Below are 144,179 nucleotides of genomic sequence, written 5' to 3'. Positions count from 1 at the left end.
TTAGCCACACAATCACCTTCAACAAGTATGCATATAAACATTCTTCATTATAAACCTTTATCTCAATTTAATTTTTGGTATAAACTTGTAACAAACTAGGTAATGTGTGATTATAAACTCTAAAACATATATGAATACTGAGGACAAAAGGATATGAGGGCAAATATAATGAAGAGATAAAACAGAAGTCTTTGTCTTTTTCCACTTAGAATATAAAATAGAACTTTTTTCCTTTTCTCAATAAAATAGAATTCTTACTTATAAAGAGATGGGTTTCCTTTCTCAGAGTGCTTCATTTCCCCAAAAACAAAAAAATCAAAAACAGAATTAAATCTCATTTTCCAGCTTGTATGGCAAAAACTGGCATCTTACACTTTAGCACAGGCAGAATGAAAAACAAAATAATCAACCCACTTTATTCTCTTTAGAATTGAAGATTTCAATAACTATGTGTCTGTACTGGACTTTGAATATCTAGTCAGCAGTGGTGACATATGACACATTTGGAAGTGGTTAGGATGTAGATCTCGTTTTGGAGGAGGGTAAGGTGTGTACATACACATGTATGTATGGTAAGTGCATATGAGGCTGCACATACACAAAGAGACCAGGATATGTGTTCTTGCTCTTGGTTTCACTCTTGGTTCATTTCCAGCTAGGTCTCACTCTCCATGCTATTCCCTTCAGGCAGGTTCTCCAACTGAAACAGAAGCTCACTATTTTCTGCTAGGCTGGCTGGCTGGCAAGTTGTAAAGATCTGCTGGCCTCTATCCCCCAATCCTGGGATAATAAGTATGTATAACATGGTTGGCTCTTTAAGTGAGTTCTGGGTATTGAACTCCAGTTCTCATACTTGCAGATCAAGCACTCTTATCTATGGAACTATTGATCTCACCAACCAAAAGAGGTGACTTAGTGTTGGGAGCCAACTTTTAGCAGAAAGCGGCTAGATTATCTTTGCAGCCATCTGGAACCATATACCCTGATAAGAGATTTGGTTTTCAATAGCCTACAACAGCTGAAGCACACTCTGATATCCCACATATTTTGTTTTGCTGTTTATTGCTCCCAGCTGCAAGACGCACGTGGTAGCCACGCCTGCAAGGCATGCGGTTCACGTGCTGTCCACGTGCTACCCAGGCCATATATGCTTGCAAGGCGCACGGTGCAAGTGCTGTCCCCGCTATAGACGCCTGTAAGGCTTACGTCATATCAACGCCTACAAGGCACGTGGCAAAAGCGTATAAAAGACCTCAGAATTCCCTTTAATGAAAGAAAGACTTGGTAAGAGACTTGAGACTTGATCACACCCTGTCTTGTCTCCATTCTTCGCGTCTCCTGCCCCAAGAGCCCCACTCTCTTGACCAGAGCACTTAGCCCCAAAGCGTTGAGGCAGAGAAAAGGTTCTCAACAACTTAAGAAACTAGTATGGCTGAAAAGAAATCACGAAAGCTGTGCCTGTGTCATGTCAACATACAGAAAAGAGGTCTAGGGGATGAAAAGCAAATGAAGCTGAGAGGGAATTAACTAAAAGAAATAAGAGGGCAAAATTTCAGAATCTCTATTTTTAAATTTCTTCTTAATCTTCCATTTTTAATTTGCTTTAAAAGATCAACTATGTCATTAATGTCATAAGATAAAAATGGAAATTTGATCTTTAGATAATATGAGCATGAGATTTTAATTGGAGGGACTGGGAAAATACAAGGAAAGGCCATACAGACTCTCCCTTATGTGATTATAACAGTGAAAGGAGGGGATCAGCAGAACATCTTTTCCTCTCTGTTCCCCAGACCCAATTCCCCAGTCCCATCCATAGTGCTGCAACAGAACACCACCAGCAGCCTTCCCTTCCCTGTGACCAGATCACCTATGTATTCCACAGACCACCCTCGGCTAACCTCCCTCCCCCAGCTCATCCCTGCCTCAAAGTCTCCCATTCCACCAGGTATCTTCTGCTACACCAAAGGTCATACCTGCCAGAAAACCAGGTAGGATGCCCACAGACTTTCTCCTCTTTGTGTGTTCCCCTACTCCCAATCACCCAGTCTAGTCCCTAGTACTACAACAGAACACCTGCTGCAGCCTTCACTCACCCCTTCCCAAATATCATATACACCCCACAAACAATTCCGTCCTGACCTCCTTCCCTCAACTTGTTGCTTTCTCCCAGACCCCAATTCCAGCAAGTACCCTCTTCTAACCCAACAGGTAGACCGAAGGCAAACTTACATCCAATTCCCAGAGTCGCAACTCAAGTTCTTTTTCCTGTCTGACCACACCCATAAGAGATCACAAAGACCTTCTCCAACCTTTTCTCCGCAACTTATCCCAGTATCTCAGCCTGTAATAGCTGCAGGCATTCCCTGTGAACATATAGATTGAACAGTCCAGAAAAAAAAGCAACGAGAAGCCCTCACACTCTCTGAAAATCCAGAGAAGAAACAAAATCCAAGGGGAAAAAAAAAAAAAAAAAAAACACCTACCCACCAAAGACAAATGAGGAAAACCACACCTAGACCCTTGCACCCCAAACCCAAATGTCTAGATGCCAGTATAAAAGCACAATCAACAAGCCCAGGACAACATGTCTCAACTATAGCCCAGCTATCCTAACAAAGAAGGCCCTGAACATTCCAGCATAAATGAAGCACAAAAAAGAAGAAGAAAACAAACAAACAAACAAAGAAATCCCTTAAAACAGCTTTTATGAATATGATAGAGGTCTTCAAAGAGGAAATGAATAAATCCCTTAAATAAATCCTGGAAAATAAAATAGTGTATGAAAATAAAACTTTTCAAGACCTGAAATTGGAAATAGAATCAATAATAATAATAATAATAATAATAATAAAACAAACTGAAGGAATTCTAGAAATTAAAAATTTAGGAATTTGAAAGGGAAATACATCTCTCCTAACTAAAACACTTAGTTTTGAACCTGGCTTTTTTCTTGGCTTTAGAGTGAATGTCAGCTGAAAACCATCCACTCAGATCTTTTCTCTCAAAGTAAATAGCCAGGATTGGCTATGAGACTATAGGTTTTCAACCCCGTCAGAAATCCAGAATGACTGAGTTAACTGAAATTATGAGAAGCACTAAGCAACTTCTGGTTAGTCAACAAAATGATGGACTGGGTATTAGGACTATCTTGTACCTCACTGGTACAAATAGGCATAATTATGCTCTAATTGTATTTTGAGAGAAAAGTTTTATTTTAATAAGAAGGGTGATATGTAGGAGGAGCTAAGGGGGAAGGAGTACCGAGAGGAAGAGAAGGAGTAAGGAGAGAAGAAGAAGGAGGGGAGAAGCTAGGTGATGAGAGAGAGAAAGAGAGGGTGGGGCATGGAGGCAGATGTTCACGTGTCTCCACCAGTCAAAGATAATTGATATATCTAGGCTGGATATTGGGTTACACTTCTGAGTGAGCATTACCAAATTTATAAAGCCATTGGTTAACATTTAAAAAAAAATTGTATAAAAGCAAAAAGAAAAAGGGGGCATGGATAGGGGTTTTCTAGGGAGGGGAAATGGGGAAAGGGGATGGCATCTGAAATGTAAATAAAATATCCAATAAAAAAAAGAAAGGGAAATACAGAGACAAAATTTATCAACAGAATTCAAGAGATAGGAGGGAGAATCTGAGGCATTGAAGATATGATTTTAAAAATGCATAGATACATGGACCAAAGAAAATGTTAATCCCAAAAGACTCCCAACATAAAATGTCCAGGACAGCTCAAAGTCTATGAAGAGATGAAATCTAAGAATAATAGGCATAGGGAAGGAGAAGAATCCCAGGTCAAAGGCCAAGAAAATATTTTCAACATAATCAGAGAAAAATATTTACTAACCTGAAGAAGGACACTCACATAAAGGTACAAAAACATATGGAACACCAAATAGATTGGACCAAAAAAGAAGTCTCCCCCCCCCACACACACATAATAATCAAAACATTAAACTTTACAGAACAAAGAAAGAATATTAAAAGCTTCAAGGAAATACATATAAATACAGACCTATAGAATTGTACCTGACTTCTCATTGGAGACTCTGAAAGCCAGAAGGGCCTGGACAGATGTGCCGCAGACTCTAAGAGACCACAGATACCAGTCCAGACTGGTATACCTAGCAAAACATTCAATCACCAGAGGGAGAAAATAAGATATTCCTGATAGAATAAAATTTAAACAATATCTAGCTATAAATATCCAGCCCTAAAGAAGGAAAATTCCAACCTAAGGAAGTGGACTACACACATAAAAAATTCTCACACCAGAAAAATCAAAGAAAGGAAGCACACACACACACACACACACACACACACACACACATACACTACCATCACCACCAACAACAACAAAATAATGGGAATCAACAATCATTGACCATTGATATCTTTCAATATCAATGTCCTCAATTCACCAACAAAAAAACCCATAAACTAACAGAATTGATGCAAAACCAGGATCCATCCTTCAGTTGCATCCAAGAAACAACCCTTCAATATCAAGGATAAAAAATACCTCTAAGCAAAAATAAATAAATAAATAAAATAAAATAAAGAAAGAAAAGAAAAAGATATTCCAAGCAAATGAACCTAAGAAGCAAGTTAATATAGCCATTTTAATATCTAATAAAGTACACCTCAAACCAAAACTAATCAAAAGAGACAAGGAAGGATACTACCTGTTCATATAAAAAAAAAAAAAAATCCACCAAGAAAAGGGCAGACAGGTTTGTCAAAGAAACACTACTACAAGGTAAATCACATATTGACCCTCACATACTGACCCTCAATGCCCCTTCTAACTAAAGGACATATCATCCAGACAAACCTAAACAAAGAAACACAAGAACAGACAATAAAAAAACATGTGAACCTAACAGATATGTACAGAACATTTTACTCAAACACAAACAAATATTCTCTGCACCTCATGGAATGTTTTCTAAAATTGACCACACAAAGCAAGTCTTAACAGAGACAAGGAAATTGAAATAACTCCCTGCATCTTATCCGACCATCATAGATTAGAACTGTATAGCAATTACAACAACAACATCAAAAATCCTTAAAATTGATGGAAAATGAAAAACTTTCTACAGATTGAAAACTGGGTCAAGACAGACAGACAGACACAAACACACACAAACACACACATACACACACAGGAGAGAGAGAGAGACAGAGAGAGAGAGAGAGAGAGAGAGAGAGAGAGAGAGAGAGAGAGAGAGAGAGAGAGAGAGAGAGATGGGGGAGGGAGAGGGAGAAGGAGAGGGAGAGAGACTAGAATTCAATGAAAATGAATACACAGTATACTCAAACTTATGGGACACAATGAAAACAGTGCTAAGAAGAAATCTAGAAGTAAGTGCCTACAAAAAAAAAAATTGGAAAGATCACATACATGCAACGTAACATCACACGGGAACACTCTGAAACAGTGCTTCTCAGCCTTTTTATTGCTGGAGCCCTTTAATATAGTTCTTCGTGTTTTAGTGACTCCCTCAACTATACAGTTATTTTTATTGCTACTTCATAACTGTAATTTTGCTACTGTTATAAATTGATATACAAATAACTGATATGCAGAATGGCCTCAAGTGACTCTTGTGAAAGGGTTGTTTGATTCCCAAAGGAGTCACAACCCACAGGTTGAGAACCGCTGCTCTAGAACAACGACAAAAAAAAAAAAAAAATGTAAGCATATTCAAGAGAAGTAGTCAGCAGGAAGCCATCAAACTGAGGGCTGAAAGAGAACAATATGAAGAATCAATGACGTAAAGAGTTGGTTCTTTGAGAAAATCAAGAAGATAGACAAAGCTTTCTCCAAGCTAAAGGACACAGAGAGATTATCTAAATTTAAAAAGTCAGAAATGAAAAGAGGAACATAATACACAGACACACATGAAATCCAAAAAATCATCGATCATACTTTAAAAATTTGTGCTCCACAAGAATGGAACATCTAAAAGAAATGACAATTTTCTCAATTACCATAATTTACAGATAATATGATAGTATATATAAGTGAACCCAAAATTCTGTCAAGGTACTCCTACAGCTGATCAAAACCTTCAGCAAAATGACTGGATACAGGATTTAAAAAAAAATCAGTAGCCCTTTTATATACAAATGACAAACTTAAGAAAAGGAATCAGGGAAACAATATCCTTCACAATAGCCACAAACAATATAAAATAGCTTTGGGTAACCCTAGCCAATTAAGTAAAAGAGTTGTATAGCAAAAACTTCCAGTATTTCAAGAAAGAAATTGAAAAACATATCAGATGATGGAAATATCTGCCATGCTCATGGATCACAAAAATTAACATTGTAAAAATTGCCATCTTACCAAAAGCAATCTATAAATTCAAGGCAATCCCAATCAAAAGGCCAACACAATTCTTTATTGACCTTGAAAGGACAATACTCAATTTTATATAAAAAACAAAAAAACCACAATAGCTAGAACAATCCTGAAAATGAATTTCAAATTCATCTCTAATTTCAAGTGGTATGACAGAGCTATAGTAATAAAAGCCATGTGATATTGCCATAAAAACAGACACATTGACAATGGAAAAGAATTGAAGACACAAATATAAATCTATACACATATGGATGCCTGATTTTTGATTATTAAAAAAAAATCCAGAAATACACACTGAAAAAAAAAAAAAGCATCTTCTATAAATGGTGCTGGTTTAACTGAATGTCTGTAGAAGAATCCAAATAGAGGCACATTTATCACCCTGCACAAAACTCAAGTCCAAGTGGATTAAAGTCTTTAACATAAAACTGGATATGCTAAACCTTACAGAAAAGAAGGTAGAAAATAGCCTTGAACAAACTGGCGCAAAAGACAACTTTCTGAGGAGAATACCAATAGCACAGACCAAGCTCAACAATTAATAAATAGAACCTCATAAAACTGAAAACATTCTTTAGGGCAAAGGACAATGTCAAGAGGACAAAGTGGTGGCCTACAAAGTGGGAAAAAAAATTTTTTTAACCAACTCCATATCTAATAGAAGACTAATATCCAAATATATAAATAACTCGAGAAATTAGGTAACAAAAAATAAACAAACAAACAAACCACCCAAACAAACAAAATCAAATCATATAATTAAAAAAATTGAGAACTGTTTTAAACAGAGAATTCTCAACAGAGGAATCTCAAACAGCTGAGAAACACTTAAAGAAATGTTCAACTTCCTTAGTCATTAAGGAAATGCAAATCAAAATTATTTTGGAACTATATCTTAGACTTGTCAGAATGGCTAAGATCAATAATACAAATAAAAGTTCACTGGTGAGGATATGGAGCAAAAGGATCACTTTTCCATTGCTGGTGGGAGTGCAAACTTGTACAGCTACTATAGAAAACAACATGGTGCTTCTTCAGAAGGTTGGGAATCAATCTCCATCAATTCCCCACCTGTACTACTCTTGGGCATGTATCCAAAGGACACTCCATCCTATCATAAGGACATTTGTTTAGTCATATTTGTTGTGGCTTTATTCATAATAGCCAGAAACTGGAAACAACCTAGATGTCCCTCAACAGAAGAATGGATAACAAAATTATGTGGTGCTTTTACACAATGGAATATTACTCAGCAGTTAAAAAACAAACAAAAATCCTAAAATGTATAGGCAGATGGATAGAATGAGAAAAAAAATCATTGTGAAGTAACTCAGACCCAGAAAGATAAACATGGAATATACTCACTTATAAGAGGATATTAGCCATTAAGTAAATGACAATCATATTATAATCCATAGACCCAGATGGGGGTACATAGGAATCTCTCCAGGAGAGTAAAATACAATAGATTTTTATGGACAGACTAGGGGCAGTGGTGATCAGAGCTGAGATCAGGTGGTGGAAAAGATAGAGTGGAGAGAGAGTGTGTCGGGAGAGATAGCTGGAATTGGAGAGAACGTAGGGATGCTGTAGAAACCTAATACAGTGAACTTGATTCTAATGAGGACTTCTAGTAATGGGGGGTTAAGGAGTCTCAACTAACCATTATAGCTGGGTGACAGAACCAGGTTGCATTCAATTGAGTTGTTGGCCAACAAGGTCTCATGAAAAATCCACACAACCCAGGCTGGGTCCCATGGCCGAAGACAACACCCACACAATTCATTAAACATGGAACAGTCACAACGGTGCCTAAATGGAGCCTTCACTTCTGTGGTCTAGTCTTTTTGGTGCACAAACATACACTGCCAGCTAACAAAAGAGCAATGTGGCCACCAATCCAATCACAAAATCGTTAGCCTAAATTCTGTAGTGCCTGCAAAATATGCTAGGACAGTGGCAGGACAGAACTTGTGGGAATAGCCAACCAATGTCTGATGTGACCTAAGGCCTACTTCATGAGAAGGAACTTAAACTTGACATTGCTTGGGTAACCAAGAATTAAAGACTACATAGCCCACAAACCTAGTGTAAAATCAAATGCTACTGGTAAAAAAAAATCACTAAAAATGATTTCTAATGTATTCTGCTATACTCATAGATCAGTGCCTTATCCACTTACATTCCTCATCTCAGAGGCTTCCTCCAGCAGCCGACAGGAACAGATGCAGAGAACCACAGCTGGAAATTATGTAGTTGAAGTCAAATCCTTCCCCTCAGAACTTAGGGAATCCTGCAGAAGAGGAGGCAGAAAAAGTGTAAGAACCAGAGGGGATGAAAGACACCAGTAGATCAATGCCCTCTCAGTCAACTAAGCAAGGTTCAAATAAGCTCACAGAAACTAAAGCCGCAGGCACGGGGCCTATATGGATCTACACCAAGTCTTTGCATATATATTATAGCTATCAGCTTAGTATTTTTATGGGACTCTTGACTGTGAGAAGAAGTTGGGTCTCCAACTCTTGTGCCTGCTCTTGGGACACATTTTCTCCTGTTGAGTTTCCATAGTAATAAACTATACAATCTGACCTGGATTCAAAGACAAATTAGGATGTGTGTATTAGGGAAGAGTAAAAGTTAGGGTTGACGGCATTGCTGGAGTTGAAGCAGCAGAAATACAGAGAGTGGTGTATTTCTGCAGAAATTAATTTAGAGTTGATCCAAATGATCCAGCAATCAGCATGCAACTGAATGGGATGGATGGCCGAGGTAAAACAATAAACAAGACAGTGGGGAAAGAAGTCAAGGAAATGAGAGGTGGTGTTGAAACAATCAACAATATGAGTGTATAAGTTACATGCCTTAGCAATTATCTCACTGTGTGACTTAAAAAATAACTTTAAGGTTCTATATCTCAATGTGCATCATCTGGAGTCACTTTCAAAAGGAAACCAAAATATTGGAAGTAGCATATGGTCTCTTAACGGCTTTAGCTCTTCCGTTCATTGTCTGGGAACAATGCTGAAAACCCCACTCGCTATGCCAACTAGGTGGCAGCTCACTTAGTGAGTCCTCCTGGCTGTCAAATTTTGGACATTCTCTCACTGATAATTAGTAAAGAATTACAGTTGAGAGAGTGATTGAGAGAGCATGCCCCATGAGGCTGTAGGATGGCTACAGGAAAAGAACTAGCAGACAGCTTGAGGGCTGCTATGATTGCTATGTGAAGGGCTCATTTGCTAGAAAATACCTTCCTGTTACACTAAACTCTATCAGAAATCTTTGAACTGATAGGAAATATCTGAATATAGAATGAAATACTCAGTAATCCAGGTCTTTCCTAAGGCAGTAAATTTTAAGCTTTTTGGAATGGGCTGTTGATAAATTTGATTAATACAGGGTTAACTATATTCCTATGTGGATAACTAGGTTCTAAAGAATGAAAGTATGGGAATAATAAAATTTTACTGAATATAATTTATACTTTCCTTGATGATTTAGAAGACACCATGACCTCCCCTAGTGACTTAGAGACATGCCCGTGAACATCAATTAAAACTGATCTACGGATGTGCGAGGCAATAACTCATCTGGGCTCTTTGCATGCTGGGAGCTCAAGCAGGGCAGCAGGAAGAGAAATGACAGCAGGAAGTGGAAGGGACTTGAGACAGAGAAACTATCCATGTGGCAGGATCTGTTCTCAAGGGTAAAACCAGCAGATGAGTAATGGCATTCAGAGAGTTAAGAGACCTCAAGTTTCAATCAGGGTTGACAAATTCAAGAGGTACCATCCAGGTGCTACAAACATGAAGCCAGAAAAATTATTGCACTTATCATGCAGAAAGATCATATATCTCTATTTTAGTAGGTCAATCAGTTAACAGCAGATACCAGAGTGTCCAATTGGTATTTCTTTGGAAATCATGGTTTATTGGCACAGAGAAAGGGATTTTATGGGACGAAACAAGCTGTTGATCAGCTGCTATAAGGTTCAGGACAAACTTGTGGTTCCAGCAGGAAAGGCAAACAAAGAAACTACCATTAAGCACAGACAAAGAGGCATAAAAGCTCCAACTTAACAAACCTCTTGAATATTAGATGTAGGGGTTGTCTCGAGTTCAGAGTCTGGGTACCTGGGAGACAGTGGGGCTCCTACTGATGGGAAAGAAAGAAAAAGGGAAGATGGCCTGGTTGGCTGTGGGTATGTGTTGGCAAGAGAGCATCTTTCTGGGAGAGAGGAACAGATTAGAGAGTAAAGGAACTGATATGAAAAAATGAAAAGCAAAGGAAGTTGTGATTTAGTCTGTGGGAATCCCAGTCAGCAGTGCCTCACGTAGATGCTGTAAGATCACCAACACACTGTGGGAGACACCGTGATGTTTTATAGTTCCTGCTTTAATAACTCAATTCACAGAAACATGTCAAAGAACATTTTTAGTCTAATAAAGGGTTAACTTCAATTGTGTATTGTTTTACCTTCCTTAATTCTATCCCCATTGATATGACTTTCTGGCCAGCACAGGGAGAAACTGCACTTGGACCAGATGACTTGAGTAAAAGGAAGTGAGTCTATTTAGGAAATATGATGGGAGCAACGAGGAAGATGTACCATTTAAGGAACTAGAAGCTCTTGAGGTAACCATGAAAAGAGGGTAGAGAAGAAAATGCAGAGGGTGAAGGGGAAATAAAAGATCGAGCCTGGGGAAAGATTCCAGACAGTTTGGTAGAAATCTGTATAAAAGGCCCTAGGAATGAATTATAAAGCACATCTATCTTGGATGAGATGGATGCCCAAATTACAACAGGTACTCTGAGAAAGTCTTCTCAAGACAAACCAATGGCCTGTCTCTGCAGAGAAAAATGGGACATTAACAAACACACAAGTCAGAGATAGTTGACTTGTTAGTAGTATAAAGGTGTATTTTGCCTAAGGTCCCCTTTTTATGTGAAAAGAGCTAGGGTTGTTTGGTTTTAATATTTTGTTGATTAAAGTAAAGCAAAATAGACACATAATTTGCCTTAAATCATTAAGTTCAGTTTTCCAATCTTCTATCCTGTTTGCACATCTATCAAACATAATATAAAATAAAGAAGGCTTGCAGGAAGCATGGATTAGTGTTTGATCAACTCAAACACAAAGTAAATTCCCCGCTTAAAACAACCACACTGATTAAAAAACTTAATTAAATACCCCTAAAAATTTTAAACTTCATTTACAAATTGAAGTATGCTACTTTATATGCTTGATTGGATGCATTTTTTCATCTTAACAACCAAAATGATTCCAAATTATGAACAAATCTTTGAAGTTTAAATAAATTAAACTTACAAATGTAACAAATTTAAAATTTTCATAAGCATTCTGACACTGATTACAAATGTATTGGTATGCATCTCAACAACAACGAAAAACAAAAATAAAAAAAAATCTGCCTGAATCAATTGAGTATATGAATTGGAAGCAAAAGATTGATTTCTCACATTCTCCTTGGATCATTCAAATTCATCACTGAGTTAGAGCTAAGGCAGCAAAATAATACTCCTGGCACATTCGAAAGCCCAGCACAGGGCCTAGGTATAAAAGAGAGCAGAAAGGACCACTACCTTCAGCTTCTGAGCTAATCTGGGAGGCAAGGTCACCCAGGCCATTAGCTCCTCACTTTGTCTTCTCCTCCTTTTCTTTCCAGTCATGTGCAACAATCCAAAAATCATATTTTAATTTTCAGTCTCACATAGAAATTTTCCAACCAGATGGAAAAAAAGCCAAAGCAAAAGTAAACAACATAGGAATGCCAGGGAATAAAAGTCTGGCCTATTCCAAAGAACCTATTTGGCCTAAAAGAAAAACAGATATAAAAACATGGATCTTTCAATGTTTGTTTCTTGGTGTGGATATCTGGCCTCACCTTTGTTTGATGGGTGTTCGAGCCTTTGTGTGCTATTACCTAAATATGTCCGGCAGCAGACAAGCTGGATAATACTGGATTTTCAGTCTGGGGACTACTCTGCATTCTAGGGTTCAAACTCTGAACTGGTCCCAGATTGGCGTGATGGGTAGGGTGGCTGGTAGGTATTCACACAAATAGGAAGGGGACTGGCTTTGGTCCTCTAACTGGAGTTCTCGGTTGTGTTCCACAACATCCCAAGGACCAACAAAGGGTAGGGATGTTTCAAAGTTGGGTCACCTGATGGATTGAATCCCATGATTTGCCTCCTATATTTTTGGTTGGAGCTTGTTTTTGGATTCCAAGCTGAAATCCTGGTTGGTACTGTGGATTCAGATTCTAAACAGTCCTAGATAGGTGTTGTGGGTAGAATGGATGGTAGGTAAACAGGTTGAGGGAGGAAAATGTATCTCAATGGCTGGTGGTTACTACCTGGATCAGTGGTTTAAAAAAAAAAATCTCACTGTAAAACCGATATTACATTCTTTTAGAAAGTGACATAGGCAATATTGAAAGTTGTCTAGTTATGTAATTTGAACTGAAAATGGAATGGCAAAGGATATAAGGATAAAAAGAAAAGGGATCAGCAAATTGTCTTGGAAGGTGAAAGTGTTTATTGAGTCAGCCTGACTACCAAGTTTGATTCTCAAAACCCAAACGGAGGTTAAATAAAGGAAAGAACCAACTTCACAAAGTTGTCTTCCGACTTCTAAACCTGTGCCACAATACATGCATGTGCATGTATACATTCATAACACAAATTTCTTTTAGAAAGATAAATCATGTATGGCCATCACATAAGTAGTATCTGATGACCATAAGCAAGGCCTGTCTTAGCTTCACCTAGCTGGTGAGAGTGTGATGAACACCACAAAAAAAGAACAAGACCATATGGGCACAAAACACAGGTAAGGAGTGGGGGGCTCAGTGCCAATCTGCTGCCCTTGATAAACAACCCTTGCCACCAAGCCTCCATCTAGAATGGAAGCATGAAAATGGATCCTATGGTAAACAGCTAAGAGAGAAATTATCAATTAACGTTCATTTCAAACATGACTTCTCCTCAATGAAAAATACTTTTCAATGTCCAAAGGAGTCAAGTACTGGCTAAAAGGGGGAAATTTCTAATAATTGGGGCATCTAGGTTACCTTTATAGCCTGCTGCCAATTAACTGTGCAATTGGATTTTATCATCAGAGTTAATCAGTGCTCATGATCCAAGGCTGAATTTGGGAAATAATCCCTCTATTGCCAAATAAGAGGAATTTGACAACACAGCATTGTAATATTATGTAATGTTATGTAGTATATTTAAAATATTTAAATGTATGGGACACTTTTGAGTGATAGTATGGTTGTCAAGCTTGCTCTCTGTAGATGGCTGGGTACAGTCCCCTAGCTAGGAGCATCTACACCATGTGAGAACTTACTAGAAATTCTCATTATTCAGTCCTCCCCCAATCTGCTGATGCAGACATGCTGAGGACCAAAGAGTAATGCTTTAATGTAATTTACAAATGAGTCGTTAAAAATTGTTATTTATTAATTTTGTCTTGTATACATGGCTGTGTGGGAGTTCAGACAATGACATTTGTGGAGTCTGTTCTCTATTTGATTTTACCTGCGTTTGGGGGATCAAATCCAAGTTGTCAGATTACCACAGCAAGTGCTTGTACCTTCTGGGCAGACTCAAAAGCCAATAAATCTGATTCCTTGAGGACTCTGATTCTTTTTCCATGTTTTAGAGTTATTTCCAAAGCCAAGGAGAGAATATACAGAAACATGGGATCAAACAGCATAAAACATTATTTTCTGGCGTTTATATCCCTTATGCAAATACCTGCAAGTCTGAGATAAACATTGTTGAGTCTTTCAAAATACTGGGAAATATGATAATAACTTCCATTTTTTAAAAACATAGTTATTCATTTACACTGAGCATTCTTTTTTAAATTTTTATTTAATGTACATTGGTATTTTGCCTGCATGTATGTCTGTGTGAGGGTGTCAGATCCCCCTGGAACTGGATTTATAGACAGTTGTGAGCTGCCATGTGGGTGCTGGGAATTGAACCTAGGACCTCTTAAAAGAACAGTCAGTGCTCTTAACCACTGAGCCATGACTCCAGCCTCAACACTGAGCCTTCTTGATCAGCATGATCATGTTAGAATGTTTCCACTCTGACGGACTTGATGTCTAGAACAAGGAAAACAAATAAGCTTTTAAATGGCAGCATCATCTACCATCCATCACTAGAAAGATGCCTACTGAAAGCGAGGCATTTAGTATTCATTTCCAAGTTTAGGGTTTTTAATAATAATAATAATAATAATAATAATAATAATAATAATAATAACCTTTTCTTAGCTCCATGAGTAACAAGTAAGCTGGGCTGATGTTTAAAGCAAAGTTGAAGCTAACATGTTTGTTGTTGGTATATTTACAGGAGATGCCAGAAAATGTTTTTTTTTTTTTTCTTTCTGGGATTTAGATCAGTTTGGGGACTTAAGAAACATGCTTGGAAAGATAAGCCTAGAGGTATTTGTCTTGATTTAAATTTAAGCAATCATTGTGTTCTCTGAATGAATAGACTTATCATGAGGAGCCATAGAAACCTACAGCTCACCTTTAGTTACTTTTTCATCACTAAGATTAAAGAAAAGACTCGGGACAGAGTTTAACAAAGGTATGCAGAATGGTCTGTGATACCTCAGTAAAAAAAAATGTGAGAATCAGTTCTTCATCAGAATATAGCAAATTCATTAATACAACAATTCAGTCCCAAGGAAGAGGAGCAGAATTTCCTGAAATAGTAAAAACTCTGTTACAGCTTGACATATGTCAGTTGAAAAGGAGCTATCAATGCTTGCAAATGTAGTACAAAAAAAAAAAATTCTTCTAGGTTACAATCCAGTCAGCTCTTTTTCTACACATCAAAGATTTTGGCAAGTCAAGGGACAGGTCACCAAGTTGATGCAAATTTGTAATTCATGATGCTCAAGGAATTATTGGATCTGTGATCTAATCTTGATCTGGAAAAGGGAAAATCTCTATTACTATTTGAGAAAAAATTCATTGAACTAATTTTTATACTTTTAGCTTCATAAGCTGAATCTACAGCTGTAGCAGAATATTCACACACACCCCACTTCCCGCAACATTTTACAATAAACTCGGTAGTTTGGGAGGAGCTAACGCGGGAGGATCAAAGGAGAGGAAGAGAAGGAGTAGGAGAGGGGCAAAATGGCAGCAGATGTCAGTGTCTTTAGCAGTCTGAGGTAGCAACTTATCAAAACGTTAAATATTGGATACAACTCTAATTGTATGGGCATCTTGTTAATTGAGCATTTCCAATTACATAAAGCCTTTGGATAATATTAAGCATTAAAATCTCATTTCTACCGGGTACCGCGTGGATGGCAGGTATCGGCTGGGACTCAGACAAGCTTTGTGGAGACAGCGTGGTGGATTGACAGAGTACCACCACGTCTCATGGGTGCCAGGGTCAGTGCTTCTGTCCAGTCAGAGCCGAGCAGCAGCAAGACCACGCTGCCGCTCTTGGCCTCAGGCCTTGTCTAGGGGAACATGGTGGCCCCATAAGAACAAGCTAGATTGGGCCATGCCATTTTAAATATTAACCTCAACATACAGCTATGTGGGGAAACACAAGAAAATCTGCTTAATAAACCATCAAGTATTTTATCTAATAATTTTGAGCTCTCTTAAGTTAAACAAGTTCATAAAGTAGAAAGTTACCATTTGTGCAACATCCAAGCAGATAGTGGGTGATGGAATACATAGAGTTTCTTCACTATATGAAAACAAAAAACAGAGAAAGAAAACAGGGCATATAACAAGAGATCTGTGCCTCTGAGGAAGTTGATTCATTCTTCACTCTTTGATATTCTAACTTATAAATTGGATGAGAGATAGTTACATCTCAAGATATCATTAGTTGTGAGACAAGGCTGTTCCCACCATCCCTGTATTTAAAGGCCTCGTGAATTTAAAACAAGTTTAACTCATGGCAAGATAACCACGTGTGTAATAAGGAACATCATAGCACCGGCTCCACAGTCAGATGCTTTGTAGTAAAGGAATCTCTGGGACGTACTTCATCTAAATGAGAATTATAGTGGTTTTCCATACCCTTTCTGTCACTGTAAGAAAATACTCTCACAAAATGCAACTTAAGGGAAAAAGGGCTTACCTTTGCCTGTAGTCTCACTATGTAGTCCATCACAGAGGGGAAAGCATGACAGCAGGCACTGTAAGCAGCTGGCCTCTTTGTTTCCACAGTTAGCAAGCAGAGGGAGATAAACACTAGTGCTCAGATTTCTTTCTCCATCTTGTATTGTATAGTCAAGGATCCCAGGTCAGGAAATAATCTTACCCCAATTCAAGGCGAGTCTTCCCACAGCAGATAACCAAACCAAGTTAGTTCCTCATGGATGCACCCAGAGTTTTCCCTCATAGGTAGTTCTATATCCTGTTAAGCTGAACACTAACTCTCACAGTTCTTCTTGAAGACAAGAGCATATGGATGCCATGAAATTAATCAAACTTCCTTAAGATAGTTAGTTTTAATGGTTTTGGTACATTATATATGTAACTTGTCCTGTCTCTGAGTCTATTCTCTATTGTTGTGACAGAAGTCCTTAGACTAGGCAATTTATCCAGGCAAGACATTTATAGCTTGCATTCTGGAGGCTGGAGTTTTAAGATTGGGTGACTAAGTGTGGAACGGCTGTTGCTCTGTATCACAACAGAGCAGAGAAGTGGAAGGGCATTGAATAGATGCAGAAAGAAGGCCCAAATGAATGGCCTACTTCCTAATGACCCACATTCACAGTACCTTCCAGGCCCTGAGAACAGCATCACTCCCTCATTGACCTGACACTCCCTTGCCCTGCCTCTAAGGTTCTACTGTCTCTCAGTATAGCATAGTGAAGACTGACACATAAATTCTCTGAGACATCTTCAAGTCACCCAGATATAGAAACTGGTATAACAAATAACAAATGGGGTTATGACTTAGTAACAGGATAACAGCTGAGGCATTGGTCGCAGGGTAAATAAAATGTGGTAAGAAAGCATCATACTGGATGCTGAGAAAAATATGGCCTGTGTTACGTATTTATGTGATATTTCATTGGAATACCACCCATGACTGCATCAAAGTCAACTCTTATACCTGGTTAATCCAGAACTTACATAAAGAGATTTCAAAGCAAGGATTTTGCTAGACTATCTATCTGCACTGGTTGTTTGTTTGTTTGTTTTTTTATCTTTCCTTAAGAATGTACTATAACAGTAAATTGAAATGAAATTGTGTTTTTAAAAAGTAGCACATATAAATAAGCATCTATTTCAAGCCATTCTAGCAGGGTTGAAAGATACAAATTATGAGCTGGATATGGCGGTGTCCCCCTGTAGTCACACCATTTAGGAAGCTGAGGAAGAAGATCCAAAGTAAAGCAAGCTTGGTCTATGTAGTGACTCTGTCTCAATGTATCAGAGGCTGGAAGCTGCTCATTGACAGAGTCCTTGCCTGGCACACACAAGACCCAGGGTTCAGTCCTTAGAGCTTCAAACAAAGTGGGAAATACTAAGAAATTCTTGAGTAGTAAACATTAGACTTGATCTCAGTGTCAAGACCAAATTTTATGCATGATTTGGGACATGCCACTTACTTCTTAGTGCTTAAAATTACCCACGTAACATCACTTAGTTGTAGGGCTACCAATTCTCTTTATTCAGGACAAAGAAAATATGTATACAGCCCACTCACACATCCAATGGGGTCACAAACTCTCTTAGTGGGAGACTCACGGCTGAGAAAGAATTTCCCAAACAGCTGTTGGCACCAACAAAACTTTCATAACTGTACTAACAAAGTGTCATCAACCAGGAGAAAGAAAGATCTGGGCATAAAAGTATTTTTGAGTACCAAAATTTTGCCATGATAATATTTTCATGATAAGTCTGTTTGGTACATAAGGAGAAAATATACTCTAGTGTTCTCTTCAGCTATCCCAGGAGGATGGTCAAAAGAAGGGTACTGCTAAAGCGGAAGCTAAACTGGGAACTTATTACTGAGCTCAGAGCACTCAGAGGCCAGAACTAAGGTATCAAGTAATGTGGTATTCCATTACAGTACGAAACCCCGCTTGCTCTACTTAGTAGAAAGTAAGTATCAAGCTATAAAGCATTTATTTGCATCTAATAATTATCTTTAAAGATCTATCAAAAAGCATTCATTTAAACAGATCTTAATTATACATAAGCTTCACTAGAGATAAAAGTATTTTAATATAAGAATGGTGCTTATTCAAGATACAACATAAAATATGCTGATTTATTTGTTTATAGGTAATTTATTTTCAGAAAATTAAGCACATTTAATACTGTAAAACCTGAAAATACAATATCGCACTAAAATAAGATTTAATTGGCCTAAGTAAGCAGAAATACACAAACATCATTATTTTCAAAGAATATATTAGTTGTTTTTTTTTTTTATTTTAATCTCACCTGGGGAATTAATCTAAATTTAAATTTTTAAGCCTTTAGTTAAATCTAACACTCTGCCACTAGTTTGTATATGTTAATTAAGTGTTCTGTTACAAGAGTACATCAACAGACATGGCTCCAGACCAACAGCATAAAGTATTTCACCCAAGTATTCACATGAACAGTATTTTATTCCACATAAAGATCATCCAGAGTTCTCCAGAAATTTTGTGAGGGTTAGAAAATGATCCTTTTGCTGATATTATTTTATTTCACTTTTACATTCAAATATGCTTTTCCTGGATGCTGAATCCTAGATTGGCAGGTAAATTTCTAATTTTGAAGTCATATTTCACTCTTATCTTCTCCTGTCATTTCCTCTCCATATCTTCAAAGCTTCTTTCAATGAGAACTTTTGCTCCACTGTTTACCAGTTTCTTTATTTGTCCCTTCCTCAAACAATTTTGGCTATGTAGTCCTAGAGGTAGTTCATCTCCAGTATGGCTGCCCTCGTGTGGAATTTGTCAAGAATCTTAACACTGAGATTTGACCGTGGTTTTAAGTTGTAAAATTAGTTCGCAATATCTGTGCCTTCATTTTGCATATTTCTTAAATGTCTGGCTTTGTGTCCCAGCTCTCTTTTCTGTGTTTCACTACAGTGGGTTTACACTGATCTCGCTTCCTGGTTACAAACTCTGTGCTTCCCTTTTCTTAACTTAAAGAAACAGTCTACTAAATGTGTGTGTGTGTGTGTGTGTGTGTGTGTGTGTTATATGTACACGTCTCTGCAGTGTCTTGCTGTCACTCTCTGTCTTAGTCCTTTGACACAGGCTCTCTCACTGGACCTGGAACGAGATGACAGCTAACAAGCTTCAGAGGTCTTTTTATCTCTCTGATCCCCGTAGCCTAGGGACTATAGGCAAGTGTCCAACCACACCCAGATTTTAATGTATTTGCTTGGGATTTGAACTCAGGCCCTTGTGCTGTGTAGTATGTACTTTTATCTAGCGAGCCATCTGCCCAGTTCCCTCTACTGAATTCTTAATTTCAGATAATGGCTCAGCAAGAGTCTTTTGGACATTTCAGGTCTCCATTGAAATTTTCAACATCTTTCTTCTTATATCCTTGCACCCACTCCCTGCCTGTGTGGGTTGTATTCCAGTGACCACGAATTTTTCCTTAAAATGCATTTGCCCAGCTTGCAACTGTGTTTGGAGAATGTCTTAATGTTACATAGAGCACTCTTCATAGCAAGAACCAGAAATCTCTGGATTCTGTTTTTTTTTTTTTTCTTGGTTGTCACAATGCATGCCTGCTTGGTTGCCTTGTAAGTTGCTTAACATTGGGTTAACAAGGGGTTTTGTAATTGGTTGCTTAGCAGGTTTCCTAGTTTTATCACTAATTCTCACACTTCTTTTTCTTTTTTACTGGCACATGGTCATCCCTGCTCTTAGAGATGAGCATCATAAGACAATTTCATGCATTTCAAGCACGCTCGCCCATCTCCTCTCATTGTTTTTAACATGGTTTTTGTGTTGTGTCCTTCCTTTATTGTAAGATTATGATAGCACACATCGGGTAGGCTACCTCACTGCTGTGCACCTACCTCTCTGCTTCTGTATATTAACCCTTTCTTATCTTAATATTTTCTTACTTTCTGAAAAGTGAAAAAAAAAAACCCTTTTATGTCTAATCTGATATCAAAATCCACGTAAGAACGTCTTGATTTTAGTAATTTTGTACTTAATATTTGTTATATCTCTGGTGTTATTCTTATTTTTAGCACCTGGTTACTTTGAATGTACTAACCATGGGTTCTTGGGAATTCATGGCTATAATGTACAAAAGATTATCATTATATCTTCTGGCTCCTCAGCCTGATTGAAGACTGGAGAAAAACGGTCAAATTGGATCTTTCTTTCCCATTTAGAATCAACACTGAGCCTGAGAACCAGAGCAGCTCTGTCAGAGTAACTTGTGGGACTCTTAGATTGTTTTTCTTCATTTTTCGTTATACTATCTGTTCCTGTAGCATGCTTGGCCATTTTATTGTTGTTGTTATATACTACACATTTTATGCAAAGAAATGCCTGGGCAGGTCATTTGACACTCTGGATTCTGTTTTCCTGGGTTTATGTTTGATTTTTTTCCGGGTAATTCAGTTAGAAGCTCACTTTTGCTTGGGTGAGCATTTTGCTGATGCCAATCCAGGTTTAGGTTGTTTAGAATCCTCTTCTATTTGTTTCTGACTCTTTCCTCCACCCCCCACCCCCGGGCAAAATGATAATGAACACTGGAGAACCGAACACCTTAATTTTTGTCTCAGCCCACAGGTCTGGCACACTTTGGTAACCTCTCAGCTTCTACATGCATAGTGGTTGTAGTATGTGCTTTAAAACAACATAGTCAATAAAAAAGGACTCTCCAAAGATGACTGCGCAATCTCAGACTGATCCTAAAAAGACAAGGAAGATTCTTCTTGTCCATTTTTCTCCAGTTTTAAGTATGGCCAAGGAACCAGACTATATAATGACCATTATGTGCATTATAGCTAAGGCATGAACGGTGTGGGGTGGAGGCTGAAGGGAAATTAGGTCTTGCTATTGATGGAATCCTAAAGAAGTTACAGTACATAGTCACGTTTTAGCTAAGACAATTCCCATCCATGCCTATGGCTCTGGAGTAATAATTAGCAAGTACCTCCATTCACTCTCAAAAGCATCTCAATTTAGAATATAAACTGTGAGTTCATCCTGATCCTAAATACTAGTTACACTAGACAGGGAAATGGTTGATAGCATACCAGCGGGTGTGTGTGTGTGCGTGTGTGTGTGTGTGTGTGTGTGTGTGTGTATGACAGGGCTGCTTTCAAGGGCAAAACAACTCTGAAAAACACAAAGGAAGGAAGGAAGGAAGGAAGGAAGGAAGGAAGGAAGGAAGGAAGGAAGGAAGGAAGGAAGGAAGCATACAGCCCTATAACTAACTAGACAGTGAAAAGTTTCTTGACAACAACACAGAGAAGGTGTTTCAAAGATAAAAACTGCAGAATGAGAGGCCTTGTAGCAGGTTTTGTAATTGTAGAGGACCAAACACCATTTGGCAGAGCCAGAGAAGATTTAGGAAGTCATTGTGCGAATCCAGAGGTAAGATACCAGCAGCATGAATAAATCCACAGGGGATACAGAAGAAACAGGTTCCAGAGAGTAAAGTATGAAGTAAGTTCTAATCACATTTACTGACTGGTGGCTTGGAGGGAAGCAAGGATGATTACACACAATCTAGCTCAAAATTGTGTAGCAATGTTTCTAAGAAGTTTTACTGAAGAAAAAGTGTGTGTGTGAGAGAGGGGGGAGAGAGAGGAAGAGAGAAAGAGGGAGAGAAAGAGAGAGAGAAAGAGAGAGAGAGAGAGAGAGAGAGAGAGAGGGAGAGAGAGAGAGAGTTGGAAGTCAAGTGCCTTCTGAGAGCTCACTGGCTATGTCAGACTAGCTGAGCAGACAGCATAAGGATCCTTCTGTCCTTCCAAGTGCCAGCATTACTGGTGTCCTGTGCTGTGCTCAGGCTTAGAAGTGGATGCTGGAGATCTAGATTCAAGGCCTCAGGCTTTGACAGCAAGTACCTTTCCAACTAAGCCATCCCCTCAGACTTTGAAAGAGATATTACATACATGCTTTCTGCTATGAAGAATCCATCCTGCTATTGTTACATAAATAAAAAAGACTAAGAGAGCTTGGAGGAAAGAAGGAAGAATAATAATTTTATTCTACTTTTGAAATAGTAGCACATGGGCATGTATATTCAGAAGCTCTGTTACAAGAGAAATGAACACCTTCAACACACAGGCATAGTTTTGTTTTGTTTTTCTGTGAAAACAGCTTCCTAGACTCCTTGTCTCGAACAAAACAGACTGGATAGATTAAACACAGGACATTTATTTGTCCTGGTCTTGAATTCTAGAAGTCTAAGATGAGAGTGTGGTTGTCCAACAAGACTCCTGGCATGTACAGACTGTCTTCTGGTGTGTTCACCAATGATGGGAGGGGAACTCTTCCTTTTCTCTTCTCATCATCTCCTTTTCCATCTCCATTTCCCCAACCCATGTTCTCTGCCCCTCCCCTCCTCACCTTTACCTTTGACCTTTGTTTCGTGTTGTTTGTATTTTAGGCCATGGTCCCTCCTTTATGAAGTCATGTCACCCTTGTTACCTCCTAACAATCTAGCCTAGTTACAGTCACAGTGACATGCTTCAGAATGCACCTTTGTGGTTAGGGACACGAGTCAGCCCACACCAGACACACGTCACCATTGTGCTTTAGATCCTTTAGTTGTTTTAGGGTTACATTTTGTCCAGATGCTGAGTAGATCTGACAATCCAAAGATCCTGAAGCCAGAAATTGAACAAACTCTTTTAAAAAGGCAAGAGGAAAACACAGATGGTTATGCTTTAGTGCCTAAGAAAGTGGAAAGAGCAGCATGGGGTGGGGGTGGGGGGAACATACCAGAAAGAACATTAAAAATTCAAATACATAAAATCTTAGTAGCATCAGGGAATCCCCTCACCTTCTGCTGCCTACTTTCCCCAGTCGAGCACCTCTGCCAGCTTATGTAGTTGCTTGAATTTTTGATCTTAGCCATTCTGACAGGTGTAAGGTGGAAACTCAGAGTTGTTTTAATTTGCATTCCCCTGATGACTAAGGATTTTGAACATTTTTATAAAGTTTTTTTTTTTTTTTTTTTTTTCCATTACAGAGTCCTCTGTTGAAAATTTCACACCCCATTTTTAATTGGGTTCTATGGTTCGTTGATGTCTAGTTTCTTGAATTGTTTATATATTATAGATATTAACCTTCTGTTGGATCCAGAGTTGGTGAAGATCTTTTTCCATTATGTAGGCTGCCATTTTATCCTATTGACAAGTTCCTTGCCTTACAGGAGATTTTTAGTTTCGTGAGGTCCCATTTATTACTGATTTTAGTGTTCAAGTCATTGGTGTTTTGTTCAGAAAGCTGTCTATTGTAAAAATGTATTCAAAGCTGTTCTCCACTTTCTCTTCTATTAGATTGAGTTTATCCAGTTTTTTGTTGAGCGAACTTGAGTTTTGTGCAGGGTGATAGATATGGATCTATTTGCATTCTTTTACAAGCAGATGTCTAGTTAGAGCAGCATCATTGAAGAAGCTTTCTATTTTGCATTGTATAGTTTTGGCTTTTTGTCAAAAATCAAGTGTTCATATGTGTATAGGTTTATTTCAGGGCCATTGATTCGATTCCATTGATCGATATGTTTTTATGCCAACAGTATGCAGAGTTTATTGCTAGTGGTCTGCAGTCAGCTTGAAATCAAGGATGTTGATACCTCCAGAAGTTCCTGTATTTTGTTAAGAGACTTACTAATTTTCTCATTAAAGCCTCTCATCTTCATAAGATTGAATTTAATGTGATTTTCTTGTGCTTCAGATGTGTTAGGATGCCCAGGGCTTCCTGTAGTATGAGAGTTTGGCTCTAGTGGTGACACATTGAGCTGCCTGTTGTTGATTATGTTCTTATGTTGGCTTTTTGGCCATCTAAAATTTGTGGTTTCTACAGATTTAAGTGATGATTTCTAAGTTTATTATTGTTGGATGGATGATTTTGTTTTGTTTTGTTTTGTTTTGTTTTGTTTTGTTTTTGGATTATTTTTTCCCTTGGTTTCTGCTTCTTCTAGGTCTTTTGACCTAAGTAGACTGGGGTTCTAGTGACAAGCAGATCTTCAGGTACAGTATGGTGTCTCCATGGGGTTTTTGTGGCCTGTATGGGCTCTGGGATTTTGTGTGCCAAAGTTGCCCCGTGCTTCCCAATTACCAGTGAGTTGGGGATCTTTGGTGCCTATGTGGCCTCTGGGAAAGCAGGCAGGGTTGTGGGGCAGAAAATGGAGCACAGGGTATGAGGTGCAGTTTACCTCTGTTGTTTGTGCTTTTAGGGGAGTTGGTGGGCAAGCACTTATGGTTTGGGTTCTTGCCTGGTATCAGCAGTGCCTGAGAAAGGACTGAAATCCTAGTAGAGGATCTGACTTCCCTCCTACTTTAGGGAAGGTTAAAAGCCCACCACCATTGATATATATATTCAGAAGAAAACATCTACCACATTTCTCAACACTCCACCCTTTTCATCAGTCTTTATATTCTTTCCCTCAATTGTTCTGCAATGTTCCCTGAAACATGGATTGGGTGATATATGTTTTGATTCATTTTTTTTAATTGATGTGTCTAAGTGTATGTGAACAGTAGAGGAATTTTAACCCAACAACATGGCTATTCTGGCAAGAAATCACATCCAAAGACCTAGGTCTGTGTGATCTGGCTAGAATACAGACAGGCAGTTATTACATACCTTTAATCCCTCTGGATGAAATAGAGACACACACTGTTAGTCCCAAAAAATGCTATCTGTTCTATGGGCAGACAAAGTGACGAATCACAGAAAGATTTGACAGAATGAGTCAGAGATAGAATATGAGCAACTCTCATGAGTACAGAGTAAAGAGAAACTACTAAAGAGCAATTCAAGGTGAGAGCTGGAGTTGAGTTCAGTTGAATTAGGTATAGTTCAGTTGAATGAGTTGAGTTCAGTAGACTTGGGAGCAGTTCAGTTCATTGTCTTGAGTCTGTGCTGTTCTATTCAGCTCCATTCACTTCATGCAGTCAGTGAGGTTAGTGCAGTTCAGTTTATGGAGTTCAGAGACAGTTTTTCCAATCAGACCAATGCAGTCAGAGGCCATGAGAAGTCAACTTGAATCAGTCAGCTTGAAGAGGAGTTTGAGCCAGAACAGATGAATTGAACCAACTAGCCAGAGTTCAGAAAGTGCTAGAAAGAGTACATTGATTCAGCAGTAAGTATCAGAGGCTGAAACAGTCTAAGCCTAGCTTAAGCACACAGAGGATGAAAACTGAAGCCTTTACGGTCCATGTTTTCAGAAGATTAGATTGAAAAGAGGCTGGAAGCTTCCAGATGTAGGCCGAAGGACAATTAGATAGAAACACTCTGGGCTTAGTCCAAGCCATGCATTCATAAAGCTTGGGCAGGCTCTCATCTTATCCCTCCATCTGAGGAAATAAAACTGACAATTATAATCAACATAAACATGGTTGTCTGTAGAGGCCAGAAGCAGGCATCCGATCCCTAAGAACTGGAGTTAGAGGTAGTTGTTTTCTGCCTAGCAAGGGTGTTGAAATCCAACACAATAACAGCAGTCACTCTTAACTGCTGAGCCATTTTTCCTACCCACTTTTTATTCTTGTATGACCATTAGGTCATCAGGCCACAGCCTCAGTCATCCATTTTCTCCAGTTTAACTTGTGTGAGTCTCTGCCATTGACAAGACACCACTGAAGAGTTTGTGACTGTAACTTAACTTGATAATTGCATCAATCTCTGGATGCGATAGATTCTGAGAAGGCTGATAGGCATGTTGAGGTCTGCACAGCCCCCAGCATAGCTGTAGACATTTTGTTCAATGTCCACTAGCTATTTAATATTATTGCTGTAATATGCCTGCCAGTCATTGATGTAGAAAAGTTACTTGACTCAGAGCAGGGTCACACTAACCACATACCTTGTTATGCTCTCTATGTTAAGAGGTTTGTTAATCTTAAGATATTCCACAACCATAAGCTTCACGTAGAACCCATAAAATTAAAGGTCGCTATGAACTGTTATGTCTAAAATGGCTTGAGTCAGGGCCAACCACTGAGTAGGTCTTCCAGCACCTGGATATTAGCTCACTGAGGTTCTTGCAGTATTTGCCTTTATGAGCTGGCCCCAAGAAATGTCCAGCATTCAGCTTTCAGCTCTTGAGCCTGAGCTCTTGCCCTGGTGGTTGAGTCTTGGGATATGCATTCAATAAACCATCCCTATCTGACTGAGATCAGTGTTCTGTGGTTTGTGGAGAGACTCCTGAACCCCAACAAGGCACATGACATCAGTTTATCCAAGCACTAGGAGAAACCTCCTTTTTGCAACCTAAAACCTTCCCAGTCAGATTTTTGGCCTCCTGCTATAGAATAGGGCTTGAATCTATTCACAAGTTAGTTTCTTATATAAATAAAGACTAAGAAACTATTGAACTAGTGGTTGCATCTTGCCTGGGCAATGTTTCTGCTAACATGTTGATAAATAGGCCCATTGGTAACACTCCACCCCAGGATCCTGGATATTCCATATTGGCATCATTAAAGCCAGCCAGCACAATGAGAGTTCTATTTCATGCTCAGCCTCATGTCTTCATGTTCTGGCATCATCACTTCAACAATAGGCATTTACTTTTATTTTCATGCACCTATGCACCTATGTACATGTTGGTATATCATTTAAGATGCCAGTCAGAGCAAGACTAACAGAGTCTATTAACCTGGACACTTGGGGGCTCCCAGAGACTGAACCACCAACCAAAGAGTGAACACTGGCTAGACCTAGGGCCTCATGCACATACGTAGCAGATGTGCAGCTCAGTCTTCATACAGGTCTCCCAATAACTGGAATGGGGGTCGTTCCTGAATTTTCTGCATATTTGTAGATCCTCTTTTCCTAACAGTGCCACCTTACCTGGCTTCAGTGGAAGAGGATATACCTAGTCCTGCCCTCACTTGGTGTATTGGGAGAGGTCCAGGGGAAGATACCCAGAGGTGAACTTTACCTCCTCAGAGGAGGAGAGGGGAATGGAGGGAAGATCTGTATGAGGGGGCACTGGAAGGAGTTGGATGCTGATATTAGGATGTAAAGTAAAAAGATAAATAAATTTAGAAATAATAAAAAATAAAATGTTTGTCAGTTTGAAGGCTTAGTTTAACAATTTGTTATATGTTAATTTTTATATGGGGAGAAAATTCATAGAACTATGAACATGGTAGCAGAGTATCACTTTATTTGTTCTTCTCTATTGCCAATTTTTGCATTTGTGTTTTAGGTTTTGGTTTAGTCTTAATTTCAACATTTGTGAAGAATGCCATGGAGTCATCTTGCCTTACCCCTCAAATCAAAGCAATATGAAATAAATAATCTCTATGTTGGAAGCCTGGACAGTAGCTGGGATAATGATATCATTACACTTTGGATTAAGACCAGGAAGGCTACTGATTTATTCGAGTTAATTTTATATCCAGCCACTTTGCACATTTTTGGAATAGAATCGAAGACTCAGAAATGAAGCTACACACTTACAGACACTTGATCTTTGACAAAAAAGCCAAAAATATACAATGAAAAAAAGAAAGCATCTTCAATAAATGGTGCTGGTCTACCTGGCTATCTATATGTAGAGAAATGAAAATAGACTCGTATTTGTCACCTTCCTCAAACTCAAGTTCTACTGGATCAAGGACCTCAACATAAAACCAAATACACTGAATCTAATAGAAGAGAAGGTGAGAAAGAGTCTTAAATTCATCACTGGGGGGGGGGGGGGGGGCGAGGGTGGGGGGGAAGATTTCCTAAAGAGAACTCCAATGGCTCATGCTCTAAGATCAAGAATTGATAAATGAGACCTCATGAAACTGGAAAGCTTCTGTAAGGCAGAGGACATAGTCAATAAGACAAATCAGTAACCTACAGATCTTCACTACCCCCACATCTGATAAAGGGCTAATATCCAAAATATATAAAGAACTCAAGAAGCTAACCACCAAAAAGAAAAAAAACCCACAAAAATGGGTATACAACTAAATGGAGAATTCACAACAGCGAAATCTTGAATAGCTAAGAAGCAGCAACTAAAGAAATGTTTGAAGTTCTTAGTGATCAGAGAAATGCAAATGAAAATGACCCTGAGATTCCATCTCACACCAATCAGAATGGCTAAGATGAAAACCTCAGGTGACAACACATGTTGGTGAGGATGTGGAAAAAAAAGAAATACTCCCCCACTTCTGGTGGGATTACAAGTTAGTACAACCACTCCAAAAGTCAATCTGGAGGTTCCTCAGAAAATTGGAAATAGATCTACTGGAGGACCCAGCAATACCACTCTTGGGAATATACCCAAAAGATGCTCCACCATGCCACAAGGGCACATGTTCCACTATGTTCATAGCAGCCTTGTTTCTTGTGATAGCTAGAAGCTGGAAACAACCCAGAGATCCTAAAAAGGGAGAATGAATACAGAAAATGTGGTTCATTAACATAGTGGAGTATTACTCAGCTATTAAGAACAAGGGCATCCTGAGTTTTGCAGGCAAATGGATGGAACTAGAAAACATCCTGAGTGCCGTAACTCATACCCAAAAGGACATGCATGGTATATACTCACTAATCAGTAGATACTAGCCAAAAAAAAAAAAAAAAAAAAAAAACCAATGTACAGAATAACCAAGATACAGTCCACAGAACTCAAAAAGTTCAACAAGCTGAAAGGCCCAAGTGAGGACACCTCTGTCCCACTTGGAAGGGAGAATACAATCACAAGTGAGAAGAGAGGGAGGGACCTTGGAGGGAAAGTGGACTAGATGGCGGGGAGGGGGTTGGGAGTGGGTTGGAGGGGAAGAGGGGAACTTGATCTGGTATTAGGTGAGGGAAAAGAACCGAAGCCCTGAGGGCCAACAAATGGAATGGAAACACACAACTTAGGGAGGTAGGAGGTTGGAGGGACCCTTCAGAATGCACCAGAGACCTGGGAGTTGAGAGACACTCAGGACTCAAAGGGAGGGACCCTAGAAGAAATGCCCCACAGGAAGGAGATGGAACTTATAGAGCCCACCTCCAGCAGGAAGATAGGGCATCAAGTGAGGGAGGGGGTTGCCATCCCACAGTCAAAACGCTGATCCATAATTGTTCCTGTCTGTAAGAACTTCAAGGATGGAAGTGGAGAGGAGCTTGAGGAAAAGAAGGTCCAGCGACAGGCCCAAAATGGGATCCAGCTCAAGGGGAGGTCCCAAGGCCTGACACTAGCTATGGAGTGTTCACAAAAAGGGACCTATCATGACTGCCCACCAAAAGACCCAAGAAGCAACTGAAAGAGTCAGATGCAGATACTTGCAAGCAACCAATGGACAGAAGCTGCTGACTGCCATGGTGGAATTAGGAAAAAAGCTGGAAGAAACTGAGGAGGAAAGTAACCTTGTAGGAGGAACAGCAATCTCAACTAACCTGAACCCCCGAGATCTCTCAGACACTGGACACCAACCAGGCAGCATACACCAGCTGATATGAGGTTCCCAACATATACATAAGACGATTGCAGGGTTTGGGTTCAGTCAGAGAAGATGTGCCTAACCCTCAAGAGACTGGAAGGCCTAGGGAGTTTAGAGGTCTGGTTGGTTGGAGGGTGGGGGGTGTTGGTATCCTTATGAAGACAGGGGGTAGGGAAGAGGTATGGGATGTGGAACAGTCAGAGGGTGGAGGTGGGGGGAATTAAAATCTGGAGTATAAATAAACAAAAGATTAAATAAACAAAAACAAACAAAAACTTGGAGGAAAAACATCTAAAAATATACATTTACTAAATCTAGATTTTGCATATAACAGAAACCTATGATATGTGGCTTTATTAATCGGACCCATTTACTTAACCTAGTGAGCTTCAGTTCCATTTGTTTTTTAAAGGACATGACTTCTTTAATTTTATGGTTGAATGAAACTCCATGGTATATGAATACATACACGCACACACACACAAACAATCACATCACATTTTCTTTATTCATGTGTTGGTGGACATCTAGCTCCTTGATTTGTTACGTTATCCTGGGGTATGCTTATTGTGGTCCAGCTCTGTTTCCAGATTCTCCTTTTCCTCTCTCTCAGAGTGTCCAGATACTGCTGCATACTGGACTGGAAGAATGAAGTGGAATTTGGAAAATATGAGCTCTGCAGGATCCTGCTCTGGATGAGGGTTTGTGGAGCTTCTCCAAGGATCTACATTGAAAAAGCTCTCTGAGAAGCTGTTAGCTTGTGCATATACCATTTTGGGGGCGGACTTGTATACATACACTTGATTTGGGGTGAACCAAGAATGAACCAGGGAGAATATATATATATATATATATATATATATATATATATATATATCTTGGAAAGTGAGGTTCTTCTTGGGGTGAAGTTTTATTGGCTGAGGTATCTGAGATAGCTCATTTGCATGGAGAGTCTTTCTAGAAATTTGACCTTGTACTTTCTCCAGGGATTACATGACTTCCTTCAGATAGAGTGTGGGTTGGCCTTCCCAGATGAGGCAGAGAAGAGAAAGCCCTGCTAAGAAATGGGAATCATCCATCTTCACTAAGTTCAAGAGACCTGTCTGGACAGAGAAGGACTTCACCCTCAAATAGCAGTATCCAATAATTTGCATTTGGTATTTCAATGACGATGGGACTGACATCCTGTCTCATTTATTTTTAGGTCTTATGGTCATTTTTCCTTTCCTCTCTTTCCACAAGCTCTTTGTTGTAGAAAGGCAACTCAACAACTGCACTTTGAAATCATCACACAGTCTCTCTTGCTTTGAGGCAGTTGATGGATTGCAATACCCTCACCCGTCATGCCTTTCCACACGGAGGACATGTTCTATTAGGAATTGTAGCTGAAAAATTGGGTGTTCCAATTTGTGACCTTCTTCAGCATATCTGTGTGTATGGACAGGTTGATTGTTAATAAAGAAAATTGCTCAGGGGCTTGAAATCAAAGGAAGAAATGTATCTCACCCTTCATGTAAACTAGCTCTAATGAATTTGACTTTCTGATCTGGCTTGTATGTAAATGAACAGGAGAAAAAGAAAATTGGCAGAAACCTAATGGAGAGGCCAGCAGCCATGCAGATTTATGGCTGCAATGTGTGATGTGAGTAGTTATGAGATTCCTCTGAATCAGTTGATAAACTTATTTGAGCCACTTTTGTTCTTATGCAATGGAATAAAAATCCGAGGTTAAAGGGGGCCACAAAGAACAGACTTGATCAGTAGGAGAATCTAGCCAGAGGAGTTTTTAGGATAAAAGACACTTTACCCTAAGGGATTCTAACTAATACTAATCTCACACACATATTAGGATATTTCATGAGAGAGGTACCTATCACTAACAGGAAATTCACATTCAAAGAGTTTGGGGCTCATCTGACTATGGTGTAAAATTTTCCATCTTCTAATCTTCCATCCAATTGTGATAGTGTTACATACATGGGAATCATCTGGCAAGGATGGTAGAAATGAGCAGTTCTTACAACCTTTCTTCATCTTCTTTCTTCTGGATTTCCATTCATGTGACATTGCCACAAATGGAAGTGATTAGAAGCATCTGAAGATGGGGGGAAAGTACTAAACAGTGTTCAGATGAGGTTCAAATTAGCCCAGAGAAGCCTTGTTAGAACCCAGGTAGAGATAATATTAGCTATTCTGAGATGGTGTTGCACAGAGAACTCAGACAAGCATGGCTGAAGACAGTCAATGGAGATGCCACTTCCTCCTTGGATGCCAACACTTTCTGGATGGAAAAGTTCATGGAACTTAAGGATAGTAAAGTGCACAATGCTTGCAGGTTTTTCCTCCTCGGGACAGTATGAAGTTGACTCATGGCTCCTGCTGGCTTTCATCAGTTACACCAAGATTTTCATGTTCTTGGTAGAATAATATCTCAAACCAAGAGTCTACACAACATGCATTGACTCACAATGTTTCTGAGTCGTGTTGTGTCATATCTTATTTTCAAGAGACTCATGTAACTCGTGACAGTTATCAATGGGAATATCTCAATGCTTTTAATGTGCTTGCTATTAATCTTTTCAGACATATTTTAAAGCATTAGTTTTTAATACCCCAAGGAGAGTCCCTTCATTGATAATTACACACTGGAAAGGTATAAAATTAACCAAAATGTTTATAGGAATGGGTCCCTACAGCAGTATAGCATCCCATCTGTGTCTGGGCATTTCAGAATAGACATGATGGAGACTTAGCACAGTCTGCGGAGCATTTTACATCTCAGGATCTTGACATGAGTGGCAATTCTTTTTCCATCATAATCCAGGCAAGTGAGAAGTGCATGATAGAAAACAAGGCGATAGGAATTCTTTAACCGGTGTAAGGAGAGCAGTCCATATGAGGCAAGGTAGTCCTCATCTTCCTCAAATTCAAGACGAAGCTAATCACCAAAAAATAATCTCTTATTAAATGTACTAATAGTTATTATTCTTCTGTATTACTTAAATGTTGAATAAAGATTTCATGATTCTGGAGCAGGCACATATAGATTTGCTAGTTATCTGTAAACTAGACAGAAGACTCCTACATATATCTCTGACATGGAGCTCATCCAAGATGGAATATGTTCTCACAAAAATAGACAGAGCTTGCTACTTGACTATAGGTGTGGTTTTGGCCAAAGGACAGTAGAGAAGCTAATGTCAGCTCCCCCAGGAAGGACCTCCCTGTGTTTTTGGTGTCATCTCTGAGGTACTATTTGTGCATCTTGAATTTTTAGTTCACCATTTTTTTCTTGTTTCCAGTCAAATCTACCTCCCACCTACTCTAAGGAAAGAAAGCCACAGAAGTGATGAGGACTTGGTGTTTTGATGTGGACAGACCAGGGATGCTGTGATAAGATCTTCAAACTCTCAAGAGATCTTCATTCTGTGAAGGAACGACATTCTGTGTTCTGTGCAGGAACAATACCTCCCAAACTATTGTGAGGAGATGTTACTACCTTCTGAGAGCCCTGTGTTGTGCAGCTGACTACAACACCTTTGAGAAAGTTGCAGTGACCAACAACCCCTTAGGCATGAGGGTATTTATAAGCCTGCTTATATTACACTATCCCAAAAGAGAGATATTTCAAATGCATTTGTCTTTACCAGGGTCACAGATTTCATGAATGAGAAAAACAAAGTATTGAAAGGCAGGAACTTACCAGGTTGAGTAATGATTTGACTTCTTTTAGTATTGTCGATAGCCTTATGAATTTTGAAGCTATCTCTCTGACTTTAGAAATGAAAGCTCCAACACCAGGAATTGACTCCAGATGAGCAATATCTGCTATTACGTGTGTCAGGGTGTTGTTCCAACCAATCAACATACCTATGGTCATGTTCAAAAGGACCTCAGGCTAGGCAAAAACATTGAGCATCACATTAAATAAAGAACTGCATGTTGAATTGCATGTGATACCTAGTGTAGTGTTTGTAGCTCATGTTGTACAATTTTTTTGAGAATCATTTGCTGCAGTTAGTATAGTACTTTGTGAGTACCTAGACATGGAATAGCTCTTAATAGATATTCTCTTTCATTACTTTCTCTCACATTTACAATTTCTTATGTGCATTCTGTACATAGCTGATATACAGAATATGTATAGCAGATATACATAATCATTAAGCAAAACAAGTTATATGTGCTACATGGGTACATATTTGATTGCTTTAAACCTAAGACATTAAGATTGGTTATGTCAAGAAATAGAATGAAGTGTATAATATTTCCTACTTAGCAGTTTATACTCGCACCAGAAGCCTTATTTGCCTCTCGTAAAACACATTCAATATTTTATAACATATACCTGTAATGACTAAGGAAAAGACGTCAAATGAGAATTGTGATTTTTGCCCCCTTGGAATGCTCTGGGGGGGGTATTGTTTGGTTTGTTTTTGCTGTTTTCTATAACAACCTGCAGCTTGGCAGAGCCAGTGGACTGTTTCAGTTGATTTGATGAGAAAATTACACTCACCTGAATCTCTTGGTCTTGTGTTATTTTGTATGGTACACGGAGGGAATATTTGTAGCATAACCAGAGGAATTTTTCTGATAAGAATGGACCTGAAACATATTTATCCTGGAAATAATCAGAACATTGGGTAAATTGGGGAACAGAGACAATAAATCAATGAGAGGGTAAGTAATATGTTTGGTCCATGGTTATTATTACAGTATGAGTACTACATTAAATATATAAATTTAGAAATGAGGAAAGTGATGCTTTAGATAAGTGAGTGAGATCTGTAATCTCACTTTTCCTCCTCCTATTTGAGTCTACTAACTTCTCTGCTTTATTATTGTCCTGTTTTTGCATGTTTTCTAAAGAGTTATTATTTGAAAAAATAAGCAAAAAAGGAGACTACAAAACACTTGGTGTTTCAATGATGCTCTTACCTAGAATATTAATGGCACACTGAATACATATCTGTGTTTGGGAATCCTTGACTTCCTGTTATTTCAGTTATCACTGGGTTCTTACACCTTCACTTTAGCAATTTCCTCAAAAATTTAAAAATGCAATTTTCTGATTATAGTAGAATCAGTCATTAAAAATCAAGCATATTTTTAGAAATATTATACAATAAAAACTAAAATACAGATATATACTTAATGTTTACATATTATTAATATTTATTGACACTGCATTTTATTAAATATATTACTTAAAATACCGTTTATTTAAATTTATTGTAACATTGTAAAAGCTTAATCTGTAAAAGAGCAACATTGTAAAGATTAATGAAGTATGAAGGACCCCAACAAACTGAAATACTGTCACTCAAGATTGCAGAATGAAAGAATTTCTAGTAATTAAATAGGGCATCATGAGTGTACTTATTGCACATATGAGGGGTTACCTTGCAAGCTCACTATTGTTTGAAGTTCTTGTCTATGTTGACACCTTAACTAACTTGGAGGGGACATATTGGCCTTCAAAGCATCTTCACCATAAGACAGGGTCTAGTTACAGTTCTAAAACAGTTTCTTCAGAGTGATTAGGTCATATCTTACAATGGCTGCACGTTTGGGAATTTCTGAGAAGCTATTATTCTTACAATTATCATTACACTATTGATTTTCTCCACCCAAATTATTTCTCTCATTTTAGTTCTGATTAATTCAAGCCACACCCTACAACAATTCTGCTTTCTTGGGCATATGCTATGCACTAAGTGAAACATGCTGACAGAAACTGGCCCCCAGCATCCAAGAGAGAAATACAGAAAGGGTTTTTAGCCATGGATTTTAGGGCTTTGTGTCACAAGTGGAAACATTTTAATTTAAAAAAATAATTAGAAATACCAAAATCTGTTTTAAAGGGAAAAAATCACTTAAAGACATCCCCTCATTAAATTTATAGATTTATTAAACTGTTTCATTTTTTCTGGTTTTATCTCAGTGGCAGATAGCTCCTTGTGCCTGTGAAGGTATATATTATATGATGTTTATATCAAAGTGCTTCTCCACTGAGGTGCAGTACTGCCCAGATATTGTTTAACAACTCCTTTTTGGAGAAGCAGGAGTTAGCGAGGTACTTACAAACTCATTGAATATTTCTGAAGTGAGGTTACTGGTGTGCTCAGATAGGCCACGTGCCTCATTAAGCAAGTACTCAAGAGTCAGCTGGCATTGCCCATTTATTACTTCACACATGGGCACAGAGACCACATTCTCCCACAGAAGCAGGTTTGACAGTAGCAACAGCAGGAGTGCCCCTGCCATAAAGAAAAAAGTCACTTACATCATCTATCCATGTGAAGGTATAAGCATCATCCTGTCTAGAGATGCCTTGTCCATACACAGAGCCTTCCCTTGCACAACCTAGTACATTTGAGCTGGCTTGGGAGAACAAACATCATCCACTATGAAAATGACCTCAATCCTTTGTCCTTCTTGCTGTGATAAGAGTAGGTGCTAGGACCTCTTCTCTGATCACATGCGCACCTTTCAAATTTGTGACAATGATTTGTGCTGATTTTTATCACCAAGGCACTTTTAACAGATAGACCTCTAAAACCTTGGTAATTTGTCATTGCAAGAGGAATTATCAAGTATGTACCACATTAAAAAGGCTTTTAACCATTCGGGATAGTACCCAGAAGTCTTTCTGAAATAAATATATGAGGAACAAGCTGGGGTGCGGTGGATAAAATGTTTGCCATAAAGTATGACTGGAGTTACAATCTCCTGAATCTAAGCAAAAGCCTGGTGGGATTTGAAACCATTGGTAAGTTCGGCCTTCTTATAAGACAGAGACAGGGAATCTCTAGAAAAAACTGGATAGGAAAACTAGCCTTATATGTAAATTGGGATTATAGTTGAGATGCCTCAATGAATAAGGTGGACAATCAATTAAAGATGATTGCTGACATAAACCTCTACCCTGCAAGGATCACACATGCATGAGAAGATGTATACACACACATATAAATCAGATGTATACACATGAAAATGAAAATGTGCAAACTCTCTAAAAAAACAAAAGCAAGAAAACACAAACCAAACCTCAAAGCAATGTCAAAAACCTGTGAGACTAAGTTCCACAGAATCTTTAATAGACGGACTTTGAAACGTCCAAACTAAAGAGAGGGGATTGTTAACGACTGAGGCCTGGGAGGTAGCTAAATTCACATACCCCAAATAAATACATTAGAAGAATTATTCGGTGTGAAAGTTATTAATCAAATATTTTAAAATCAAAATAACACTGTTAACAAAATTCATAGCATCTCAATTTTTCAAAGACTATGATAATTCCATGATTTTAGTTTATGCTTGATAAACACAGACACACATATATACACACACACACACATACACACACAGCTTCTATTGCTTATTGAAGAGATATAACAGTCTAGATATTACACTTTTTTGTTTTACATTTCCTAAAATATAGTTATTACAAATTTAAATTTTTATATTTCTTTTATTTTTGAATACTTTATGTCATTTTGTATCCACAGCTTTTTCTACAACCTTTTCATGTGGCCCTGCTTGCTTTCTTTCAAATTCATACTTCTTTTCTCATTAATTATTGTTACATACATATATGTACCAATTCAGTTTTCTTAAATATATTATCAATAATATAAAGGCAAAAACCTGGCATTAGCATGCTTTATCTACAAAGTCACTTGGTTTGAGGCAAGTTCTTGAGACATTATAAGACACACGTGTTAGTATTGTTCACTTTCAGCTGAGCTTCATTAGGTTGACTCAAGTCAGTCAGTCTAGAACAGTGACTTAGGACCAGAAGAATTTACCTGCTTTCTTTTGGAATTATTGGACCTATACTCTCCTATGGTCTCATTCCAGATAATTTTTCATTTAGGATGGATCATTTCTTGTCCTAAGGCTGCTCTAGGCATTTGAGATTGTGCCAAGCTCTCCCCAAGACTCTATACAAGAAAGGTCAATAACATGAATATCTTGTTTTTCTCTTGTTCTCCCTACTTCAATTGAGACAACACAAGCTCAAGAAATTGCTACATTTCTCTGAAACAAGAAAGTTTTCTTTTAGAACTGTTGAGTTAAAAGTCTTATGTGCCATGTGCCTTTTATAACAAAGATTATAAAGTTTCTGAAGTACTGCATGAAACTGGGAAAGTATTGTATCCAAGTGTAGCTTAGTAGAAAATGATGAATTCCTTCAGGAGAAGAAGAAATACTTACAGGAACATGGTTGAGTCAAAGACAGCTGCATCTCTTAAAATTTTCAGCAGTGTGGATACCAAGTGAGGAAAGCTACTTTTCTAGAATCCTTCCTTCAGGTAACCTCCCACCACCTATGTAGTCCTCCAGACCCCTCCCAAAGATGTGTAGACATAGCTGCAGGAGAGAATGATACTTGAATCCCCAGGTTAGGGTCCTGTGACCTTGATTCATCTAGAAGTGTTGACAGTCTCATCACCATTACGGTTGTCCTAGACACAGATATTGTTGTCCTAATTTCTACACATGGCCTTCAGTTAGGTCATAAATCAGCTGTAGAGGAATGCAGAAATTTTCTAACACTTCGTTTTTTCCCTCAAACTCTTATACTCTGCTGTCAACTCTTCGGCAAAGTTTCCTGATCAATAAAATGTGTGATAAACTCTCTTTTGATTCCTTTATGAGCATTGAGACACCATGTCACAGTAAGAATAATAAATTATTTTAATTGATATAACTCTCTCCCAGTAATCATAAACCTCTATGGTCTCTTATAGTTGGGACAATAAGTACCTTGTGATCGTTGCTTGTCAGTAACATTATGGCTTTTGTGCTTTTTAAAGTGTATTTTATAGTGCCAGTTTTCAGATAGCGTGAGCATTGCCTCTCAATATTTTTTGCTACCTTATCTACCCAAGTGAAGTCCATTAAGGATGCACCATGAAGGGCTATCCTAGAAACACCAACAAGGGTTATAAAAATGAACAAAAATCCCATTGCTTTTAGAATCATTTCTTCTAAGTGTCTTCAACAGGCTGTGTGTGAGTCACTACTTATTTAGTTCTTGAAAATACACTATTATTCTGCATAATCCATTTGGCTTCCTCATCCTTAGGCATCTCAAAGAGCCAAGTAGCTGGCAAGATCCAGAATGCAGCTCTGTCTTAGGTTGGTTAGGCTCTGTGCAGAATCTTACCTGTCCTTGGATTGCCAGCCTGTTAAATTAATAACTCTGTCTGGGGTTCCATTTTCAGTTTCAAGTCATGTACTTTGGCTGAGAACATGCTGGTGTTGTTAAAGACAAGCTTTAACACGATGGGCAGGAATAAAAGTATTCCCAGGACAAAAAGGGCTAGCATGAACAAGCTATATATGCCATTCTTGAAGCTTGACCAAAATGGAAATGCTGACCTCAAGCCATGAATAATTTTATCAGCAGTATTTGCAGCATCAAATCTCAGCTGAACAACATACTTTAAATTCATAATCTCACTATGCAAATTTGAAACATCCAGAGAGGTGCTAGAATTATGCCAAATACTCTGCAAGTGTCTTCAAACTTTTTCCTAATTATAATGACTATCATTGTAAATTTTAGAAGTAACACACCTCCATGGGTATTTGGCATGACACTCGAGATGGCTCCTTACTCTTAAACTCTGAACCTCCTTCAAATAATTTGAATAGGATAAAGAGCATCAATCTGATGTTCCGAATGCCTATCTAAATCCTCTTGCATACTAAACACATTAGTGACTTTCTTTTTTGCTAAATGGTTAATAAAAGTAGCTTCCTTAACATTTTGTGTCAAAGTAATTACAGAAGCAGTGGTGCTAGCAGTTACTGTAATTAAAGCTGTTATAGCAGCAATAATCAATCCCACTGCCCTCTTGCTTCTGTTTAAAGCCTAACTCATTTCTTTTAGTATTTGCAAGCTTTTTTCAGAAAACCAAGATTCTGTACTACTCAGGGCAATAAAACAAAAGCTGGCTGATACAGCCTCGTAACAGACATGCCAGGTTTCAACACACTAACAAAATTAGAAAGTGTACAATCAGTGCAACCTACAATAAATACTGTAGAAGAAACCAAAGTAATTTTAACTTGACAATTAAAAGAGCCTTAACACGTGCACTAACCCTTTGTTTGAAATCCAGATCCTGCCCCAATGTTATCTCTTGCTAACATAACATCATATAGAACTGCAGCTATTTTCCAAATATTTCTCTGACAATTTCCAGGTCCAGTCTTCCAAATGAAGACTGTTATTCCCAATATTGGGTTGATTTCTAGACCAGTCTATGATTGAGTCCAAATAACTGGTCACATTTTAAAAAAATACAAGAGTCTTTATAACTTCTCCTTTTGATTCTCTGTCCCACAAAGTCTAAAAACTTGACGGCAAGTCAGCTTTTCCCATCTGGGATAAAGGAAATCAAATGTGGGTCAGGAATATATGTCCAATACAGCTTCACAGTCACCATTGTCAGTGCACTCAGAAAACTCACAGGTCAGCATCATTCTTTGTCCTAGCATCAGCTTGTCTCTTTGGCAGCCACCATACTCCTTCAGCATTCTGCAGAAAAAAACACAAACATACCCTCTTCCCCATATTAGATACCTAATCGGGATCATGCCATATGCCAGTAAGTGCATACGCCAGTAAGTGAATATTTCCTTTTCACCTAGGCATAGGTATGTCTAGTTGTGCCATAGGCACTCAGCAGAAAGTTCGTGGCATCCATTTTTTTTTAAATTTGGATATTTTATTTGCATTTCAGATGTTATCCCATTTTCCTATCCCCCCCAGAAATCCCCTACCCTGTCGCCCCTCCTGCTGTTTCTATGAGGGTGTGCCCTACCTATCCACTCACTCCCCCCTCCCCACCCTCAAATTCCCACAATCAACATCCAGCCTTCACAGGACCAAGGACCTTCTCTCCCACCAATGCCTGACAAAGCCATCCTCCACTACATATACAGACCTTGGGAGCTCTGGTTGGATGGTATTGTCACTCTTCCCATAGAACCTCAAGTCCCTTTAGCACCTTCAGTTTTCTCTCTACCTCCTCCATTGGGGACCCCATGATCAGTTCAATGGTTACCTACTGCAAGCATCTGCCTCTGAATATGTCAGATTCTAGCAGAGACTCTCAGGAGACTGATATATTAGGCTCCTGTCAGCATGCACTTCCTGGCATCCACAACAGTGTCTGCCTGTGGTGACTGCATATAGGATAGATCCCCAGGTAGGGCAGTCTCTTGACAGCCCCTTCTCCAGTCTCTGCTCCACACTTTGTCTCCATATTTTGTCCTGTGAGTATTTTGTTACTATTAAGAAAGACCTAAGCACCCATACATTGTTCTTCCTTCTTCTTGAGCTTGATGTGGACTCTGAGCTGTATCTTGGGTATTCTGAGCTTTTGGGCTAATATCCACCTATTAGTGAGTACTTTTGTACTTTTTATTTTTGTGGGTACATGTGTGTTCTTTTGTGATTGAATTACATCATTAAGGATAATATTTTCTAGATCCATCCTTTTCCTACGAATTCCATGAATTCATTGTTTTTAATAGCTGAGTACTACAGAAAAGTACCCCATTTTCTGTATCCATTCCTCTGTTGAAGAACATCTGAGTTGTTTCCAGATTCTAGCTATTATAAATATGGCTGCTATGAACATGAGCATGTGTCCTTGTTATATGTTGGAGCATCTTTTGGGTATATGCCCAGGAGTGGCATAACTGGGTCCTCAGGTAATGCTATGTCCAATTTTCTGAGGAATTGCCAGACTGATTTCCAGAGTGGTGGTACCAGCTTACAATCCCACCAACAATGGAGGAATGTTCCTCGTTCTCCACATCCTTGCCAGCATCTGCTATCCCCTGAGTTTTTGATCTTAGCCATTCTGACTGGTGTGAGGTGGAATCTCAGGGTTGTTTTGATTTGCATTTCCCCGATGATTTCTTGAGTTCTTTGTATATTTTCGATATTAGCCCTCTATCAGATGAAGAATTTGTAAAGATCGTTTCCCAATCTGTTGGTTGCCGTTTTGTCCTATTGACAGTATCCTTTGCCTTACAAAAGCTTTGTGATTTTATGAGGTCCCATTGGTCAATTCTTGATCTTAGAGCATAAGCCATTGTTGTCCTGTTCAGGAACTTTCCCCCTGTGCCCAAGTGTTTGAGGCTCTTCCCCACTTTTTCTTCTATTAGTTTCAGTGTGTCTGGTTTTATATAGAGGTCCTTGATCCACTTGAACTTGAGCTTTGTACAAAGAGATAAGAATGGATCTATTTGCATTCTTCTATATGCTGGACTCCAATAGAACCAGCACCATTTGTTGAAAATGCTGTCTTTTTTCCACTGAATGGTTTTAGCTCCTTTGTCAAAGATCAATTGACCATAGGTGTTTGAGTTCATTTCTGGGTCTTCAGTTCTATACCATTAATCTTCTTGCCTGTCTTTGAACCGATGCCATGCAGTTTTTATCACTATTTCTTTGTAGTACAGCTTGAGGTCAGGGATGATGATCCCCCCTTCCCCGCCCCCCGAAGATCTTTTATTGATGAGAATAGTTTTCTCTTTCCTGGGTATTTTGTTATTCCAAATGTATTTGAGAATTGCTCTTTCTATCTCTATGAAGAATTGAGGTGGAATTTTGATGGGATTGCATTGAATCTGTAGATTGCTTTCAGCAAGATGGCCATTTTTATTATATTAATCCAGCCAATCCATGAGCATGGGAGATCTTAAAATCTTCCGAGATCTTCTTCAACTTCTTTCTTCAGAGACTTGAAGTTCTTGTCATATAGATCTTTCACTTGCTGGTATAGATTCACATCAATGTGTTTTATATTATTTGTGACAATTTTAAGGGGTGTCACTTCCCTAATTTCTTTCTCAGCCTGTTTATCCTTTAAGTAGTGGAAGTCTACTGATTTGTTTGAGTTGATTTTATATCCAGCCACTTTGCTGAAGTTGTTTATTGGGTTTACAAGTTCTTTGGTTGAAATTTTTGGGTAACTTAAATATACTATCATATCTGCAAATAGTTGTATTTTGACTACTTCCTTTCCAATTTGTATCCCTTTGACCTCCTTTTGTTGTCTAATTGCTCTGGCTAAGCCTTTGGGTACTATATTGAATACTTAGTGGGCAGTATTGTCTAGTCCCTGATTTTGGTGGAATTGCTTCAAGTTTCTCTCCATGTAGTTTGATGTTGGCTACTGGCTTGCTGTATATGGCTTTTACTATGTTTAGGTATGGGCCTTGAATTCCTGGTCTTTCCGGGACTTTTACCATGAAGAGATGTTGAATTTTGTCAAATGCTTTCTCAGCATCTAATGAGATGACCATGTTGTGTTTTTCTTCGAGTTTGTTTATATAGTGGATTACGTTGATGGACTTCCATATATTGAACCATCCCTGTATTCCTGGGATAAAGCCTACTTGATCATGATGGATGATTGTTTTGATATGTTCTTGGATTTGGTTTGCGAGAATTTTATTGATTATTTTGCATCAATTATCACAGGGAAGATTGGTCTGAAGTCCTTTTTCTTTGTTGGGTCTTTGTGTGGTTTAGGTATGTGCATAATTGTAGCTTCATAGAATGAATTTGGTAGTGATCCTTATGTTTCTATTTTGTGAAATAGTTTGAAGAGAATTGGTATTAGGTCTTCTTGGAAAATCTGATAGAATTCTGCACTAAAATATCCGGTCCTGGGCTTTTTTTGTGTGTGTGTGGGGAGACTTTTAATGACTGCTACTATTTTTTTTAGAGGTTATGGGACAATTTAGGTGGTTTATCTGATCTCGATTATCTTTGATAACCAGTATCTTTCTAGAAAATTGTCCATTTCATCCAGATTTTCATGTTGTGTTGAGTCTAGGCTTTTGTAGTAAGATCTGATGATTTTTTTTGAAGTGCCTCAGTTTCCTTTGTTATGTCTCCCTTTTCAGTTCTAATTTTATTAATTTGGATACTGTCTCTGTGCCCTCTGGTTAGTCCAGCTAAGGGTCTATCTATCTTGTAGATTTTCTCAAGGAACCAGCTCCTGGTTTTGTTGATACTTTGTATAATTCTTTTTGTTTCTACTTGGTTGATTTCAGCCCTGAGTTTGATTATTTCCTGTCATCTACTCCTCTTGGGTGTATTTCCCTCTTTTTGTTCTAGAGCTTTCAGGTGTGCTGTCAAGTTGCTAGTGTATGCTCTCTTCAGTTCCTTTTTATAGGCACTTAGAGCTATGAGTTTTCCTCTTAGTACTGCTTTCAGTGAGTCCCACAAGTTTTGATATGATGTGTCCTCATTTTCATTTAATTCTAAAAAGTCTTTAATTTCTTTCTTTATTTCTTCCTTGACCAAGTTTTCATGGAGTAGAGCCGTGTACAGTTTCCATGTGTATGTGGGCTTTCTGCTGTTTTGTTGTTATTGAAGATCAGCCCTGGTCCATGGTGGTCCGATAGGATATATAGGATTAATTCAATGTTCTTGTATCTGTTGAGATTTGTTTTGTGTCTGATTATATGGTTGATTTTTGAAGAAGGTACCACGAGGTGCTGAGAAGAAGGTATATTCTCTTGTTTTAGGGTGAAATGTTCTATAGATATCTGTTAAATTCATTTGGTCCATAACTTTTGGTAGTTTCACAGTGTCTCTGTTTAGTTTCTGTTTCCATGATCTGTCCACTGGTAAGAACTGGGTGACGGAATCTCCTCCTATTATTATGTGAGGTTCAATGTATGCTTTGAGCTTCATTAATGTTATTTTATGAATGTAGATTCCTTGTATTTGGAGCATAGATGTTCAGAATTGAGAGTTCATCTTGGTGGATTTTTTTCCTCTGGTGTAGTGTCCTTCCTCATCTTTTTTGATAACTTTTGGTTGAAAGTCTATTTTATTGGATATTAGAATGGCTACTCCAGCTTGTTTCTTGGGGCCATTTTTCTGGAAATTTTTTTTCTAGCCTTTCACTTTGAGGTAGTGTCTGTGTTTGTCACTGGGGTGTGTTTCCTGTATACAGTAAAATGCTGGGTGTAGTTTAAGTATCCAGTCTGTGTCTATGTTTTTTTATTAGGGAATTGAATCCGTTGGTGTTGAGAGATATTAGGGACCAATGATTGTTGCTTCCTGTTATTTTTGTTGTTAGAGGTGGAATTATTAGGTGTGTTTCTCTTCTTTTGGGTTTGTTGTGAAAAGATTAATTTCTTGCTTTTTCTTGGGTGTAGTTTCCTTCCTTTTATTGAAATTTTCCTTCTAACATCCTCTGTATGACTGGATTAGTAGAAAGATATTGTTTAAATTTGGTTTTGTCTTAGAATATCTTGGATTCTCCATTTATGATAATTGAGAGTTTTTCTGAGTATAGTAGCCTGAGCTGGCATTTTTGTTTTCTTATGGTCTGCATGGCCCAAGATCTGGCTTTTAGAGTCTCTGTTGAAAAGTCTGGTGTAATTATGATAGGTCTGTCTCTATATGTAACTTGACCTTTTTCTTTTATTGCTTTCAATATTCTTTCTTTGTTATAAGCAATTTGGTGTTTTAATTATTATGTGACGGGAGGAGTTTCTTTTCTAGTCCCATCTTTTAGGTGTTCTGTAGGCTTCTTGTATGTTTATGGGAATCTCTTTAGGTTAGGGAAGGTTTCTTCTATAATTTCATTGAAGATATTTGTTGGCTCTTTGAGTTGGGAATCTTCACTCTCTTCTATATCTATTATTCTTAGGTTTCTTCTTTTCATTGTGTCCCAGATTTCTTGAATGTTATGAATTAGGAACTTATTCTTTTTGTATTTTACTTGGCTGCTGTGTTGATATCTTCTATGGTATCTTCTGACACCTAAGATTCTCTCTTCTATCTCTTTTTTAATAGATATTTTCTTTATTTACATTTCAAATGTCATCCCCTTTTCTGGTTCCCCCCCCCCCCAGAATCCCTTTATCCCATCCCCCTTCCTAATGCTTGCAATTGTGACTCCTGCTCTCTTTCCTAGGTTTTCCATCTCCAAAGCTGTCTCCCTTTGTGTTTTCTTTAATGTTTCTATTTCAAGTTTTAGATCCTGGATGATTTTGTTCATTTTCTTCACCAGTTTGGTTGTGTATTCCTGTAATTCTTTAAGGGATTTATGTGTTTCCTCTTTAAGGGCTTCTACTTATTTACTTGTGTTCTCCTGTATTTCTTTAAAGGAGTTATTTATGTCCTTCTTAAAGTCCTCTATCATCTTTATGAAATGAGACTTTAGATCTGATTCTTGCTTTATAGGTGTGTTGGGATATCCAGGGCTTGCTATGGTGGGAGGATTGGGTTTTGATGTTGCCAAGTTGTATTGGTTTCTGTTGCTTACATTCTTGTGTTTGCCTCTGGTTATCTGGTTATCTCTGGATTTAATTGGCCTCTCTGTCTCTTACAGCCTGTCCTTCCTGTGAGCCTGTGAGTCTGTGATCCTGTGATCCTGTGATCCTGTGATCCTGTGATCCTGTGATCCTGTGATCCTGTGATCCTGTGATCTTGTGTTGCTGGATGTGTCAGAACCTCCAAAAGCTGCAACTTGGGTGTGGGCTGTATGTATTTGGATCTGGAGGAGAGGCTCTGCTCCAAGCACAAGTGAAAACCAGAAGGCTCAAGGTTCTCTTGTTGGTTGGGTTGTCTGAGTCCTGGGACCCCAGGAGACCTGGTATGCTGGGTGTTGGGGTCTCATCTGTGATCCTGGATGTGTCAGAATACTCGGGGAGTCAAACTGCAACTCAGGTGTGGGTTTGGATCCAGAGCAGAGACTCTGCTCCAGGCGCTGGTGAAAACTGGAACAATTGATCCTAATTTAAGACTTCCAGATTGCAATAGTTGGTTCAGACAACACACAGGGTGTTTCAACCTCTTTGATCATAATCTTAGCTCAGTATATCACCTCTGTGTCATTTATGTTCTGACATCTAGGAAGTAAACAGTTGGCAGAAGGTGGGATTTCAAGCCGTGTAACTTCCATTGGCATACAATTCTTTAGTTATAGTAGGATAATATTTTGAAATATTACCTTGTAGTTTTTGGTCCTGGCCTCATTTATTTATCTTAAACAGTTTTATTCATTGCTCTAGGAAAGATATTCCCTGGCACTAGGCTAAATGAAAAAGATAAATGGAATCAATTCTTACTGAAAATGCCTGGTTTTCCAGAAGGAAGGAGCAAAAAAATAATAAACAATAGTCCCAAGGGTACACTTAATAAAGAAAGCCAGGACATCTAGTTTGTTCCAAACTAAACTAAGTCTTTTTGCACACAGGAAGGAACGCTGTGGAGGAGCAGGAGCACTTAGAGTCTGTGAGTTGGAAACATTGGGCTATTTGGCTAACAAAATAAAACAGAAGTGCACATTTTTTTTCATTAGACCCTATTTTTTTCTTTTGAGCTTCTGATCTTTGGAACTTAATTTTGTAATAAAAGTCAAACTGTCTATGTGAAATTTCCTAATGAGCCTACTGAAACAAACTAACAATAGACAGAAACCAGACAATAGACACACAAAATATTACATGTGTACAGGAACCATGCAAAAGAAGAAACACACAGGAGAACCACAGATGAAGCTTAAATACACATCTTCCCAAGATGGATGGAAAAATGGGTAGGTGATCAGCTGTAGAGGCTTTTGAAAGGATAATGTGATGGCCACCCATGGTTGTCAACTGAATTTAGAATCACCCAGGAGATACTCTAGTCATAGCTGTGAGGATGTTTCCAGAGAATAACTGTGGAGGAAAGATAAATGCTGAAAAGCAGAAGCATCAAGCTATGAATTGGGATCTTGGCCTGGAAAACAAAATGAAACAGAAAAAATCAAGCTGAGCACTAACATTCATCTTTCCTCTCTCTGTTCCTGAATGGATACAGTGCAACCAGTAGTCTCACCATGGTTGACTGTACCTTCCACCTATAAACCAAATGGTTCTTCCTCGTGTTGCTTTTGCAGGTAGCAATTGGCTTTTAGGAGAAACAAATGGTCCAGATTCCAGCTCAGGAAAACGTCCCTCTGGACTCTTGCAGACAAAGGTATCAATAACTTAAATGGAGGTAAGGAAAAAAGCAGCCCCATAAAGAAAGGTCCTCTTACTATGCACATACAATCTCTACTATACAAATCCCATAAAAACAGATGGTTTGCTTAGCATAAGCAGGTGGACATAGTTCAGTCTTCTTTTCTGAGTCTTCTCTGGATGATGAGTTTTTAGGGAAAGATTCTAATGTATTCATTCTGCTTTTGGAAGAACTTTGTTTAGTCTTATCTGGAAACTTCAGAGAAAGCTTCTTCAGGAGGAGGGGATTCGAGAAGGTTGCAGCTTCTATGGCCTCCTAATTTATCCTAATTCAGTCAAAATGGAAAACATGTCTAAGAGCAACACTTTAAATTGTATTTTGAGCTCCAACAATTTCATTCAGTTCAGGCATTTCCCCCTGTCCTAAAGAATATATTTTCTTTGCTCATTGCTTGGTTCCTGGCAGAAGCTCCTATAAATAAAAGCAGATTAAAAAGAAAAGTAGACATTTGTTTATGATTTTTTAACATGCAAACCTTCATAAGAAAGTAAAGTCCCCATGGAGTGAAAATCTGAATGTTTGTTGAATTCGAGGTCTGATGTGTAAGTAGATAGTCATGAAGGGTGATCAATGAAGTGTGTTCTAATGTGAGAGAATATCCTCTCAAGGCATGTGTGTTTTCAGAGTTACTGCATGACTTTTCTGGGGAGACATATAGAAATGTACAGTCACCCCAAGATAGGGCATGGACAGGCCAAAGAGATGATTCCAAGTTCAGCTTCAATAACTAATAAATCTGTAACGAGTATTTAGTTTAAAAGCATGGGCTCTGGCAGTCATCATAAGGTAGACTCAGACATCTTTTCCTAGTAATGAAGAAGAAAAAAAGGAGAGAAAGGTTTTTCTACACTGTAAAGGAGAAAAGTGTCTTGTGACTCAGCCTGTCTTTGGAACACTGTTGTGGGCCTTAGGTTTAGAAAAAGGATTAGGACACACCAGTCCTGAGAACATGGCCTGGATGATGACTGTTTCAACCTTGTTGATAAAGGAACAGGGTGACTCTCAGATGGTTGCTTCTATTTAGATACCTCACCATCAATGGATAATTGCATCTGCAGTGGAATAGGCTGTGGTGCTTGCAGACAGGAGACTAGCATGGCTGTCCTCTGAGAGGCTATACCAGTAGCTGACTGAGATAGATGCAGATACCCACAGCCAAGCATTGTATGAAGGTCAGGGACTCCTATGGAAGAGTTAGGGGAAGGATTGAAGGAATTGAAAGGGATGGCAATCCCATAGGAAGACCAACAGTGATAACTAACTTGAACCCCTGGGAGCTCCCAGAGACTGAGTCACCAACCAAAGAGCACATACAGGCTGAATCAGGGCCCCCAGCACATATGTAGAAGAGGGCTGCTTTGTCTGGCCTCAGTGGGAGAGAATGTGTCTAATCTTGTAGAGACTTGATGTCCCAGGATGGGGTGGGGGGGTGTATATACCTGGGGAGGACCCTCTCAGAGGTGCAGGAAATCTTCAAGGGGAGACAGGGGGCAACATTTGGGTTATAACTAAATAAAATAATTATTTTTTAAAAAGAAGTTCTGCTCCTACTGAAGTCCAAGATGACATGTCAGCCAATGACTTATCTCTACCCCTTCAGCCTTGAAGGGGATGACACAGGCAAGACAGACACTCCTTGAGTGATCCACATGCTGACCTGCAGAGGTAAGTAGCTCACAGATGCCAAGCTTTCATTCTGTATTTCTTAGCTATAACATATAGCATTAAGTGAAAAACCAGAGCTTTTTTGTTGTAGTTGTTGTTTAGAAAAGCAGCTTCTAAATGCTCTTTCAATCCCTGACTTATGTCTGAACATTCCTCAGTCTTGAGGAAGCTACGGTGTCAGACAATCTAGCTTTTAAGTTTTCTGGCCTAGTGACAACTAAAAACTGGAAAAAAGGATAGGTTGTTGGGATGGATGAAGCACAGGTGCATAAGCCTAACTATGAAGGTAGAATACAGCAAGGATCAAAAGTCAGAAGGTGTTTAATTAAAATAAGTAGTATAGAAAGTCACCTTTCCTATTAATAGCTTTGAATGAGGGCTAATAATAAGGAAATCCAGTGGAAGGCATTTAGTGCCAGGTAACCATGCATAAGAATGCTCTTTTCGTGGCTGAAGGACTAGCACAATCTACTCTGGTTTTGTTATCTTTGAGACAGTATCTTAGTCTACAACATAGATTGCCTTCAAAGTTACAATCGTCCTGCTTCAGCCTCACGAGTGCTGGGATTACAGTCATACATATAACCTGTCATTCTCAGAATTGCTTCATTTTGAATCTGATGGTTTCTGCCCTTGTCTCTGAACAATCTCCTGTAAAGATATCACTGGTTAACCATCCCATTCTTTTGTCTCAATGCTCCCTTCTCTCTGATATGAGGTAAGTCCTTGTTGATACACTCACATGTGAAAAGAGGTATAAAACATAGCAAAAAGACAGTGTCAATAAAATCCTCTTTTTTTTTTTTTTTTTGCAAGTCCAAGCAACTAAAAAGTATAGAAGGAATATATCTCTTAGATTGTGCTTACCTGGAGTCCATTGTCAACTTTACATTTTTCTGCCCTGTGGGTGATATTCTAGCATTTTCCAATTGTCACTCAGATTGTATGCTAGAAACTGTGATTCTGCAGCTGTGCTTCAATAGACAAAACCCGACAATTTACAAGGAAAACAATGAGACGCAGCCAACGAGAGCAAATAGCTAAAGAATTAGTTTTCAACGGGTTTCATTGTAAATAGTTTAGAGAACAGTCAGAAATGTGCCTGACAAAAGACTTAGAATAGCCATTGTGAACAAACTTTACAATCAGCAAAACAGTTTTATTATGTCTTCCAAATGTAGCATATTGGGATGATAATTATGATTGACAGCAATAGGCCAAGATCATCAAGTTGTCTTCCCAGAAGTTCTTTACAATTTTTGTTTCTGTTTAATAAGTGAAATAATCTGTTTAAAAGAGTATATATATATATATATATATATATATATATATATATATATACAAATCTTTCTGAATAAAGAACAATCATAGGTAGTGTTTGTAGGTGAGCAATGTCCAGTGTTTTTAATAATTAGACAGATACTATTTGAAGTGCATAGTGTTTAGATTTATGTAATCATCTTTGTTCAAAGATGATTGACCTTATACAGTTGGAGACATATGACCACATGAACAGTATCATCCTAAGATTTGAAAGTTACAAGGCTTATTTATTTTACAAAAACATGGAAGTACCATATATATTAATTCAGCTTTCACTTTTGATGTAAATATTAATCTTTGGCTTGGCATTGTGATCAGGCTATCAAACCAACAAAAATGAAAACCTCAGACCTCTCACGACTTTGGGAAAGCATGCCTAGTGCCTGGCACAAGCATGATGTGCAAGTGTGTCTCACATGTTCCGCAGCAAGGTGCCTGATTGCTCAAGACAAGCAAAGGTAGAGCACAGTGTAAACCACAGAAGCAACCAAAAGATGGGCGCACTGTTAACAAGTAGCATAAACAACACCTAAATGAGCTGTCTTAGTACATGTCTCCATGGAAAGAGTGAAGTATAAGCAAGAACACACAGCAACCGTTCATGCATTCAGCTCTGCCAACTTTTGCATAGTATTTGATGAAGTTCAGATATGCAGCTTTAAATACTTCTATCAAAGACACTTATGTTAAATGCATTAAAGTCCCGTTAAAACAGTTGTTTGTAAAGTAGTTATGTACATGATTTCACACATATTCTTGAATGGAGCTTAAGCTAAAGACTCGGTTTCCCAAATACTCTGGAAAGAACCAGCAAAAACCAAGTAAATATTTATAAAACATAAACTCTTGTCCTATCAGCTAATTTTTGCAAAGCTTGTTAATAGCAGAACATTTTTTTTTAAAGAAAACATGTTGCCTTGGAGACAGAGAATCACATTCTAGATTTGTAGCCATGTATTAAAATCTGAAGTTAGAAAATAACTTTAGATAATTTACATTTGGAAACACCCTTTGCAAAAATTTGAATCTTAAAAAAATCATTTTAATAAAGCAAAATGCATCGTTCTCATAGCTATTCTCGCTGTGACAGCTTAAATCCCTTCATACTTTCTGCACTACAAATGTACATGGTAATTAGAATTTTAACTGTAATTATCTTACCAAACACATAAGAAACTCATCTGAAATGTCTCTGTACATTAGCGAAATATGAAAGCTCCATTTCTTATTCATCTCAGATAATATACTTAGATTCTTGACTTCCAGGCATTTCTCTATTTAAGAAAATTTACTTATGGTTTTCTCATTTGCTACCTCTTTAAATCTATCACAGCCACCATGTCATTCCTGAAGTTAAACCTTCAGGAATTGGTATTATAAAAACAGAGTTAATATATGTTAAATGGAAATGGGGTAAAACAATTTATGCTTTTTTTTTAAACTAAGAAACACTGGTCTTGCAATAACGTGGCATTTGAGGGGATTTTTGGTCAGCCTGCTTTTTACATTCATAACATTCCCCGGCTCAAGTACAACTGAGGCTCCACTTTCTCTTGGTCTGGAGAGACCATTCTGTGTCTTCTTTACTGAATCATAGCTCTTCATGGAACGCTTTTTGCTTGCTAAAATGTGTCTTTTAATTCTCAGGTTGCTGTGGATGGTTAGATGTCTATGTTTAAAAAGCTTGGAATATGTGGATTGACCTAAAGTGCTGACTTTCAGGCTCTAAATTTTAATAGTTAATTTTTGTCTGTATGATGCAAAATGAAAACAAGTATGTCTACATTTGGCCAGTGCTTCACTGAAACAGAACTGTTGCCTTTATTGTCCTTTTTCTTTCCTTTATGCTTTCCATATATGTATACAGCTTGCGAATGTGTGTGTGTCTGCATGTGTGCATGTTTGCATGTGGGTGTACACTCTTGTTGAGGCCTAAGACCAACAGTGTCTTCCTCGATCACTTTCTACATCATGTATTAAAATAGGGTCTCTTCAGGAACCCGAACCTAATCCATTTGTACTCTGGCTAGCTAGGTTTCTCCAGGGATCCCTGTGTCCAACTCTTGGGAACTCAAGTCATAGTAAAGACAATAGGTCTGCCCAGCTCTTTACAAAGGTTCTGGGGATACTTATACTGGTTCGTTTGCTTGTGTGCCAAGTGGTTGACCCACTGAGCCGCCTTTGGAAGCCTCATTTTGCACTTATTTATTTAGATTGAGGTTTGTTATATAGTCCAAACAGGTCTTAAATTTATGATCCTCTTGCCTCAGTGTCCCCAGTGCTGGATGTACAGATGTATTCTCAGCCAGAAATGTTGACATCTTGACACAAACACATCATCTTCTTCAAAAAGTGGCAATGAAGACAATACATTTACTGAAAGCCACATACCAATACTACAAGGTAAAACATACATAGTAGGGATTATACATTAGAAGACACCATTATCCTCCTTCAGCATGATTAAACATTCAGTATAGCTACTAACATATAAAGGGCTCACTTAATCTGGCTATGGATGCTGAAAAGATCAGGAAGCAAGTGATACAGCAGAGGAACACTTGACTGGAGCAAGACATCAGAACCAATACTACCAGAACAGAGAAGAAACAACTGGAAACGGAATTTGGTCTTGATTAAATTCATTTTAAGACCTTAGAAAAATAAACTTCATTACCTAAAAATTTTAAAAAGACTATTATTTGAGACTTTGAATTTCAAGCATTAAAGTGTTTCCAGAATGCTTTCTTTGCAGATTATTTTTTAAGAATGCTTACAACTGCCAGGCCAGTCTCCTTATCACAGAAGGAGGTGGTATTTTCTAAAATCCTTTTGACATCCACTGAGGTGATCCTGTGAATTTTGTTCTTAATTATGTTAATAAAATGGTAGATGAAAATAATAAATTCACCATTTTTGTTAAAAAAAAAAAAAAAAAGTGTTTCCAGAATGCTGCAAGAGATGAAAGCTACCAGGGCCAGGGCACTCTGTTTTTAAAGCCAATGACACAATCACATCTTACATTCTTACTCTAATGTTCATATCCTGTAAGTGTATATTTTTTCTCAACCTGCTTTTATAAGGATTTAACTGCCCCTCTAGCCCACCACCCACCAGAGGTAGTAGAAAAGAAAGGTTAGTAGGATATGAAAGAAGTGAACCTGTTTAGAAATGGTTATTTGGGATGATTCTAAACTCCATTGTTCTCAGTCCATTCTACTAGCAAACACCAAACATGAATCAGCAGCTGCAGACCAGGTCATTAGGCAGACACCATACATGAATCAGCAGCTGCTGGCCAGTTCACTTGACAGACACCAAACGCCAATCAGCAAGAACAGTTCCATCCAGAAGAAAGCACAAGGCTCTCCAACCAGCCCCAGTCCAAGGACGTGGCAAGAAGCCATAGGAACCTCCTGAGAAGCTCTTTGGCAAATTTCTTTCTATGATGGACATTACCACAAGCAAGGCTCAAGGTGACACAACACATGGGTATCATCAGTGAAGACTAGCAAGTGAAGTGGATCAAAGCAAACCAAGGCTTGAGCTCCCACTGTCTGTGAGATCATATTTATATTCTTCCTAAACGTCACATCCTTTCATGTGTGTATTATAGCAAAACATCCTTTCATCTATGTCTGCTTCAGGAAAACATTCTTTCACATGTCTGCTTTAGCAAAACATCCTTTTACCTGTGTGCATGCCAGCAAATCATCATTTGACATAATTGACTTTCCAAAGAAACCAGAAGTTTCCAGTTCAATATCCCATGATGCGTTAGACACCAGTTAATTCTACATTATCTCCCATGGTAAAGAAGGGCTCTGATTCACACATGCATAACACAGTTGAGTTCAGCATCTGATGACTGAACCAACCACAAATTTCTATTGAGAAAAAATATATGTGCCAATAATGAACATATGCAGACATTTTTCTTGTCATTCCCTAAACAATTCAGTGTAACAAATAGTTACATAGCAATTTTTTAAATTGAACTAGGCATTTGGAATCATCTAGAAAACAGACAAAGCATCCGAGAAGATGCAAAATAAAAATATTGGGTCATTTAATATTAAAAGGGTTATGCAACCATAGACATTGTTATCCACATGGGTCCTGCAACTAACCCACTCAGATATCAACTTATAACTGCATATGTTGGGGAAGATGCTTCTATTGTCACCTGAAAGGGTGATTGGATATCCAAATTTCAAACAATGCATGATAAAGCATCTCTTTCTAACTAACCATACTGTGAAGACATAGTGGGCAACTTTGAATCTAGCCATTCTTTTTTAAATTTATTCTTCTCTCACACAATACACCCCAACAACAGTTTCCCCTCCTTATACTCCTCCCAACTTCCTCCTCCCTTTTAACTCAGACCCACTGTTACTATATTTCCCCTCAGAAATAGCAGGCCTCCCAAGGATGTGAGCCAAACATGGCATAACAAGTTACAGTAAAACTAGATGCCAACCCTCATATCAGGACTGGACAAAAGAATCCAGGAGGAGGAAAGTGCTCCCAAGATCAGGCAAAAGGGTCAGAGGCACCTTCACTCCCACTGTTAGGAGCTCCACAAAACACCAAGCTACCAACCATAACACTTCTGCAAAGGACCTAGCACAGACTCATGCTGGCTCTGTGATTGCTTCTTCAGTCTCTTTGAGGCCCCGTGAACCATGCTTAGTTGATTCTATAGGCCATGTTGTTCTGTTGTTCTCAACACCTTTGGTTTCTACAGTTCTTCCTGCCCCTCTTCTGTGGTGGTTTCCTGAGTTCCAAGGGGAGGGATACAATGAAGATCTCCAATTTGGGCTCTCCTACTCCTAATGTTTGGCTCTGGGTCTCTATATCTGCTACCACCAGCTACCAGAGGAAGCCTCACTGATGATGATTGGGCTAGGTACAAATCTAATGAAAATAACAGAATATCATTAGGAATCATTTCATTCATCCTTTTTTCCTAGGTATCTGGGTTGTCCAACTTCTGGCTTCTAGTCATCCAGGTATTTTCAAGGAAGGGGTCTCTCTTGAGATGTGAGCCTCAAGTTAGACAAGATATGGTTGATCTCTGTGGATTGCTGTAGATACGGGGGTGAGGGCAAATGAAATATAAGGCTAGAGTCTGTGATTGGGCATTGAAAAAGGAAGACAAGGCTAAAAGTTTCAGAGAGAAAGGACAGGGACAGACAGGAGGAAGGACTGAGAAAGATGGAGGAAGAGAATGAACTGGATCCATGTGGCTTGAAATAGCCAAAGGGAGCTATGAATATCATAGAAGAGCATAGAATAATATAGGGCAATTTATCCAATCTAGGCAGGCAGCTTGTATCGATATCAATTGAGTTTTGAGTTCTTTGTGTGGACATTTTGTGGGTTGAGAAGTTACTGTTATGAATCTGATTGATAAATTAAAAGCCTCTGGAGTTTTGATTTTACTGGGTTACTGGGATTTGTAACAGCTAGCCCCAGGGGGTGCACGGCTGGGACAATACAGTGGTTCAGAGGCAGGAGAACCTCAGGGAAACAGAAGCTCCCAATGAGGGAGGGGAGATCACATTACTGGAGCATAGCTGGCATTAGCATGGATTGTTTTTAATTATTATATGCAACAGATCTCTTCTACAAGTTCTATACCTCCATTGCCCCAGTTCATCTTGCAGACAGGATAGATTGTAGGTCGAAGATTTGCGGTTGGGTTGGTATCTCAGACCCATCACTGGAAGTTGCCTGGTTACAGATGTCCTATGTAGGCTCCATATCCTCCATTACTAGGAGTCCTCGCTAGGGTCACCTCACTGAATTCTGGGAATTTCTACTACACTAGGGTACCACATCACCCCCTGCAAGTGTCCTTCAATTTCTGGAGTATCTCCCCATATCTTTTCCTCCTTCCCTTCCATCCCCCACCCAATCTCTCCTGTTCCCATTCTCACCCACCTGCAGTCCACCTGCAAAGTATATCCTGTTTCCCTTTCCTAAGGAGATTCATGTGTCACCTCTTGAGATTTCCTTGTTACTTAGCCTTTCTGGGTCTGTGGGTTGTAGCATGATTACCATTTACTTAAAAACTAATATCCAATTATAAGTGAGTACATACTATGTTTATCTTCCTGGGTCTGAATTACCTCGCTTGGGATTTTTTTTCTACTTTCTTTTATTTGCCTTCAAGTTTCATGATGTTATTTTTGACAACAGAGTAATATTCCATTGTGTGAATGTATAACATTTTCTTCATTCTTCAGTTGAGGAACATCTAGGTTGTGTCCAGTTTCTGCTTATTATCAATAAAGCAACTATGAACATAGCTGAGCAAGTAGCTTTGTGGTAGGATGCAGTGTTTTTTGGGTATATGCCCAAGAGTGGTACAGCTGGGTCTTGAGGTAGACTGATTCCCAGTTTCTGCAAAACTGCCATACTGATTTCCATAGTACTTGTACAAGATTGCACTCCCCACCAGCAATGAAATAGTGTTCCCCTTATTTCACATTCTCTGCATCATGAGCTGTCACCTGTGTTATCAGTCTTAGTCATTCTGACAGGTGGGAGATAGAATCTCAAAGTAGTTTTGATTTGCATTTCCCTGATAGCTAAGGATGCTGCACATTTCTTTAAGTGTTTCTCAACCATTTGAGATTCCTCTATTGAGAATTCTCTTTGGATCTATACCCCATTTTTAACTGGATTATTTTGTTTGTTGATATCTAGTTTCTTGGGTTCTTTATATATTTTGGCTATTAGCCTTTTTTTTTTTTTTTTTGATTGTGAAGTTCATAAAAACTGTTTCCCATTTTGTAGGCCGCCTTTATATCATATTGATGGTGTCCTTTGCCTTTTAGAAGATTTTCAGTTTCATAAGGTTTCATTTACTAATTGTTGATCTTAGTGCCTATGCTATTGTTGTTCTCTTCAGGAAGTTCTCTCCTGTGACAATGAGTTTAAGATTATTCCCCATTTTCTCTTCTATTAGGTTCAGTGTATCTGGTTTTAGTTTGAGGCCTTTGCTACACTGGGACTTGAGTTTTGTGCAGAGTGATATGTATGGATTCATTTGCATTCTTTTACATACAAACATCCATTTAGGACAACATTACTTTTGAAGATGCTTTTTTTTTTCCTATTGGTCTTTCTGTCTTCTTTATCAGAAAAATCACGCTGGAGAATGTGCTTTCAGACTAACATACAAAAGACTAAACAGGATTTTAAATATCTGAGGAGACAAATATTTTCTGTTTAACAGAAAATGGAGTAAATTTTCAGACATCAAAGTGAATAGCTAGTAGATTTAGAAAAACAAAAAACTATACAATAAACAGTGTCATGCAAATCCTAAGGATCCCATAGCCTATGACCACCAGTCTGAACATTAGAAAATGTTTCTAAGAAGTTTGTTGCTGAGCCTAGAAGCATACATTTCACTAGGGAAGATTCAGAAAACTCTGTAAAGTTCAAGTTCATAAATACTTTAGATGTTGTGGTCCTGTTATCTCTTTTGCAACCACACAAACTTCCCCACCTTAGCAACAACAGAGCTATGAACTATGTAATTGAATGGATATAGATTATTTCCTATAAAGTATTATTTGCAAGAGCCGCACTGCAAAGCAGATGAAGTTCACTAGGTACCCCTGGACCACAGAACACTATTTTATATCTCAGATCAATATCCTGCTCATCACAAACTATAGAGAGAAGACAGTATACCCAAAGTGGTTTTTGAGTTTTTTCCAATAATGTTCTAACATAATTTTTTAAATAGGTGTTTTAGTTAGAATTTCTAGTTCTGTGATTAAAATACCAGGACCAAAACCAACTTGGAAAAGAAAAGGTCTATTTACTCTTAGAGCTTGTAATTTATCAAGGGAAATCAAGGCAGGAACCTGGAAGCAGGAGATGACACAGAGGATATGGAGGAGTGGATCTTACTGATTTGTTCCTCATGACTTGCTCAGCCTGCTTTCTTACAGCACCCAGGACCAAAGGCCAGGGGTGGCAGAGAGATCTGGACCCTTACACATCAGTCTTTAATCGAAAATATACACCACAAGCTTGACCACAGGCCACTATGGTGGGTACATTTTTTTCAACTGAGTCTCCCTGTTTTAAAAGAACTCTACCCTATGTTGATTTGACCTAAAACTAAGTAGCACAGTCGGTATGTGAACTCTGAAAGGCACCCTAACACTGGTCTAGCAAGATGAGCTCACGGGGACATTACTGGACTAAATGTCATAGGAGTAACTAACTGCTTTCTGATTGGATTCAAGGCATGTTCCACAGTAGAGAACTGTAACTTATTCAAGGGCTGGTAGGTAAGGAGATAATAAGCCCTAGTGAAGAACCTACTACTATTTTGCTAAATAGATACATGCTAAATTTCCTACTAAGCATATTGTGTGTGTGTGTGTGTGTGTGTGTGTGTGTGTGTGTATTCATAGATTAGTTCTGCTCTCAACATTTATCACAAAAGCTTCATTTTGGAGTAAGTGACAGTTATTACAGGAATTTGTAACTCATTGAAATGTTAAGAATAAGGAATAGGGCATGCTGAGTCCTAAACGGGTCATCTATAATGTCTACTTTAAGGCTCAGGGAACATTACCGAAGATGGAGCATGAAGAATGGAAGAGCTGTGGAATGGGGAAGTCTGTTACAAACAGATGTCATCTGGTCATGACATCATTTCACTCATGAACTCACTGTAGCTGTGGCTATCCATACAAGTCCTATATGATTTTGGGCCCATAAGAATTTTATCATGAAGGCCTTACCTTCTCTTTGAGGAACTACTGATAATTAGTGGTGACTTGGGAAAGGTCCATTTCTTTCTTCAGTGGTGTAACAACAGATAAGTTGTTCATGCTTTAGAAAATAACTTCCCACCCCTGAAGTGAAATTTTCTGATTTATTTGGAGACTCAGTTGTATCATGTGATATTTTTCTGAAAATTGTCTTATGGGAGGATATTTTTTGTTTTGTTTTTGTTTTTTTCAAGACAGAGTTTCTCTGTATAGCCCTGGCTGTCCTGGAACTCACTCTATAGACCAGGCTGGCCTAGAACTCAGAAATCCACCTGCCTCTGCTTCCCAAGTGCTGGGATTAAAGGCGTGCGCCACCACTGCCCCGGTGGATATTTTTGCTGAAACAGACATATGGTATTTTTCTGGAAGCTACCTGGAAAAAGAACTTGATGTTTTCCTAGAACAGACACTTGAGAGAACATGTGATGTTTTGAAAGCCTATAAATATAACATAATAGACAGTGAACAATGCTGTGTGGCATTGGTTCACCTTGGCACTCTTTGCTGATCATCTTTTGTGACTTCTAAGAGAGAAATGCACCAAAGAACTTCTGATGATTCTTGCCATTTCCAGGGACTCAGGCTACTTGGCAGAACCTCACAGGTTTGTTTGGTTGTGTTGTTGTTGTTGTACTACCTTTGCTGATTTATATGAACTAAACTGCTGACATCCTGACAATACAGATTAGATTTGACCCAAAGAACTATTTTTAAGCATGTCCACATCCTCTTTGTCCTATTAACCTTTCCTTTCCACTACCTCTAGTGTGTGGTAGACTATAAGAGACTTAAAACATTTAAGTACACTTATTAAAGTAGGTTTTGAGAAATACAATCCTACACACCCCTAACTAAATAACCACTTGCCAAAACAACCCAGAATTAAACTCAGTGGCCCCACAAACACAACGTCATGAAAATAGAAGGGGTCTTCCTGGCAAGAAGGGGTTAAGTGGGAAAAGGGGAGGGATGAGAGAGGGTAATCAATATGAAAATGACTAAAATTTATATATATGAAATGGAGAATGAATAAAAACATAAATAAATTGATGTAGGCATGTGTTTGTAGAAGCCACCTTTGGCAATATTTGCAAAGGAATTTCTGGTAATAAAAATGATGAAGGGGGCCGGGCGGTGGTGGCGCACGCCTTTAATCCCAGCACTTGGGAGGCAGAGGCAGGCGGATTTCTGAGTTCGAGGCCAGCCTGGTCTACAGAGTGAGTTCCAGGACAGCCAGAACTACACAGAGAAACCCTGTCTCGAAAAAAACCAAAAAAAAAAAAAAAAAAAAAAAAAAATGATGAAGGGGAAATGTCCATCAGGCCCAACGCTTTCCTATTTGTGAACTCTGAGCTCCACCTATGAAGCTTTTCATGTCTGTGTTTTACCTAGTCTTTAGTCAAGCTTCTATCACAAGCACAATCCTAAATAATCAGCTAAGTAAATTTTATTTATACAATATTTACCACATAGATGATTCTACCACTGAAATTATTCACCATATTATCTATGTTGTACTGTGACTATAATATAAACCCTTTGCAAATTTATTATAAATATCTCTGTGGACTCCTGCAGAGATGAATGTTTTTAAAATAATTCTTAAAACTATCACCATTATAAACATTCAAAAGAATGATCCCTCACAATTCTGTACATCTTCAAATACAAAATATTCTTGTTTTAAATTGTTCCTTATTACAATGCTGTGAGGTACCATTATAACCAAGGAAGTTATTATTGTTTTGGTTTTCTAAATGTAATAGCCTAGTGTATAACTCTGTAGGCCTCCCATAGCTGCTAAAACTCTTCAGTATCGTCTTCTCTTGACCACAACTCTCCTTTTTGTACATGTGATGATATTAAAGGTTTTTATATATTTATTTAATTCTTTCCTTCAGCTTTGTTAGACTCTCAGCTTTGAGTTGCTTTGAGTTGGAATATTTTCCATATTCATGGCTAACCTTCTCAACTTGATTGTCTTTAGGGGCACCTAGAAGATCAGTAAAGTATGCTTCTCTTTGTATTTATAAGGGCAGTTCCTGGGAAGATTAATGTGGGCATATGGGTTCCCTTAATGTGAATGTAAACACCCCATAGGCTGGACATCTGAACAAAATCAAGGCAGAAGAAGGAACATCCCTGCAATCAGACATTGTCTCTGCTCCATTGTCACCATGATGTGACTTACTCTAGTCCACTATACCCTCACTACTATGATGGACCACAGCATATGCAACCATAAACTAAAACAAATGTTTCTAGACTTTTCACTCTCAAGTTATTTGTCACAGTGACAAGAAATGACTAACACACCCCTGGATGCCAAACTTTCTCACCACCTTGGTTAGACTAATAATGACTTATCTCTTACATGACAGGCTCAGTGAAGTCACAAGATGAAGGTTTGCTGATATGTTCAAAGGAACAATACTACAGTTAATCATACAACATGAGATGGCTTGAGAACAATGTCTCTGTGGCAGATTTGGAATTACTTTTCTAGATATGTCTCTGATGTAGCGGAACTACATGCTCCATTTAGTTGGCATGGCTGAAATCATGACCTGTGGATGCATGGACACAATCCTTGTAACATGCTTCCAGTGTGAATGTGTTAGGAGACTCAGAGGACATCCATGAATGCACCAATGGGAACTGAATTCCATGAACATGTCTACAGAGATGTACAGATACTAAGCTGGAGTTATTATTCCCTTGAAGAATAGTATGAGGGTTCAGCCTTCCAAACTGGCATTATAAAAAAGGTCTTGGCATGCTTCCCATGGTCTCCTCCAGTTCTCAAGCTCAATGAATAGCTCCCAACTCTCCCATGTTGGGGTAATCCAGTCCTGCCTTCTCATGTGCATCCATCTTCTTTAGTTGTTGGAAGAAGCCTGGATTATTCACTTTCATGAAAACATTTTAATTTCATGATTTCTGGGTCTCTAGTGTTGGGTTTCCTGACAAAGTACGTTTTAGGTTCTCTAATGGCTAAAAAGAAATAAAATGAAATTTAAATAACTTGATTAGACAGGTGGTTTCTGTGCCCCATTGGCAAGCACCAATCCCTGACATTATTAATGATAGTCTGTTATGCTTGCAGACAGGAGCCTAGCATATGTGTCCTCTGAGAGGCTCTACCCAGCAGCAGACTGAAAAAGGTGCAGATGTCAAGAACTCTTAAGGATAATTGGGGAGAGTGATTGAAGTCCCTGAAAGAGATAGGAACAGTACAGGAAGACCAATAGAGTCAACTAACCTGGACCCATGGGAGCTCTCAAAGACAAAGTCACCAACTAAAGAGCATACACCAGTTGGAATGAGGGCCCCGGGCACATGTGTAGCAGACATGCAGCTCAATCTGTTTGACTATCTTGTCTGGCCTCAGTGGGAGAGGATGTGCCTAATATGGCAGAGATTTGATGGCATGAGGTTGTGGGGTTCACCCTCTCAGAGGAGAAGGAGATGGGGAAAGCAGGGAGGGACTCCATGGGGGGGAGCAGATACCAGAAGGTGGAGCAGTTTGAAATATAATAAATAAATAAATTTAAATAACTTGATTAGATAGGTGGTTTCTACAAATGAAATCAGACCATTTCTGTTCCAGGAATCTAAAATATTTAGTGTACAGAAGCTATGTGGATATTTCAAGGTTTGTCCTTGTCATAAGTGTCTCTTCCTCCTCTTTCCCCTCTTCCTCACTCTTCTCCTCCTCCCCCTCTTCCTCCTCACTTTCTCTTACTCCTCCTCCATCACTACCACAACTAAAAACAATGAGCATCTCTATTCCAGGCATTCCCTAAGGAAAGTAACTCCTGCGTTCACACCACATTCACTGATCAAAATTCTGGATCCAATTCAGAATCACACACTGAAGTGCACTTCCCTGCCTTGATAAATTCCTTTTTATTCTTTTCTTTCAGTTAGACTCTCAGCTCTGAGTTGCTTCTCTGATATTATTTTTCCCATCCATGACTAACCGACTAACCTTGTCAATCTGATTGACTTTAGAGGTACCTAAGAGATTAGGAACGTATTCTTCTATTTGTACAGGGGGGATTAACTTGAGCATATGATTTTTCCTGAATGTGGGTGGATCCTTTCTACAAACTGAGGGTCTAAACAAAACTAAAGTCTCCATTAGACTTTGAGTGCTGCCCTCCAGCATTTTCCAAGTAGCTGAGTTGCAAAGACATGGAAGCTGAGTGTCCTTATTGTTGTTTTGTGGCCTTGTGCCCAGGTCACTACAGGTCAAGGCTAGATAATACACATTCACATTTATATTTTTATTACCATATTGTAAAGTCACCTCTCAGTATCTCTAGGATGGTATTTGGGGACCCTCCAACCTTTTCTATCTAGGTACCAAATACTAACTTCCTACCCTGGCAGGAACTGTAAAGTCACCTCTCAGTAGCTCTATGATGGTATCTGGGGACCCTCCAACCCTTTCCATCTAGGTACCAAATACTAACTTGCTACCCTGGCAGCAAGAACTTCGCTTCCTTGAGACACTGAACTATGTGAGCACTCTACCCTACATGACCAAGCCTTCATTAGCCCTTCTCACTGCTGCTGGAGCCTGATACCCTGGGTGAGGCCATGTCTTATGTGCATTTGCTCCTCTGTAGCATCAGTTACTCCCTGTTAGGTTGCAGCTGAATGAATACTAGTTCATAGAAATATGTGTCCACTCAAAACCTTAGGATGTAATACTGTTTGAAATAGAGTCTTTGTCTAGATGTGTATTGATGATCCTGGATTATGGAGGTCACTAAGTGCAGTGACATGTTTCTTTGTAAGAATCAGAAAAGGATACAGGGCAGACACCATGTAAAGACAGAGGCACAGACTGGGGTGCTATATCTCTGAGCTGAAGAACATCGCAATGGCTGACACACACTAGGAACAAGAGGAAAGATATTATCACTTCTCTTTCACTGGCTCCCAAAGAAATGAACCTTGATCCTGGCTTCCAGAACTGTCCAAACTATATTTCTGTTGAATTAAATGACTTTATTTGGTGTAACTTGGTATAGGAGCCTGAGAAAAAGAGTTTGGTGGCAGTTTTTGATCTTAGGCATAGCTTTTTAGGAATCCATAATTCCACTATCTCTTCATCTAGCTTAAATTTTGGAGCCCCATGCTGGTTTGTCTTGACATATGAGCATGCCTTGCAGCCTATGCTAGTCTGACTTCTTCATAGTGCCTTCCTAACTTTGAGCTCTAGGGCCCCATGGCTCCATCAACTTGCTGCAGACACTGTCTTGCATTTCTTTGATTAATGGCTATATTTGAGCATTAGAAGATGAAGATAATTCTACAACATATCAATGTAAATTAGTTCTGACCCTGAAGAGTTAATGTGTTTTTATCCTTTTTGCTTTTCTTACAAGGCAAACCCACCCAGATAAAATAGAAGGTGTCAAATTCATCCCTACTCCTTGATGTGAGTAAAATACATATAGTGTTCTTGGCAGGTAAAGGAATTCTCTTTAAAAATGGTTATCTCGGGGTTGGGGATTTAGCTCGGTGGTAGAGTGCTTGCCTAGCAAGCGCAAGGCCCTGGGTTCGGACCTCAGCTCTGAAAAAAAAAAAAAATGGTTATCTGTCTCATTTTCAATATAGTTGCTTTTCATTTGATCTAAGTAAATATGACATTTTAAAACAATACATTTACTGGAACTCGTGGACTGACCAGAGGAGAGTTCTAGAGGGAGAAAGAACTTTATCAGGAAATAGAGATAGTTATATCTCAACTCTGGGGTACAATGATTGCCTAGAATGCCTGAAGCCCTAGGAGCCACTCCCAGAAGCACAAAGACAGAGCCTAAATAGGAGAGACATCTTGAGCTCCCGGGAGTTTTCTGGCACAATCAGAAGCAAGGAAGAAACAGTGACTATCCCAACAGGATACAGCACAGGGCTGAGGGAGAGTCATAAACAAAGCATGCTTATCACTGGGAGATCTTAGGTTTACGTTATGATCTCTCACAATACAGTCCTTAATTAAAGTGCTTTCCAAGAGGGAGGTCATTTAAAGGCCATGCTGAAAGCCTTGAGAGGAGAGGGACACAAAGATCACTCTTGTCTCATTTATTTTTTTACAACAGAATATTTTAAGAAAGCTTTGAGCTTTAGCAGAAATACAGAAAAGGTGGTATTAAATGCACTTCCAGAAGTTTATTTGTGAAATTGCATCTGTTTTTCTTTACATGTCTGGTGACGGGACTTTCTTCAGGTAAACCACCCTGGAATGCCAGAGTACAGCCGATCTTCATGGCCTCCTTTGTTATGTAGCCTTGAACTACATGGGGGTATTTTATTGCACATTTGCTGCTTTCAATTTCCCCAGATTGTTTAACAATTTGTGCTTCTGAGACATAAAAGACAGGCCAGAAACCTGAGGCCACACTCTTCAGCTCCAGATCGAACACTGTGTTACAGTCTGACAGCCTTTGACAATTTGGCATGCACTTTTAAAGCTATCAGAGTATGCCACAACCAAGGCAGAGAAAACACAAAGTTTGAGTGATTACAAAAATGTGTAATATAATACAGTGTGTGTGTGTGTGTGTGTGTGTGTGTGTGTGTGTGTGTGTGTGTGTCTCACTGGCAACTGTTATTTGGGATTAATAGTTATTAGTGAACATAGAACGAATGCTACACCAAGGAGCTGACTCATTAACATGGACCACCTTTTATGCTGCACAAAAAATATTTTAAAAATCTGTGGTGCACAACACACATCAGCTCTCCGTCTGGACTCACTGGTAACCACTTTGTTCCAGTGTTCAGTGCTAAAGAAAATTTATACTGCAATCGTCAGGGTAATAATTTTTCACATAGAATTGTTCCTTTCTCATCCGAGAGAGAGAGAGAGAGAGAGAGAGAGAGAGAGAGAGAGAGAGAGAAAGAATGAAAGAGTAAAGAGTATTTTTCTGTGTTTGCATTCCATTTAATACTACAGGAGAGATAACGACACCAAAGCTTTAGAATCTGCAGTCTTACCTGCAGTGTTTTGACAACACTGGCTTCGGCCTGTGGAACAAATTGCAGTAAAAAGCCTAAATGTGTGATGTTCCATCAACCAGAAGTTTATTTATTTATTTATTTTTACTAGCAATTTTGAGTTTTCCTAATGTGGTCAAAATTGATATTTGTGATTATGGCTGGTATTAGATATAGTCTGTATCCTCAAACAAACATTTACATTTTGACAGTAAATTTTATTATTTATTACTATACCTTAGTGCTTTAAAAACCAGGCGATCCACACTTATAGTACATTATAAACTCAGCATTTTCATATAGCACTGTGAATATATTAAAATATGTTTTGATAGTATGTATGCAAGTACTTTATAGAATATATGTTTTTTATCATTTAAATATATGTCATGGATGAGTTATCAGTGTATGAATCACAGAAGTTACATCTGTATGCAGGGGGTGTGAAACCCTTGGAAGGGACCAGACTGCTTTCATCTTTGGGATTTGTTTTCCTACTGTAAAGCTCGCAGATCTAGCATGAAGTATCTCAGGAATAACAATCAAGCCCATGTATAAAACTCATGTTTCATTTACATATGACCTGAACATAATTTTATACAATTTCTTTTATTGACACCAATGAAGTCAAAGTTTCTGTTTCCTCTTTGATTAATTTTGATGTCTGGTCTTTTGTTGAACTTCTACATTTCGACTTGGGCATCAAATGTATTCACATACAATGTTCATATTCTCTTATCTTGGGTCATTGGTAGGTTATATATTGGTATTTCTCACTGATGTGTACATTTTGTAGACAATGCTGAATAACTCATGAACACTGTATATCTACTACAACAGAAAATTTTCTAACCTAAATTAGAGGAGCAGGTTCTTGGAAATTGATTTCCATTCTTTTATTCACTGTAAATTGGTAGCCTACTCCATCACCTCTGGATTACCTTTAACAATTCTGGGTCAGCTGGTTGGGATGAACCTGGATCGCTGTGTGTGTATGCACACCTAACAAACTTGATAGAGACTCTATCCGAGTCGAGGGGGATCAGTCCTGACAGTGGTTTCAGAGCATCCCATTGTTTTCACCTGCTAACCACATTCCCTCCATTTCCTCATCCACGATGGTATCTATGAGGCTTATGGGACACAGTGACAGCTTCCACATTAACCCCCTCCCCCCCAAAAAACCATAAAGGCTTAGGATAGAGAGGAGCATTGTCCAATTAAAATAGAATGTAAGCGACATGTGTCATTTTAAACCATTTTAAACTATCTGGAAGCCACGCCTATTATTTATTTATTTATGTTTCTCTCATATATTACATCCAAAGTACAGTTCCCCTTCCTTCTCTCCTTCCATTTCTCTCCAGACTTCCCCTCTTTCCCAGATTCACTCCTCCTTTATTTCCTTCAAAACAGAGCAGCCTCCCAGGGATATCAACCAAACAAGGCATAACAAGTTACAATAAAGCTAGGTACATACTCTCATATCAAGACTGCATGATGCAACCCAGTAGAAGGTATAGAGTCCCAATATAAGGCAAGAGTCAGAGACAGCCTCCACTCCCACTGTTAGTAGCCCCACAAGGATACCAAGCTACACAATATACATGCAAAGGACCTCAGTAGGCCCATATAGGCTTCCTGATTGTCACTTCAGTCTTTATGAGCCCCTATGAACCCTGGTTATTTGACCCTGTTGGCTATATTCTTGTGGTGTCCTTGACCCCTCAGGCTTCTATTCTTCCTCCTCCTCCTCCTCCTCCTCTTCCTCCTCCTCCTCTTCCTCCTCCTCCTCTTCCTCCTCTTTTTCGGGATTTTGTAACCTCCACCTAATGCTTGGCTGTGATTCTTTGCATCTGTTCCTATCAATTGCTGGAAAAAGGCCTCTCTGATGACGATTATGCTAAGCTCTAGTCTACATGTAAAGCAGAATATCATTAGGAATTGTTTCATTGCCGTGCGGTGGTGGCACACGCCTTTAATCCCAGCACTTGGGAGGCAGAGGCAGGCAGATTTTTGAGTTCAAGGCCAGCTTGGTCTACAGAGTGAGTTCCAGGACAGCCAGGGCTACACAGAGAAACCCTGTCTCGAAAAACAAAAACAAAAACAAACAAACAAACAAAAACCAAAAAAGGAATTATTTCATTGACTTTTTATATCTAAAACCTTGCATAAAACTCATGTAATTGGATCAAAGACCTCAACATAAAACCAGATACACTGGATCTAATAGAAGAGAAAGCTTGAATATTCGTGAGGAATAGCTTTGAATGCATTGGCACAAGTGGCAGTGTCCTGAACAGAACACCAATAATGCGGGCACTAAGATTAACAATTAATAAATATAACCTCATGCAGGAACGGGTAGGCAGGAACACAGGGGCGTCCTCCATGAGAGTTGCACAACAGGCCCCAATAACAGGAGAAAGTCCAAAGGGGTTCCAAAGGTTTATTGTTCATGTTGAATGTAGATGGTCTGGGTGTAACCCCTCTTAAGTCAGAGAGTTCCTGGATTAAATAGGAAGGGGGAAGAGAGGAAGGTCACTTAATTAGCTATGCCCTCTGGCCTTTAGGTAACTCATTAATATGGAAATCTCTTAAGGCTGAAGCCAGTAGTCACGCCCCCTATCTGTAGCCCTACAAGTGACTGCATTACTGGAAGAAGAGTCACCAAAAATTCAGAAGTGAAACAAAGGTAATCACCATGGAAATCTGCCACATCAAAAAAGATAAGTCATAATAATAAAAATGGGACAGCCTGAACTCAACTCTTTGTTTTGTTGTTTACTGTTCACATGTGTCAATTGTTTACTTTTGTTTCATTGTTTGAATGCTGTGTTTTGGGTTCAAAAGAAAAAGAATCACATATATCCAAAATTAGAATCCAAAGTACGACCAAAGGTTGATGACGATTTGTCAGAGCCAGATTGTGCCTATCTAGAGGAAGAGGCAGCCAAATATTACGACCCTAAATGGCCCTCTTTTCGAAGACCCCCTCCTTATGTGCCTCCACATCCAGATGCTCCCACTATGGAGATGGTGGTTATAGATCCCCAAAAAAAGAGTTACAGGACAAAATTTCTCTCTTTAAACAACAAATAGAGTTTTAAAAAAAGAATATCAAGACTTAACTAATCAACTACAAAAATTAAAGAGGGAAGAGAACTCAAGAGGACAAAAAAATCCCCCATGTCCTTGAGTTCCTCAACCTGGAGTCCAAAGACAGCCCCTGTCCTCTAGCTTTAGTTTAGCCACAGATCAGCCAGAGGAGGGAGAGGCTGAGACTTTCACTGTATCAGAATCCAGAGATGCTCAAGAGGTTGCTTAGAGACATCATATGGGGTTTAATTTTCAAATCATTAAAAATTTTTTAAATGCAGTGTCACAGTATAGTGCCACTGCTCCTTTTACTCTTACAATCTTAGAATCTGCCACAGAGGAGTGTCTGACTCCTGGTGATTAGAATACTTTAGTGAGAACAGTTCTTAGTGGTGGTGACCATCTTATTTAGAAATCAGAGTATCATGAAAATTATAAAGAGACAGCAAGGATAAACATTCAGACAGACAATGGTTGGTCCTTTGATGCCTTAGTAGGAGAAGGACAATTTCCTTTTAGTGATACCCAGATACAATATGACCCAGGCTTATTTGCTCAAATTCAAAATGTAGCCTTGGTGTAAACTCCCAGACAAGGGAGACTCTGGTACATGTTTGACAACAGTCAGACAAGGGCCTAATGAATGGTTTTCTGATTTTGTTCATTGAGTAATGACAACAGCAGGGAGGATTTTTAATAATGCAGAGGCAGGTGTAGATTATGTAAAACAACTTACATATAAAAAATGCCAACCCTGCCTGCCAAGTGGCCATTAGACCCACCCCCCCCACCCCCCGAAAAAAAAAGACAGACCTGACAGGGTATATCAGACTCTGTTCTGACATAGGGCCTTCCTACCAACAGGGCTTAGCTATGGCGGCTGCCATACAAGGACAATCAGTAAGAGATTTCTTGACAAGTAGAGGCAAAAAGGCCTGTTTTAAATGTGAAAAACCTGGACACTTTGCCAAATATTGCAAAACAAAAAATGAGTTAACCCAGAGACAGCCCAAAAAACAGCCTGGGCTATGCCCATATTACAAACGTGGAAGGCATTGGGCTAATAAATGTAAGTCCAAGACAGATGCACAAGAAAACATTCTTTCCCATAATTAGGGAAATGAGAACAAGGGCCATCCCCAGACCCCAAACCAACACAAGCCAAAACAGGCTTATGGGGCAGTCAGTTTCATACCAACAAACAACAACACCTTTCAGAACTTAGTCAAACAACACCAAGAGGCACAGGACTGGACCTCAGTTCTGCCACTCACACAATATTAACCCCAAAAATGGGACCTCAGGCCTTACCCACCAGAGTGTTTGGACAGCTCTATCCAAATGTGTTTGGCCTGATAGTGGAAAACAGTGCTACTATACAGGGACTACAAATTTTTCCTAGAGTTATAGACAATGATTATCAAAATGAGATTAAGATAATGGCCAAGACAATACAAAATATAGTGACCATTCCTATAAGAAGGAAGATAGCTCAACTATTGTTACTTGCATTGTTTCCTACTAATCACAAATATAAGAGTCCTAAAAAGGGGGAACAAGGCTTTGGTTCCTCTGCTACATACTGGGTACAGCCTATAGTTAAACAAAAACCTATGATGACAATATGGCTTGATGGAAAGACATTCCAAGGCTTGGTTGATACAGGGGCTGATGTGACAATTATAAAACAAAGTGATTGGCCCACCACCTGGCGTCTAAGCCCTACCTTAATAAATCTAAGGGGTATTGGCTAAAGTCAAAACCCACAACAAAGCTGTAATGTGCTGTCATAAAAAGATAAAGATGAAAATACAAAAAAATATACAATCCTATGTCATCCCGGGCCTTCCCATTAATCTCTGGAGCCAAGATCTGCTATCCCAGTTGGGATTGATTATGTACAGACAGCCCTAATGAAGTAATCATGGATCAAATAATAAACTCTATGTTTTCCCCAGGGAATATATTATAAAAAAGTAAAGATGTGATTACTCATCCTATTGAGGCCCATGACAACACTAGAAGAAGCAGCTTGGGGTATTGTTGATGGGGGCTATTGAGTCAGCTACACCCCTAGGGCATTGTGCCATTGCCATCACCTGGAAGGGGGGACTCACCCATCTGGGTAGATCAGTGGTCCCTAACCACCAAAAAATTACAAGCTGCTCAGTTGCTAGTGAAAAATCAATTTGAAAAAATTAAAAAGGGAGAATGGTACCCTACCGAGAGATCCCCCAGAAATTTTAAATTTTTTAACTTTGGATTCTGAAGGAAAATCTGCTGCAGATAGATTTTGACATCCTGATACAAAAAAAAAAAAAAAAAAAAAAAAAAAAAAAAAATTTACAACAGTCCTCTGGAAAGACTCATTAACTGGAACCTGGAATGGGCCAGATCCAGTGATTATCTGAAGAAGAGGTTCTGTCTACATATATTCCCAAATGGCAGATGCCTTATGCTGGCTGCCAGAGAGACTGATTAAACAAATAGACAAAAATAACAAATCCAGGGAGGAGAAACAACCTGAGAAACATATTTTTTTCTTTACAGGAAACATGAAGATGCCTCACAATTGCCTTCAAACTAGAACAGATCAACCAAAATACCTGACTTGGAAAGTTCTCAGTGCAGAAAGAGGCATCACTACCCACACCTCCAGGGTGGCTCTATTGGACTCTTGATGCCCTGACTTATGATTTAGTGGGGTACATTGTTTAGACCCAAGAGATAACCCATTACCACAGTTATTATAGTTGTTTTGGGGTTTAGGATTGACTGGGGCAGGGACAAGGATTTCCTTACTTGTTTTGTTAAGATCAAAATTATAATCAGCTCTGTACTTCTATAGATTTAGATTTAGAAAAAATAGAATCTACTATTTCATATTTGTAAAATTCATTATCCCCCTTAGCTAAAACAGTACTACAGAATAGAAGAGGCTTATACTTTTTACTTCTCCAACAGAGAGAATTGTGTGCTGCTCCTAAATAAGAGTGTTGCTTTTATACCAACCATTCAGACATTGTTAAGTCTCTTGTCTCTCAGGTCCATGCTGTTCAACAAACTGATGGCTTTTGTACAACAACAGATAGGCGCTATTCAAATGAAACCCTTACAGGTCTGTTATTACAGGCTGGAAGTAGAGGACTCTAAAACCTCTGTCATCAAGACTGATGAAAATTAACCCCTAACTTACTCGCTAAGCAGGATACTCAATGACTGGTAAGAGAACACCTCAAAACCCTTGCCCCTAACTGGGAGGCCTCACCATCCTAAGACAAGAACTCAACCAAATGACTGTTGAGTATTCAAAGATGGGAAAGGGAGGCTGGTGTCTTTTGTTCTGACCTGAGACAGGCATTGTTTCCATAAGTTTTCCCAGCCTTCCCTTTTGAAAAAATTAAAAAGGGGAACCTGTTGGGAGCCGACTTTTAGCAGAAAGCGGCTATCAGCTTTGCAGCCATCCCGAGACTTGTTTTTCAACAGCCCACAACAGCTGAGTACACTCTGATAAACATCTTGTTTTTCTCACATATCTTGTTTTGTTGTTTAGTGCCCCCAGCTGAAAGGTGCACGTGGTAAAGTGTCTTCAGCTGTATTCCCCTGCTTGTGCCTATAAATACCCACGATTTCCTTTCAATAAAGGAGACTTGATCATACTCTCTGTCTTGTCTCCATTCTTCGAGTCTCTTGCCCCTCCAACCCCACTTTTTCTTGCTAGACCCTGTTGACTCACCCAAACGGACTGGATCACTAGAAGTTACATTTTAGAGCAACAGCAAAACTGACTTGGTGATATAGCTCAGTAGAGTGTTTATCCAGCATTCACAAAGCCCTGGGTTCAAACCCCAACATGAAACTAGGTGTGTGTGCTTCTGCATACACTCATAATCAAAGCACTCAGATGGTGAAGGCAGGAAGAGGACCAGAAGTTCAAGATTATTATTGCCTATAAAGCAACCCCAAGGCTACTCTGGGCTTTATGAGATTCTGTTGAAGTAATTATTTTAAAATCGGCTGCCAGTCAAGCCAACTTTCTAGGCTGCAGCATCTCTCCCTAGATCAGCCGCCATGTTGCATGGCCAGAGGCCAGGTGCGCTCCACAGCTAGAAATGGCCAGCCAGAAATACCAGCCCTGCCACCCATGAGACGCCAGCATGGGAGATGGCTCTGCCAATCTTCCACACTGTGTCTGCAAGGCTGGGCATTGCCCAGACCATCCCACCAATCACTTGGGCCCAGTAAGAAAATAAGACTCTAATGCTTAAATTATCCAAAGGCTTATATATTTAGTAATAATCAATAACAAGATGCCCTTACACTCAGAGGTGTAACCCAATATCCAACCTAGATATACCAACTACCTTTGACTGCTACAGACAAGCAAACATCAGCCTCCATGTCCCTCTCTCTCATCTCGTCTCTCCCCTAGGTCCTCCTCTTCATTCTCCTCTTCCTCTCCTTCCTCCTCCTCTTCCTCTCTTTGCTCCTCCCACCTTAGCTCCTCCTACAAGATTCCATCTCAAAATAAAATAAATATGAATAAAACAAATATTAATTTTAAAAATTATAACTTTAAATGTACCAAAATTACTAATGTACCATTCACCTCTTTTAATACCATTATTAATATTTAACTTGATGAACTATATTATTTCACACTTCCATCACAGTAAGTTGTTAGAGTCTAAAGAGCATTTTATCCTTACAGAGTATCCCATTTATACAGCCATATTTCCAGTATACAGTATTCCAGTATACAGTAGCCAGTAGCCAATACATTTACAGTCCTCAGCAGCCAGTAGCCTGGATAAGGCAAATGGATACAGCATTAGACATGTCGTCTAGTACTGCTATACTGTTTTTGGAAGTTTGTTATGTGTTTACATTTTTGTTTTCATCCAAATCCCCTAATATAAATAGAAGTTCAAGATAAGCATATCCAATATGATATTCTAGAAACCAAAGTACAGAGATGTCTGGTAGATTCCAACACTTGGGACTCTTCCTCTCTCTTTTCATATGGGAACTATTTGCAGGGTAATTTCTTCATGAATGATCTTCATTATATAACTTCAACTGTGATGTCATTAGTCCACTTGGAAATCCTTCCTACATTCATGACACTCCATAGGCCATGACTGAGTAAAGGGAGACTTTAGACACAGCTTCAAAAATATAGGATCTAAAAAAAATATAGGATCCCATGTTCATTGCCACTCTACTCACAATAGCAAGGAAAATGAAACACCCTAAATGTCCTTTAACTGATGGATGAATAACCAAAACATGGTACATGTATAAAATGGAATATTATTCAAATGTCAAAAATAAAAAATGAAATCACAAAATTTTTAGGTAAATCAATGAACCTGAAAAGTAGGTAGCCCAAACCTAGAAAAATAAATGTTGCATGTTCTCTCTCATCTACCATTCCTAGCCCCAAATCCTCAGATGTGAATAACTTCAGAAACTAGGAAAGTAAAAAGGGACCATGGAGGCCTTGAAAGGAGATCTAGAAAGGGTAATGCAAGATATAGGTGAAGAGCGAAATGGAAAGAACAGGTGGGTCTTTAATGGGGGAAAGAGGAGGAACACTACAGAAGGAGGGGGGGAGGAGGGGAAATTACCATTAAATATATTTGAAAAGGTAATCATATTATTTATCTAATATCACATGTAATACTTATCCCTCAAGAGCCATAGACTATCAAAAAAAAAAAAAAAAAAAACCCAGTACCTTGTATAAGAAACCCTCTTTCAAGTTGTTGGTGAGGCAAGTGCAAGAAACCCTAAAGAACTATAGGCAACTGAGGAAAGCTGGGAATGGGAGAGGTGTTCTTCCTCAGGGAAGAGCACAGCGATTGTTTGTCCATGTTCTTTACATAAGTATGGAATGGCCTGAAGGCAGATGCAATGTGGACATTTTAAGCCAGATCCTCACTATAAACCACTAGTATTCAGTACCAAATTTAAAATACAGATAGACGGAAGGAAGGAAGGAAGGAAGGAAGGAAGGAAGGAAGGAAGGAAGGAAGGAAGGAAGGAAGGATAAAAGAGGAAAACAAAGAAATGTAGATGTAAATTGCATCTATTCTGGACCTTTCTTTGCACAACTGAGCTACTCTGGGAAAATACTAATCATTTTTTAAAGGTTTTGTGTGTGTGTGTGTGTGTGTGTGTGTGTGTGTGTGTGTGTGTGTATTTAGAGATTATAATTTAATTTTATTAATTCTTTCTTTTTTTTATTCCAAACACTTGCAAATAACCCTCCCTATTCTCCTTAAAATTTGTAACCCCTTTATATACTAATTATTACTCAATGATTATAAGTAAATACACATGTATTTCTAAACATAACCTATTCAATCTGCATAATTTTACTTGTATGTATGTTTTCATGGCATGGACAACCAGTTGATGTCCTCTCTCCCTAAGGAAGACCACTTCTGTTCTCAGCTTTCTGAATTGGCTATATAGTTCTTTGTGTAGGGTTGAGGCCTCATAGTCCTTTCTCTGTTCAATTTGGCATGTCCATAAACACAAATACACAGTTTTAATGAACTTTTTTCATCTTGCCTGATAACCTTCTTCCCAAGAGCCAAAAAGCAACTAACAAAACCCCAATAACAGAGATGAGAAACTTTTATTTGAGTTGCTGGCCAAAGTTGTCAAAGAGACTTCCAAAATGCACAGACTTTTTCATTGCCAAGAGTTGGAAAGTCATACACCATGAACTTCAGAAATAGGGCCCAGCAGTCTTTGAGCTGAAATTAATGTAAGTGTCCCCGTGTGAGGGCTGGAGTTTATGGTATCAGAAGAAAGGCAACCAACAGTCCTACCTGTAGTAGGTTTGGTCTAATGCTGTTTGGATTATGTTAATTTGGGTCCCCAAGTCTATTAGCATGAGAACCTACATGTCCCCACATAAAACACTGAGGGACCCTGCACCCAGTTGGTTCTGGTTGGTAAATATAGATGCCAACATCCAATGGTTGGGCAGGGCAAACAGGGTTAGGACTTATAGAATTCCTGGGCTAGGGACAGAGAGAAAGGATAGAAGAAGATATGCCATGCCAGGAGAAGAAAAGGGGAGATGTTACACCTGAGAAAGTTTGGGACAGGCAGCATAGCCACCATGTAGGAGCTTAGGGGACAGTGGCCCAAGAGGGCTGCTTGACTGAGTCCAGCGCAGCAAAGATGGAGTATAGATTTTAGTAAGTAACAACTTGAGAATATCGAAGGGAGGTGGATTAGGAATGTGGAGGTTAGGAAGTGACTCAGCCATTGAGCTGATTTAGGCATATCAAAATAGAAAGTGTGTGTGTGTGTGTGTGTGTGTGTGTGTGTGTGTGTCTTTCATTCAGGAACCCAGAATATTGGGGCAGGTAGTGAGGAATGTCACTACTGCCAGGATCAATTTGAGTATTTACTTGGGTACTGCACCACCTACCCAGCTATGATACCTATGAAAATACTAATTTTTAAGGGTCTTATAGTGTTTTAAGTGAATGAAGTTGTTTCTCTTTTTATGGATTGGGTATATAATACAGCAACTCAAGCTTACAGTGTCAAACACTGATTTTACAAAAAGCAAGCTATGAAAGGACAGGCCTTTACCACACCTACCATTCTTTCCGTACAGGTGCTTGAGAGGAATTCCAAAGGGATTTCTGGAAAAGCGGTGGGTTCTGTTTGCCTCAATGAGTACTCATCAGGACCACCAACCTCCAGCCCCAAATCCTAATGTGGTGGAGAACAGGCCAAGAGAAAGCACACTCGTTCAAAACTGTTTGCTCACTCTCATTTGAATTGGCTGTAAATTATCAATATTTTTCTATGAGGCTCCTCTGTCTTATGATTTGTGCCTGTTATGAAGAAGAAAGAAAAAAAACAAAAAACACACAGCTTCATATCTCCTTAATTAAGAGTCCACTGACTCTAGTAAAGATTAATGATCACTGCACACCACTCCAGCTACTACTGTGTTTTCTGCTGAAACAACAGGACATGCAAAGCTCTGTGGAATGTTCTTCCAATAAGCAGGTGTAAAAAGAGCCCTTAAAATTAAAACACTGCAAATTTACACATATCTTTTACCCTGAGAACACAGTAATGTTCAAGGTGCCAGCAGCCATTCTTGCAAAACAATGCTGGCATTCTTCATGCTTGTAACTGGATCCCGAAACCAAGGGGCCTCTGTGCTGTGAACTTTAATGACTGTGGCCTGGAAAGTCAGAGGAAGCAGGGCCTCCTGGTAACAGAACAAGGACAAAACACAGGAATCTATAGCAGTTAGAGGAGAAAACACATGCTAAGCCCAATGTCATCCACCTGGTACTTACCATGTGTCTATTATAGGATGGATGAATAGCCTAGATAATAAGAGAGGTAGGCAGAGTCCAAAGCCATGGCATCAAATATATTTGAAAAGGAGGGAAAAAGAGGGAAAAGGATCGTTTCTAAAAGGCACGAGCTAAATGCCCATTTCTACTTATTGGCTTCTTTCAAAATATTCAATCACACCTAGCAATTGGCAGTAAGTACAAAGAGGCTTTGGCTCACATGCTGTTCCATTCACTTCCCTGGGGTTGGTGGCCATTTGTAGCCACTGGCAATAGCAAGGAAAAAGCCCCAGGGAGACCAGAGACATTCAGCTGCACCCCCACCCCTCCTGCTGCCACACCTCTGCTATGAATGCTCTTAGCCTCACTGGGAAGAAAGGGCCTCAAAAGCCATCAAAGCAACATTTTTCTAGCATTTCTCTTAGATAACCAAAGGATTTCTTTCTATTAAGAAAAAAATATAAAGACGAGCTAAAATACCAAGTATCAAATTCAACTGTTTCCAGAACATTTTTCATTAAATAAGCTTTTCAACAGAGAATTTCTCACTCAGAATAAGAGACATATTTAGGAATTCATGAATTTTTGAAACTCCCACAAAACAATAATGATTATTTCTGCATTTAGAACAATATTTTTGTTACCTTTCTTCCTCCTTTTCACCTCCATGCAGCAAGCTTGTCTAAATAAAAGTGTAGAATGAGTAGCTTCTGATCTCTGGGAAAGGCACTGAAATGGTATATTGTCTCAGTTAACTAAGGATAGGCCCCTGTCTCTTTAAGTCATTTTCTCTGACTGCTGGGATAGATTCAATCTCATCATTAATTTATATTCACTATTAATAGTTTAGCAAAAGTCCAAGTGACATGTGTAACATGAATGATTAGGATATACAGGCAGAATGGGCAAATCTATGGCAGCCATTAATTTCACAACTATTTGAGCACAAAGAACACACAGATGGCTCCTTCGGGTATTAGAGAAAGACAGTTTTCTAGCCTGAGGTATGTTTAGTCTCATAGAGGTGAACACACTTTTACAGGAGTTCTGTTGTCAGGCCAGCTTAAGCTACATTTGGGTGCTATAAAGGATTCAAAGGAAGCAGGTCTGAGCACAAAGAGAAGTCAGGTGATTGACTGGCAGCAACTGCCTTTTTTTTTTTTTTTTTTAAAGTCATCAGGCACAAAATCAGTTCAAGACTGAAGGATGCTCACAGATCCCTGTTCCTCCAAAGCCACTGGAACAGGCTAGGTTTTCTGGAGGAGGTAAGCCTGAAGCATTATTTGAAAATAATGAAAGTATAGCCTTAGGGCAATAGAATGGGTGGCCCCTTTTTTGTTTCCATCTGTCTTTGGCTTTACAAGCAGACAGAAAAAGAGAAGTGGGGAGGGGAAACCATGTGTTTAGGGCATTCTTTGAAGAGAATTAACTAAAATCCATGTCAACTTTTAAAAACTCAGAGGATAGCAGTGAGGATAAGCACACAATTCCTTTCAGGATACTGGATACCTCTGTGTTTACCCTGGTTCTGTGTGTGCTTTCTTCTGGTTGTTATTCCTGATAATCTGACTTTACAAAATAAATACTCTAGATGACCCTCCCATTAAAGGGCAAGGCCCTAAAGATCCCACCAAGATCTCAGAGCCTAGTATCAGATCACACACTTGCTTGGAAGCAGAATCATTCACAGTTGTAAGAGCAAGAGTTGCACCAAAAGCAACAGCCACCAGATGTTACTGACTACTGACTCACAAGAGGCCAGACAGCTTGATTCATGTTCTCATGCTCATGAAACCTTTGTAGTGACTATCATTATCCTTAGGTTATAAAAGAGGATGTTCAAGCTTAGGGAAACACCTTAAAGTATCTCAATTCCCACAACTCATGGGTACAGAATACAGATTTAAACACAGGGTCTCCTAATGCCCAGACCAATGTCTTGACCTCCATCCTGTTTACGGCCTCTAATGTCATCTACAAACATGTCAGACCAACATAAACATCACAAATGGGATCGAACGCCAGAGAGGGGCTTAAATAGAGCAAGAAAGTTGAAGATGTAGAACCCAAATACTGCATCCTTCAAGGTAATTGCTACCTACTATAAGAAGGACAAAGATGTGAGAGAAAGAACAGATCTGACTGTGATGGTTAAAATAGCCAAAGTTTCATGATAAATTGAAGTCTTAATATGCCAAACAGAAATTACAGAAACTTAGAGTCATGGGTTTGCAGGCTTGTTAGAACCAAACTCATGCTTGCCTCACAAACATGAGGACCTGAGCATGGATCCATAATCCACATGAAAAGCTGGCCATGGGGGCACATAGATTACAGAACTGTGCTCCTAGCCATAAGGAGGCAAAGACAGGAGGATCCCTAGAGCTTCCTGGCCAATGAGGGAGCTGGTGAGCTCCAAGTTTGGTGAGAGATCTAATCTCTGCAAAATAAAGTGGAGAAAAAGAAAGAAAGACAGTTCACATCAACCTCTGGCCTTCGCATACAGATGTGCATATGTTATCCACATATACCAGACACACACAAAGAAATCATGTTTTAAGTAATTTCTATTTCAGTTCATTATTTAAATTATTGTATCTTATCAGGAATTTTTGCTGCTAATTTCTTATGATGCCAGATTTATAGATGAAGCTTTAGTACATCTGTATGCTGATAGAAAACTTTAGTGGAAAGTGCAGCGTAGATCAACCTCTGCATATCCTGTGGTTTCAGGTATCACTGGGGTCTTTAGAACACATACCTCTAAAGATAAGGGCCAGTTAGTCTAATACAGTATTTATAGTGATTAAACAGTAGTACACAAAGAGCAATATGTGGCTGATTTTATTTTCAATTATGTGGTATGCGTGTGGGTGTACGTGTGTGTGCGCACGTGCACATGTGTAAAGCTGCTGCCAAGGGTGTCCTGAAGAAGGTAGTCAGATCTTCAGAATAGAATTACAACCAGTTACATGCTGTCCTACATGGGTGTTACTGATGCAAGAAATAATGAAAAATGGACCGACAGGCTTCTCACACTACTGCCGCCAGCTGTCTGCCCGTCAACTCCGCTGCCCTGGTATGGTCCCACTACCTCTGTCTCTCTTTGGTTTGCTTGTCTCTGGAGCTGCTAGTTCCTTCACAACCATAACCCTCCTGTGGTCGGTGGTCCCACCTCCCAGTAATCCAGTAAAACAAAACTCTAGAAGCTTATAGTTAACCAGATTTATATATCAACAAATTTTTTTAAGTTGTTTATTTTATGTATATGAGTACACTGTCACTGTCTTCAGACACACCAGAAGAGGGCATCAGATCCCATTACAGATGGTAGTGAGCCACCATGTGGTTGCTGGGAATTGAACTCAGGACCTCTGGAAGAGCTGTCAGTGCTCTTAACTGCTGAGCCATCTCTCCAGCTATCAATAAATTCTTAATACATAAGATGCCCACACACTAAATTGAGGGCCAGTTGATAATAGTATAAGATGCCTACCAAGATTAGACAAGTTACTCCAATTATTCTAATATTATATTATATTATATTATATTATATTATATTATGTTATATCTATCCATGGCTATTTAAAGCCACGTGGAATCTGAATCGTCTTCTGGCTCCACCTTGGTTCCTTCTCCTCTCCCACCTGAGAGGCTCTCCCTCTCTCCAACTCTTAGTTCCACCTTCCTTTTCTATCTCCAATCGCAGGCCTCCTGCTGCACTAATATTTTAATGTAACTGGACAGGAAAAATCCTGCCACATGCTGTCTCTAGATAGCATCCACTGAGCAATCTCTCCAGACCCTTGCAAAGTCATTCTGTGTCATGTTTTGGATTTCCCTCCAGCTCTTAAAATACAGAATATAAGGTCTCTCTTTCCGCCAGGCAACCAACACCAGAGGAGTAATTTTGCAAGATAAAAAAAAATGTCTATTTCTTCTTACTTCTTGAACAATATTCTCTTTAAAAAGAGTAATTGGGTTTACTTACTTTAATCCTTGAGTTTCAACATAAATTGTTGCATCTCAGTCCTGTTACCACTAAGAATCAACACTGATCTTGATTCTTTTCTTATTTTTTGGTTTTGGTCAAATCTTTCTCCTTTTAAAAATATACTAAGGAGAGCCTGGAGAGATGGTTCAGAAGTTAAGAGCACCGACTGCTCTTCCAGATGTACTGAATTCAACTCTCAGTAACCACATGGTGGTTCACAACCATCTGTAATGGGATCCGATGCCCTCTTCTGGTGTGTCTGAAGACAGCTACAGTAACAAAAAAAAAAAAAATCAAAACTATATTAAGGAGTATGTATGTCATGCTTAAGTCGTATCTTTAATCTACCATAGATAACAATATACCTGTGTCTGTAGTGCATAGGCCAAATCTGGCCCATTGCTTGTTCTATAAATAAAGTTTTATTTTAAGACAGTCAGGCTCCTTCGCTTATATACTGTCTATTACTGCCTTTTAGCTATATCAGGCAAGTTGAGTAATTGCATAGAGATCAGGGAGCCCATAAAACCTAACTACTCAGATCTTCATCACTAAATATGTCCACATATAGCCAACTGCATTGTATATTTATGATTTTTTTTTCCTTCTGAACAGCTGTCAATATATTCATTTTTAACCAGCTGGATAATCATTATTCTGCTCATCCATTCATCAATCAACCAACTTCTCTGCACCTACCACATGGACAAAAGAAAGATGAGAGATTTGGGAGAAAGGGCTAAGTGACCAGCATGTAATGCTGAGCTAAAAAGAGAAAGCAGTAAAAAGGAAGGCAGGCCGGTTTCAGGCTAAGGCGCAGACAGGATCTCAGCTATCACAGTTTGGGCACTTAAAGATCATTGAAACACTATTAGCTATTTAAATAACGATGCTGAAAATCTCTGGGCTACCGTATGCTAGCATGACTTCACAAAGACACAGTCTGACTTACTGTTGGTTCTTCAATAGTGCTGAGATGGTTTAAAAGAGCTGCAGCTGCTTGGTGAGATCAGAAGGGCTGACTGCCTCTAAGCAATAGGAACTAAAGCCACCAGGCCTCTTTCCAAGGTACAGGGATTAGGTGACATCAGAGTTTGGACAGGATATTTGAGGGAGATATTTTATTTGGATCCTAACAGAACTCAGTGACCCCAAGAACCAACTTCTAATTCCCCCAAACTTCATTGCTTTATGTTGGGTCTTATAACTGGAAAAGCTAGCTTCATGTGTGAGCAGAAAGAAATGCTCACCTAATAAATAATCAATGTAATGAGTGCGGGTGCTTGTTCCTTTGGCTGTCCAATCAATGGCAGTGGACGAAGCGAACACTATCGACACACACTAAGTGAATGTTAGACGTTAAGTTTAACTGAAGTTAAGTAAACATAAATTACATTCAAAACTATGTTCTCTTTGTTTTTGTTGGCACACCAAATGCTTACCTCTTTAGTAATGATTGAAAACCAAAGTAAGGAAAAAAATTTTAACAATGTAAACATCCAAGTAAAATTATACTGAACAATCCAATATGGCCAATTCATTTTTTTATTAAACAAACAAACATTTACTGTGAGTATTATGTATACCTGGACACAGGCTATAGATTCCATAAATTAGGCATCTGTGCATTAAGGAGCATTAATTTAAAATATGTCCTTATTTAGGGGTTTTAAAGTTGACTTTTTATTTCTATATCCTTGCACTTAAATATTTAAGTACCTTTACTGCAACTTAGGCAAAGTGAGTTATGATGGAAGAAAAGCCAAAAATATTCACTTGATAAAACAATTTTGAAAAAAAAATGTATCACTTTGTAAGGAAGAGCACGCAAGGATATTTTATAGTCATAAAAATAAATTGACCTTTTATTCAATTATGAAAGATGGTTTAGTGTTTGGAGCTCCTCATGATGAATGCTGTTGTGGGGACACTCCTAGCTAGTGAGGGCGCAATTCATCCTCACAGCATTCTCTTTACTAAGCTGTCTTTACATGCTAAAATACTCAAATGGAAACAACATTCAGTGAAATTTTTTTTTAAAGAGGATGATCAATGGCTTTCTGGGTTAGATACCACTAAATTATTTTTGCTTTGTTTCCACTATAGTGTTTGTATCTACATGGTTCTAAATACCTTTAAAACCTAAATGAAAAAACCCACAGATAAATATCTTCTTGCTTCTTTACACATGTCCAGTGAGACAGGCTGAGAGCATTCTTTTCTTTTTCCTCTCCAGTACTTATGTACCTCAGCTCCTTGTTTACTTGTGAACTCATAGTACTTTCTTACTGAAAATTAATTTCAAATAAAAATAACAGGATAATAACTACTTTCAGCACAAACACCACAGATAGCATATAATTAAGATGAGAAAAAAAAACTTAAAGTATTCTTGAATACGCATTGCTTTAATTTTTCTCCTGATGGACTTTCAGATTATTTTAAAATGATCTATTAAAAATCCTCTTCTTGTAAAGATCTATTAAAACTGCAGACACTTGGGAATGCTGGGGAGGGAAAGTGGGTCATGTTGTAAAATTGATTATATGAGCTCTCTCTCTACTCAGTGCCTGTGTCAGCAACATGGAAAAACAGTCTCCAGACTGGATCCTGCAGCTACACTTTCTTATGCAGAGTAAAAAAGCAAAACAAAGCAAAACAAAATAAAACAAAAAAACAGTGCTTTATGTACACTGGGAAACAAAAAGGGTGAGGTAGGGGCAGTTGAATTCTGTCCCTGAATATAAACACCAAACTGGGCTTTTCAAAAGACAAAAATATCCCAGAAAAATATTTTTGTAATAAAAAATTATATATATATATATATATATATATATATATATATATTCTAAATTGGGAATCTTGTCTTTCTTATTTTAGACAAGCCAGCAATTGCAAGCTTCAATCTGTTTGGATAGAAAAGAATTTATGTAAATGTTTTGTTCAAGCCCAAAAGGGAAAAGGGTGTATAAAATATACAGTATATAAAAGATGCATGCCCAACTCCAAAACAGCTTGCTACACAGGGGACCAAAAAAACCATCTGCCCTTCTGCTAGGCACGCCCAGCAGTCCTGAAGCCTAAATATCTTGCCATTTGCATCATGGTTTCAATGACCCCAACAGTAAGAGATTAACCAAAATTTCATAACTGCTCTGCTCTCCTGCCCTCCTGGCTCTTGGGGATGAAGGGCAGAAGAATGAGAAGAAGAAGGTCAAAGAACAAATCGAGACAAACAAACAAAAAATTTCCATTTTTTGCACTCTTTCTCTGCACTTGAGAAAGAAAAAAACTTAGGCAGATCAATCTGTACAATGCTAAACCAAATCTCTTTAATTCCAGTCAGCTTTTATCATTCAGTCGCTGAGTCTCTGTGTGGAAAAATTCATGCTAATTCCCCCTAGCAACAGCCTCAGCCTATCAGGAGACTTTATGTACCGTGCAGCTGCCTGCCAGAATAACTCTAAGTAGGTCAGGCCTGTATTTCTAAAAATGCTACGGTCTAGTAACCCCACTGTCCCGTCTGTCTGCCCTGCCCCATAATAACCTCAATTGCTTGGTGACACAATGACATACTATCCTGTTAGAGTGCAATCACATCATGCTACATTATTCTGCACGAGCATGGCTGGGTGAAGGACCCTCCGAGGGGCAGCATTAATCAGACAGCCATTCATGTCCACCAGCATTTCACTCTAGAAATGGGGACTGCATTAATGACCAGCTGTTTGAACTAACACAAACAAAATAATGTCTTCCACCCTGTTGGGTGCATAGAATACAGCATTCTGATCTGGCAGGTTCTACTCCTTGACTAAATCGAAGATGTAAATTAACTGGGCTCAGACAACATAGGCTTTGGCAACCTTAAAGTGAGTATATTTAAATTATATTACATGTGATTCAAAAAGCTATTGATTTAATACACACAGCTCTCCTTGCCTACAATTTCCCCTAATCCACGTTTTTAAAAGGAAAGTGCATACATGGGTAACATAATACATATGTGCATGTTGCCCGGGGACTCAACTGCAGGGGCTGAACTAAAATTGACTTCACGTCAGGCAGAGAAACAAAGCTGGTCAGTAGTAATTGTGCAGCATGAGCACAAATACAAATACTAAAGGCACGCCGAGAAGGAGCACTGAAAACAAATAAGAGTAAACACGCCGAGCCTGCTGGCCAATCAGCTCCTCCCACCAGCTCCTCATGGCCGCTGCAGAGAACGCCAGCTCCTACAGACACCAGAGACAGGAGACAGAAGAGAAGGTGCCCTTCATCATCATACAGCGGTATGATGCTTCCCCCCAGGATCACCAGCAAGATAATCACAAAGAAAGCTTCTTCAGCATATAAATTAAGAATATCAAAACAACTCAGAACCGGCAGTCAAGTTTTAATTCTATATTAGAGATTTTAGAATCTAATGGGGGACATATGTATTTGGGTGTACTTTTAACTTTGCTCCATTGACATACAAAAGTGAAGGGTATATACCGAGACAGGAGCCCAACAGTGCAGTACGGGGCTCTTTGGGACGGTATCTTACATTGACAAGAGCTTGCATACTCAGTCTGCATGCTTACAGGTTCCCTGTTTGATCTAACAAACACCCTCTGATAAGCTGAGCATTCTGCCAGAAGTTAGTCAGAATCCAGCCGGTGAGGTGTGCACCCGAGCCATGCTGAATTTTCAAACAGAAAATGCCTTCATGCGTCTGCCCTTGTTTGAACTGTGCTTGATAACTTAGTTATGACTGTCTTCTGCACTGTGGCACACAGCACACAGTTATTCTTGGAGAGATACAGTCTCTGACGCAACCATGAACCGCTAATTACAAGCTGCTGACATTCTGCTCGTCTCTGCAGCTTTGAAGTTCTGCTTTGTCTCATGGCTCTTTCACCATGCACCCACCCCTTAACCTCTCTTTTCTTTCACTTCATAGCCTTCTGAATTCCCTCTAGCACAACCTGGAGAAAAAGGGATTATCAGACTTGCTTGGGTTTCTTTCCTCTCCCCACCACATATATCTCTCTCTCTCTCTCTCTCTCTCTCTCTCTCTCTCTCTCTCTCTCTCTCTCCACATAGATCTACAGTTTGGAAGTACAGTAATAAGATCCTGTCTCCACCCCACCCTCAGGAATGCACCAACAGCTGGCCAAACATAATCCAGCACACAGAGCCGCTTTGTAGAATTCCTAACAAACAGTGGGTGGACAGGCCAGACAGGCGTCCCAGAGGAGCCCCCATGACAACTGGGAAAGCTGCTTGCTCCCAGCTCAGAGCTCAGTTCACCCAGCTCACCCTTATCAATCTACAAGCTTCTAGTACCCGCCAAGCCCCGACAGAGGTTATGGAGAAGCCACCCTCCTCCTCCAGCCTCAAGCAGGCTGCAAGCTTTCTTCACACTGACATCAGCCATGCCCTGCCTCATGCCACACACCCCTGCAAACTCGACAGCCACAAACCCCAGTGCCAGGATCAGCAGCAGCACCTGTGATCCCCATCTAGCTGTGAGCCAGGACCCTCCCTTTTCCTTAAAGAATTTCCTTTATTAAGCATGGCTGATCCTAGCATTCGAAAGCATGTAAATCTAACACTGTATTCATCTCCCCTGAATGCTTAGCTTCTGAAGCCTGTGGTATCCAGCTGGCCTCAAAGTCATCTGGGATACATTTATTTTGATTAAATTGATCGCATTTCTATTTAAGGGACAGAATTTTTCCGCCATACTGAATACAGCTGTGTTTACAGGGCTCTGTAGGAGAAGAAAACAAAACCGAACAGTGAGTCTCAGCCCAAGGCTGAGCACTTAGAACTTCAAGGAGTTAAAACTGAAGGGACTTGCTCTGCCTGTGTTAAAAAGAAAAGTCTATATGCAGCTGCTCTTAGTCAAGCTTTCCGGCTAGCCAGCAAATAGGTCTTGAGTAGGAGCTGAAAATACTAGCTGTAATCAAACCCGACCCAGCAAAGTCTCTCTCTCTCTCTCTCTCTCTCTCTCTCTCTCTCTCTCTCTCTCTCTCTCTCTCTCTCTCGTGTGTGTGTGTGTGTGTGTGTGTGTGTGTGTGTGTGTGTGTGTGTGTTATACAGTCTCTTCCATGTCTCTACACGCATGCACATGCACTTAAATCCATGCTGCAAGGTTGCTATTTTCTCTGGGGACACTGTATAGTCACCCAGCCCATCAGTTTCTTCCTAGACAGTACCAGGGACATCCACATTGCAATTTACAGTTCCTCCGTGCGTGTGCTGGCAGATACATCATGCCATCCTTCCTTAGACTAAGATTGCAGAGCCAGCAGCAGACAATCTCACGACACTCGGCATCTCTTCTTTTCTCCTTTCATTTCTCCAGCTCTGCCCTACCAGGCAGACACAGCAAGTACCTGGTTCATCCATCTTCAGTTCCACTTTCTGGGAAAATACACATCCAGACTTGGGTTGTCCCCCTCAGACTAATCCCAGAGAACAGCCGGTGTTAGGTGCATGAGGCAAGGGCTGCGACTGCCCTCACCCTATATGCATAGCATCGGTGAGCACTGAGGTATATAGTATTCCTAAATTCCCCTTCCAAGTCCTGCGCATGCCTCTAGCATCCCACCCCAGTCTTCTGCAACTTCACTCTGTCTTCCAAGACCCCATCCGGCTTGAGAGACCCTGGCCAGAGATTGCAGTAGGTCCTTCCGCAGGGTGCAGACAGGAGATTCTGGGATTCTAGTTGTACGATGGGCCATCTCAGGCGGGAGTTAGCCGGTACCATGCAGGTGAGCCAGACGAAGCTTGATGTGCACACAGTGATGCAGCCCTGGAGCTGTGAAGAAGACAGTCTGGCTTCAGAATTTCGAAAAAAAAAAAAAAAAAAAAAGAAAGAAAGAAAGAAAGAAAAAAGAAAAGAAAAAAATCAAAAAGAAAGAAAGAAAACAGCGCAGCTCGGCGCCTGTGGGGGTGGGAAAAAAAATACAGACACAACCAGAAAAAAAAAAAACAATAGTTAAAATCAAATTTCAAAACAAAAATACAAATATTAGAGATCAGCATACTTGATGCGACTTTTATTTCTGACGTTTCCTTGGTTTATTGGCCTCCCCACCCCCTCCAAAAACTCCCCAGTCCCTGAACGCCCGTCTGTCCACGAGTGCCGAGTCTCAAATGCGATTGCTCCACGGTGCCGCAGACCTACATCACATGAGAAAGCACATGACGAGCGGGAGTCGGCTGCTGCTGTGGTCAACTGCTCTGCCGAGGCAGAAGGGGGGTAGGAGGCAGTGCCCCTCTCACGCTGCCAGGAAGAAATTTCCTTAAAAGAACAATGGGAGGGCGGCATCTCAGAAGAGAAGCTTGAGCAACATGGACTTTTCCATATGCACACTGATGAAGAGGCACCGTGGGTACTTGAAGACAAGCGGAGGATGCTGTACCGCAGACTCAAGCTGGATGGCAGCAATATTATTTCTTGTGTGTACTCGTCAAAGCTCATTCCGTTGAAGTGGATTCCTGAAAAGCACATACCATGTCTTCCGAGCATGATCAGGCTTGGAAAACCAAATCTATTATCTCTTCTTGCAATCTGTATCTGAACCTGCATTGTGAATAATTTATTTTTAGACTAATAAGAGGCTTGCCAAGACTTCACCCTTTCTATAGCGAGTGATGCATGCAGTATTCACCCAAGAGGGAAAACCTTGTCCCTTTGTAGGGAGAAGAGAGGAGACAGTTTTTGTTGTTTAAAAAAATAATAAATCAATTGTGATTTCTTATTTAAAGGTATATATACAGCAGTAAGATTCCCCCAAAAGTCATCACCCAAAACAAGGGAGGTGTTTCTGTTTCTTTGAATTGACAGATCTCTGGTTTGCACATTGGCATCTCACACTGGCATCTCATGCTGCAAATAGTGGTGATGTTTTTTTAACACTGGCCAAAGCCCTTGAGCCACTTAGATATTTTTACTTTGCAGCAAAATGACAACCAACAATTGCTTCCCAGAACACCCCTCTGCAGAGGTTCTGAGTGGATACTACTGTTTCAGTACAGATCACACACTGGAGATAGATGACCTTGGTGTCCAAGGGTTCTGTCAATCATCCCAAAATAAGCACCTTGCCTATTCGGAAACTCTGAAAATGTAAAAGTACACTATTTTAGAAAAATATATGATCATACCAGCTGACCAAAAGGAGAGAATTTTTTGTGACTAGGTAAGGTGACTACTTCCTATGTCATTTGACTGTAGTTAACAGAGAAAGAGCCTTGGTGACACACATGAGCCTTCCTCTGCATTTGTGTATAAAAGGCTACCAAGACCTGGGAATAATGTGGAACACGCCAGGCATGTTCTCAAGGTGTAACAATTGCACTCCAAAGATGACTTTCTGTCAATCTGGTCCCTGCAGAGTCAATCCAGGAAGACTCAGTAGTCTTGCTTTCCTCTCCACCGCCCTCCGTACAATCTGTCTTTAACAAGTGGCCCTTGAATTTCAGATTCCTCTCCATTCTGTCAGAGTCAGACTGCACTCCTTTTTATTTCTGTCTGATTGCAAACCATTGCCACTAAACTTCTGTGTCTGCATCATACAGAACCACCGTCTACATGCTCAGGACAACTCTTTGCCCATCACCGAGGCTAGCCTCTGATTTCTTCATATTCCTATGCTACCAATCAATGGTATTATCAGCTTGTAGAACTATTTGAAAAAAGGTGATCTACTTTGTATAGATCCTTCATTGAGTAACAACACCAAAGTCTTGCTTTGTTAATTACTATAGAGCAATGGCATAGGCGCGTACTCCCCACCCTGAGAAAACACATCTACAGGGCCTGCACCTCATTTTCTGTTGGCACTGAGCTTATATCGCCTTCAGAGCAAATATTCCTGAGTTTTGTTTCTCATAAAAACTAATAAATGGGTCTAAATGTGCCTGGTAGCTGTGAGTCAGTGAAGAAATGCTAGGAGAAGCTCAAAGAGAGAAATGGCTTCTACGAAAACACTGCACAGGTGCCTCCGGGTCCCGATTTGTAGTGAAATCTCAAACGGCCAGCAAGAGGCTGGCGTGGGTTGTTAAGTTTCAACAGTGACAATGCTGATCACTGGGAATGAGCACTTGTTGTGCCCAAGTCTACAGGAAGCACTGTAGGTCTAGTATGTCTCTTAGCGATCCTATGAACAAAGCACTTTCAAGACCAAGTATTTTAATGAAATAGAAAAAGAAGCAGGAGCAAAGGAAGGCCAGACTTGGTTCAGCAAGCTAGTTTAGAGAAGTGCACATAGACCAAGGAGAGGCCCATTCTGAAGCCTCTCGCCCCTCCCCTGGATGCGGAAGGATAACGGCCCACCTGTAAGATAGCCAATCTGGGAGCCAAGAGCAAGGGTGACTGATGGAAAGGGTGAAGGTCAGACTAGGGAGAGCAGGATAGCTCCTTTTCTGTGATGCCCCTATGCTGCATGTGGGTGACCCTGCTCAAAGAAAGCACCAGGAACATACAAAAGCATGGTTTGGAATGTTGACAGTGCTTGCATCTACTTTGTGTTCTGATTTCTGGAGGCAGTCTTTGTCTGGGAGGCAAGGCTCCTGGACTCTGCTGGCGCTGGGGAAGGAGATGAGGTGCATTCTGGGGGCTGTGTGAGCAAAGAGCTGTGACTATTAAGGACAGTCAAGTTGGCTGCTGGGTACACAAATGCTTAGTACAGTTTTCCTTTCCCTTTGATTTTATTTATTCTTTTATGTCCTGAGAGGAGATTTTGCTGTGGAGCCCTGGCTGGCTTAGTATTCCCTATGTAATCTAGGCTAGATTCAAGCTCACAGTCCTCCTGCCTCAGTACTCCAAGCTGAAATTACAGATGTGTATAGATGTATACCAGATGCCAAGCTCTAGATATACTTTTCAAGATAATGAACCTGGGGGGTAGTTTTATGTCAACTTGACACAAGCTATAGTACTGTGAGGTGAGGGAACCTTAACTGAGAAAATGTGAGCATTAGATTGGCCTGTAGGTAATTATTGGTGCATTTTCCTAATTACCAGTTGATGTGGACGAGCACCTTAAGCTAAACAGTGTTTCTCCCTGGTGCCTGCCTCAGTTTCTGTCCAGGTTCCTACCTTGAGATCTCGACCTGACTTCCCTTAGTAATAGACTGTGATACAGAACTGTAAGCTGAAACAAACCCTTTTCTCCTCAAATTACATATAGTCATGATGTTTTTTTCACTATTAATTAATTATTTTAGCTTATTGCATCCCAAATGTTGCCTCCCCTGGTCCCCCCTTGTAGAGTTCTTCCCCCCATCTTCCTCCCCTTTACCTCTGACAGGGTACCCCCCCCCAAGTATTCCCCCACCTGGGGGATCAAGTATCTACAGGATTAGGTGCATCCTCTCTCACTGAGGCCAGACAAGGCAGCCCTCTACTACATATGTTCTGGGGGCCTCTGACCAGCCCATATATGCTCTTTGGTTGGTGGCGCAGTCTCCAGGAGCTCCCATGGTCATAGTGTTTTATCACAAAAAAAAAAAAAAAAAAAGTAATACCAAAAAAAGTAATGCCACTACATGGAGTAGCATGCATTTCCTATTTCATGATATCTAAGTGACTTTGCTGGGTTGGTTTTCATCATCATATTAAAACCATAGAAATGGACTCTATGCCATCTCTCACTCTACCTCTGGCCCAGTTTCTCAGTGCTACCTGTTTAACCTATAACTGTATATACCTCAGCTCCTTCTTTCTAGCTAGGCTGATCTTGCTGTATTCTATTTGGCTACAGGCCTACCCTTCTTAGCTCCTTCTTAATAGGAAGGCTGTGTTTATCAAGGGGATAGATATCCTAAAGGCTTCAACACTCACATGTGATGTATAGAGTAAAAGGAAAAAACACAGGAGTTTACCAGCCTTCTTGCACAATTTTAGCTAACTAGAACACTACATTAACGAAGGTTTCTCATTCCTTGGACAGTTAATGAAGGTTAAATGACATACTGCCTCTGGCCCAGGAAGTGAATAGGGATGTTATTGCCTCATAATATAGCTGGAGAGGGGGGGAGGGAGTGTTAATAATCTTTCTCATCAGCAGTAAAGAATTGAGCTTTTAATACCCAAATATATTTTAGCAAAAGCATAATAGATCACCTCTAAAGAGGCTTCAAGAGCAATACGGGACAACTAGGACACTGGAGGATCAGATTACATTGCAGGGCGAAATATTATTTAAAAATACGGCGAAAGCCAAGTTTCTGCTCGTCTACTTTGTTTCGATCAGTTCGGGTAAGTTCTAATAATCCAAATATTGTGACATGAACACACAATCTTGAAAAAATGACTTTGACTTTGAGTAACCAGCCTAAAGTTTGATCAAGGTAACTGTTTAATACACACACACACACACACACACACACACACACACACCCCTCACCTAGGACAGTGTATACTTAGAAGAGGAGGAGAAATGAAGGGAGACTGTCTATGCCCTAAAAGCTCCTGTGAGCTAGAACTTTGCTTTGACAAAGAGGAGTGCTTGCGTTTAATGGAAATGAAATTAGCAGTGTTTAATAAAAGGGGGGAGGAGGGGAAATACTATAAATGTTTCAGAAAGGAGGCTAACCTACTTCAACTACTGTGGAGTCCTATCATAAAAGACAGAGGCTGGATGCAACCCTGGGAAATACAGATGTTGAGCAGGGAAGAGGTTCATTTACTATCTGATTTGAGGCCCTTATAGTGTATGCTTTGTTTTCCAGCCTCCCCAACATGGTTGCTGAGTTAAGATTAGCACTTCACAAAGCTGACTGACAAAGTGACTAATTGCCTGCTGCTGGCAGAGGGCAGATTTCCCCTTTTCAGGTCCCCAACACTGCTACCTAGTTCCATTTTACAGAGGCCAAATGCCAAGTTTAAGGTAGATGGACTGTGTTTGTTCACCTGTGAGTGGTTTGACCTTAGACTTCACAGAGCACCGTCAGGAAGTCGGTTTTCCATGCTCTTTACAGTAAACAAAGACAGTGTGGCCGGGCTCCAAATGTTACAGAAGGTCACCGACCAAACTGCCTCCCAGACAAAGACTGCTTCCAGAAATTGAAACACAAAGTAGATGTACGCACCATCAGCATTCCAAACTGTGCTTCTGTTCATTCTCAGTGCTTGCCTCGAACAATGTCACACATATCCAGCATAGACACATAATAGAAAGAGAACCATAAAACCCCAGGTGCTGGAAAGCACCTTAAAGGTCGTCTGGTACACCCGCAAATTAAATTGTGAATACTGCCCTTTAAATATCTCCTCCCTATAATCACCCAGGCTTGGAGGGAACCCCTCCAGTGACTGAAAAACACAGGGCCCTGGCAGAGAGATGCTCGCTTCTGTCTTTTGCATGCAGTAATAGGATATTTAAACCCCCTAAGCCAGAAGACCCAGTTCCAGAGTAAAGCAAGCTATGCGCCTTCTGTCTATGGACTTTAAATTAAGATTCTTAAAGGCTACACTGTAGCCACCAGTTACTACAGGACATCTCTTATCACCCATGCAAGTCTTTCTCCCATGATGTCACATCTACTCAACCTTCTGTTTCTAGCCGATGAATACATTCTGAGTACCAGTAGTTGTGATTAATCTTGACCAACACTTGATTACATTGAGAAGCTCCTAAAAGATTAATAAAAGTCAGCTCTGGGTGTGTCACTGAGGACTTTTCAAGGGAAGGTTAACTAAGGTGGAAAGATCAGCCCTTACTGTGGGTAGCACTATCCCATAGGCTGGGGAAAAGACGGAAGGGGATGGGGAGTTGTTCTCCCTCTGCCCTGTGGCCGCTATGAATGTGAGCTGCTCCTCTCTGCCATGCCCTGTCTGGCATTGGTGGACTAAAGCTTCTGACATCATAAGTTAATTGTCCCTTCCTCAAGTTGCTTTCTTGGGTACTTTGTTCCAGCCACATCAAGTCTAATTAGCACCATCGTGCTTTAAGTGATATGTCACACAAAACAGAAAATGTGATCTGTTGGCACACCCACTCATAGTGCAGTGGTCGCATCACTTCTCTCATCCCAACAGAACGTATTTCAACTATTGAAGCCTCACCCCCTCTTTCTTCTTATAGACATATCAGATTGGCAGCCTTTATTGTACCTTCTGCCTAAGTGATACAGCTACCATCTTTAGACAGTGTCTTTGAGAATTTGCTTTTCTTTATTACCACCTATAACTAGACTGTATGGTATTTAAAAAAAATGTTCAAAGGGGGGAAAATAGTGAGCTATCTTGAAGGGAATACAAATGAACTAGTAAATACATGTATCTTCCACGAGAAGATAGAATGTCCTTGAGGGCATGGTGTTTTGCAAGGCAGTCACCACCATGCCTTCTGTTGACTTCTGGATCTCAGCCTTACTGCATACAATACATAAAACAACCACACCTGGTAGGGAAAGTGCTAGACACAAAGCAGAAGCTCTGGGTTCTAGCCTCTCTGCCACAAACTCTTTCTCCATTACAAAACCATAGGCAGGTCAGTTAGCCCTCCCCAAGTCCTTTCTCAGCTTCAAACAGAGAGCCTAAACAATAGGCACCCTATGCCTCAACATTTCAACAGTTTATTTCTGGAGAGTTATAATGAATTTTTAAATATTCTTTAATCTAACATAATAAAATAGTAACCAATTGGCTCATTTTCCCACAGATTTCCATCAACATTGGATAAATTCCCCCGTTAACGTGCATCTCCAAACAAATACATAAATGTAACACTTTAGGATTCAAAAGTGAATTGGTTCACTTTTTTATATGTCAATTAAGTAAATTAAATAAATCTGGCTATGGCTCCTAGAATTCTTATTCTCTGGTAAAATAACAGTTTTTGAATAGGTGAACCAATTACGAAGCTCCTTGGTAAAGAATAAATGTCATAATGTGATATCATCACCACGTTCCTGTAATCCAAATGTCTTCTAAAAATGTCTTTAATTAATTCTACAGAGAGAACCTTTAGGTTGAAAAGATCTAGTCTCTCTCTCTCTCTCTCTCTCTCTCTCTCTCTCTCTCTCTCTAGATGCAGCCCTGACAACAGAGCTGCCTCATGTCCATCAGTAGCTCAGGACAGCAATAGTCTTCATTCTCTGAGCTGGGAGGAGGTTGTGATGGCGTATGGTCATATCAGTGGAATGCCAGCTCATTGAAAAAGTTCAAATTACAGGACAATTAATTGCATGATGAGCTTCCAAGTCGCATCCAGCCCTCCTCACATTAACCTGACAGTATAATGGTGGATCTTTTCACTAAGTATGTTATTAAATGACGTAATTTTTCTTAGATCAAAAGAACTAAAAATAAAAATTGGAAAGGTGGGTTTCATGCTCAAAATCTGGGCTGAATTTTGATCCAGGCTTTCTTTGTGTAAATCTTATTGGAGTTCTGTCCTGGGCACCAATTCTCCTTTGAAAAGCAAGAGTCAGAGTGTTCAGGAGTCAGTAGTCTCAGTTTATGTATTAAGAAGAGGCATGAATTGCTGGCTTTTTGATATTGTTTAACAACTAAATTACCTGGGTTAACCAATATTCTGTTGTTGTAATAGGATATTTGATGTTGGTTACTTCATAAAGAGGTTCATTTGAGCCACAAATGATTATGAATTGATCTTCAGAACACCCTTGTGCCAGTTTTCCAGTGAGAGCCTACTGGCTATAGTGCAGACAGGGCAACAACACTGCCTCAGCCTCAAGTCCCTCTCTTGGAGTCAGGCAAAGAATTCTAGCTTTTAGGTCCCTGGGACTGACCAAAAACAGTCATATGGAAAGATTCTAGCGAGTGAACCCAAATAAGCAGCCACAGTTACACAATGCTCATATGGGCCAAACAAGGGCAGATATGATACTGTTTGATATTTTCAAACAGTTTGAATATTTTCATATTCTGTTTGATATTTTCAAATATATTTCAGTAACAAGTTTTTTCAGAAATAATTGCATACTGGTATTTGATATGAATAAAAGCTATAAACATTTGTTTATTGAAATCAATGTAAAAAAGTTTTTACGATGCAGTGATCACCAGTGACAGCATCTTTACTTAAGTAGTGATGCAGACCTTTAGAGGGAACTGTCAAATCACTACAGTGATGGCCTCATGCACATGACTATATCATTGGTTGCTAAAGCAGCAAAGCTTCCTCAGGTCACAGGTAAGTAGGGCCAAGAGTGTCTGATCCCCCTGGAGCTGGACTTTGTGAGCTGCCAATCTGGGTTCTAGAAATTAGACTCAGGTCCTCTACAAGCTTATTATGTGGTCATACTTTTAACCAGTAAAACATCTCTCTAGCCCCAAGAACTGGCACTTGATATACCAGTACTCTCCCAGACACACACTCAAAAATAATTTTTATGTAGATGACTATATAACAAGTATATTTTAATTAATATTATAAGGTTATATGTTTATATATATACTATATGAATATAAAGAAGTGATATTAATATAACTTTCTGTAATGTGAGTTTACTCTTTTACTTTGTTTCACTTTGATTTTGCAGCACTACAAATTAAAGCTAGAGTCTCCTACAGACTAGTAAAGCACTCTACCACTGTGATAGTAAAGCACTCTACCACTGTGATAAACCAAGCATTCCTTTTCCTTTTTTTTTTTTTTTTTTTTTTTTTTTTTTTTTTTTGAGATAGTTCTCACTGAGTTATTCAGGCTGACCTTGAACTTACTTTGTAGCCCAAGTAGACACTGATCTTGAGGTCCTCTTGCCTTCGACTGTGAGATAACCACTATGAGAAGCCTAGCCTCCCAGGCCCAGCTGGCTCTAACTTCAGATACGCTATGTCCAGAAGCAAAGACTTGTTGTTGCTGAATATACTCAAAAGAATATCTTGTTGAAGAACCCAAGGAACTCTTTTAAGTATTTAAATATCCTGATTTATCAACATTTCTGCAGCTCCTCTTACTTAGCATGGCTACTTTGAGGGGAGAAATGTTTACTTCTATGAATAAACTAAATATCCCAAATGATCTGGCTCCTCTGAAGTGATGGAGGCCGTTGTGAGGCATGCCAGAGAGCAGATAACTGGGACGAGTAAATGCTGAGAAAATTCAGAAATGAATCATCCCAGTAAGATGGAATGGTGCTGTGTCCTTCATTATTCCTCTGAGCCATTTCCTGAGTTAGGCACCATTTTCACCCCACTCTGAAGATAAGGAACCCACAACTGAGAAGCTCAGTAACTGACCAAGGCTACACAGACAATAGGTGGCAGAGCCAGGCTGTGAATTCCATCAGTAAAGCTCTGGAATTCTTGCAGTCTACTCCACCTCCACTGATCTGTTTTATCTTTTCCTTCTTTCTTTCCATTACGCCCCTCCCCAATGCCAGGTCATGATCTCCCTTATCTAAAAACCAAAGCAGATCCCTCTGTTAGATCTATCCAATCTCTCACCAATATATTGTACAAACAGTAAACAGGACTGGTGAGTTCAGCAGAGAAATGCTTATTTGAGCCACAGAACCCACATCAAAAATTGAGGGCTGAAGAGATGGCTCAGTGTTTAAGGACACTGGCTGCTCTTGCAGATGATCCAAGTTTCCTTCGTAGCACCTGCAGGAGGTGGCTCACAATAGGCTATAACTCCAGTTTCAGAAAATCTAACCCTCTTCTGGACTCCGTAAGCACTGGCATGCAAGTCATGCACATAGATACACTCACGCACATACACACACGATAAAGTAAAATCATTTCTGTTGTTGTTTATTTTTTGAGACAGGGTTTCTCTGTACAGCCCTCGCTGTCCTAGAACTCATTCTGTAGATGAAGCTGGCCTTGAACTTAGAGAATTGATTACCTCTGCCTTTCAAGACTGTGATTAGAGGTATGCTTCACCACACAGCCTGAAACAAAATTTTTAAAAGAAAAGAAAGCCAGATATAGTGATGCTTTCAGCACTAGAGGGTAGAGGCAGGAAGTCTTCTGAGGCTTGCTGGTCATCCAGCCTAGCCTAATTGCCAAATGTTTCACACCAAAGGAGACCTTGCCTCATAAAACAAGGTAGATAACCTTGAGAAATACCAGAGGTTGACCTCTGTCCTCCACATGTAAGTATTTTCCTTAAAAAACACATATACACAGGGTTGGGGTGAGAGAGAGAGAGAGAGAGAGAGAGAGAGAGAGAGAGAGAGAGAGGAAGGCACAAAATGCAAGGAAGAAAACACTTCTAATGACAAGTTTACACTGGAAATCACCACTTCAATGATGCCTTTTAGAGTTTTAAAGCAAAGCAATAGTGGAACACAAGAGTTAAAAACTTCACTCATATCACTGAGATGGTAACTAGAAAAGCAAGTCAAGGTGTGAGCCCGAACTGGGACTGTGGGAGCAGCAGGGAGCCTGGCAGCAGGTCTACATGGCTGGAGAAGATGACAGGTAATGCAAATAAGCCTCTGCATTGCCAAGATGTCAGGGAGTATACACTGAGTGTCCATAACAGAGAACTGTGCTTTCTAGGAGAGCTATGCAAGCGCTTTTATTTCTTATAGATAGGGGAGGTGAAACCAACAAAGTGCAAAGGTGAACAACTGATAAGACAAGATTGGTGCTTCTCTTCACTGTGGTCTAAAGCTTGTGCTCCTGAGATTCTAGTCATAGCACAAATGATCAAGTGTAAAGCATCATCCGAGTCATGAACGAGACCTGAGCACCACTGGGAACAGGGTTTCACAGGTCAGAGATGCTCTTGCTTCCTGTGTAGGTCTGAGCATCGGATCAATGCCTGGAAGGAACACAGCTTCTGAGTTGAGTTGCCTGGATGAGCTCACAGAACCAAACAAACTCAACTGCCACAAAGCCTTTAGGGTGTGAATATGTGCACAACTGCAGAACAGGAGCCTTGGTAAGACAGAAAACAAGAGAATGTGGAGACATTACAAAGGGAAAGACCAGAAAGTAAATGAAGAAGCAAATAAATTGGAGTCAACAACAGGAAAGAGGCATATCATTGTTGGGCTACTGAGATGAGCTGCAGGAAACAAGATGGCGAATGCTGGGTGATAAGAATATCGATGAAATAGAAGAACCACCTGCTTTATGTAAAGCTCCAAATAACCAGATCACAGTGGACAGCCACTCGAATAATGTCTTCATAATGTAGAGCATTATTGGGAATAACTCAATTCACAGGGAGCTTAAGGCAGCCAATGGTTGATGGCCTGTCAGGGGAAACAGAATGGTAATTACAGAAAAGAATCATATCCTCAGAAAAACAAAACTTAATCAAACTAAGTTTGTAAAGTGTATCTTACAGACACACAGTCTGGATGCCCGCTCTTGAAAACTCCTGTTTCTATTCTATGACAATTTGTTTAGCTAATTTAATGATTTTTTTCCTGTTACTTCAAAACTGGGTATAGTATGACTCACAGCATCTGACTTTCTAAAGAATCTTAAGAAACTCATGAGCACACAGGATAGAATTATACAAGACTCCACACACTCCCAATTATTATCATTTTGTTTAAATTAGAGGATGATGTAATGGCTTCTGTGGTCATAGAAAAACCAACTTATGACCGATGCTCTAGCAAACCTGAGTTGTCTCAATCAGCTCGGACTATACTTAATCAGACATAAATGAGCAAAACTAATGATCAAATATAACCAATTAGTCAGAGACTAAACTGAAACTTCTTACTATGCAATAAAATTACCTTTAATTGAAAATTTTCAAATGTTTTCTGCTATGATGGTATCTACCACACTCATGGTTAAGTGGCTCTGCACCCCACTTCTTTTCTCCACTGTGTTCTTTGGAAAGGAGTCACCAAGAGCAGCCCACACTTTGTGTGAGGAGTCAAAGCCTCTCATTTCCTTTGGGAAAAATGCGGCATCTAACCAGAAAAACCCTCTCTTCTCTCCTACTCATGTGATCATTTTTATATCACTGTGGCCTTACATTTATCTTACACTCTGGGTTGTATTTCAATATTACCACAACAAGGTGAATTTTATTTACAATATATTCAGTTTCATTGCTGATGCTTTCTGACTCTTGGCCAAGGAGAGAGGTTGAGGACAGAGCAAAGTATGTGGTTATCAAGAGAACCTTGAAGGTATGAAGCTGAGAATCTGCCAGAGAATATTTAGCTATATGTTCGTGAAATTTTTTGTATTTCTAATGCACTGTAGATTCAAAGTTGAACATGATTTATTAAAATCCTTCTGCTAGGTGCTGGCTGGGTCAGCACTTCACTGTTTTTTTGAAATAACATATTGCATTCCCTTTGAGACAAGAACTCACTGTATAGCCCGGGCTGCCCTAGAAATTGAGATAATTCTCACCTCTGCATCCCAGGGCTGCAATTGCATGTGTGCCTCACTCCAGAAGTAAGTTTTGATGATGCAACTAGGTTATCAAATAACCTGGTACATGGAGTACATATATTTCAAGTAATTGTTAAACAACATTCTCCATTTGTAAACTACTTCAAACAGAAGCCCAGCATGCTGACACACACCTGAAATACTAGGTCGTGGCAAGTGGAAGCAAGGAGAATCAACTGTTCAAGGGCATCCTCTGGTACATAGTAAGCCTGAGGGACAGCCCAGTGGACTACAATGAGAGTCTATATGCAAGTGCCAGAAATTAATAAATGGAATAATAAACGGAAATAGCAAAAGAGTCAGACTTGGAAGTGTGGGAGTGCAATCAGTCGAGGGACTTAACAAGTGCTTTAGGAGCTACTACAGGTAGAAGCACTACTACAGGTTATTCAGAAGCACTACGTTACCTGTAAGTATAACCCTGAGACTGGATAGGGGACAATCAACTACTAGTATTCCACTAAAAGAAAATGTAAATAAAATGACTCTTAACTACGTATCACTATACCCAGAGATCAGCATCTCACTAAAGAGAAGCTTCCTCTTGTCAGATGAGAACTTACACAAAGTCCCAAACCTGGGTAATCTGCAGAGACTGAGAAATTTTGAAACACTCAGTCCTAATGGGATGTTTCATCAAACTTCCCTCAGGGCTCAGGAAACTATGAGGAAGAAGAGGTGGAACGACTGTAAGAGCCATAGGGAAAAGATGACTCCAAGAAAACGGTGCCTTCCAAACGCAACAGAACTGGTGCAAATTTGAACTCACAGAGACTGTGGCAGGATGTACAGGCTATCCACAGATTCAAGCCAGACAGGGTACCAGTGCTGAGAAGAGAAAGACTACTAAGGGACGAAAATGATTAGTAGGGACTGGGGGTCAAGGAGGTAAAAAAAGAAGTGAGATTAACCAAAATGTAGTATGTATGAAAATACCACAAGGAGACCTATCACTGATATGCTAATTTAAAAATGAAATGAAGTTTAAACTGAATAAATAGGAAAAGTAAGTGGCAAATTTCACGTTAGGTACCTCTTAGCACAATGCAAAACCAGTAACAGGATAAGTAAATACATGCTAAAATTCCAAAATAAAGTACATAAAAGTAACTTGGCAAAAAAAAAAAAAAAAAAAAAAAAAAAAAAAAAAAACCATAAACCAAACACATAAAGATGGGAGGGAGATATGTTTAGGGATCCTAAAATGACTGGAAGGGGAAATGGGAGGTTAACAAGTCTCAAGGTACATTCTATACATGTATGAACTTTTCAAAGAATACATCAAAATGCTACTTTTAAAAGAACTTACTAGAGACATGAAAAAAACTAGACAGAGATGAGTAAATTTTATTCATTTATTCATTGGTTTGGCAAATATTTAGACAGTACCTGTTATCTGTCATTGTGCTGGCTAGTTTTTCATCAACTTGACACAAGCTAGAGTCATCTGAAAAGAGAGAACCTCAGTTGAGAAAATTCCTCCCTAAGATCCATCTATTGGGTGTTTTCTTAATTGATGGTTGATGGGGGAGGGCCAAGTCCATTGTGGGGTTGCCATTCCTTAACTGGTGGTCCTAGGTCCTAGAAGAATGTAGGCTAAGCAAGCCATTAGGTAGTACCCCTCCATGATCTCTTCATCAGCATCTGCATGCAGGTCCTGGCCTTGTTTGAACTCCTGTGCAGACTTCAGTGGTGGTCTATGATATGAAAGCATAAGATAAATAAATCCTTTCCTCACCAACTAGCTTTTAAACACAGTGTTTCATCACAGCAATAGTAACTCTAAGATAGACAGTAACCATTCCAAGATCTAGGTACATCGTACTGAACAAAGTAGCTTATCAACATTGCTCTTCTATAATCTAGGAAGAAATGCATTAATGAAGCAAATAGCAACAATGAAATTTGGGCAAGAAATGTAACTTTATATGCCTAGGCTCTTATATTCCTGAGGTCATGTTGGCTAGCTCCTCGGTGATGTGTGAGCACTAGGCTGAAATAAAAGTCTTGTTGTGTACCTGAGGCTATAGGCCACTTTATACAATTTACACTCAAAGGTGATTTATGGGGAAATACCTGTTTTCTTATGCCTCAGACATTGGACCATCATATAGAAGTTTCATCTCTGGTAATGGCTGAGTAGTTAATATGCTTATTGTTTGTGTGTCTGGCCTCCAATAAAGTTGTTGGACACCAAGTTTACTTGAGATTTCTTGGTTTACACTTCAAAGGCAAAATCTTTGGCTAAAGAGGGAACAAAGTACACCCTTGGGATTGTACTGGAACATGTAACTATAAGCTGCTAATTGTAGAGGAATTTTAATTCAACAGCATGGCTGCTTTGTCAAGGAATCATGTTCAAACATATTATTTGGCTAGAATATAGACATGCACTTAGTACACACATTTAATCCCTAACAATGAAGGTAAGCTTAGTTTCTAGAAGGAAGCAACCATGTTTGAAAGTGACATCTAATTGAGGGGCAAACAAAGTGATGAATCAGAGAAAGATTTTACAGAATGAGTCAGAAATAGGATAGGCCCAACTCACACAAAAACAGCAGAGGAAAAAAGGCTACTTAAGAGCAGCAAGACGGGGAAAAAAAAGGTGTGGTGTGATGGGTTGTGCATGTGTGTGGTAGTTTTGCCAGGACAGTTTTACAAAGACAGGTTGCAGTGAGAGAACAAGCTAGATACAGGTGAAGATAAAATGAACCATAGAATGAGAAGGAGCAAGAAGATTAGAATATATTACCAAAGTTAATATGAGGCCAAGCAGAACATTTCAGTCAGAAGCCAGGAGAAGCTAAATTGAATCAGTCAGGTTGGAAGATTAGATTGTACAGAGGCTAGAAGCTTCCAGGCCTAAGCCTAGGGATAGTTAGTGTCTTAGTTAGAGATTCTATTGCTGTAAAGAGACACCATGACTGAGGCAATTCTTATATTGGGACCACATTTAACTGGAGTTGGCTTATAGTATCAGAGGTTCAGTACATTATCAACATGTCAGAAAACATGGCAACATCTAGGAAGACATAGTGCTGAAGAAGGAGCTTCAAATTCTGCATCTTGATCCAATTGCAGGAGAAGACTGTCTCATGGGCAGCTAGGAGGAGGGTTTCAAAGCCCACCCCCACAGTGACGTACTTCCTCCAAAAAGGTCACATCTACTCCAACAAGACCACATTTCCTAATTGTGCTACTCTCTGGGCCAAGCATATTCAAACCACTACAGTTAGTATAAAAAAAAAAAATTGTTCTGTGCTCCTTGGCTATGGCTCTCGTCTTATCCCTTAATCTGAGGAAATAAAAGATACATGTATATTTACAGCCACTCCACTCTTCCTCAGCTCCACCATTCCCTATGCTTTCCTTTGATTGATTCACATTTGTGCCGTTTCTATGCAATAAACTGTACTCATGAACATAACAGCTTTCTTGAGCGCTGATCCAGAGAATGGACAATAATAGTGGTGATCCTAAAAACCTCAACACAACACAATTAGAACTTGGATGATATACACTGTAGGGTGATAGTGAAACAGAAGACAACATAGGTATCTTAGTTTGATTTTTTTTGTCACTGTGATAAACATGATAAAATACAATGTGAAAAGGAAAGAATTCATTTGGCTCATACTTCCATCATTGAGGGAAGTCAGGACAGTGATTCTAGGAAGGAGTTTGTCTCAAAAAGCATGAATAAAAGTTGTTTGCTGGCTTGTTCTCTGGTTCACCCACTAGCTCCTATTCAACTAACTTCCTTATACATCTCAGGCTGTCTGTCTAATGGTGACTAATGGACTTGTCCCTTCCATGTCAATCGTCAATCAAGAGAGACTCTCACAGATACAACAACAGACTAATTTGACTATTGCCATCTAAATTGGGATATGATCCAATTGAGACTACCTTAGATAACTCAAGTTGACCACTGAAGCTAACTAAAGCAAAAAGCATTTGGGAAGAAGAGATGTTTGAGCTAATATCTACTAAGTGTATACAAATTCACAAGTAAGTAGGACAGCAGGGAAAATTTTCTACCATGTACAGTGATCTCTCACTTTGAGAGAGCAGGGTACCAATACACAGGTGAAAGATGACAGTCATATCTAAGCAAAATGCATTATAGCAAATCCCACTGGTCAGATTTGGTAAATCTAAGCATGGGTGTAATATTAATATAAGAGGTAATAATGAAAAGCTTTGATACAAAAAGTGAGTGAAGTGAGTGTTATAGTGACAGCAGGGGACTTGCTGGGGGTCATGAATAGATTAAAAAAAATAGGGCCATCTCTTATGGAACCCCAGATGTTAGCTAGCAGAATTCCTGGCTTACATCACATCAGTGTCAATGGAACTGATGAGAAATGTAAAGATCTTAATGGAAATTTAGTTGACATAGGTAAATGACTGTGGTGGAAAATTGAAAATGAGACAGAACAAGGATCATGGCGGTGGTTTTGGAGCATGTGTGTGGCATCTATCTTTCCGACTTGTGCAGATGAAAGAATGGGAGAGTGGTGGTTTGAATAGGCTCCTATAGACTCATGTTTGAATGCTTGACCCACAGGGATTGGCACGATTAGGAGGTGTGACTTCCTTGCAATATGTATGGCCTTGTTGGAGGAAGTGTGTCACTGTGGAGATAAGCTTTGTGGTATTATAGCCTCAAGTATGGCCAGTGTTAACACAGTCTACTTTTGTTGACTGTGGATCCAGATTTAGAACACTCAGCGCTCTCTCCAGCAACATATAACACATCTGCCTGTATGCCACTATGCTTTGCTATGACCATAATGGACTAAACCTCTGAAACTGTAAGCCAGCTGAATCAAATGTCTTTTTTTTTTTTAATAAGAGTTGTGCTCGTGGTGTCTTTTTACAGCAATACAAACCCTAACTAAGACAGGCAGTCTACTCAAAGATGAGACAAAGATGAGACACTAAGAGAGGTGCTATGTCGACATGGCTTTGCAGTTAACCTGACTGCAGATGGGGAAAGAAGAAGAAGAAGAAGAAGAAGAAGAAGAAGAAGAAGAAGAAGAAGAAGAAGAAGAAGAAGAAGAAGAAGAAGAAGAAGAAGAAGAAGAAGAAGGAGAGAGAGAGACAGAGAGAGACAGAGAGAGACAGAGAGAGACAGAGAGAGACAGAGAGAGACAGAGAGAGACAGAGAGAGACAGAGAGAGACAGAGAGAGACAGAGAGAGACAGAGACAGAGAGACAGAGACAGAGACAGAGACAGAGACAGAGACAGAGACAGAGACAGAGACAGAGACAGAGACAGAGACAGAGAAATGAAGCTGGTGAAACTGGGATTGGATGGGCCATGGGCCATGCACTCTGATGGAGACACACTAGCAGCCGTCTGCAAACTTAGCGCATTTATTTTAACACATGAATTGAGAAGGCAGGTATAGAGCTGAAGGAGGAAGTGGTTTCAGCTGATCTCAGTAAATGGACACTATAGAGGACCACTCTCAGGCTCAAAACATGCAGGAGGAGGAAGCTGCAGTTGGGATATCTATACACCCTCACATCTGCTCACTAATCAAGAGAAGAATTTACTTTTGCCCTGAATCTAACCCTGGGACGGCGTTGGGCTCCTAGACATGGCTGTGCTCATGATAACAACAACACAAATCCATTCATAACTTCATCTGCTTCCCATAGAGAGACCAGATTAATTTTTTCCCTAGAGATGAAGCATCAGAGCGTGGTGCATTTGGTGTTGAAAGCTGAGTCAAAATTCTGTATCTATAGAGCTGATAATGAAGATGTACATTCAGTCAAGAAGCATGATATGTGCTCATCATGGCTTTGGGTACCTTATGTATAAGGACTAGTTTTACCTTTACAAGAACTCGATGAAACATGTATTTAATTAACCCAAGGTAAAATATAACAGAACACATGAAGTTCTTTGCACACATCATCCACTTTCTAAACAGTAAACAAAACCTGGTTTAAAAAAATTGTGTTCAACCTCTTATAAAAACAAACAACCCTCTAAAAATCACTGATTTTGACTAGTGTACTTTCGGGGTTTGGCCAATGATGTATTGTTTTTTTTATCAATATACATTTAAGTCATATTTAATGAGATTTTAGTGTAATGCTTATGTTCTTATATCCAGGCACACATTAATCCCTCGTACATATGCAGAAGTGCATGCAGATGTCATTGGGTTTTATATAAAAAGGAACATCTTCAAGCAGACAGACACCTGTACTTAGCAAACCAATTAAATCTCTCTTACTCAGAAAGCATAGAAAGCCAAACTGAAATAGAAACATCAATCTATTCACTTAAGACAAGATGAGCCATTGTAAATTCAACCAGGCACTCTTGTCTATTTGATCAGTAACTATTTTCACCTCATACATGCTATAGCTCAGATTGGCAAGCCATACTTAAACATGGAGATGGGAACAAAAATAGGCCAATATCTTTGAGGGGCTATGAGTATGTACTGGAGAATTGCTTGCAAAGTGAAAGAAAGAAATTGGATGTTACATGTTATGTGAATACACAGAACATCTAAGTAAATCAGACTACATAAGAAAACTGTGGTCTTTTATTTATGTGTATGAGTGTTTACCTGATTATGTCTGTACACCATTTATATAAATAAATAAATAAATAAATAAATAAATAAATAAATAAATAAATAAATAGTGTGTGTGTGTGTGTGTGTGTGTGTGTGTGTGTGTGTGTGTGTCTTTTATGGAGGGCAAAACAGGGTATTAGATCTCTGAGAACTGGAATTATGGTTTGGAGCCACAATGTGGGTGCTGGGAATCAAATCTGTGTCTTTTGGAAGAGCAATCAGTGTCCTTAACTGCTAATTAATCTCTCCAGCCCCAAGATGGCAGTCTTGGAAACCCTAGCACATACTTTCAAAATCCAGGTCTATGGGTGAATTGCTTGATAATAAACAATCTGCTGATTTAGTTTCCCACTTTGTAAAATGTAGATGCTTCAAAATGCAATAATAGGAGTTGGGGAGATGACTCAGTGGTTAAGATCACCTGCTGGTTCTGCAGAGAACCTAGGTTAGATTCCTAGAGCTGGCCGTAATGCCAGCTATCTGTAACTCCAGTCCCTGGGAATCTGATGCCCTCTTTTGACCTCCAAAGGATCTGAGCATCCATATGGTATATAGACATGCATGTAGACAAACCACCCGCACACAGTAAATAAATGATGAATGCATTGTTTTAAATGCAGTCGCATGCAATACCTCTCAAAAGTCCTACTGATGATTTAAGAGTAGAAGACAACTATTTTAAGAAAATTTTTTTTGGTAAAGTTCAAGTTTGTATGCAAGGAACCTAGCACATCTCTACCAGACTGTCATCACATGGGCACCAGTATCATCGGCCTGTGGCTCTCATTTCTATACCTTCTTAGTCACTGCTTATATTTATAGTCTTTTCCAAAATGGGATAAACTCTGATGATGTTTCTGACTAACAAATTACAGCTACTATCCAGTTCTTTCTCTCATGTTTTTTCCAAAGACCATCTTGATTAGCATTTAGGAACTCTGTTTTCGTTCCAACCACTTATTTATAGAAAAATTATTTTTGAGAGGCACTCACAGAAAAGCATCTTTATTTTGTAGGGGAATTTATTAATTTCTACAGGCTTTATTTTAGCCAGGGATCCTCACCACGCTCACAGATTAAGAACATCATGTAGACATCTTTAAACCTGATAGAATCTGATGTGGAGGTAGTCAGGTTTTTTTTTTTTTTTTTTTTTTAAACAGTTTTATGACTAGTGGTGAGCTTGCGAGGTTCCAATGAATAGTTCTAAACCCCTGATGACACAGGTGGCTTAGCTAATGTTGATGAGTTATATATATGTAAAAAAAAAAAAACATAAAAGGGACTTCAGGGAAAAGTGGACAAGGATAGGAGATAGATAGGAAAGGATGGAGATGAGAGAAATTGGGATGCACTGTGTGTGTGTGTGTGTGTGTGTGTGTGTGTGTGATGAACATAGAAAGAATAAAGAGTATTAATAGGAGAAAAGGTGAGAAAAGACAGGGCAGAATGAATACATTAAACATACAATACATACATGTACAAAAGCTTGAAAGGGTAATTTTTAACAATGAGATACAAAAGAAAATTCTCTTACAAAGATAACGCTTAAAGAAGCAGGTGTCTGTCAGCTAGCATTGTCTTTGCAAGATGAAGACTGGACATGTGCCAGAAAATAAATAACTGATGGCCATGGAATTGCTTCTGGAACTCAGCAAGCAGGTGTGGGGCTTGCCCTGCAGTCTCATCTGGTAACATCATGAAGACAGAAGCTACTGAGTATCTACAGAAGAGAGCTTCCAGCAGAAACCCAGGAGACACTGTAGCACAAAGAATCACAATGAACAGAGAGCACAGTACTTTGAATTCTGAAGAAAGCCCATTTTAAGGACAGGAGCAGAAGCCTTGTTCTACCTGTTTTGTAATGAAATATTGTTAAAAGGAGCATTCCAAGTCATTTATGTTCCACACCTCTTAAAGGTGCAAACCAGTTCTTGCAATATGATCAATGGATAGGAAGTGCTTATGACATGTGATACTTAGTAATTAAGGATATGTAAGTATTTCATAGACATGATCATAGAAGGTAACTTCTCCCTCTTAGACTCAGACCACTGCAGGAAATAATAATCTAAACTTCTAAAATTCCTTCCAGGAAGCTGGAATATGCAGCTTATATCCTAACAGTGTTTTAGAAAGCTAGCCTTTGTGCTTTTACAAGAAAAATGAATTAGATATGCTTAAAACTAAGATAAGTCAAATGAACTTGAGCATAGAATCTTGAGAAGGGTCATGAGCTGTGATGACAAGATACAGAAATAACTTCTTCTATGTTTAGCATCTTAAGTCAGGGTCTCACTATGTCATTCAAGCTAGAACTGCCCTCAAACCTGTGATCTTCCTGTCTCCACTTACCTAGAGCTAGGATTAGGGGTAGGTGTTATAAAGCATGACTCACTCCCCCAAATTAATTTGAATGCTTTTAATATGAATCTCCTTAACATGGAAACAGACTTATTTTACAGTGAGAGGCCTTGTCTCAAGAACAAGCAGAGTGGCTTGGATTTAAATGTTCTCTAGGAAAACCCAGATAATAACATGCATGAAAAGGAAAATAAATGTTTAGGGATTCAGAAAAGTTAACATTACCCAGAATGTCTATCACCCTATTAGCTACCTAAAAATGTAAGAATCAGTTCATTGTTTAAATTACATTTCTTTATTAATTATTTACTTGTTCAGACAAGAGTGCCTATATGTTATACCTTAGATAAGGCGGTCAGAGAGAAAGTTCTGTGAGTCAAGTCTCTCCTTCTATCACATGGGTTAGAGGGATTAGACTTGGTGATAAGCACCCTCCTTACCTACTGAGCCACCTCATGGCACAAACACCCCTCCCCTGTATTTTGAGAACTTTTGTTCAACTAAGCAAGGGTGGCACACAACTATAATCATCCAGAAGGCAGAGGCAGGTGATTCTGTGAGTTCAAGGCCAGCCTGGTCTACAGCACACATTCCAGGTCTATAGCATTAGTTCAAGAACAACCAGGGCTACACAGAGAAACCCTGTCTCAAAAAAAAAAAAAATACAAAATGAACCTTTATCAATAAAGAAACAAGTCAGGAAAAATTTAGTCATTGTAGTCTATGGCATAGCGCTTGTCTAGCACATCGAAGGCCCTACACAAAACACTATTCCTATGAACTCCTTAAGAATTTCATGTTTGCTTCTAGATTTTCCATAAACATCTGTATGAGAATCCCGGTGGACTTTCTCTGCAGTAAATAGAGGCATGAAAAGGACAGACTAATGAAGAACCAAAAGGACATGAGTACACTATGGTGGCTTTATAGCACCTAAGCACTGTTCCCACAGCAGCCTAAGATGAGTCATTCATGTACATTAGTAAGCACCAGAGTTTTGTTTTTTTCTAGAAGTTTTCTATAAGTTTGTATGATAATCACTTAAGGTTCTCTAATGAAATCACCACGAGAAGTAATTAATTTCTCTGTAACCTAGTTTTCTCATTAGAAGAAAAAAAAAAGATTATAAGATAGAGAACAGAAACCTATTTTACTATAATGATTATAACTAATAAATTCCCTAATAAAACTAGTAAGGTCTCAGAAAGGAGGTAAAGACGAACCACTTTTATTCAAGTGTGGCCATGTGAAATTTAGGGTGGAGAGAGATCAATTGCTTTGGTTCGATGTTGTCTAAGCCAAGGCAAGAAAGAGAAGAACAAACAGGAAGAGGGGAAGTGAGAGAGAGAGGAACTGTCCTTATGGCACAGGCAATACTGCTACAAATTTCAAAATACAAACAACAAATTATTGAAAAAAATTGAAGTCACACATTACCTGGTTCAAGCTCTTGGCAACATGCTCAATACATTTACTGTCTTTTCAAGAAGTATACCACAGGAAGTATACTACATGCTCATGTAGGTTGTCCAGATAATGGCCAGATTGTCTGTTTGGTCCACCACATGTATTCCAGCACTGTGACACTATGGTAATATGTTTGGGACAGCTTTTGATGGCAAATTAATAACTAATACTATGATTGTGACCAACAACAATTGGTCACAAAAGGGGAATCTAAATAATTGACTTCATTATTTGATCTTCCCCAAAATGTTCTACAGTTGAAGCTGGGAGTATATGGTCCTCCAACAAGAGCTCTCAAAGCCTTGCGCTGAGTACAAAGGAGGCATGGATGAAAAAAATTGTTTCTATCCCCTGCATGCTACATGGTAGAGAATCAAAAGAATGAGCTTAGGACACAGGATCATCCTTGATAAATCAACAAAGTTTAAGAATAAAAGGGAATCCAAGAAGCACTCTTCCTGGGGTCAGGAAGCCCTTCGCTGATGGGACACTGTTGTGAGACGACCCTACAAGATGAAGAAGAAGAATCTCTAATGGAGACCAAGGAGGGGTCATTCATGGAAAGAAAGCAGCAACATCATACATCTGAAGAATGTCACAGGATCCAAACTGTCTATAGACTACAGAAGAATGATCAAAAAAGAATTCTGTTGTTAGCTTTTAAAAATCAAGTGACCCATTAACCTTGAATTGAACTTGCAAGAGAAGAAACAAAATATGCTTAGGAATATTAGATGTAGGACAGATTAGCAGCAGATGTTAACATTGTAGCATATATCAAAAAATACATCTGGAATATTGAGCACATTAGACAAGGATTTTGAGAAAGAAGGCAGAATTATGATGAGCTAGCTATATGAATCACACCTGGAAAATGAAGGACAGAACTAGCCATAGAAGAGCATGGCAGTGAAAAGTAGAGTCAAGATTAGTGCCTCAGCATGAGAGAACACAGCTCAGAAAGGAGAATGTGTATAGAATGAAGCACCCTGTCATTATCCACCATGATGTTTGACAAACTTTGAGAAACACACACATTACAAATACACACATACAGCATATATGTTGTATCAGGCACCCTCAGTTCACTTTTGAAATCTGTTCTCATAAGATGTGCCTAAAGGTGGCTCAGTGGTTAAGAACACTTGTTACTCTTAAAGAAGACCCAGACTTTGTTCCCAGCACCCATGTGGTGGCTTACAGTCATGTATGACTTTTGTTTCAGGGCATCTGATGCCTTCCTCTGACCTCCATGGGCACAAGGCATACATGCGGTGCACATATAAACACATAGGAAAAATGTACATAAAATAAACAAATCTTTTAAAAAATTCAACAAAGAATAAAGGAGGAAGGGGAGGAGGAGGAGGAGGAGGAGGAGGAGGAGGAGGAGGAGGAGGAGGAGGAGGAGGGAGGATGAAGAGGTCCTAACGTAAAGAAGAAAACTAGAAGGGGAAACCTGGGGGACCATTACTACAAAAGAAACTGAGAATGAATAACAAGAATGAATATGAATGATAATACAGATTCAATCAACTTGAAATATTCTAGAAGTATGAAAAAGACAGTAATATGACATGCTATTATTAGAAAGTTAAGAGGTCAGTGTGCCCTGTAAAAGTAGATGCTGGAGGATCAGAAGTCCAAAAGCAGCTTAAGCTACAAAGCAAGTTTGAGGCCAGCCTGGGCTATATGAGATCCTGTCTGAAGCCCTTCCCTCTCACCAAATAATAAAACAGGTTAAGGAAAATGAAAAATTAGCTTTGGTTAATTTCTGTGCATTTAAACTAGATGTTCAAGTAAACTTTGATTATTTATCATCATAGGTCTGATGGTCCCAAAACAGATCATTGTAATAAAAAAGAATCCTAAAGGACACATTCTCAAGAAAGCAATCTGGGAAGTTTGAATAAGCAACACAAGACAACCAAAGTATCACTGCCTATTAGTAATGGATGGCTGGAAAACTTAGGAATGCTCACTGTTTGAAAGAAATGCCCAGACTAATAAGTAAGATTAAAATGAAGCAGAGAAGGAAGAAAACTAAATAAGTAAAAAATAATTTAATCAAGGCAAATTTATGGAGGAATCATAATCCTTTCTTTGAGACAGAAAAGAAGAAAGCCATTAGTTATAGGTAAAAGTAGATACAGAGAAAGCCATGGAAGAGATTGGACAAAGGGGAATTTTAAGGTCAAATGGGTGAAAGGTGATGGTATATGCCTAATCATGGGAAGTAGGAAATTTGGACTTCCTACTCTACCAATACCTAGCACAATGCATGGCACACAATGAAAACTTAATAAATATACAAAGTAAGCAATTGTAATCTGAAGAATAGAGGCACAAGTGGCAATACGTACCAGGGGGCTGGGAAAATGGCTTATCAGAAACATGCCTCACAAGCAAGAGAATCCAAGTTAAATATTCAGAACCTAGACAAAATGCCAGGCCCAGTAGTAGCCACTTGTAGTCGGTGAGTTCCAGGCCAACAAGAATTCCTGTCACAAAGGAAGTTGATGGCATTTCTGGCCTCCAGATGCCTGCTCACACTTGTGCAAATACACCCACATTTCAAAACATAAAAATAAGGAACCGTTATGTCACATGAAAATGAATGTGGAGAAAATGTAAAGTGTTCTTAAGATGTCTAGGAAGAGAAAACCCAGGAGTGTTGTAGTTTATTTATATGCCCTATTGGGGAGTTACGGATGACCTGCAGGTGATCTCAGGAGGAAGACATACAACCTCCTAGGGAGCCATTCAGCTTCACAGTCCTTATGCATCCTTAGGAAGCAGGTTTCCATTCGATGAATAAGTAATTACTGACAGTTGGCAGATAAGACACAACACCCCATACTCTCAGCAGTAATGGACAATGCAGAAAATTAGTTAATTATGCTGTCAGCTGGTCACCTGGACTCCAAGGGCCACACAAAAGAAAGAAAGACAGCAAGGGCCTGTGGGCTGCTTCACAGCACGCTCTCAAGTAGACAAATGCAGGGACTTGTTAATCTGTGCTTTGTATTCTACGGAGGGCTTTCTCATGTCTGACACCATTCAAATCTAAAAACAAAAATCCCTCTCAAATCCCAAATAATGGTCACTGAACAATGGAAAATGGAAGGTGTCTGATTAACTCTCCCCCAATGCAAAGCTGAGAACTGACTTCCCAGTGACTCGGGCCACAGGATGTGTTACAGATGCTGTGTTTCAGGTGGTTTTGGAATTCACATCATATCTGATAAATCGCAGTATGTTCACTTGTCCTATTAAAACTGTATTCTACCTTACCAGTTCTGAATAATTTGTATAAAATTGATTGCTACAGTTCTCACTAGAAGCTCTAATTGCATTCCTGGTATAACTTAAAGTGATAAGCTTATCTTAATTAGTAGCATGAGGAAGAAATGCTTTTGAAAGCCTTGGAGAATTAACCTGCATTTCTAAACAGAGTCCTCGGGGGTGGGGATAGAGAGTCCTGTTGAATACAGGAGCCAATGTTAATTTATCAAAACTACAAAAGAAACTAATCACACAGCAAGAGAGACTAAACAACACACCTAACACATCCTCTGATTGAGCAATTTGCAGTTCTTACCATGGGATCACAGACCATGCAATTCTAGTGCCCAGACTCCTGTGGCACCAATGGAAGAGTTTCTTCCTGACATTTCCTTCTTTTTCACACTTACATGCATTTGTGTGTGTGTGTGTGTGTGTGTGTGTGTGTGTGTAAGTCAGAAGACAAAGTCAAGGGTCATTCTTCAGGCGTAGTCTACCTCCTTTAAGATAAGGTCTCTCACTAGCCTAGAGTTCACCAAGCATGCTAGACTGCATACCCAGTAAGCCCCTAGAGGTCTGTTTATGTCCATCTCCCCAGCACTGAGATTTCAAGTCCTAACCATCAAGCTTGGGATTTTTTCATAATGTGGGGAGGAATGTAGATTCTCACACTTGGGAAGCAATATCTTTACTGACTGAGCCATGTCCATTTCTGATGATGTTTAACCACAAATTGCCATGGTGGCAATGCATGGTCAGAGACGGGAGGGTTTGTATGGTTTTAGTGGAGTAGTAACTACAGAATAGGTTACCCTAACACAGGGGACTTCCACAGGTTCTCAAAGTAGTGTTCTTCCCAGGCAAACAAACAAACAAACAAACAAACAAAAAAAAAACCACAAAAAAAAAAACCCCTCAGTTGATCCTGTCCCCCACATTCATCTCAAGCTTTCTAACACCTTTGTCTTCTACAACTACGTTTACATGCTTGAACAAAATCCCAAAGGGATGATGTGAAGTTGAAACTTAAGTGTTCTTTGAAAAGTCAGTTGGATGGTGTTTTGCTGGGACAAACACATGGAGTGTTTTACTAAAGTGGACACAGGTGAAAAACTAAGTCAGACTTGTAAAGGAATGTTTAGCTGAAGCAGACTCAGAAGAAAGCATGTTCTGCTAAAGCAAGCCCATGAAAGAAAATGTGATGAAGTATTCTTTGCTAACAACATGCATGTGTTGGTCCACTTTACATTGTTTAAGTTGAGCTGCATTTGTTTGGACTTCATAGAGAAATGTGCTGCAGTTTCTTGCAGATTCTGAGGACGCGGGCTAATTGCATGCACATGCTGAGGCAAGACCCGTGGAGGACAGGTGATGTCTGGAGAGAGTACAAAAAAGACTTGATGAACAGTGATGGAGTCTGAGCTAGGCTACTTATAGAATTAGCTGTGCAACACTTGTGGGTCTCATGTCTTCACTGATCTCTGTTTTTCTGAGAGAGGCATTTATCCTGGTACTTGCTGCTGATTTGAGCCAAGGCTGAGGCCTGGCTGTCTCTCCTAGGTAGTGCCACCACTGCTGATCTGTCTTTGTTATCCTATCTCTAACTAAGTGTACTGTGTTGGTCTCCATTTTGGCCCTGATTGGGGCCTTGTGGACAAACCCGAGCCTGGCTCAAGTTTCTGCGGCCCTCTGGGAGAGTCTAAGCCTGGCTCAAGTTTGAGACCTGCCTTAGTCACTTCCGTACTGGAGTGACTCAACAGGATTTGTTTGACCCTGACTCTGCTCAGCTGTTGCTGATGTAGAGCTTTACAATTGCCCCTGTCAGTCACCCCATACCCTCAGTCACCCTTCCCTGCCCCCAACGTCATCTCACCCCATCAAAACTCCTCCTCCCTACATTCCAAGTTTATATAAACAAGAGGTTGTTACATCAAAGTTGAATTCCTGCTTCAACAAGACTCCTGGCTGGATGTGTTTCTTTGGGCCACTGACACTCACTATCCCACTCAGCTCTGGAGAGACCCGCAGGACAGGGACCTCCCTCTCCTCTCTCCTGGACCTGCCAGCTTAAGGAGCCTACAGGACTGCTGTTGTATCCTTGAAGTGTTTGCAAGTGGATCAAGCTGCTGCTGTTGACCTGTGAACTGAACTGCCAATTTCTAGACAACATTGATGGAATTTGCTCTGAAGAACCATTCATAAACAAGTCCACTTCCCCTGTATCCTTTCTTTCCCACTACCTCTGGTGGGTGTTGGGCTACAAGGGAGGTTAAAGTATTTAAGAACCATCATTAGGTTTTGAGAAAATTAAAATTACAACGATGCTCTCTGTGAGAAAGGTTAAGCCTTGTATACAGTTTTCATATATCACTCTGATCATGTGATGATAGTGGCATCTGAGATACAGGTTGTCGCCTGTGATATCTACTAGCTAGCATACCAGAACATAGGAAAACTAACATTTCCAACACTTCCCTTAAATATGTATTATGGCAATAACAAAAGACAATGCACTAAATGATTATTGCAAACACCCTAAAGATTCATTAAGGAGATTCTAATATAATGTTGTAGACTGAAAAGTCCTCTAAAAACACTACACAGCTTAATATCTCTCTCCATGTGTCCAAAAAGAAAATTACTATGTAGGCATTTTCTAATAAAAAATGGCATAACTATACTACCAGAAATGTTAAGTAGATGCTATTTCTAGAGAATCAGATTCCCAAACTTGGCCTTGGAGGAAGCCTGTGGTTCTCTCTTATACGCCAGGACCAATTGGAGAGTAATTGCCTTTCTATAATGCAATCTGGCATTTCTTATTTGAAAAGGAGCATGGTTCAAAAATGAAATTAGAGAGCAGTTTTGTGTAGGAGTTAGAACAAATATAGTATGCTTATCAGTGTTGCTGAACAGCAAACCAACAAGAAGTTGTAAACAATCTTCAGTGCCTTACTGTGGAAATCTGCTGTTACTATCTAGCGTACTTCATATAAAGTAAAAGTAAACAAGAGAGATTATATAGGTGCATATTCATGTTAGGTCAACAACGTGTTTTTCAGTGGTCAGCACTGTTTTATAAAGCATCAGAGTACTGTTTTAAATATGTATGATATTCTGTGCACTGGAAGGGTTCAGAGGCAAACTCATAAGACAACAGAGCAGCCTTTTAGTTTGTAGCTAGGTACTCTGAAGTAAAATGGGGCATTTCAAGGAAGTATTATTGTGTGTCATATATATGGGGCTGTATTTACATAAGCAAATTATCCATACCTTGACTGGCACATAAATATGTATGTTGCTAGATGTATTTTCTGTTATTTAAAACTTTCATCTCCAGGCTTGAGGAAAAAGCTTAAAGGCTCAGCATATATTAGCCTTGTGAAAATGCAGCCAGGAAAAAAAAAACTGCAGTTTAATCAGCAGATATTTCAAAACGAGTGACCTCAAATCTATTTAACAAGATTCTCCCAAGAAGGAAGGCCCTCCTGTAATTTAACTTGCTTTTCATTTTGCTGGTGTGACTGCCACATACTGATGGCATTTATCTTCAGGTCACAAATCCTGTGTTTCTAACACAGTAGCTTTAGGCTCATTTTGCAATGTTAATGTGCTAAGTAGAAACTATATGGAAATCTTCAATGATTCCCAGACAACATACATAGCACTGCAGGTAGCTACAATACCCAGAAAGCACAGTGATCATAATGGATGCTGTGATCACAGCAAAGACACTTCAGGCTCCTTAAAGGTGCATTAATCACTCCTATGAACGTTGTAGCTTGCTTTTAATGAAGATAATGTATGTTCCGGGGATTACACGACTGAACACAGAATCACTAAAGAAAGATAGGCCAGAACTTATGATTAATCTGTTGAGCAGCAGTTATTTTACCCATAAAAATCACAACCTGCAGAGGCAGTGGCCAAAGCAGAGGAACCATTATAGACTCATAATTAGCATCAATCAAGGTGACACTCCTGTCGACATGTGTATTGCTTTAAATACGCCAGTCACATGCTTTCACATTGTGATGGGAAGCTTGATAGGCAGCTAGACATAGGAATCATCCTCCTGCAGGACAATTTAAAAGGATGTGTTCAAAAGGAAAGTATGAAGTATTAGTCTTAATAAAGGAAAACCCAAACAGGAAAGTCTGAAGCAGAAGAGCTCTAGCAGGAATTACCAGGGAGCTGTAGTCTTCCTGCACATGCAGTATCTTCACCAAGGTTCTCTCAGGAGACATTAAGATATGTCCTTGTCATCTACTAATGCATTGAGCTGCATTCATAGTTACCCTGGGATTCCTGCCACTGGCTGCAGGTTGAACAACGAACATGTATTTGCATGTTCCCTCTGTGAGACCCAGCGGATGGTGGATGAAAGCATAACTCAGAGAAATGTAAGCTTCAGGATGCTGTCCTAGCCACAAATAAATAGCCAAACATACCTGCCTAGCACTAACTTATTTTCTATATCCCTCTTACTTATACACATGGAGATGAGAGATGCAGAGTAAAACTAGGTGTCGTTTACATAATCACAATTGGGCTGTCAATGTCATCTAATTGCATCTGCACTCTGCTTCGTACCATGTAGACTCTGATGTGGTGTCATCACTACTGTTCACATAAATATGCCTGTCTTAATGAACAAGACACTGCTCGGGTCTTTGCCACCCCTTGAGTCCATATGGCATAGACCTTAATGATAGCAATTTTCAAAAATAATCTCTTCTCAAAATAGTTCTTGGCTATTCAATGTTCATTAGCTGAATCCAAAGGATGAAGGAGGTCTTGGACCATATAGGAAGGCTGCTTAAGTCATGTTCTGATAGCAAAATCAGCTTGGGAGTGACTCAAAATGATGACTGGAGACCGGGCAAGGATGCTTGTTCCACATTCATTAAATGAGATTTTGTTGGCAAACATTCTTGTTATAAAGGTGATTTTTAGCTCCACAATCATTTCATTTCCAATGTTAGGTTTTATTTATAGTTTTCTATATTAGTCTACCCATCTCCACGTCTTAAAATAAATTACCCCCATTTTTCTTTATAAAGAAAAGTTTGTGTGTGTTCATCAAAAACACCATTGTTCTTCCCACTCATTGAGGGGAGGAATGAAAACAGGATGAGCTGAGCAACAGGAACAGCTAGAGAAAGCAAATTACTTAGAGGACAATGACCACAAACTACTGAAGGAGTAGCAGGACACTCAAATTCGGTAACATTTTTATTTCCACAGTCAAGGAACAAAGATTCTTCCATATAGCATGACATCTTTGCTGAGGCAAAGCAACGGGGCAAAATATCACGCTGGCCAAATGTCACAGTAGTTCTTTTGAGATCACAATACTGTAAACTTTGAAAAGTCCTACCATTACTTTGACCTTCTCACAAGCGACAGACATGAACTCTTCTGGCCCCCTAAGAACAGAAGCCCACAGGAGAAGAGAGATGGCTCAGTGGGTAAGAGCAGTTCCAGAGAAACTGAATTTGGTTCACAGCATTCTTTCTGAGTGGAGTACTACTAGGTATAACTCCAGCACCAGGAAATTTCATGCTCTCTTCTGATCTGTACATGTATCTACATAGAGTGGCATATACAAATACATACATACATACATACATACATATAAATAAATAAAAATAAACCTTTGTAAACAAACTAAGGAACAGCAGAACCTTTCTTTCTTAATTGGAGTCTATGCTCTGCCATGTCATTTTTTCACACATTACCATCCTGGTGAGGAAAATAAATTCTTTCCACCTCGGAGATTAGACAATGGAAAAAAATAAGTGGTCCTTCTGATAAGTGCCTGAATAGAATGTCTACCTGACCACTCAGTGCCTTTTCTATAAAATTATTCTGATCCAATGTATTCCCAAATGTTCCATCAAGGAGAGAAATCAAACCATAAAGAATGACTCCCTACAGTAAAGATAAAATCTGGAGGACTCACAGAGACTGAACCACCAACCAAAGAGCACACAAAGGCTAGACCTAGGCCCCCTATACATTTGTGGCAGATGTGCAGCTTGGTCTTCATGTGGGTCCACTAACAACTGGAGAAGATCCTGTCTCTGGCTCAGTTGCTTGCTGTTGGATATTTTCCCCCTAACTAGACTACCTAGTTGAGCCTCAATGTGAGATATGCTTGGGTCTATGCTGCCAACTGGAGGTCCCAGGGTGGTGTGGCAACTAAGGGGGCTTCCACTTCTCTGAGAAGGGGAGGGGATAATGGGTGGAGGGATTTGTAAGGGTGGGAATGGGAGAAGAGAAAGGTAGTGAGATCAGGATGTAAAGTGAATGAAAAAATTCAAGATCTGTCCCACCACCCGCCCGAAAACAGATAAAAATTGAAGAATACTTTTACAAAAGATAATTTCTCACAAAGAATGACACATGAGCGTTGACTGTAGAATCTAATTCCCACGTCTTGCTCAGGGATTGCTCATCTGAGGACTCCAAGGCAAGCTTTTGTCTTTCACTCTAAGGAGTCCTTTGATTCTCACTGATGCACAAGAGTTAGGGAAGGTTATGAAACACTCCATGAGGCTGACCTTACGGTAACACAGGGAAAAAGTGCCAGCCAGACATACAATGTCCACTAATAATGAGTCAGGGACATTATCAAAGACCTTTATGTTGACTCGTTCACAAAGGAGCTTGGTGTCAATAAGGTTTCAGAGCTAAGAAATGACACAGAAAGGGTCAGTCACTTCCTCATCAGAGAACACACATTTGCCAAAATCTGATCTGTCTACAATTCTTTAAAAAAAAAAAAATGACAGGAACTATAGAACTTTTTTTGGTAAGTATTACTTTTTAGATTCAAATGAAGAACTAGTTAAAGGTTACTCCACTTACACAGTCAGAGCATACTGCTCTGTGTAGTTAATAGCCAGTTAATACCAATCCTATCAAAAATAAAAGGGAAAAGTGTCAGTAATGGCAGGGGGAGTGGAACTGGAGGAATCAGAGAAAAAAATAGTCACATGTAGTACATAATCACACATAAATGATCACACATAAATACATAAAAAAGAAAAAGAAAAACTTCCTAACAATGCCACTAGGAAACTCTCACACCGAGTATATGCTTCTTGTATGTCCTGTACCCTCTTTCACAAGGTGTGCACAGGTCTTTTATCTCATTGTCCCAAAAATGAGTCATGTTACACAAAGCTTCGGTCCTAACAGCCTGTGTGAAATATAGGGACTTTCTTAATTATTAAACACTGGTAAAGGTATTTTTAGTATAGGCTATACCATGTAATCATAATCAGTAGAGAAAAAAAAGAGTTAGTGGACAAACAATTTGGAAAACTGCTCAATCAATTGGGCTTCTTATCATGAGAAGTGGTCTCCCAGTGTACTAACAAATACCAGGAAAATGCATATTCTCTTTCTCTGTCTCTCTCTCTCTCTCTCCTCTCTCTCTCTCTCTCTCTCTCTCTCTCTCTCTCTCTCTCTCCTCTCTCTCTCTCTCTCTCTCCTCTCTCTCTCTCTCTCTCTCTCTCTCTCTCTCTCTCTCTCTCTCTCTCTCCTCTCTCTCTCTCTCTCTCTCCTCTCTCTCTCTCTCTCTCTCTCTCTCTCTCTCTCTCTCTCTCTGTGTGTGTGTGCCTATATAATGTATATACATGTGTGTGTGTAGGCTAAAGGTCAACATCAAGTGTCTTCCTTGAGTGTTTTCCATCCTATTTTTTGAGATAGGATCTCTTATTGCATCTTGAGTTTATGGACTCTTCAAGCCTGACCCACCAATGTGTTCCAAGGATCTGTATGTGTCCACCCAATTCAACACTGAGATTAAAGACTCACACTTTGGAACCTTACTTTTAGGTAGATATCTATAATATGAACTCAGATATTAGTGATTGAGAGACAGTACCTCAGCAATAGAACCCTCTTCTAAGTACCCCAAGAAATCATTTACAATGGTATACATGCTATAGTCATTTTTCTAACACAACAAATCAGTGGATGTAATTTATTTAAACATTTTTTAAAAAGTGATGTTTGTGTCCAATGATAGCCAATATAAAATACACAATAAAAAGAATTTCCATTGCAAGAACACAAAAATATGGGCTTATTTATTCTATACCCTTTTGTTCTTAACAATTAGTGGATATGGGCTAGAACTGTGATTGTCAACCTTCCCAAAGATACAACCCTTTAATATAGTTCCTCATGTTGTGGTGACCCCCCCCAACCATAAACTAACTTCATTACTACTTCATAACTGTAATTTTGCTGTGGTTATGAATCACAATATAAATATCTGATATGCAGGATATCAGATGGGTGACCCCCAAAGACAGTGTAACCCAAAGCAAGAGAACCACTGGGCTATAAAAACTCTGAGTATCAAACCCCAGTCATACACATATAAAAAAAACTGTAGAACAATTTAAGATGCAAAGCCACAGTAATCTAGTCATTGTTTAGTCTGTTTTTTAAAAATAAATATTGTATAAAAGACCAATCGATTCTCAACACCCTAAAGATAGTAAATTGTATGACAGATCAAAATTTCGTATGGTCCAATGTAGCATGAAAGGGAAAAATATTCCTAAACAAGATAGAGAAACTCTCTGATATGCACCACTCAGAGCACACATACTGAGTTATCTATAATGCTGGCTAATTACAGAACACACCAGCAATAGAAAACGCTATTTAAGACAATCTAGCAGATCTCTTGCCACTACCCTGCCTGGTATCTTAACTCAATTAGACTTAATAATGTGAATAAAAACTTACATTGAAAGGTAACATGTAGATATGCAAACATACAAAAAGGGAAATCTCTTAACATAATATTACAGACAATTTCCTAATTATAACAACATCCATCTATCTAAGATCTTAATTCCAGGCATGTATTGATTGCTAATTTTCCATAGCTGGATCTGATAAAGTGGCAAAGGCACACTTCCCAGCTCTTCAAGGGTTCCAAGTCAAAACTACAAGCCACCCCTACAATGTTATAGCTGAATAGGTAGCCAGAGATGAGATAGTCTCTATTGTCTTGCTGTGTACTGATACCCATTGCAAAAGGTTTGCATTTGTCTTACAGAGCACACTCACTTTATAATCTTATACCCTGATTCCCCCACCCCCATTTTGTTGGCTATCTGGACAAATATACCGTAACAAGCAAGAGTGGGTCATTTCTAACTTAACAGTGATACAAATCCTTTGGAAGTGATAAGCTACTGACATCGACATAGAGCAATGACCTTGAATTTATACAGCACTGTTTGATTTTTGTTATTCTCTACATTTTCTGTAGCATTTGCAGTGATTATAATACATTTCCTATTGGTCATTGTCTTTGTTTTGTCTAAGTGAGCACATATACTACCACCTGGTCAGGTTGTCAGGACATTCATACTATCCCATCTAGGGCTCAGGGAACACAGTAGAAGTGGGAATGGAAGACAGAGTAAAGGGCTCCATACATCAGGGTGTGATCTCACAGTAGCTGTGGGTACCTGCACTGGGCCTGCAAAAAAAAGGTGGGGGGCTTTCTTTTCATCAATTATGGACTAGGGAGGGGGCTCAAGGGGCTGAACTCCTAGCTATGGTGGATTTGGGGGAAGGGAAAGTCATTCTCTATTTTGAGCCAACCAGTTCCAGTAGATAATTCTAAAACCATGGTAACACAGATGGCCCTGGTTAAAATCAATGGTTCATAAAACAAAAAGACCTGAGTGTGTGAATAGGCCCACAGGGAGGATCGAGGGTGTCAGAGCTGGAAGGGAGATAAGAGAGTGTGGGGGAGGGCGAGAATAACCCCAATATGCTATATACACGTCTGGATTTCTCAAAGAGTAAATTTGATCAATGAGTTTTTAACTGAGGAAATTGGAAGAATCAATTGCATACTAAATGAGAAGAGTATAGTTTTCTTTTAAATACATCCTAATAATATAAATAATATTTTATATATTATACAATTTATCAGAATAATTAATATACAATTACATACCAGTGGATCAGCATTCAAAGTCAAGAAATAATACACAATTCAATGAACAATTTTCCACATACACTTTAATACAATCTAGTACATTGGTTCTCAACTTTCCCTTCTAATGTTACCACCCTTTAATACCGTTCCTCATGTTGGTGACCCCCCAACCATAAAATTAACTCATTGATACTTCATAACTGGATTTTGCCACTGTTATAAAATATAATGTAAGTATCTGGTATGCAAGATATCTTAAATACATCCTAATAAACCTCTAAAGCAATGTATCTTTAAGTTCTGAAAACAATGTCCAAGAAGAGCTAGCAAGTATAGCCAAACCGTTATAAACAGGGGACACATGTGGTTTCCAGAGGCATGCAAAAGGAGGTCGATGTAATGGCACTGGTGGCAATTCCTGAGCATGGGAGGAAGCTGTGAGCTCTGGGTTGTTCTTTCTTCATTTTCTCCTCAGCTACCTGCTGCAGCTAGGACAGGGCTTCCATGTTTTACCTGAAATACAAACATAATGGTTTTGATGTTACTCTTCTGTAAGGAGAGAAGAGAGGGTAGAGTGAGAAGTATGTACCATAAAATGTTACAAATACATAAATTATAAATGAGAACCCGATACATATGTAAGTTATAAACAAACAGGAAGCCAGACTAGTGTGGTTGATTTGAAACGTCCTCATTATAACACAGATGTGCAAGAAGTATTTTTTTATTGTTTTTTCCCATCACATAATTGACTTCACGTTGCTCAAAGCTCTTCATTCTCACGTGGTGGTAAACATATAAAAGGGAGTAAAAACTGTGCTTGTGTCTTCTAACTCAGGTGCAATAGAGAGTAGTAAATGTGAAGTCAATAGCAGGGGGTGCTTTTGGTTTCCAGGCCATTCTCTCCCTGCTCCTGCCTCCTGATGTGCTCCTGGCACCATCTCAAGAGGAAGTGTATGCAGCACTGTGATGAAGAGAGAAGCATCTGTTCCCATCACTGCCCATCCTGGGTGGGCAGCTGCAGTTGGAAAAAGACAGTTCATCCTGCCTTTGACAGTGGCCTGTGACTTCACTACACATGTGTAGACGGTGGCTGCAATGGTCCTCTGAGCAAAGGAACAGGAAAACTGCCTCTGCTCATCCCTTTCAGCTGACTACACTCCCCACCTCAGCTTTTAGGGAACAATAAGAAAGCTTCAGTTTGAGAGTGGCATCCTGTAGACTCTGCCTCAGATTCCTGATGCTTTGGCTATGGAGATCCTACATAGAGTATGTGCAGGCCGTCCATATATACTCATTTGATCATCTCAGTCTAACAGCACATCTGGGCTGACTCTGAGACATGAGCCAAGGGTGGAGGAGTGAAGGGAGTGGGTTTTCTTTCCTCCTTTCATTTTTTAAATTGAAAATAGGTTCTTTTCTCATACAACATATTCCAACCACCACTTCTACTCCTCCCATCTCCCACCCACCTCCCCTCTCCCCCAGACTGATTCCCTCTCCACTTTTCCTTCAGAGAGGAGCAGGCTTCGAGACAACAACCGATCCTAGAGAGGACTGCATGAGACAACCCAACAGGAGACAAAGAGTCTCAAAAGTAGGCAAAAGAGTCAGAGACATACCCTCTCCCACAAAACCACCAACGTAACAGCCATATCATATTCAGAGAGAGGGCTTTTCTTAATAGTCCCGTTTTGGCCTCTGTAGCCTGTACCAGATGCTTTAGAGAACCATTAAAAGTATTTCTGTAACATTCCATAGTAGAAAGAAGGGACGGTCTCCCCGGGTTGGGTCTTCTTGCTCAACCTTCACCCTAGCTTGTATCTGGAGTGCTCTGCAAAGGGCCACAATTTACAGGCTGCTTCTCTAGTTTATCTGTTTGTTTTGCATCTTTATGTGTATGGGTGTTTTGCCTGCATATATATCTGTGCAGCACATGCACTCTTGGAGCCTCTGAAGGCTAGAAGAAGGTTTCATATCCCATGGAACTTAGAGATGGCTATGAGTTGCCATGTGAGTGCTTTGAACCACTAAGCTACCTCTCCAGCCTCTAAATATCCCTGCCTTTGGAGAGAGTTTATTTAAGTCTGTATGTGCACACATGCATGCAGGCATGCATGTGTTTGTGTGTATGTGCACATGCTTGTAGTGAGTACTATCCACAGAGTCCAGATGAAGATGGTGGGTACTGGAATCCTAAATTGAATCCTTTTAGAAGAACTTCTCAGCCACGAGCAAGAATGCATTCCTTCTAGAATGTAGATTGTACCTATCCTATTCTTCAAGCCACGAAGGCTGGCTCGTCCAGCCCAAGGGTGCAGCTAGACACACAGCAAAAGTTGTAGAAAAAATTAAAAACATTAAGAAATACTTTAAATCTAACTATACATTAACTAGACATTATTATAGGACTATGGAAGGTATCAAGAGCTTTTAGAATAAAGGAGGAAATATTACTCTAAATCAATGTTTCTCAACCTTCCTAATGCTTCAATCCTTTAATACAATTCCTCGTGTTGTGGGGTGATCCCCAACCAAAAAAATTACTTTCATTGCTACTTTATAACTATAATTTTGCTGCTGTTACGAATAATAATGTAAATATTTTGAGACAGATACTTGCTAAAGGAGTCATGAACTATACATCAAGAACCACTGCTCTGGAGACTAACAATTATATAGCATAGATTAACTAATTTGGAACATGAAAAAGTAGAGGCTCACGGTAGATAAATTATTTTCACAGTTAAAAACAACTTCTCAGAAGTAACAACAAAATTAAATATCAACAATTTGCATTGTTCCTTCAGAGTTCTTCTCACTGGCAATATACAAGTTCCCTGACAATGTCTGTGAATTCCTGTTCTTACTGTGAATTACCTGAGCGTACTCAAACACACATCCACACATGGAGATGAAGCTCCCATCACAGTATACTTTCTCATTCAGTGCTCTCATTTTTCAACTAACATTTATACTTCAAATATTCTGTTACAACAAGCCATGCCAGCCCACCCTGTTCAATATTTAATAAAACAATTGGGGTGGGGGGGAGAAACCATGTGTTCCTTGCATCAGAATTAATTTATAGCATTAATAATCCACTAAAATGAAATAGCCAAAAATGAATTGCAAAGGCCATGTGGTATGCGTGCTCTAAAGGCCATTGAAAAAATACACACATACACACACACACTCTCTCTCTCTCTCTCTCTCTCTCTCTCTCTCACACACACACACACACACACACACACCTTCATTTATTATCTTCACCCTATTAGGTGAAAGGTGGGGTATCTATTGAAATGATATTTCTCTTTTTTATTCAACACACATTCTCTCATAAACACACAGCATTAAAAAATAAAATTGATAAACTTCATTAAAATATTTTTCTCAAATACAAGACTCTAGCTAAAGAGTAACTACAGTACTTAAAATACCAAATGTTGTAAAGGAGAAATTAACATTAATATTTCAAGTCTATCCCTACAAATTCCAAAACTAAATACCTTTCCTGAAACATGAAGTTCTTTAATTTAGAAGTCGAACTTCATAGGCTGCTGAATCACTTAAACTATTAATTCTAATTAAAAAGAAAAATACAATTATTCCCCCAATACCAACATAGTTTAGAAATATTTTAGTAAAGGAAATAAAAACCCACAGACATTTTTCCTCTTGGGGAGCATAGGCATTTATATAACCCACCATGGAATTATATATATGCTAATTACATGCTAATGTAAACATGAAAAAAATGTTATATGGAAATTACAAGCTGAACCAAAAACATGCAAATGCTAAAAAAATAAAAAGTCTACTTGAAAACAATGTCTGCCATCTTGCTTATTCATGTGTAAACATCCAATATGCTCAAGATTTTGACGTCTCTATTCATCTTGGGGTTTGGATCAACTATAAATATATGACCCTTAACTGTGTGATTGATTTGTCAAAAATTCTAGAACCCTTTGCATATAAGTCTATCTTGATACAAATACAGACATGTCCATGGTTCTCCATTTTGAGTAATAACTTTCCCGGGACATTCAGAAGCCCTTAACAAAGACTATGTGTGTGTTATCCAACTCATTGTTTTAGCTGTTCACACTCAAAACTGTTTTCCACAGTAGAAATCACATCTTTAATCTTCCTTTGTTTGCAGCCATGTTCTCCAGTGTGCTTTAAGGAGGCATTCTATAAAAATCTGTGAGGCTGGGGAGATGGCTCAGGTAGTAAAATACCTTCTGTACAAGCATGAGAACCTGCATTCAGATCCCCAACACGTACATAAAACTCAGCTACAGCAGCATGTGCCTGTAACTCCAGGACTGAGGAAAAGAAGGAATGGAGACAAAGGCAGATCTTCTGGCCAGTCAGCCTTACTGAGGTGATAAACTTTAAGTTCAGCGAGACCTCATCTTGAAAACACAAAGTGGAGAACAAAGAAAGAAAAGTTCAGGTGAACTCTGGCCTTCACATGTGCACACACAAATACATATGCACATTTACATACCCTCACTCACACTCCTTCTGTGCCCAAAAGGGGTCAAAGGGAGGATCGATTTTTTCATTCCTATCCTGACACCTACAAAAAAACTTCTCTAGCCAAAATATCAGAGGAGAGACATGCAGTGTGTTCAACGATACAAGTTTCAAGCTTTTCCTCCACAACTCTGTGCCCTCTGGGAATGAATAGGCTTCTGCATCTGGCAAACACATGGCAAAAATGACGCCAAGTATGGCCAGCGAACATGGCCAAGTTCTTTCATTGACCCAGTATGACTGCCAACCCACAGTTCCAAATGACAATTCAAATTTCCAAATGAAACCATCACTTTTCGAGTAGGTATTAGTGTTTGACATACAGATATAAACAAATGTGAATAATTCGCTTAGAGTTAAAACCTACACAAGTTAAAAAAAAAATAACCCATGGCTGCAGAAATGGCTTAGCAAGAAAAGATGCTTACCTAATGATCTTACCTAAAGGTGCTTACCTATGATCTACAGCTGCCCTCAGGATGTACATGGTGGAAGAAGAGAACCAACTCCTGCAAAATATCCCCTGGCCTTGCCACATACACCATGGCATGCATATGTACAAACCACAAATGCAACCTAAAAACATAAAGGACATCTACTATAGATTTATCATTAATGATAGTAGAAATCTAACATAAGAGAGATTGTATGGAAGTGGGCCTGTGGAGACAATCTCACACACACTCCAGGATGCTGAGATTTAAGGAAAGACAGGATGCTTCAATGGCTTTCAGCAGAGAAAGACTGGAGAGATGGTGAGAGGTTAGAAGTGCTTGATGCGTAGCCCAGGCTGGCCTCGAACTCGTGATCCTCCTGCCTCTGCCTCCTTCAGCAAATCCTACCGGCGTGCGCCACCACAACCGGTGCCTCTGTATCTTATAAGACATGCATTTTTTCCTGAACTCTTTTTTTTAAATAAAAGTTTTCTTCAATTTCAAAAAAAAAAAAAGAAAGAAAGAAAGAAAGAAAGAAAGAAAGAAAGAAAGAAAGAAAGAAAGAAGTGCTTGATGCTTATCCAAAGGACTCAAGTTCAAAGTTCCAACATCAGGGAAGTCACACCTAGCCATAACTTCAGTTCTAGGAGATCTGACTGTGTCTTCTGGACACCAAACATGGTAAGATGTTGATTGTAACTTAGATAAATGCATGCATTATTAAATATATTCTCTCGACACACTTGCTGTCTGGAAGCATCTACTAACTGAGACAATGTTGATACAGACTCAGATATTTACATGCCCCTCACTTTCCGTCAGACCATGTAATAGATCTGGAGACGTCAGGGGGAAGCTAGAAACAATCACTGGCTAGAGTTTCAACCTAGTTCTTCAGACTCTCTTTTAAAGACATTTTCGGTTCTGTCAAGTTAAGATGGGCTGATTGAGCTGTGTCTGCTACAGGTTTTACATTAGAGTGACAGTTGCTTCTTGTAGCATCACCAAACAGCTATCTTCTGACACATGTGTATCAACACACATCCACAAACAGGAAGCAACTTTTTCCTAGCTGGCACAGTCACAAGAAAAAAATCTATTCTCAGAATGTGAGATTAATAATGCGTTTGTAAATATAGTATGTTTTAACCCACATACTAGAAAGGAGTACGTTGTATATCTGTTAAAGTACCATGAGCAACTAATAAGACACAAATATTGTACTTTCAGAAAACTTCCATAATGCACATCGGAGATACGCTGACAAGCTTCCTTAGGCCATTTTCTTTATTTGTTTTGCTTTTTAATAATAAAGAACATTTCTCATCCTACTAGACTCTTCATCATGTCTTATAAATAAACTACCTTATCCTTATAACACACCCCTGAAGCTCAGATGATTGTAGAATGCTTGATGCACACATATGAGGCTTTATGTTCAGCTTGCCAGCTTCTGTGTTAAAAGCCAGGCACCAGAGACCTGGAGCAATGCTCAATGGTTAAAGCATGTATTGCTCTGGCAGAGGACCTACATATAGTTAGGCAGGTCGTAGTGCCTGTAATTCCAACTCCTGAGAATCCAGCACCTCTAGCCTCCACAGTCATCTACATCCCCATGTACATACTTCACCATACATACACACACAAATAACTAAAAACAAAACAACTAGATCATGTCTTTTTAAAAAAGAAAGGAAAAGGTGAGACATAAAGTATAACACCTATCTGTTTTTCCAGTATTTAAGAAGCACCGTTGGGCAGATAGTTGGGGATCACTGGGTAGTCAGCAAGGCTGAAGGAGTGAACTCCAGATACAGTCAGAGATGCTACCTCAAAAAGAAGGCAGAGAGTGATCAAGGAAGATACAAGGCATCAACCTTTGACTCAAGACAGACATATACACACATAAGTATGCATGCACTTGAACAAGCACACACATACATCCACACATATATATTGCATGCACACATATATCCTTTCTCAACTTTATAACATTCCTACAGATGCAGAAATTCTCTTTGAACTCTAACACTTATGAGAAAGTGAAGATGTTTTTTGTGTGTGAAGATTTTTTTTACTAATACATCTTCTTTAGTCTACACTCATTTCTGCATCCCTGTATCCAATGAATTCAGTATTCAATCTTCACAATTCTAGTGGATTTGCTTACTACTAAAGTCACAGATAATTTTCTAAATCCAGTTGTTCCAACAACTCTGTTAAATGTGATCTTAATTGTGTGACCCTTTTTTCTATAACCACATACTCCAGTATGCATTTCCATCAATATCAGAAGAGACCACTCTTCTGCTTTGCATCAGTCTGCTCAACACGCTCACTCTTCTGGCCCTGTTGTACTACAAGATGTTAGGAAGATTCTACCAACAGACTATCTGGGTGCAAAACTCCGGTTTTCCAGTCACTGGCTGTGAGACTTAGGGCCAGTGCTTTCACACCTCTGTTCTTAGTCTCCAGTCTGAAAACTGGGAATCACACTAGTGATGGACATTGGTTCCTCAGTAATGGAATTAAAGACAGAACTCTCTGCTATGTTGATTAATTGGGCACATGATGAGGTTGAGGTCTTAAAAATGGGACCCTGTCATGGATTCTGCTCTAACTCCACCTATACATCTTGGCCCAAGATTTAGTCCCATCCCTTTTCTATGATAGAGGAATTCTTTATAGTTTGTTCCAGATGTAGAAGTTTACACCACTAGCCTGAAAAAAAAAAGTTTCTTGTTCCTCCTGGTGTGGTTAAAGCTTCTACCCATAGAGCAAAGAACACTGCCAAGGCAGGACAGCACGTCTTTTCCTCCACAGCTCTTCCTTTCTCTCATACACACACAGGAAAGGGATGCTTTTTTGACACAGATCTTGCCATGTAGCCCAGGCTGGACTTAAAGTAAAAATTTCCCTTCCAGAGCCTGTCCAGTGATATAATTACTGGCACACAATACCACATTTGTCTTTATTCTTTTTAAAAAGATATTTAAGTTGGGAGACAAGGCAATAGATTTTGTTATGGAATATGTTTCTGTCATCCTATTTGGCATCTCTAATGCCTTCCTCCTTGCTCTGTGTAGTGCCCTCAACCTTTCTGCTTTTATGGCAGGCACATTCCGTTACCCTTACTGGTCCCTGAAGTAGAAATTAAGGGTTCTTTGGAAAGTCAGTTGGATAGTGTTTTCCTGGGGCAAACATGTAAAGAAAAGTTTCGTGAAAGTGGACACAGGCGTGGAAGGCTAAGGCAGACTCCTGAAGGAACATTTCGCTGAAGCAGACACAGGAGAGAGGATGTTCTGCTAAAGCAACCTCATGAAAGGACACATGGTAAAGGATTCTTTGCTAATGACACACATGTATTGGTCAATGATTACATTGTGTAGTTGAGCTGCATTTGTCAGGACTCCATAGAGAGAAATGCACTAAAGTCTTCTGGAAGTGTGCTGCAGTTTGTTGCCGCTTTCAAGGACTCCAGGTGATTGTCAGAGTGATGTCAGCTGAGGCAAGACTTGTGCTGTGGCAAGACATGTGGAGGACATATGATGTTTGGAGAGAGATAAAGAGAACTTGATGGACAGTGGCAGGCTGAGGTTTTATAGAGCCAGCTAGTAGTGCAATGCTTGTGGGTTTCACATCTTCACTGTTCTACATTTTGCTGAGAGAGGCACAGCTGAGAACTTTTCCTGGTGTTCCTGTTGGTCATTCCTGCTGACTGAAGCCAAGGCTGAGGCCTGGCTGTCTCTGCTAGGTCCTGTCACTGCTATTTCTAACCCAATTCTACCGAACTGAACTGCTGGTGTATCTGTGAAGTGTTTGTAAGTGGATTGAGCTGCCTGCTAACCTGTGAACTGAACTGTCTATTTCTAGACAACACAGATGGTAGTGGCTCCAAAAAAGTTTCCTAAACAGGTCCACACCCCTCCGTATCCTTTCTTCCCCGAAGGTTAAAGCACTTAAGAACCATCATTAAAAAATTGGTGTTTGAAAAATGTTACAGGTCCCCTCTCTAGTTAAGATTTCGCCTTCTCAACACACACACACACACACACACACAATTGTGTGTCAGAGTCTAGTTTATTTTACTTGACACAACCATCTCTCATTACATTCATCTCTGCAGAAGTCATTTTTTTCATGTGTGAAAAATTCCATTGTGTATATATACCACAGCTTTTGTTTCTATCCCATTAGTCTATTGATTAACATCCACACTGATTTGATTTCACGGCTATTGCAAACAGGACCATAATAAACCCTGGAGTGCAGGTGTCTCTTCTGAATGCACATCCTGCCTGGGTTAAGTGAAGCCAACATGCTTTTGTTTGCAACATGGGGTTTCCTCTGACTTCCTCTTGTCCAGCCAGGCGTAGGCTTTATCAGTTTGGCAACATCCTGGTGCAAGTCTCCATAGCAGAGTGCTCGGACATGTGGTACTGCTAGGTCAGGGCAGGACCACCTGAAAGCAGCAGCTCTTGCCCACATTAACTACCTGTGATGTAGGCTTCTGGATCCTTTATTTTAAAACCTCTCTTATAGGCTCAAGAAGTCATATGCCCCCAAGTTTACTACAATTTCATTTTTGAAAAGATTAAAAAAACAAAACATGTTATATATGTATGAGTCTTGTCTGTTTGCACCTGTGTGCATCTCATGTAATCACTGAGCTAGTCCAGAAGAAGGCATTGGATCCCCTGAAACTGCAGTCATATGCTGCCCTTTGAGGTCTGGGAATCCAACCCAGATCTTCTGCAAGAGCAGACAGTGCTCTAAACCAATAGGCCATCTGGTCTCCAAGCATGTGAGAGAGTGCACGTGCACACGCACACGCACACACACAGAACAGGGGGGGGGGGAGAGAGAGATAGAGAGAGAGAGAAGCACTATTACAGCCACCACCACCACCAACCACCAAAAAATGAAATAATTAATTAATAAATAATGATTATTTTAAGAACGTAAATTTCTTGAAGCCATGCAGGTTCGCAGTTTGCATTTGTGAGTCCAGTAGTAGCTACTAGGAATATAAGGCAGTGGTTGAAACCCCTGTGTGCTGAGCTTTGATTCATCTCCTCCATGACTTGGATTTCTTCACCACTTCCCTAATGAGGAATTTTAAAAGCCCGAAGGGCTAAAGCATGAGATTAAGTGCTTTGTAATCCATAAGCAGACTATAATCCTGAGGATGATTAAACTCGAAACATTAGCTGTTTATGGAGAATGTTCAATGTAAGATCATTTATATTTTCTGTGGAAGAGGCCATAGCTTCTAATCTTTCTTTGAAGAGCAGCCTCCATAAGAGGCTGAAGAACAAGACCGAGCAAAGAAGACAATGTGTGGCAAAGCAGAGCTTCTCTCTTACTGTAAGGTCATGGGTGCTGCAACCAACCTTAAGTTCACCATATCCCTTTACCCCATGGCTAAGGGGAGTTAGCTAACTAGGACTGGAGTGCTTCATCAATCACAGGGAGACAGCATCAAGTGCCTATTATTCAAGCCATCAAACAATATACCTCACTAAATCCTGGGCACATCTCAAGTTGAAATTATGTTAGCAGGAACCATGTTGATAGCTATTAGGGGTGGGGCACAGCACTTTAGGCTCTTGTGCACATACCATTAACAGGTTCCTGTCCCTTTCTAAGATGCCTTTAAAAGAAAGAATAAATAAGTTGGTTTCGAGAAAGCCACAGATATAGTATCAAGACTGAGAATAGGGGGAGCTTTGGCTACCTTTCAAATTTCTAAGGCAGTAAACAAATGAAGAGTTAAAACTAAAATGAGACAAAGGTACACACATTATCTCATTTGTGAATACAAGCACAATTAAATATGTAAATCTTTTCACTTATGGAAGAAAACTGAAACAGAGATTTAAAAATATAGCAATATTTAATATATATAATATATATTATATTTAATATAAATATAAGTGTGGGATGAGTGGGAATCCATTAGGTGGTTTAGGAGTTACTCAGAGTCTAGGTAAACTATCATCTAAGACTTATTTATAGTCTAGAATGTAGTAATATTTATCATATATATTTATATAATATATAACATATTTATTATATATGACCTTATGATATATATACATATATATATCATATATATGTATATATATCATAAGGTCATATATAATATGACCTTATGATATATATGACCTTATGATATATACCTCATGATATAATATGACCTTATGATATATACCTCATGTATATATATCATATATAACCTTTAAATTCTATATAGAGAAAATCTACAATATTATTTATATATATATATATATATATATATATATATATATATATATATATATAAAACCTATGCAATGAAATACAAATACAATGCATTGGATACAATGACCCAGTGCTACTCATATCACTTGGTGCACTGTAATTAGTTACATATTTTAAAAAGCAACCTGACACCCCTAGAACTAAGAGAATCTACATGTTGAAACAGTATAAATTCGATTAAATACCAGAGCTCAGTACTTCAGGTGAATTCAATGGCATGGTAAGTCAGTGATGACTGGCATCACAATGATTTGACCATTTTGGGATATTCCTTTAAACATTTGTAGTTACACACTGTTTACATAAACTGTTCTTAGTTCTTAGTCAAAAGTGAGATGAAGCACCACCGAGTATCAAATATAAACATACCAAAACTCAGAGTGAAAGAAAATGAACAAGCCAAAATAACAAAATAACAAAATCCCAGCTTCAATCCTGACCCCTGATTGCCTTTTATTCACGGTCACTGGCAACGCTTACCCTCCATTACAGAGATTCTCCAGACGCATCTGTTTACTCCAATCTGGATTCTATCTGCAATGAAGTGTCACCTGCCAAGCAGAAAATTGAAGTGCACATAAAAAATAAATAAATTTTAAAAGCTGTGCAGCAAAAGCAAAATATTTTTGACAGACACTTTTTCCCATTCAAGAAATACTAATTATCCCAGGAACTACCCTTTAATGCTGTGGTCACATAGCAGTTGCATTTGTTATAGCCAGGACATCATCGATTGTCCATTTAATTGTGCAATGCATCTCAGAATTCCAGAATATGAAAATGTTCAAAAGCTTAAACAAGAACATACATCCTACCACTGTCTGGCGGCACATCTATTTTGCTTTCCCACATGATTCTATGTACAAAACTCTGGGGAAAGTGAGTTACACTGGAGGAAAAGGAAAGTACCCATATGACTGTGGTATTTCCCTAATTATGCAGCTATGATGTTGGCGAACAGCTGACTCTGGGCTCCTGAAGATCCAGCACACAATGAAGTAGCAAGGACAGTTCCCACCAAGTTCTTTTTATAGACTCACTAGGTGCCTCTACATAAATGGATAGCCATCACCATTAACTACTCACAATGGTCAATAACTGGCCCAGCTCCGCATTAATTCAGGCTGCAGCTTAAATGCCAAATGCAGCGATGAAGCCCACAAGCTGAGAGGACAAACTGACAGTCCCTGACAGCTCATGCCTGGGCCAAGCTCTGAACCACAAAACAGGGCAAAACTCCCATCTGCTGTCCATCTGCCATCCTGCCCCTATCAAGAAAGGTTATACCACAAGCTGCAGACAGATGGGCTTTGCAAAGATCTATTAGGGGCAAAAAGACAGTCTGAGATGATTAGAATAATGACCTTTGGTTCAACAGAGAAATCCCAGGAGTAATGAAAATTATACACAAATCCAAGGCCTTTTAATTGTGTAAAACAGTTATCGCCTCTTTTGCCACACATGAAAGTAAACCATTTGTCTTCCAGGCTCTGAGCACGTACTGTCTACTCAAAGACGATGATGTAAGATTGAGTGTGTGAGCATGTGGATATTATCCTCACTCAAAGTTGTTTTTCTCAATGACACATCAGTGAATTTGAACAATGTTATTAAATGAATAAAACAGAAATCTTTTGTAAGTTTCTGATGGTGTGCGTTTTCATTGTGATTTTATTCTATATAAACAGGACATTGGGATAAGTCAGTTCATGTATTAAACAAAACCCTTATGACATAAAGGGAACTGCAAACTTTTCAGCTAAAGCAAAGCATGTGTTTTGTTTCCATAGCAAAGGAAAAACAAACAACAACAACGTTTCACTAGGCACATCCATACCCAAGACAAAATGCAGATACTTGGTGTATTCAACATACAATCTATACTACTGGACCGGGCAAAATGCTGGATGTTGGAGAGAGAAAGAGGAAGACACAGATGGGCTTTGTCTTTATGGTGATTCAGTTCATGGGAACATTTATGTGGTCAGGAGAAGAAAGGACCTGGAAGCCTGCGACTGGCCCTGCAGTTAAAATGATTGCCTCAAATAGTTCATAAAACGCACAGAGTTTACATTTGAGGTGTGTTTTCATTTTCTTATAGTTAATACATTTAAAGTTTTTAATTTTTCTTTACAGTTTATGTGAGACAAACAAGTATGGCTTTTCTGCATTTAGAAGAACAACAAATCCTATTGATTCAACTGAGTGGTCCATCACTCCCCGGTGATGGGAGGAAAAAGATCTCCAGCACATAGAGATATATCTAGCAAAAGATGCTACAGCAAGAGCATCCGAGTGAGTCCATGCATATGAACTTTGAGAGCAGGCTACTTGACTTGCCAATCAGAGCAAGTTAGCTCTAGAAGATGAAGGTCACTGAACAGAAAAGAAAGGAAAGGAGTCCTTTTGAGGACAATGGAAATTGTTTTACATCTTGAATTGGGCTACAGCTGTGAGAAAAATGCATACATACGAGGAAACCACTAAATTGTAAGATTTGTACATTTTTCCAGATGCAAAGTTTTTATGTTGATTCCAAAATAATAACACATTGAGTGTGCTATGATAGAACTGATCAGTTTTTTTTTTCTTTTTAAACTCGTAACTGTGTAACAAAATTATCTAACAAAACGGGGCAACATTTTACAAGTGATTTCACAAAATTGCTATTTTTGTACCCATAATTTCAAGGGTCAAACAAGAATAATCAGAGTTTGGAAAGTACCCATGAGGCAATTCTTTCATCAGAGCTATAATGTGCTCCTTATCTAAGCCATATTGAAACAACTTAATCAAGTTCGGGGTCAGAGGGCATCTGAAGTCTATGGGAACTCTCAATCTCAGTCTTTATCTCACAGCATACATCCTTCATTTCTTAAAGAACAATTTAACTTCATTGTTACGTCGAATGACCATGCCACCCCCGCTCTTCACTTCCTTGAGAAGCAATGGGTCACTACCTCTCCCCAAATGCAGAAAGGCTAAGCTAACACCAGCCCCTGATTATTCTGAAGGAAGAGAAGAAGTACTACCCCACTTTCAAGACTCACATCCTTCAGAAATCGTTTCGAAGGACTTTGCTATCTTATCTTTATATAAATGCAATTGAACAAAGAAGTTTCCAGTGACCAAACACATTCTTCTTAGTAAACAGTAATTCTGTCACTATTTAAAAAGTTAGTTTTTTCTCCAAGCAAAACATATTTGAATCACCACAATCTCCAAGGACTAGCTAAATGTTACAGCAATATCAGTTTCCTCATTGTACAGCTTGATTCTGATGGCTTTTGGTATTTTATATAAAATCAGCTTCTATTTCTCTTATTAAGTGGAGGACCAGAATTGTAGACCAAGAGGAATGAGCAAGAGAGCTTAGGTAGCATTAGAAAAGCCCTGGGTTCAACACTGAGAACTGTAAAAACAAATAGTATTCAGAGGGAAGGAGGATACACCAGCATACCTGAAGCCTTTGAAATAGTGAGAAGTGTAATCAGAATATAACTCTGAAGGTAAAACATTTCCACAAATATTTTCTTTAACTCTGTGCATGTGATATGTGTGTAAAATGGAAATGATTTACAATAACTTTTCTTTTCTCTGTATAATCTGCTGATGTGAGGAAAACTCCCTCTGTCACAATGACCTGACTAACTTTGGAAAATGTACACCTTGACCTGTAGGTAATTTTCTTATAGCTGAGAATGACAACAGCTCAACTGTGGTAGAGGAAGCTTCCTGTGCTTCAGGTCTCACAAAGATCAGAACAGAAAGCCCTAAGGAAAGGGTTTTTGTGTGTTTTCATAGTACCAGAAGGTACTAGGCAGGCCACAGGAGGAGAGAGTGAACTATGGACCTACCCAGCAGTGAATTCCGAATGCTTGCCAGGCAAGCAGTACCAGTTGTTCAATGGTAGCGTGAAGGTTATAAGGGTAACTACTACTTACTGGATTTGAAGCCTCCTCCAGAGGAGGGAATTCATGCCTGGTGCTGCAAACCTAGCCACGTCTCTGGGCTCTACAGGAAAACATACTAGAGTTGTTTTGATAACTGGATATGTTGATAATCTATCCTCTAAATATGTTTACATCTATAGGTCAATGCTGTTCTCAATCTCCTCCCAAGGCTCTACGGACATCAAAAAACAGAGGATTGGAAATAATGTGAAGAGGTAGACAATGGAGAGAATGATGAAATGGTGTCCTCCAGACATGGCATGGCTATGGGACTCACAACCCTCACTTATGGTTCTTTATAAAACACAAGATAAAGCCAACAAGATCACACAACAGTCCTGCAAGGAACATCAACTGAACTTAGTGTATTGCATTAATTTAAAAAAGACAGGACTAAAGGGGAGGGAGGACCAGAGGAGTGGGAGAGGGGAGCTGTGGGTGGGTATAATCAAGATACAGTACTTATGTGAATGAAATTGTCAAAGAATAAATAAAAGACATTAAAGACAAAAATAAATTAATAAAAAGAGGAGTCTATATGTCTGTGAAAAAAACTATCAGAGGTATCACAGGAACAGGCAGATGACGGAAGAGTCAAACCTTGGGAAAGAGACACACGTAGCAATGTGTTTCCTGCTTCACTTTTTCTTTTTGCTTAAACAATCTTTATGATTTGTTCATTTCTATTATATGTGCATTGGTGTTTTACTGGCATGGTTATCTGTGTGAGGGTGTTGGATCCCCTGAAGCTGGAGTTATGAACAATTATGAGCTGCCATGTGGATGCTAAGAAGGGAACCCAGGTGCTCTGGAAGAACAGCTGGCGGTATTAACCACTGAGCCATCTCTCCAGTGTCCCCACATATTCACATTTTAGTTCACATTTTAGTTCACATTTTTTCTTTTACAAAGTGGTGAGGCACCTGGAGACGCCAAGAAACTACAAAGTAAACCTAGAGGAACCACCAAGAGGAGCTTGGAAGGAACCAATGAGCTGAGATTTGGGAAGAAGCTCAGAAAATTATGGGATGGTGCCATAATTCTGTGAACGAGTCTCATATGTATCAAATGGATTCCTCAACTAGGTGTATGGCAACCAGTCCCCAAAGTGTTGGGAGGTGAACAGAGATTCTAGCTCTGTGTGTGTGTGTGTGTGTGTGTGTGTGTATCCCAAATTTGCACACGTGCAATCCTGCCCATCCAGGATAGCAAGGTCAGAGAGCTATAAACTGACACTGAGCAGCCTAAAGTGAAATGACTTGACTGCAAAAAAAAAAAAAAAAAAGGGGAGGAGGGGGCGCATTCTCCAGAATAGTATGATAGGAATCTCTCTATAAGCTTTGTATAACACAACATTCACAGGACCAATAAAACATCTAAAATCACTTAATATACAAAGGTACAGGAAAATACCAATTTTCAAGAAAAAACCATAATATGACCTGATGGTTGAGCTGCCAAGGAATTCTAAAGAGCTATGTTCCATGAATAAACAAAAATAGTGTTCAGTGAAAATATACAAGCTTTCACTAGATATTAAGCTATAAGAAATTTCTGGAAATCAAAAATACAAGAGTTGAAATGCAAAACACAGTGGGTAAATCAAAAGCAATATGAAAACAGTGGAGAAAAATTACATATAGATTAGTAGGTATTGCCTGAGCCAAAGAAAAAATGGTCCAAGCAAAAGCAAAGAGACATTAGCAGACTCTCACAGACCTCAGAACAATCTCAAAGGGTCTTCAGGATTATGAGAAAAAGAGAACTTGAGAGACAAACAAATTTCTCAATAATGTCTAACACATTTCCAAATTTGGCTAAAAATGCATTTACAGGTTTAAGCACCCCAGCATTCTATAATGGTGGAAACTTGCCTCTAATTTTATCAGAAATCTGGAAGAAGAACATCTAAAAACAAAACAAAACAAATAGACACACACACACACACACACACAGGGGGAAAACTAGTAGAAAGGAGGATCTGACCCATTATACACAAAGCAGTACATCAAAATACTCAAGTGTTTGAATGGAGACTTAAGGGTATCAGGGATAATGCAGAAAAGTATCCACGCAGAATTTTGTCCCTACTGAAAATACCCTGCAGGACTACAGCTGAAATACATGTGCTTCCAGGTAAAGAAAAAGTAAGAGGATGCATTCCAGAGACCCAGTCTGTAAGATTGCTCTTGGGGGTTCCTCGTGCTGAAGAGCACAAGGTCAATGGGAATCACACATCTTCAGGAACAAAGGACAAGCAATGAAATGAGAAGGTGTTAATGAGATCACATTTATAACTATATATTTGCTATCTAGTGGGACTTCTGATGCATGTATTTGTAGTAGTTAGACACCACCCTTGAAGGTCTCTCTCAAATAGCACCACCCTCTGGGGACCAAGTGTTCAAGCACATGAGCCCATGCAGGCTACTTTACATGCATACTATAATAACCAAGGATCTAAGAGTCTATCATTAAAAAGTGAAAAGAATGAAAAAATTAAACTCAGCATGGAAGGAAGAGAGTATTAAAATGTAGTAACCAATGACAGATAAAGTTAGCTACAAAGATCAACTACACTATCAAAGTAAGCTGACATTGTGAAGGAGAGATGGTGCAAGCTATCACATAGGCAGCAAGAATGGGAAAACATTAATTTCTCTAATATAATACACTTTTAATATAAAGATTTATTATATTTTTAAATTGTACGTGTGTACATGCGCACTTGAGTACTTTCTTATTTCCATATTGCAGTCTCAACCTGTCACTGAGAGCTTGGAGGATTCTGACAGAGGGACTGGTCTTCATGATGGAAGGGGAAAGTATCTAGCTTCTCATAGGAGTCAGTGGAAGATGGTGTCAGCAGTGGCAGTGAGGGTAGCAATGCTGGCGGCAGCAGTCACAGCAGCAAGAGGGTAGATGCGATCACCAGCAAGGGGTGAAGGTGAGTAGACACAAAGCAATAGGTCTCCTCTTGGACCTCCAGGTATTTGGAGGAGGGTGCCTCCTACCCTGGGGAAGGGCTTTCCCAGCTTTGCTAATCTCTTCAAGAAAAACTCTGACAGCTGCATCAGAGGTGAGTCTCTTAGCGGATTCTAGATCCAGTCAAGCTGACAACCAACAAAAACCATCACACTCTCATGAGCCACAGCTCATTGCTAGACATGTACCCACACTCTCTCATAACTGCAAAGAAACGAACTCATCCTAGATGCCAATCAAGAGACAAATGGATAGTGAAGATGCACGTTTAAAAATGGAATTTTATACAACTGTAAAGGAAAGTTGAATTATGAAATTCGAAGACAGTGGATTGAACATGGACAACACACTAAATAAGAACCTGGGCTCTGAAAGGCAAGTACAGCACACCAGGTTTGAACTTGTACACAGATTGAAGAGAACTTTGTGGCAAGGCTTGACTTCATCTCTATAGAGATCTGTCATCTTAAACAAAGCTTTCCTCCCAGGAAACTGAAAAGGGGGCATTTGATCATCTTTTGGGCTTCAGCACTGATATTTGCTTCATATTAATCCTCACGCTAAAGAGGAAGGCAAG

The 144,179-nt window shown here is 39.3% G+C and overlaps 1 protein-coding gene and 2 long non-coding RNA genes across 13 annotated transcripts in view; all 3 read right to left on the bottom strand.

Moving 5' to 3' along the window:
• Nucleotides 1-32,611: 32,611 nt before the first annotated feature.
• On the bottom strand, nt 32,612-85,079 carry LOC117713356 (prolactin-5A1-like). Of its 4 annotated transcripts, none has more exons than XM_076939221.1 (6): nt 83,266-85,079; nt 77,604-77,842; nt 36,078-36,253; nt 34,510-34,614; nt 33,697-33,891; nt 32,612-32,931 (listed from the first exon to the last, which is right to left on the bottom strand). In XM_076939221.1, the coding sequence occupies exons 3-6, from the start codon at nt 36,189-36,191 to the stop codon at nt 32,743-32,745; spliced, it is 603 nt and encodes a 200-aa protein (XP_076795336.1). In that variant the 5' UTR covers nt 36,192-36,253; nt 77,604-77,842; nt 83,266-85,079; the 3' UTR covers nt 32,612-32,742. The 4 variants fall into 4 exon arrangements, with proteins under 4 accessions (XP_076795336.1, XP_076795337.1, XP_076795334.1 ...); XM_076939222.1 differs by having other exon boundaries at nt 77,604-77,717; XM_076939219.1 differs by lacking the exon at nt 83,266-85,079 and adding an exon at nt 78,075-81,802.
• Nucleotides 85,080-86,689: 1,610 nt separating this feature from the next.
• On the bottom strand, nt 86,690-89,440 carry LOC143443329 (uncharacterized). The gene is made up of 2 exons (XR_013112211.1): nt 89,354-89,440; nt 86,690-89,124 (listed from the first exon to the last, which is right to left on the bottom strand). It is a non-coding gene; the product is annotated as an uncharacterized LOC143443329 (long non-coding RNA).
• Nucleotides 89,441-122,880: 33,440 nt separating this feature from the next.
• Nucleotides 122,881-144,179, bottom strand: part of LOC143443328 (uncharacterized) — a 406,912-nt gene continuing 385,613 nt past the window's right edge. For 6 of the 8 annotated variants that reach the window (XR_013112207.1, XR_013112203.1, XR_013112206.1 and 3 more), the window contains 2 exons: nt 137,145-137,215; nt 122,881-125,892 (listed from right to left, as the gene is read on the bottom strand). This is a non-coding gene — a long non-coding RNA (uncharacterized LOC143443328). The other 2 variants (XR_013112205.1, XR_013112208.1) reach the window with 2 other exon arrangements.

Source organism: Arvicanthis niloticus, chromosome 8 (assembly GCF_011762505.2).
Source record: "Arvicanthis niloticus isolate mArvNil1 chromosome 8, mArvNil1.pat.X, whole genome shotgun sequence".
Lineage (NCBI taxonomy): Eukaryota > Metazoa > Chordata > Mammalia > Rodentia > Muridae > Arvicanthis > Arvicanthis niloticus.
Note: the sequence above shows the minus strand (reverse complement) of the source record. Positions and strands in the feature narration are given on the sequence as shown.

What these genes read in the sequence shown, in the direction of transcription:
- LOC117713356 (XM_076939221.1), bottom strand. Translation starts at nt 36,191, where the DNA reads ATGTGTGAAGTAATAAATGGGCAATGCCAGCTGACTCTTGAGTACTTG. An exon ending in CAGAAATATTCAATGAGTTT is followed by an intron (nt 34,615 to 36,077) that starts GTAAGTACCTCG and finishes GATTATTTCCAG; the next exon opens with GATAAATATGTTTCAGGTCC. An exon ending in CACAAGACCAAGAGATTCAG is followed by an intron (nt 33,892 to 34,509) that starts GTGAGTGTAATT and finishes GTTTTTGCCTAG; the next exon opens with CCTGAGGTCCTTTTGAACAT.